At 41.1% G+C, this 133,383-nt stretch overlaps 5 protein-coding genes across 10 annotated transcripts; all 5 read left to right on the top strand.

Moving 5' to 3' along the window:
* The first annotated feature begins 538 nt into the window (after positions 1 to 538).
* On the top strand, positions 539 to 11,239 carry TAGLN3 (transgelin 3). The gene is made up of 5 exons (XM_010395825.1): positions 539 to 919; positions 1,342 to 1,523; positions 2,378 to 2,552; positions 7,060 to 7,162; positions 10,687 to 11,239. The coding sequence occupies exons 2-5, from the start codon at positions 1,344 to 1,346 to the stop codon at positions 10,826 to 10,828; spliced, it is 600 nt and encodes a 199-aa protein (XP_010394127.1). The 5' UTR covers positions 539 to 919; positions 1,342 to 1,343; the 3' UTR covers positions 10,829 to 11,239.
* A 26,963-nt stretch (positions 11,240 to 38,202) lies between these two features.
* Positions 38,203 to 65,724, top strand: TMPRSS7 (transmembrane serine protease 7). Of its 2 annotated transcripts, none has more exons than XM_019283964.2 (17): positions 38,203 to 38,385; positions 39,150 to 39,280; positions 41,585 to 41,652; positions 42,688 to 42,881; positions 43,744 to 43,782; positions 47,365 to 47,593; positions 48,931 to 49,061; positions 50,290 to 50,402; positions 51,974 to 52,080; positions 56,368 to 56,504; positions 57,450 to 57,557; positions 58,152 to 58,262; positions 59,378 to 59,494; positions 61,466 to 61,643; positions 61,819 to 62,087; positions 63,202 to 63,236; positions 65,484 to 65,724. In XM_019283964.2, the coding sequence occupies exons 1-17, from the start codon at positions 38,214 to 38,216 to the stop codon at positions 65,652 to 65,654; spliced, it is 2,310 nt and encodes a 769-aa protein (XP_019139509.1). In that variant the 5' UTR covers positions 38,203 to 38,213; the 3' UTR covers positions 65,655 to 65,724. The 2 variants fall into 2 exon arrangements, with proteins under 2 accessions (XP_019139509.1, XP_019139508.1); XM_019283963.2 differs by having other exon boundaries at positions 63,202 to 63,338.
* Positions 65,725 to 67,203: 1,479 nt separating this feature from the next.
* LOC104686990 (transmembrane protease serine 7-like) lies at positions 67,204 to 91,253 on the top strand. The gene is made up of 17 exons (XM_019283965.3): positions 67,204 to 67,475; positions 67,800 to 67,968; positions 68,611 to 68,735; positions 69,595 to 69,662; positions 70,629 to 70,807; positions 70,904 to 70,942; positions 71,707 to 71,926; positions 74,600 to 74,739; positions 76,048 to 76,145; positions 77,051 to 77,163; positions 77,858 to 77,991; positions 82,355 to 82,462; positions 83,487 to 83,606; positions 84,171 to 84,354; positions 85,062 to 85,333; positions 86,752 to 86,888; positions 89,489 to 91,253. Exons 1-17 carry the CDS (start codon positions 67,398 to 67,400, stop codon positions 89,645 to 89,647), a joined length of 2,343 nt encoding a protein of 780 aa, XP_019139510.2. The 5' UTR covers positions 67,204 to 67,397; the 3' UTR covers positions 89,648 to 91,253.
* Positions 91,254 to 91,717: 464 nt separating this feature from the next.
* C1H3orf52 (chromosome 1 C3orf52 homolog) lies at positions 91,718 to 116,308 on the top strand. 5 transcript variants are annotated; one of them, XR_005602725.1, is made up of 10 exons: positions 91,718 to 92,094; positions 93,202 to 93,420; positions 96,254 to 96,377; positions 96,937 to 97,070; positions 97,891 to 97,961; positions 99,341 to 99,531; positions 110,111 to 110,125; positions 112,139 to 112,523; positions 115,668 to 115,706; positions 115,945 to 116,308. XR_005602725.1 is itself a non-coding variant. In XM_019283926.3 (8 exons), the coding sequence occupies exons 2-7, from the start codon at positions 93,253 to 93,255 to the stop codon at positions 115,700 to 115,702; spliced, it is 723 nt and encodes a 240-aa protein (XP_019139471.1). In that variant the 5' UTR covers positions 91,718 to 91,950; positions 93,202 to 93,252; the 3' UTR covers positions 115,703 to 115,706; positions 115,945 to 116,308. The 5 variants fall into 5 exon arrangements, 3 of the variants coding, with proteins under 3 accessions (XP_019139471.1, XP_019139470.1, XP_010394125.1); XR_005602722.1 differs by lacking the exon at positions 112,139 to 112,523 and having other exon boundaries at positions 91,719 to 92,094; XM_019283926.3 differs by lacking the exons at positions 110,111 to 110,125; positions 112,139 to 112,523 and having other exon boundaries at positions 91,718 to 91,950.
* Positions 116,309 to 117,775: 1,467 nt separating this feature from the next.
* LOC120409619 (nectin-3-like) lies at positions 117,776 to 126,471 on the top strand. Its single transcript, XM_039550812.1, is given in 6 exon segments — positions 117,776 to 117,796; positions 118,049 to 118,132; positions 118,135 to 118,201; positions 119,683 to 120,018; positions 124,762 to 125,073; positions 125,603 to 126,471. Coding segments are annotated over 6 exon segments (1,152 nt in total). The 3' UTR covers positions 125,935 to 126,471.
* Positions 126,472 to 133,383: the final 6,912 nt, after the last annotated feature.

Genomic DNA, 133,383 nt, shown 5'->3' with positions numbered 1-133,383 from the left:
AACCCTTCCTCTCTCCCCTTCCACATTGTATGGGTGGTATAACCAAAATTTAAACGACTGTACATGGGCATAGGTCCCTTCCTATTGCTGGAGGTTAGCTGACTCATACCAGCAGAAAGTAAAATCCTTGTGCTTTATAGTAGGTTTGCTAATTTTCAGTGATTTCACCTTGGTTTTAGTGGTTTGAGTTGTTTTTCAGGACACCATTCCACTATTTGATAGCCTAATATATACTGATGATAGGGTGATAAAAATATTCTATTACCTGCCTTCTCTTCCTTCACTTGTCATCATATTGTTCCCTTGTTCAAACTTTTTATCAGCATTTGAAGGGAAGAGGAGAAATTATTTGTTACACTCTCAGCCTGTTATCATTGCGATGCAGAACAGGGAGAAAAAGGGTTTGTTTCTGGCTTATGATTAAAAGTAAACTAGATGTGTGGTAATTTCTGTCACCTTCATTTAATAGAGTGCCTCTATTTGTATTTCTGTCTATCTGTCACTGGGATGCTTGATGCAGTTTGGGTTGATGCAGACTAGGCGGAGTAGATCTGAGCCGGTGGGGTGAGCAGTGCAAGGCTGAGGAAAGATGCTTGGAAACAGACCACAGATGGGCGAGATAAACAGGATCCCCGGGCTGTGACTGAGGAGGCAGGTCTCTTTAATGGCTCTTAGCAACGCCCCTGCTCTGACCCTCCTCATATGTGAGGAAAATCAAATCAATACACTGTTCTTCAAACCACGATGCTGCAGCAGCAGCAGGGCATTGTGGCAGCCTTCATCTCTTAAATTCATCTTCGCATTTTCAGTGTGCTGATCTCTGGATATCCATCCTTGCATCTCTGCTGAGGAAGACTCTGACTGCATCTTTAATTGGATTGCTCCCATGCACAACCTTCTTCTTATTAGCAAGTATTAGGTAGGCAATTTTAAAGTGCTTTTGGATTTGCAGACAGCTGTAACGTTGATCTGACAACCCTATTGTATTCTCTGTAAACATAGCAGACGCCTCTCTTTAAAACGTACTGTGTTTTAAATCTTGCTTTTCTTCTGCTTTTGTGGTTGGGCAGGGGGGACTGCTGTTTTTTCCTTCCTTTTAAAAAAGATGTTGTAGCTGATTTGTGCTTTTGGAAAAGGATATTCCCTCACTGATCCCTCCCCTGTTCTGTGGAACAGCTATAACCGGTGCCATACAGTTACTTTCAGTGTTGATGAACATCTGTTCAACTGTCTAACATTTAGGGCAGGCTGCTCACTCTTTTATTCTTTAATTTTCCTGTGCATACTTCAAAGGTGTAGACTGGGACTCTGCCCACTAAGTAAGTTCTACCTTGTTTCCAGAGATGGCTAACAGAGGACCAAGCTATGGCTTAAGCCGAGAAGTTCAGGAAAAGATTGAACAGAAATATGACCCAGAATTAGAGTCTAGGCTGGTGAACTGGATTATTGTACAGTGTGGAGAACAGATAGAGCACCCTCCTCCTGGAAGGCAACATTTTCAGACCTGGTTGATGGATGGAACGGTAAGTGCTTTGTCCAATTACACACTTTCAGTGTTTATACGCACGGTGCCCCTGTCTCCTGTCTTCATTTAGATAAACTGGTCAGAGCTCAAGGTCAGTGCAGAAATATATATCTTAGTATCTGATTTATTTCCTTTTCACCAAGAGTCTTAATCTCAAAAGATAAATTATCCTACTAGTGCACTGGGATCAGTACGATATTAATGATTCTTATGAGTCATGCATGTTTTATATATAAGTATGACTCATTCCTTCAGCATCCTTTCTCATGCAGTTAAATGAAATCGGTTTTAAAACCAGATGTATACTTTTCTCTTTAAGAAATAATCCGTGTTGACAAGGAAAGGCGAAGAGATATAGCAAATTTGAAGGATAGGATTGTGTCATAACTGTCTTCTTGGGAATAATTCTGTAGCTAAAACATTGTATTGCATTGGTTTATTGAACAACAGGCAGATGCTGCTGTTTGCAGTGGCTGTAAAGACTATGCTAATCACTGAATCTCTGCCAAAGTGACTCTAACAACATTTCAATTGACATTGCTTATTTTTTGGCTTGGGCATGAGGCTTCTTCTCTGTCAGTTGTTATATAACCTCTACCAGTGATTGCTTTGTTGTTTCTAGCAGATTAGGATTTATATGGTTAGGCTATTGCTTCAGTTAATGAAAGCTTTAATGCTTTTCTAATACACTTTGATTATTATCAATTCACTTCTTTATTTTTAACTGAAGAAATTATGTCCATGACAGAAACTGGCTGGGTCAAAAGCATTATGCAGCATCATTTCATGTGCAGAAATTGCCTTCTAGTTTGGTGGCCACTTTCTAATTTTGTTTCTGTCTTTATCTCTCAGCTGTTATGCAAGTTAATAAACAGTTTGCATCCAAAGGGAAATGAGCCTATTGCAAAGATCTCTGAATCAAAAATGGCTTTCAAGCAGATGGAACAAATATCTCAGTTCTTAAAAGCTGCTGAAATCTACGGAGTAAGAACAACAGATATTTTCCAGACAGTGGATTTATGGGAAGGTAAAAATAATAAACTGAAAGTCAGTTTACAGTCTTCATTTTACTTTGCTTTGATGTGCATTTTGTCTAGGCATATTCTCTAATGTAATTATCTTTTGTTGCTGTTTGCCTTACCTCATTACCATGTTCTTCCAGTGCTGCATTATTTCCTCTGAGGGATTTATATTACCCTGAGGGCATAACGGAACCTTTCCAAGCTCGTGTGTTATCCAAAACCCCATCATTCTGATAGAAATCCACAGACCTAGTAAAACAACTGTTCTCTCTGCTAATTACTTCAAAGTAAATAGCTCCTAACAAGAATATGGAAAACCCTGATTTTCTGATGACAAAATTTTATTGCAGTTTTAGAATTATAAGCAAAGTTTAAATTGGAGCTAAGAAATGCATTCCCAGGAGCATATATGCCTCTATGAAGCTTATGAGGGTTCATTTATGACTAGTGAGAAACAAAACTCACTGCTTAACACCATATTAGCTGAGCTTCTCTCTCTAAGGAGACTTTTAAGAGAGGTCACTATGGCAACAGCAAAAAAAATCGGGGTGCTCCTGTGGTTTTACAGTAAGACAGGTGTAGTCTGTCTCCATCCCATGCTCTAAATGGAAACTGCTTGTTCTGTTTGCTGAAAAGCTGAGTCATTTGTGCATTCATGGGGCTGGTTTTGCCCACTTCTGTGGTGGTGCATCCCATCCCAGTGCTCTAACCAAACACACTGTATATGCTGCATCTCCCTGGACAAGGTGGTGCAATGACTGAGCACTCAGAGCAAAGACAGCTGCAAAGTAGTGAAAGGCACATATGAAAGGGTCAAAAATCTTCCACGAGAATCAAACAGTGGAAAGAGGAAAACAATCCACTGAGAAAGCTGGCCAGCATAGTTTGTGTAGGAGTACACACTGAGAGAAAAAAGTGGGGTCTGTTTTCACAGGCAGTCGGGATATGTGGAAGGGATCACTCCTGTGAAGGACAGCTGGAGGAATGAAAGACTAGGGAGCTCTTCATGAATGGGTTAGAGGGAAAGGATATACTGATAGCTGGAGTTACTGGGATCTGTAAAGGTCTCAGGGTGCCAGATTTGCTTGACAAATCTGTACCTTTGGGCACAAGGGCAGGATTGTTTCTTACAGTTCAGTCTTTAGTGTTTCATGCAATCTACCTTTACATGTCTTAAACGAAGGGATTTTCACTGAAGAAGCACCTTCCCACCCATCAGCCTAGCAGGCTGTTGAGAGAGAAGTTCTATCTATCTTGTAAGGGATGATAATGGCTTATTTCAGACATTGTTCTTTGCAGTCTTTTGCAACTCATAATGGCATATGAAAATATGGTACATTGATCCTTATGAGGAAAAGGACTTGCTTTGAAGACATAATGTTCTTAATTATAGTTGCTGTCTTCTAATTTATCTTCCTTTCACTCATCATCTTAACAGATATAAGGTAAAAAGGTAGTAACTTCTTGAGGACAGGAAGTCAAAACACAATTTGCAACCTAGGAGGAAGACATACAAAGCTTTTCTTCACTGTTATTTTAAGATTTCCCAAAGCTAATCTGTGACTCCTCACTTTCCCACTCCCTTTTCATCCTTCCTGCTGCTCATTTCAGTGCTGGGATGAAACAGTCTGTCTCTCCAGCAGTGAGGCACTGCAAGTTCTTTGTGCCTCACCGTAACTCTGACCTCTGGCATCTGTGCTGCTTCAGGGTTGAATTGTCTGAACAGGGATGCATAAGCTGGGCAAAAAGGACAGTCTCTTTTTCACTATTTTATAATTGCAGCACTCCTATACTTCACATCATAACCTCTTTAGAAAGAGAGATGTTAATGTATGTTTGTAGGGAAAGAAAAGCGTGTGACTGAGAAACAGTTTGTCCCTGGCACTAATTGTTTTCCACGAGCTTTTGCTTTGAAATTCTTAGCAATGATTAATGAAAATATTTTAGGATACGATCTGCTGTTGGCTGTTTCAAACTCACTCAGTCCATCTGTTGCATTTTTCTTCATCCCTGTGGCTCCTTGATCCAGGGAAAGTATCACCTCTCTTTTGGCCCTTTCTTACATAAATGTACTGTGCTGAGCAGCTTTCCCTGATCCACGCCCAAGATATGTTCTCTGCCTTTTACAGATCCCTCCTTGGTATATTTCCAGGCAGGCAAGAGGCAGCTGCACCACTGGGTATTTGTTCAACGTCTACAGAAAAGCTTTTCAGGAATACTCTGCAGAGCAGTTCTTCATCTTTGTATTTGAACTTTCCCCTTTCTGGACCTGGAGAAGAGGTCCTTCCAGATAGGTTTCCCCTAAAGAGACAGGCTTTGCACAAGAAGTGAGCAGAGACCCCTACCTCCTTGTTTTAAGAACAGTGCCAAGTTCCTCTACAAGGCTCTGCTATTCAAAGCACACTGCAGAGGACACTGAGATGCAGGAGTGTCATGAGTGTGAGTCCCTGCAGAGAGGCTGAAGCTGTGGGCCAGGTGGGCGGCCCACATGGCTGTCAATAAACAAGTGCTGGAGTTAAGGGAAGGCTCTGACTACAATTTGCTGCAATACCAGAGTCAAACCTGGCTTCAGAGGTGTATGATCCCTTCTGTCAGGTGACTGCACTGGAAATTTAAAATTTTTCCCTGTATTTTTTTTTTTATTCTGACCATCAAGGCCCTTGTATCCTTTGCTGGAAGAGGGCAAGTGACACAAGACCACTTGGATTCAGGTCTTCCCTCACCCACAGCACTCCTCATATGCAGCAAGGAGTCTCTGCAGAGCAGAGCCATGGCCATGGTTTTGTTTTGTCACGTGTCATTCAGCTCCCACTCACTCAGTTTTTCCCCTGCAGCAGCTCCCACTCATCACTGACAAATAAAGCAGAGCTGAGCACAGAGCGTGGGGGGGGGGGGGGCTGCCAGATGGCTCTGCAAGGCTGATCATCATATTTCACTGCCTGTCTTTTGTTCCTTTTGCTTTTTTCTTCGCTTGTCGTCATTATTCAGCTGATTCACTTTTAAATCCTTCTCCACATCCCTTTTCATCCCAGGCAGTCACTGCACTCCTGTTATATGGGAGGCATCCCAAGGACGTTGTCTGTGGCATCTGTTACAGCATATGGTACATCTGCTGCTCCGGGGAGCTCTGAGGGTCCCTGCCTCGTGCTCCTCCGTGTGCGCCTGTGGACGTGCGCGTGGGGGATGTCAGCTCTGCAGCCGCCCTCCCAAGCAAGGACCCTGTCTGATGCAGTTTGCCTTCAATACAGTAAAATACATCAGTTCTGGATGGCTGACAATTTATTTTCTGAGCAAATGGTCCCCTGCAGATAGGATTTTTATAAACTTTAGTAGTCTGTATGACAGGCACAGTTGGAAGCTGATGTTTTCAGCTTCAGGGTGCTGTCCTCACCTCAACCACTGTGATACAGAGCCCTGGACTGCATCTGCCTGTAATCAGGGTGATGCACCACAAACACAGAGTGTGCACTGTTCCCTTCCCACTACACTCCAGCTCATCTACAGTGATGTTCATTAATATTGGTCCACCGAATTCTGTTTTCATCATGTCTCTGGTATCTCCTTTTTTCTGAATTGCTTGTTTTCACATGTGAAGAACCAGAATCAGATCAATTAACTAGATACATTGCTTTAGGGAAGAGGAAGAACTGGAATGAAAGAGGGGAGGTAAGTCATAGAAATGCTCATGGAGGATTTCATAAGGGAGAAGCAAAAGGCAGATTTCCAGTAACTTACCACTTCACACAATTGGAAATACCTGCTGCAACTTATTTTTGCTAGAAAGTATTCCAAAAGGTAGCATGTCTGGACTGGGTAATGAGTTATGTAACTTATATTTGTCTAAAGATGAGACAGGCCCTGACTTTTTGAGCTGAGGGATGGAGTAAGGTAGCATAGGGAGAACATGCAAAAATAGTAGACCAAATGGGAAAAACTAAAGGTATGAAACTGAATAGCATCGTAGTAAGTAGGACAGATTAGAGAGATGCTTTGATGTTTAATTTGGGAAGGACTGATAGAAGCTATCAGTGCAGGAGCTCCCAGAACTGCTGTGAGCTCTATTAGCACAGGAATCAAACTTACTCTGAACAAACTGAGACACAGCACTGTTATTTAACACACTATTCTCCTTCAGCCACATTTCACTGAGTATATTACCATTATTTGTATACCAAAGTAATCTCTCCTTAGGAGAAAATTTTGTCAAATGGATTCTATAGACTTAAAATGGCATGAGGGAAGGCATTAAAATAGTCAAAGGCCTGGAAACCTAGAAATGTCTGAAAAATTAAGTTTTGCTTTAATTCTATCCCTTTGTTGACTTTTAATAAGCTCTTGCATGTCAGTACTTTCATTTCAGCAATGGTAAAATAGCATTTATAATTCTATTAATGCACATCTTCAGGCACCTGAGGGAGTTAGTTAATACATCACATAAAACTGCTTTTCAGTGTGCCAAGCTATTTGTTGTGCAAGGATTTCCTATATTAATTTCACTGTCTGGCCTTCTAGGGAAGGACATGGCAGCAGTGCAGAGAACCTTAATGGCTTTGGGCAGTTTGGCGGTCACCAAGGATGACGGCTGCTACAAGGGAGATCCATCCTGGTTCCACAGGTAAAGTCCAGAGCACAGCTGCTCAGAGCTGTCTTCCCTGGGAAGCTGGTAATATCATCTGCCTTTAGGCTTTAAGGAAATTTATTGGGAAAGGAAGGGAAGAATATTTCCCAAGTTTCCTTGTAATAGGGAGGTTTTTCTCTCTGGAGGTTAGAGAAGGGAAGCAGGAAAAGTATACATTTGTCATCAGATTTGCTCTCTCACATCAGACAGCAGACAGAAAGACTAATGAAGACAAGGCTGTTATGGTTGTCTGTGAGCCCCTATGTAGTGACCCCCTTACTGAGCAAAGAGAAGGCATGAAATCTCTTTCCTTTTTTTATCAAACCAAAAATGATTTAATTTCCTAGGCTTCTTTATTCTTGGGGAGCACCACCTATCTGTGAAGAATTCTCTGTCTTGGCAAAGCGGTTTATTTGTTCTGAAATTCCATTTGTTTTGGCTCAGGAGGCTGTAAAGCAGGGACAGGAAGAAAAGGAAATCCTCCCACAGTTACTCTCCTGCCCCACAGGCATATTATTGACATGACTTTCTGCCTTCCAAGAGTATTTCTTACACAGAAATGTCGAAGACAGGTTAGCAAAAAGAGTGCTGACTGCTTGTCTTTTCTTTCCTTGAATTTTCTGATGTCTAGGTGAGGCTCAGCAAAAATAAAGCAAACTTCACTTTCTTTGTCTTAAACCCTGAGCTGATTAAGCTGAATCTGAGATTTGAATTTTAGGTGAATAAATGCAAACTCCTTGTTTATATGAAATCAGGTTACATTAACTTAATACACTGCACAAATAGATTTATGTTTATGGAATATAATTACATTTAAAATTGATTTCAAATCCAGTTACATTCTTTAATATAAACCAGACATGAAATCACTATGACCCAGACAGACTTATTTGTTTTATGTAACTAAAACAAAGCCCCACATGGAAAAATTAATTTTCATCTGGACTCTTAATTGTGGGTGGGAACAGTTTTTGTTGGCATGGATGAAGATGTGATCACATCCCTTCTCCTCTAGCTGTCTGTCCAGCCCGTACTGCTTGGATAGCCAATCTGTAGGTATTGCAATCCCTGTGAATCCATGTTATAGCCACTGCCTTAAGGAAAGCTGGTGTTACAGCATGTTGCCAGTCAGAAGCTGCTTTCTGAGTAGCTTCCCTATCCCTTCAGGCAGACCAAGCCCCCTCTCTGCCACCAAGTGTTACTCATAAATCAGGGCTTTCAGGCTGATTCTTAATCGCCTTAAGTTAAATTGAGAGACCAATATCAAATGGCATAAGAGTATCTGTGCAGGGATCTACAGTGATTAGGATAATGCCACACTTGAGCTAAGCCATTTAACTTTCCACTGCCAGTGTCTCACATACCCAGTGCCATCAGACTGATCCCCGCTTCTTTCCACGCCCTAGCAAGGTTCATGGATCCATAGCTGTTCGTTATCCTGTAGCTTGGCAAACACAAACACTGGTGTGAAGTTGGCACAAAAAGCTGACAGATCTGGTGTGCTCAGTTTTAAGTAAGAATGATGCCAGACAGACCAAACAGAATTTGACATAGTGTTAGACATGAGTAGACTTGCCTTCACCTCTTTTCTTACTCTCAGTTAAGGCCATTTCCACCCACCTAAAAACAAATCTTGTACATGTTATCTGTAAGACCATCATATACTAAACGTGGTGCTTATGATGGTAAAAATAACACTATATGATCCAAGCTATATATGTAATACATTTTTATTCATATATCCAGGCTACCCTTTAGTCTTGCCTTTTATTTCTTCTTTGCAGGTCTCAGTTTTTCTCTTGTTAAATTACTTTCTGACTCTCTGTGGAACTACTCATCAACATAGCTAAACATTCTAGAAGGAAAAAGAAAAGAACAGTAGAATGCTCTCCTGGGTTTTTTTTAGTTAAAATAGAGGCAGACACAGTGAACCTGAGATTTCATTAGGTAATAGGAGTAGTTCTAAAAACATCCTCTCCTAGAGATTCTGGCAGTAGTTTGGTGCCTGTGTAAGTATTCTGGAAAATAAATTAAGCAGCGGTGAGAGGGGCCTGCTTTCTGAAGCACCACAGTTCTGTGTGCTTCCCCCAAAAGAGTGAGCTTTCTGGCAAGAGCTGTGGGATCTGAAAGCCTGTGATGGGCCTCTATAAGCCCTCTTACTAGTCTATACTTCACCACTTGACTCATTCTGAAAAATGACTGGTCAGTCCTGGTGTCCTGTGGATCTCTCTCATGCTTCTGCTTTGCTGGGCTGTCACGTGGACATGGGTTTGTCTCCTGCACTGTCCTGAACACCCTGAGCCTAGCAGAGAGTTTAAGTGCTTTTCTGGACTTGAGCCAGGGTTCTCAGCACAGTGCAGGATATGACCCTCACAGAGAGGATCGTGTTGATGGTTTTCAATCACAGCAGGTACCTAATCTAGTATTCTCATCTAGTGGTGGGGTGGGGAAGAAAAGGGGAACTGTAACTTGATGCCATATTGCAGTGTAACCTGTAACCTGATCACAGGACAAACAGACACAGCAGGGAAATTGATTCTACCTGTATGGGAGTAGGGTCTGGTAGATGGAAAGCCTCCCTCAGTCTGGGGCTCTGCCAGTTCATATGGCTCGTTTGATGGCAACAGACTGATCCTTCTCCATTGTAAATTGCTTGTTTTCCCACCTAGTATAAATGAAAGATGAATCCAAGCTGAACAGTTTCTTGTGAGGCAGCAAAGTGCAAACTTTTGTCCTTCTTAGCTGCCACTTTGGCCTTCAGTGCTATTTTCAGGGAGAAAAAGACTCCTTTTATGCTCCAACAAAGGTTCATTGATCCAAAGGGCTTTTGAGACCAGAGACACTGAACAAAAATGGTCAGTATGTTTTGACAGAAGATAAAGGACTGTCATATAGTTAAGACACAGGTGCAAAGGGCAAAGTCTACTGCTTAGGAGGTGAGAGATCTTGAAATGGAAACAAAGCAAGTGTTCTGTCCTGCAGACAACCAGTGTCCGCTCTGCAAAAATGAGCAAGTTCCTTCTCTGACCCTTTGTTGCTCTGGGTACACTAAGCTTTTATTTACTCCGAGTTAAATTATACCAATTTGTACTGTTGCTCTGGATGGGTATCAACTTGTAGTATACCACAAGTAAGTGTCTCATTGATCAGATCCCGTGGACTACAGATGTTAAGAGATACAGGGCTCAACACAAATTAACCCTATTTTGTGTTTTATATACAGCACTGCATAAACATTTTACCTGTCACAGCTGCTGGGGAAGTCCCTTGGGGTTCTGGAATAACGGGGACAGTGAAAGTATAAAGTGTTGTATGTTTGACTAGAGCATTACTTCTATCTGCAGGAAAGCAATTAGCTCGGCCAGTACTATCCAGCACATGGGATGGTGCACATGACATATTGCATTACAAGGGACATGAGCCAATTTCAGATTGATTTTCATGATCCCTGTATGATTTCATGATCACACACAGAATGATGGTATGTATGTATTTTGCTCTTTTTTCGTGCATCTGGACAGGAAAGCACAGCAGAATCGACGAGGATTTTCAGAGGAGCAGCTTCGGCAGGGACAGAACGTAATAGGCCTTCAGATGGGCAGCAACAAAGGAGCATCACAGTCGGGTATGACAGGCTATGGGATGCCAAGGCAGATTATCTAAAAGCATCTCTGTCTGTGGAGAAAACACTCTTTCTGCAGCATGGTCTGTTAAGGAAAAAAAAAAGAAAAAGAAAAAAATGCTTATTAGTTCCCTTTCTGCCTGGTTTTTAATAGTTAGTGCTCTCTGAGGTTTGAGGTATTTTTGGTTTGGTTTGTTTTCTTTGCAGCTGCAAGAGTTCGTCTAGGAACTTGGGTTTTTGTGGTGGTGTGTGTCAGTTCACAGCACGTGTGCACTGCTGCCGCCTACTTTTCACTTCTGAACTATGCAAAGACAATTATTCTGTATTAATTTATTTGCAAAGTGTTATCTTCCATATTTGTCTCACACTGCACTTGTATTTCAACCAGTAACCTCGTTCTTCAATTCAGTGATGATACTGTTTGACTTAAGAATAAAGACAAATTAAAGACACCTCAAAGACTCGTTATTTAAAGGAGGTAAAAGCCAAAAGCAACAACCACATGGTGCAGTGCAGAGGAGTTAAATATTTTCAATGGTCAATGTTTTATCTCTAACCCAGAGCCCTCTCTGAGTGACTCCCTGCTATAGTGTTTACAGTCTGTGTTACATGTTCAATTTAGTGTTTGTGTAAAGGTGCACCCAAAGTATTTTCCTAAAAAGAAGAAAATATTTATTATCCACAGAGTCTGATTCATGTAGTCCCTTCCAATTTAGCTCCGATTTTTCTTGACCTGGTGTGCTGGGTCATCTGCAGCCCACAAACTCGTGGATCGAGCTAAAATCAGTTTTATAGGGAAAGCAAAAGCTGTGTGGGAAAACAAAGCAAAATAAGGAATTAATTCACTATTTCCCATTGGCAGGCAGGCATTTAGCCACTTCCTGGAAAGCATGGCCTCAGCATGCTTGATGATTACTTGTCACCACAGTTACTCCCTTCCTCATCTTCCCTGAGCCTTTGCTGCTGACCATAACACAATATGTATGGGATATCCCTTTAGCCAGGTGGGGTCAGCTGTCCCAGCTGTGCCTCTCCCAGCTTCTTGCCCACTCCCAGCTGCGGGGACAGAATGAGAAAGAGAAAAGACCTTGGCACAGTGCAGGCAGTTTAGCAGTAGCCACTACTGGTGAGTTACCAACTTCTTTAGTCCCCAGTCCAAAGCACAGCACGCTACAGGCTCCATCCCAGCCAGACTCAGCACACCCAGCAGCAGGTGAGTCTCCAAGCTTGGGGAATTCTCCACTGTGAATGAACAGTCTGTCAGACAGAGGTGAGAACAGGCTTCATCTTGTGATAGTTGATACTATACCAAGCAAAGCACAAAGCAAGGCGCGTTTTAAATGCACATCAAGAAACAGAACAAAAGTAGCAGAATGCTTCTCACCTGAAAAATACCCACAGTTCAAATTCAAATAATTTGTTTGTTCACCTGTGAAGGGCTGTAGATGTGGCTGGTGGTTCATTTGGAGACAGGTTGCTGGGCTGTCAATAGAAGAAGTGGCTGACACAGTCACCTGGCCACCAAAGCTTGCCAGAGCATTCTCTGAGTACTTGACTTGCCAGTCAGCACAGCTGCCTTGGGGCTGTGCCCCACATACACTTGAGGGGTGCACACTATTTTCTCTGCAGGCTTTCCTTGCTATTGACTGTCTGCTGGCTTCTCTCACAAAGCCCATTCACTTCTTCCCCACAAGCAAGAGGGAAGGGAAACATGATAATTTAATTCTGTGGGCTCTTTGGTGTTTTTTCTTTTTAATTCATGACAGTCTTCCAAGAAAGCCTGAAAACGTAGTATCTAGACAGGTAGCAAACAAAGATTAATCTGTTCTGACAGCTCTCTGAGTGCCTACATCCATAGATGGGGTGATTTCTGTCTGGCTCTGAACCCAGTGACACGTGCTGACAGCTGGTTGTTTACTAAGTAGCCCTAGGGCCAGCCACACACAGGTTTGTGTGGCTTCAAAAATTTCTACCACTGAGTAAACTGAAGGGATGGTTCCTTCAGCTCATGGGAAGCTCTATCTTCCCTGTCAGGAGAAGAGAATAACATCTCCCCACTGCAGCCAAGCACTGCAGAGAAAGTGATGTGAAGGTCACATTATGTTGTTGGGGCTGAGTGGATCTATAGTAGCTGCCCTGAAAAGGTCCTGTCCCCACTTGTACCTCCTCTACAGGGCATCTTGGCTCCTCCACTGTCCTACTGTCAAACAGGGGTTTGTGTTTACTACCTGTTCAGGGCTATTCTTCTGTTACTTAGGTAAATTAGTTCAGCAGAGGAGCAGATGACCACTCCAGATGGTGCCATCTCAGGTAGGGGAGCTCACCTTTCAGCTGTGGTAGGGCAGCAGCACAGTGAAAAGTATAGTACATAACTTCCCCCTAGCCATGACATTAAGTGTAGCATGAAGAAAATAGCAGGTTTTCTTACTAAAACCAAATCAGCTGGTTAAAGAAATCTGGGCTGATGGCAAGACAAATGCCTGGCAGCAGAAAGTTCACCTTGGTGAATGTGGACAGCAGCCACCTTCCTCTAATAGAAACTAGAAAGTCATAGCCACAGCAGGTGAAATGGCTGGATGGGAGGAGCTGGAAGAACTGCCTTGCAGGTAGGTAAGAGGCCTGAGAGGTCCCAGCCTGACCCTCTGCCCCACACGACTCCCACAGGGGACACAGCCTGCAGGATCCATCCTGAACTTGGTGACCTCAGCCTCCTCTCTCTGGCTGCAGAATTTTCATTCCATTTTCCATTCATATGTCCGCTCTGAAAACACAATTTTGAAAAGCTGCATGACAATTAAGTTCCATGGGTATGTTGCTCTCTCTGATGCTAACAGCCTCATTGAAGTTATAGAAAACCTTGTGTGCTTGCACATTAAAAAAGAAAAAAAAAAAGAGTAAAGAAAAGAAATGTAACCAACTATAGGGGAAAATAGCTAAGTGCTCCAGGAAAGAAAATCTATACCATGTAGCTCCAGACACAGGACTTGGTTGGTGTGGGAACAATGGCCAAAAATACTGATTCCCCAGGACCTTATTTCCTTATTCCCCAGCAACCCATCCCCAAGATCATAACATACTATTTCATTACCTTAATCCATCAAACTAATCTAGCTGTTAATGTCTGGCAGTTGATGCTGCAAAGTATACTGTATTCTGGGAGTCAGCTTTATCCTTTCATATCCCCGTATGATAGATACAGAAATATTAATGTTATTGTTAATTAAATGTTAATATGCTCTGGCCTACCAATATTCTTCTATTAAAATATCCTTATTACTAAGTTTACAAATATCCTAAGCTAAGAAGTAAATTGATATAGTACCATGCCAGTTGTAACCAAGTTAGCAGAAAACATCATCACTTCTCTTATATGAGCCATAAGCCACTGTAAATTTGCTTCTACTGCATCAAAAGCACTTATGCACATCTCCCAGAAGGCTAATAAATTTCTGTGACAACTTTCTGCATTGTTACTAGTTAAAAGCCTTGATATACATTAGAATAAATACATACAGGAGCTTTGAATACTGAGGGGCAGAGTGTGTGTTTGGGAGGAGGAGTTTATGTGTTTCCTCTCCTAGCTCTCTAATGCTTAGGGGAGGGTTTCTTCTGCAGATGATGAACAGCATCTCCCTGAAGGCTTTGGACTCAGTCTGACAGCAAGGACGAGCTAAGACAAGATCTCCCACATCCTGCTTATAATCCTGTTCGAAGTCTGGCTGTAACTTGATGAGCTATCCCAGCTTAAAAATAGAATAGAATAGAATAGAATAGAATAGAATAGAATAGAATAGAATAGAATAGAATAGAATATTTTTGTGATAAAGTGCTTTAAATATCATAATACCATCCCCCTTCAACAGCTGTACCAGATAAGCCCCATCAGAGCAGGCTGTACCAGAAAAGCCTTGAACATTGTCAGCCTTGAGCTTCAGTTTGCCATACTTGTAGACAAATAAATTATATTTATCTGCCTTTATAAAGGTTTTGAGACCGTGAGCTCATTATGCACAATTGCTAAATAACTTCTTAACATTAAGTTGGCATCTAATGGCCTTCTGAAAGGATGCTCAACAGCTGTGTGAGGGGGGAAGAACTGCACACATGAGAATGGGATGCAAGTTTATCTCCATGTATAAGAGCAGAAAGAAAATACAGTGAACAAAAAGTCAGTATTAAGTTCAGCCAGTTCAATTAAGTTGGAGTTTGAGGACTGTCAGGCTAACATAACAAGATGTGTTTAAAATAAAAACCGATGAGGGTGAATGGCATGAAGAGGCTTCACTCTCCAGTAAATTAGTCCATACCATCACTTTCTAAGATGCCTGTGCTAAACAGCATCTCCCACACTCAGCAGGGATGAGAGGAGAAGGAAGGTGCTCCTGGCAGCAATGGGCACCAGCAGCCCTGTCCCTTTCACCTGGGAGCTGTCTGTGTGGGCTGTTCACAGGCATTCAGACCAAGCTGTCTTGTTTTCTGACTTCTTAGGCCAAAGCAGAGCCCGCAAGGAGCAAGGATAAGGACTCAGGACATAAGAGTTTCATTTCCATGTCTGTAATTGATTGCATTTGGCTCTGGCTGCATTGTTGTTACCTCCATTCCTCTAATGGGAAATACTAACAATAGTGATGGTTTGAACAGTTCAGACATTAATAGCGTCACTGATATGCTAATGTCTCCTGACTGAAAATAAGCTTTAAGTGTGTTGAGAAGGGAAGCGAGCACCTTTAGAGGACAGAAATTCAGCCATTTACTCTTAAGCCTGTTCTGTGACTGCCAGTGTAGTTCCTGAGCAAGGGAGTGAGGGGTTACCAAGGCTGCAGATAAGCCTGTGTACACAGACCTTCCTACAGCTATTTTGTCTTCCATAAACTTTAAAAGAAAGATAAAAGCTGATAGTTTTAATGCATGGATGAGCTACCAAAGGAAACAAAATGCAACACCCGAAATTTAAGGCTGTCACAAAACAGACAGAGTAATAGGCAATTTTGTCAGCATGAGTTTTGCACACAGTATGCTCTTAGCTGGAAACAAACTGTTTTCCTCTTCCGTGGGGCTTGCTGTCCTGCAGAAAAGGCAGGCAAGAAGACACCACAAGCCACTAGCAGGAAAACACTCAGAGGCAGCCACTACTCCCCACCCTAACAAATCAATGTATCTATTTTAACTTTGCTGAGGTTGTTCTGCCCACATGAATCTCCGAAATAAAACCACCACAGTTCTGTGACTAAGGTTGAGCAGTACAAAACCATGAGATAAAATGGCACAGGGGGACAAAAAAAAATATTAACTGTTACTATAGAGGGAAAATGACCACCTCGGATGGAAGGAAGTTTTTCTGGTTTTACCTGCATTGTTTGTACTACCACACAGTGCGTGCTGGTGTGACATTCAAGTGAAGTTATAACGCCATTCCTCAGATGTAGAAATAGATTTGTCTGTAGTCCTATTTGATTTATAGGGGAAATTAGAGAGGTGACCTTTCTCCCTAATGAAATTTCTGTTAAAGAGCTTACTTTGGTAGAAAGGTTACTCTGTTATTGGGCAGAAGTAAATCTTACGCTCCAGTGAGTCAGTGCTCTGCAGACCATGTGGCAGCTTCAAAGATTATGTCTAGGTTCAGAAGAAGTGATGTCCAGAAACACAGGAGAGAGTTCTACTTTCCTGAGATCTGCAGGGCCCAGCCTGTTGGCGAGGGGAGAGGCAGTGCTAGAGGGAAGGAGCAGGCAGCCCCAGGCATGTGGCTTTCAGGGGCTGGAAGCAGCATGTGTCTGAGATGGGCTGGTGACTGCTGTTGCCTAGAATCAAAGACAAAAACTTTCCAAATGACATTAAGAGTGATAATATAAAGAGCAGGTCTTTAATGCAAGCTTTCAGGTGCACAAATATGGCTCTGCGCATGTGTACAATTGATTTACTATGAAATTTATAAGGTTACTTAATCAGTATATCTAGCAGATACATCCAATAAGAGACCAGTTGCCCCAGCAGCCCACCCTTGGGTCTGCCCCTTGAAGTTGTTCCAGGGACTTCTTTGCCCTTTTTCTTGTTATATCTTCTAAGTTCTAGTGCAAAACAGTGTCCTTGTTAGAATTCCTCTTCTTGAAAATAAGACTAAACAGAATTTCAGGAATGTGTTAGAAAGGGTTAGCTTCTTGTTCTAAAACGTAAGAGAAAGGGCAGGAAAAGTACTAGAAGCTATATAACTATGTATTAACGGTCTACAAAACTACAAGTATAGGAAAAATATATAAAAAGCAAAAATCTTCAGGCATCACTGCTAGGTACTTCCAAACTGAATTTTAAGAAAAGGTATTCATTGTCATCTTGTCAGCAAAGATGTGAGGTGGATGAAAGCTTTTTTGTTAGCACAAAAATCAACTAAATGCTCTGTTTCTCTCATTTCTTGTCAAGTCATGGAAAGGCCAGCAAAAATGAACAGGGTTTGTTTTTAGAAGCAGGTTTTGCATTAGTGTCATTATGAGTCAATGCTTCATTCTAAGTTTCTTTGTATTAGCTCCCACACATAATGTAAATGTAAGGATAACTCTGCTGCTTCCAGCTCCTTCCAGCACACAGCCCAAGGGTTGTTTTGACCAGGTTCTCAAATGTGCTGGAGTGCTTGCACCCATGGATATGCCCCAGCACTCCCAGGGCTGCTGAGTACTGGACGTGGTCTTTGTTGGTGTGGCTCTTGGTAAAAGGGGACAAAACCCCTTCCTCATCTTCAGGAAAAGTCACATAAATTCAGGTCTGGCTTTAAAGCGCTGGGATACCATGGCAACATAAGTTTTCCAAGAGAATAGAGAAACCTTTTGATTCAAGGAGGAAAAATCAATAATTCAGGCAGCAGTTTGGAAGGTGCAAGTGGGATATCAAGGGATTCTATGCATTTGCCAGGAATGTTCATCATCTGGCATTCTTAAAAATACCTTTTCCCCAGATCTGCCACAACAGCTCTGCCAGTGGTGTTAAATCAAAGCAGTATTTCTTAGATTCCCCTACGCCAGAAGTGTATTTCAGAATATGGATAATGGTTGGACTCAGTTAAAATTCTCAATATTGTGGTCTTTTCCAACTTAAATGATTGTATGATTCTGTGAAGATGAGCTACAGCTCGGTCCCCAAGCAAGTAGCAGCAGGAGACAGTTTTGCTACTGAAAATCGAGAGCTTGAGCTGTAGCCAGGTGAATTTGGTAGCTAGAGGCCATGAAGGAACTGCAGTGAAAGTTCCAGGCCTTCCCTGAAGAGAGGGAAGGTGAGGTAAACAACACCCAGGCCCGTGTGTAAGCTGAAGTAAACGTTGTGGGAGATTTTGCTATGAGGGAGCGTCCCTAAAAGGGCTCAGCGGGGGCAAGCGCTGCTGGGACTGCGGCAAAGCAGCTGCTAATCCTCCCTGGCTGTTTGTAACTAAGCGTGTTTTTTATTGAATGTGGATGAAGCTGTTGTTAACCAGGGCCAGCGTGGCCACAGCTGAAGGTGACCCCTGTAGGTGGCTGTGTGAAGTGTCTGTGTCCCAAGGGCAGGAGCTGCCTGGGGGCAGGAGCCGGCTCCCTTGGGAGAGCCTCACCCACACAGATGTGCTGGCTGCCACCATGAAGGTCCATGCAGTGAGTTTTAGGAAACAGATCCACAGCTTCTCAGTACTGGGAATTTTATTTCAGGCTCCTATGCAGTTCAGTTTCATTCTCTACCTTTTTTCTTGGAGATCTTCTCTTTAGGACTTCTTACTGCAACTAAAAAGCCTTTCTGCTCGGGTCTTGAAAGAGAGCCACTAAAATCATACTGTTTTGTGAGAAATTTACTTGGCTCTTGAGGTCTTGCTTAAAAGCACAAGTCTTCATTTTGTGCTGTGACATGTTTAATTATGTAAATCCTTCCCCCAGAAGCATTGCCATAATATGAGCTGGATTATGAGGTGCCAAATACAATGGCTAGAACATAGATTTTTTTTTTTCTTTTTTTTTTTTTTTTTTTTTTTTTTTTTTTGTGGTGGTGGTGGGGAGGGGTATGCATTAATAAGTCAAGCTTTTCCATAACCTTTCAAGAAAGAATATGAAGAGAAGTATTATGTGAAAGTGGTTGTTGTGGTTTGTTTCTATGTTTTCTGGATGTGAGACACCTGTAACCCATTGAATCAAAGTAAGTAGAAAAAAAGAGAGTGATGCTTTTACGGTAATTTGCTATTTTCCTTTTTTTTTTCCTTTTCTTTATTACTTCTGTCGTTTTCACTTTCTTTCTTTATACTTGGTGTAGGATGAGAATCAAAAGCAAAATTAGTGTTTACAGCCTCTGTGTTCTGTAAAATGAATCCATGAATGATTAAACAGTTTTTGTGCTGCTTGCTTTTTAAGTGGGAGTTGTGAAATAAAGGAAGCCATAGTACTGCCATGTCACTGAAGCAGGCTGCATGAGTGTACCTCACTCTGGCAGAATATGTTCTCTATTTAAAATGCCTGTCTCCATGTAATATGATGAGTCCCTTAAGAACTACCTTCTGCAGTTGCTCTGTGAATTGCATTCCTACTGGAGTCAAGTACATCCAGGCAAATTGGATTATTAGCTGGAGATAAATGGGCCCAGGGAGCACTTAACTGCAGGAGCAATGATGCTCTTGCCCTTTAGCTAAGTATAAATGCTGGCTCTTACAAAAGCAGGAGGGATAGAGGAAGGAGGTTTTAGTCCTGAACATTGTCTTCTTCCTTTAAGAGGCTCTGTACTAGCTATAATGGGATGAATCATAAACCTTAACATTCATCTAGAATAAATCTTTAGTTTTGAACACAATAAATTTCAGAAAATGTTATGTTCTTTATAGTGGTTTTGAAATAAAAGGGTCATTTTAGCTTTGTGTTTAGGAGAATCTCCTTAAAATGATAGTTTAATTGTACTGTAGGTATAACAGTTGTGATTAAGGCCAGCAGAGAACAGTTAGCATGCTTTAAACTTCAAAACCTTGCAGTGATATTTTTAGAGTATCAGAATATGCAGGATGGAAACATCTGGATTTATTTGTTTGCTTGCTGTGTCATGGTGGTGAGATGTGAGCCCCTACAGAGTGCCATGTGGTCAGCAAAGTCTGCAGGGAACTGAACTGCAGTGGCTGGCCTAGGTGGGGGGTGATGAATATAACACCCACTAATGGGCAGAGAAAACAAAGAGAGGGGCTTTTTGTTGGTGGTGGGTTTTTTATTATTCCTGGGCACTTTATTTAACTCTGAAAAGGGGAGCAGATGCAGTCTGATAGCAAATAAAAACTAAATGTAAACATTTCCTACCTGCTGCTAACCTGCCTGTTTTATACATGTGGCAAGTCATTAGGAAAAGAATGCAAATTAGAAAGAAGAATAGATGGTTTTAAAGCTGTCTTTTCTGTGAGCAGACTTGAAATAACCCATGAAATACAGGAAAAGATAACCCATAAAACACAGGAAAATGTGGACAGAATAAAGTAAGTTCTTGGGGAAAAAAGACTACAGTGGAGGATAACCAGCTGTTCCTTTAGAAAAAAGGAGTATCTCCCTCATTTGGGAGAAGAGGGAGATGAATTACGTCTACGAATGGAAACACAAACCAGTCACATTTAATGTCATCAATACCACCCCTTCTGTCATCAAAGGTCACCAAGGGGCCTTGAATTTTAGTTGTTCCTTTGGTCGATGTTTGTATAGGCTCAGTTTAGGCTTCTAATTTAAATCTATATATAGCAAGTGAAGGTGGAAGTCCTGTCATCTTGGCTGGGAATGAGGGAAGGCGGAACTTTATTCACATTAGTGGGAAGTTGTTCATAGCGCGGACCAGTAATGTGCATTGCTTAAAGAGAACTGGCATTTGCTTGTTTACTTGGCCGTCTTAAAATAAGACTGAATGCGCAGCAAAACGCACATGCTCTCTCCAGATCCTCCCGTCTGTGCAGGCAGAGCTGCTGCACTGGGAAAAACTGTTCCTATGTCCAGCAGGAGCTACTCAAAGAACAAAAAATTAAAGACAGCGCTCTGACTAAGGTGTTTGTATTCCAGTATAGATGGGTATCTATTCATCAAAAGGCAACTAGGACCTCCAAAAGAATATTTTTTAAAAATTTAGTTTTTAAGAACACTATTTTTCTCTTTGGAGCAAGAAAAACTAACTCCAAAAATAGTTCTATAAAGAACATTACTTATGAGCTGGATGCTTGTAACTATACTTTGTCCTTTGAGATGGAGGATTTGGCTATTGCCATTTGCCCAGTGTTTTACAGAATGAATCATGTTTCCTCCCTTAGGATTCATTACAAATGCAAAGCACTTCTGAGACTTATTATTGTGTCTGGGAGCTCTTTGTAATCATCATGAGGTGGGATGCATTGAAAATGCAGGGTATTATGAAGACTCATTGAAAAATACAATTTCTATAACTAATTTGAAATCGTGTACATACAGTCATGTGTCATGTCCTCACCTCCTCACGTCCACCCCCAAAGGGAAATTGGAGTTAAATATATTCTTTAAAATGTTATGAGAAAAAGGTTTGAGTAATGATGAGGCTGAGGCAAGCAAAGGGATTTGATGTCTTGAACAGGATCCCAACTATGTGATGGGTTCGGTGTGTAATAAATACTCTGGAGGAGAAATATGGACAGCCCTGCATGTCTCTTGCAAAACTGAGAGCAAATAGAAGCTCATGAGGCTGCACGAAATCCTGAGCTATGTGAGGAGGGGTCCAAGCTGTCCTTACAGAAGCGTAGGCATTTTTTGTCATGTTTATATTGTTTTGTGGCCATGACAGTAAAAAAGGTGGCACTTCCAGCATCTCAGATGATCCTAAATTAGCTCTCTCCTCCTTTTGACTCATCAAGACACCATGGGGGATTCATCAGGCCTGTCAAAATAAATCCACTACAAGTCTGGACAGGCAAAAGGTAGGTAGGTAGCCAACATGGAAGTGGATATAGGGAGCTCCCTGGGTCTGAAGGTCAAGAGACACAGACATTCAGCACTACTGTGTTACATGGAGGAAGTACAGTCTTTGCAGGTTCTGACATTACTGTACACAAAGGATTTAGTGTGGGGATCTTATCCCATGCTTTCCAGACAACAAAGGATACTGAAATTTCGCTGCAGTAGGCAGGTGCATTTATGTGACCAGCTGTCCTTACTAGGCACTGTATTTGTACATGTGTGATCAGCTTGTGTGCTGTGTGCTCCTTAAACAAATCTCAGGTGGCTCGCCCGATTTGGCAAATTGCTGATCAGACTGATTTCCCCAATGATCTTGATTAGCTTCATTTTATCTTTTACAAAGTGATTGGCTCTAACACTGGGAGAGTTGAAGCTTCTTGAAAGAATATGGAGTAGGACCTGCTTATGGGAAAACACAGTATTTAAATCTCAGGCAGAGCTTTTGTCCAAAAAGCTGGCTCAAGTGGTGTGACTGTGAGATGTTGACTGATGGAGCTGGATAACATGATAATGCTGGAGAAAGGTTCACAAGCTCTTTGTGTTGAAGCTGTACAGAGACCCAGCAGCTGGAAAGGGTGTTTCTCTCTGCTGACCTTCCACATGGCAGACACAAAACATAAAACCAAAACCAAATCCCCTCAGCTGTAGTTCAAACTATAGGAAGATTTTTTTTTTTTTTTTTAAGTGATTATACTGTAAATGGAGCAGACAGGGCTGTAGCTCCCTCCTGGTTATAGTTCTTTAATTCTTACAATTTCTTCACAGGGCAGTGAATGTGTAAGGACACTGCCATAGGCAGAACAGGCCCATACCCAACCCTTGAAGTCCTGCTTCTCTAACCGACATAAAAACAGCAATCTCTCTAATGCAGAACGTAGAAGCAGACAGGGGAAAAAATGCAGCTTGTGTGGAGCACGGTAACAAGTTTTATATTTAGACTTTTATTTGTTTCCATCAGTCCAGATCCTCTTAACTTCTGTCTGTTGTTTCCCTGAGCTCAGCCCAAGAGCACAAGCAGATATTCAGCTGGTGATCAATCCCTAATGAAGATTAGCATCCCTGCAGCTGAGATAAAGTACCCAAAGATGTCAAGGTCAGAGGAGACTGCAGTGACCTAGGTAGAACATCAAGAGCATCTCCGGAAAAAAATTGTAAAACTTGAACAGAGCAATTTGGTCAATAGGAGCCAGTACAATTCTTGGTCAGTTGTATTTATGGTTAACAGCTCTCTTGACAGGTGTGTCTGTGCTTCTGTGAGGATTTTATCCTGAACACCAGATTTTCTTTGTAAGTTATCTGGTTGCACTGCCCTGCCTCTGCTGGGACATAGGATTTTCTTTGTCCTGGTGAGGACTTGCGAATAGCAGAGCTATGTTATTCAAACACTAAAAATACTTTTGTTTAAACTTTTCTATCTCAAATTAGGTGGATTAACTTCCCAGTGCCTCTCCCTGTCAAGTAGGTTTTTTCGGTTCCTGAATTAATCTCTTTAGGTCTTCTGGGTATTCTGCTAATCAAAATTTTGGTGGGTGAGAGATGACAACAGCAGCGTCAGTCACTTCTAGGGATGAAATATTGAGCTGCTCCATAACTCCTGAACAAAGAAACTGAAACCCCAAATTCACCAGACTCAGTGAAACAGCTTGTTTAATAGTTGAAAGTGCAAATAATCTAACTGCTTATTAGTAGGTTAGTTTGAGTTACTTGCTTTAAAAAGAAAAAAAAAATCTGTTTTGCTCCTTAACAGTTTGAAGTTGTGTGTGCTTGCTGTATTCTCACTGCCTGGATGATAACATGGAAGGACTGATAGAGTAGAGATAAAAGTATCACAGGCGGCATCAATGCCCTCCTGAAGTCTTTTAGGTAAAAGTAATAAAGCCAGAAAAACTCTAGGGATTCGGTTTTGTTTGGGTTTGTTGGATTTTTCCCCCCAGGCTTGTTTGGTCTGTCCTCCTACTTAGAAAGTGATCAGAGTAATAGAAATGAGGGGAAACATCAAGACTTGAAAGGAAGGGGCATGGGTAGGTTTTTGAAAGAAAGAGAAGGGAAGACAAGGAGTTAAACTTCCAGTGCTGGTCTTCTGTCAGGGTATCAGAGATCTTCTCTGCCTAATTGCACAGAAAATGCAACTGTGGAAAGGCAGAACAAGCAGATTATACTAGCACTTTGTAGGGGCATTTGTTTGTGGTAAACACTGAGGCTAGGCTGGCATGGGGCTTTGTGTTTCCTGGGGAGATAAGCATGAGTAAGATATTTTTGGTTTGCTTGCACTGAACATTAGACTCACATCAGCTGGCATCTGTTGTGGTAACAGATATGACTGCTAAGAAAGTGAGAGAAGAGAAATGTTTTCCTCTTTGCTTTCCATGTGGCACACAGGGTTTGATGAAAGAGAACAGGGTATCCATTAATCATGAGAGTTTCTGGAGGTCTTAGCCTCATGGACCAGTGCTTTTGTACAGCAATGCCCACAAGCTGACGCCATGACCTTATAAATCTCATCTTTGTTCATTTTTAACCGTTAAGGACCAGGTCACCACCTGAAGCATGATTTGCAGGGACAAGCACAGAGACTTTCACCAGTAAAAGTGCTTTGACTTGGCTTGTCAGACCCTGCTGAGGCCTGACCTATCCAAGCACACCTGACTGAGCATTCTAATAGATGGGAGTTTGCACATCAGCAAATCATCTGAAAAACTACAAATGTTGGTTTTGCTTGGCTGAAGAGCTGCCCTGACTTGGCCTCTGTAGAGGATATCATTGGCTTCAGTGCTACTTCAACTGCGTCAACACCATTATTGTAGAAACTCTATTTTTTGTAGTATTTATTTTATTTGAAACGCAGCAGGTTTCTTACCACTGTGATTGTCCTAATAAGTCATATTTAATCTAGCAGTATTATTCCATGTATTCCATGTCAATATTGCTTGAGTTGCTCCTTGCCCTGCTACACTTAGCAGTTTCATATAAGCAAGAGAGAAATGGAGAGAAAAATTAGCTAGTGGCATCAATGAGCATTGAATAGAGAAAGACTGTTAATTGATGGAATAGCAGGGCTTGCTGTCCTTAAAATGGCACGGACTGATAAATGGATGTTGTGTCCAAAAGATGTGCTCACTTAGCATTTTAAATTTAATTTAAATTGATGGGATGCAAATAACAGCTATTCTCAGTCCGTTGTTGAGATGAAATAGCTCTATTAGCGCTGCTGTGCAAGATGGTCAGCTGCTTCATTTCAGGCAATGTGCTCTGCCAATGGCAGTTATGTATTGTTTCTGGATCCTTGAAGACAGTTCAATTGCCTGTAATTTCCAAGGTGATTTTGTCTGTTGGAAAATGTTTTGTTACGCCAGAGACCTCTAGTGCATAGTCAAGCATTGTCAGCAATCAGACATTGAGTAAGGCTCAAGGAGAAGAAAAATAAGTACAAGCACTATGATTCCAAGTTGCATCTCTGGATGATAAAGATCTGGAAAGAAGCAACATGGTACTCGTTCAGTGGAGGAGGGGAAAAGAGGTTCAAAGATGATACTGGAACGTGTTAGTAGACAGTTATTAATAATTTAGTATTTAGTAATCAATTGCCACCCACTTCCACGCTTTGATAAAAGTGTCACTTCATCTTGCTTACAATTGCAGCTTTCAAAAATTGAAATAACGTCTGTTGTGTACTGGTTCTGTCTTCTGGGGCGGAAGAGATGTATCCAAAATGTTAATGACTTGCCTGTGTGTATGCAGATCCTTGCAGACTGCTAATACCACAGTAGTTATTAGTACATGCTTACTGAAGGTACAGGTATTTGACCTTCTCTGTGTTCACAATGAAGCTGAATAACAAATTCAGCTGGTTTATTAGGAAGAACAGCCAAAACCTTTTCTTCCTCTGATGAAAGTAAGCTCAGCTGTAATTTGAAGAAATTATTTGAGGGAAGAAGTATGGAATCAGACAGTGTGATTCTGTACCAATGAAAATTGATTGATTTAAGAATGTTTATGAATGCCTCCCAAAGTGTTATTATAAATTGTCACTTAAACTCTTGTTTAGTTTTCACAGGCATGTTAAAACCTGTGCTTTGCCTGAGTTTTGATTAAAGAAAAACAGATGCTAGCAAGAAAATTCTTATATGTAATAAAACCAGGTTGTAGTAGAGCTAACTGCTTTGTGCAGGGACTTTCCTCCATGATTTCATGCATCTTGTTAGACATTTCTGGTAAGCAGTGGAAGATCCTGCAATACAAGCAAACTCTGTCACTTCTGTTGTTCAGTTTGGAAAAAATGTCATGCTGAGGTTAGTAGCTCTGTGGAGCACCCTGCCGTGTTAGTGAGCTGATGCTGTCAGCATTGGTTCTGGGCTCCCATCAGTTAAAGGAGCAAGAAGGCCTCGGAACTGAGCATGAAGGCAGCTTTGGTCAGAAGGGAAACATTTCTATTACACAGAGATGATTTTGTAGAGGATAGGTTTGGTAAGATAATCACCTCTTTTCTGTATGTACCCAGTGGTGAAAGTGTGATTCATCTTCTCTGTTTTGAATGTCACCATCATGTATGTGTAGACTCAGTCTAGAAAACAAACTTGGATTTACATGCCTAACTTCTAGACAGTCTGAAACAGGTGAGATGAATCCTACCTTCCCCCAGCATAGCACTAGGTCTGTGCAGCACAAGACAAGCTTTTTGTCCTAGAAGGCTGAATTGCTGGTATCCCAGCTTCCTCCAGGGTACATCTACGTGATACAGACAGACATCTCTGCTGAGGCTTGAGACTGTTGTGTGGATCCTCGGTAACCTTTCTCTTAATCAGGAACTCAGTGGGCTGGGGGGTGTAGCGGACTAGCTGAGGGAGTGTTCTCAGCCAGATGTGAGAAGTGGGGCACAATCAGTGTGTGGATTATCATAATTAGATTTATTGCTAGTACAGTATATAAATATTGCCAATGCAGCATATAAATAAAAGCATTATGATCTATTACAATGAATTATCGTATCTAAAGGCTTATAATATGAGGAGGTTTGGCTAGAAATGTGTAAGTTTACAATCTTTAGCCTTGAAGAATTCTCAATTATAAAGCAAGAAAGCACCTATGTAGCTCATTTGGATTGCATCTCTGTATTTATCAGGATCTTAGCACTTTTAGTCACTCATCCAAAAGTGAGTGTTTCCTGTCTTCCCTGTTAAAGGAATTCTCTGAAGGAGAAGGAAGAGAAGAGAAGGAAGCCTCTGGCAGCTTCAGGACATCAGTTTCCTCAGATTGCCTGGTCTCCAGTAGCATTTTATACCCTTTTGCAAGAGAGTGTGTACCAATGTCAATCCAAACATCACAGCTCCTCCATCTCTGGAAATGCATTCATTACATGAGCATCCAGACTGTTTGTCCTGCAAGTACCCACCTGGTGTTTTCATCTTAGGACAAATCACATTGCCCATCAGAGTGGAAAGGGTGAGGGGTGTTTGTGTGTGTAGGGGAGGATGCACCAAAGATCCAACTATCTTTTCTTCACTATCTTTTTTTCTTGTCACCATCATGGGAAGTCACAGAGTAGACTGTCAAGCTGCCCCACTTGTGTGAGGGTCTTGATGAGATGGGAAGCAGAAAGTCAGGCTGCCAAACAGATGTGCATGAGGAAGTTACTCCCCTAAGTGAGAATGGTGTGAGTAAAACCAAGTGTCATCGTCACCGTGTGAATAATCTGAGAAGTCTGTGATTTGTGAAACTGGGTTTTGCAGTAGAAAAACATGAGGTAGTGGGACTGGTCTGGAAGCTGTGACAAGAGAAGAAAATAGGATGCTGGAACTGTTATGTTGATTCCTCTCAGAAAGAGGTTAGAGTAATGTTTTGTTATGCACTACTTATAGAAGATGAAAATCAAGCTGCTTAATATGAGTACATTCATACCCACTTAGACCAACAGCCCTTTCAGGTGGACCTGTGTGAAAGCCAATTTCTCCACAGAGCTTAGAACTGGAATAGGTGGGTCATGGTAGCTTTTCAAGCTGAACTGGAATCACTGGTCCCTGTCAGGGGATCTGAGAGAGTAAGCTTATAGTTTGTATTGGCTTTGAATTTTTTTAATCTTCAGACTTCTTTTTTTAATATAGGGACTATGCAATTAATTAAACAGAAACAACAGTGCTCACTTTCATAAGATGGTTTTATTTCTAATGTGTTTCATGTTTAATTTCACTTTGTCAGTCTCTTTATATTTAGTGCATTCTGTTTCAAAGTAAAGATATCACAAACAAAACTCAAACCCTTACTTTTTAAAAGGAGGGGAAAGTATGTACCAGGTACTGCAATACTATTGTGGGTTGATCACGGCTGTCAGCCAAACTCCCACCCAGCTGCTCAGCCCCTACCTCCTCCCCTCAGCAGGATCGGGGAGAAAATGGGAGAAACAGGAAGGAGGGAAAAATAATGTTTTCTGATGAAGACAGGGAGATTATTTGCCAAATACTGTCACAGGCAAAACAGACTCAACTTGGGGAAAATTTACTTATTTTATTGCAAATTCAAATAGAAATGGAACTATGAGTGTGGGTAGTGGGAAAACAAAAGGCAAACATTGAAACAACATTGTTCCTCCCTGCTTTCCCAGGCCCACTTCTCTTGTTGCTCTTCTACTTACCCATACTTCTTCATCTCCCAAACCCTGAGTAGTGCAGGGGGATGGAACTTATTGTATTTACCTGTACAATGATCTTTCAATCTATGGACTAGCTTCTGAAATAGCACTTGTATCATAGTAACTCCCTGTGCATGGGGTAGTGGGAGGCTTTGGGGAGTTACATGAACACTTTAAGAGAACAGAGTAGTCCCCAAAAGGTAAGCATAATTAAATAAAATTAAAAAAAAAAAAAAAAAAGACTTGGAAGCAATTAAATATAGTAATATGGAGTTTACATGGATAGACTTTTCTATGCTGCTAAGCTTTAATATGGCCCAGAGCTTAACATATCACTTCATGTGGTTAAAATACCTTGCAGTTCTAGAACAAGCAGCAAGGACTGAGGACATAATTACTGTGCTTCAGGGTGTAAGCCAAAGACCCCTGATAAGAAGTGTTTAGTTTGCTAGTACATTATCTAACTGTAGGAATTTTTGCCTTGTAGTTGAAGTAATTTGTTGCTGGTTACATGGACAGAGCATAGATCGCACCTGGAGCTCACTTGTTATGAGTTCTGACTAGATCTTTTCTATTCTATACCTCTAATGTAAAAAGGGTTATTTTAAAAATAATATTAGTATATCTCCAGTACCATTTCTGAAGTTGACCCAAGGAAGACATTGAGATTGTTAATCACTTAAAAGTAAAGACAGCTCTATACTTAGCATCCATTGAGGAAAGTACTGGTTTACATCCTCTATAAATATTTAATTAACAAAGAAAATAGGATGCAACTGTTATAATACAAGTGACTTCCTGCATCTGACTACAAAAAGGATTCTCAGTTTGAAGCCTGATCTATTTTAACAATATGAAATAAGTTGCCTGGAGCAGTTTATTTTTCAGTTACAATAAAATAACCAAATTTGAGTTTTCAACAGGCACATTACAAAATTCTAGAAGAGAGTCAAAATGCTTGATTTGCTGTTGTTATCTGCTATTTTCAACACTCTTACCTAAGGTGCTTACATTTACTTTCCTTATTTTAGCATGTTTTTGCTCTCACTTTTACATTTTACTTGCTATTTTTCTTGTTCATGTAACTAATTTTGTGACATTTTCACAGAATCATAGAATATGCTGAATTGGAAGGGACTCATAAGGATCAGTGATGTATAGATTTTAGCGCTGCAATGTTGTGTTTTAATATTTCAGCTTTATAAAGACCATGAAAAGCCTATTTTATTCAGTCTGAATTTGAAGTCTAAAGTTACATGATAGCAGCCTCCTAACATTGGCAAAGGTGCAGTAGGGCAGATGAGATTACAATTGGAAACTCATCAAAGTAAATTGATGCCTCTTTTGGTCCTGGACATTGCAATTAGCTGTTTTCAGCTTCACAAGCAGAAGGGGTGCCTGAGAAAAGGTGCAAGGCTCTTTCTCAGCTTGGACAAGTCATAAAATTAATTCTGCTGAAATGGATGAAAAAAATGATCCCCCAACAGCTAAACCTGAAGATGAAGTAAGTGTAAGTAGGTGACTTGAACATTCTTGATTTTCTGTACTTCTTGACACTATTAGATCTGTCGTGATCTAATTCTCAAGTATTAACATGATGGTTAGATTCGGTATCATTTTCTGTTTTATAGCTCAGTCTGAAAATGTCAACATGTGTTTGTTTATCTCTGGATTGCTAGTAATGCATGTTTTCAGACAATTGAAATAATGGACATGTCAGTGTGACGACGTAAAAGCTTATATTGGTGTCATGCAGCACCTTTTTCCACAAAGAAGTTAATTTCTAGGCAAGAAAGGCAACATTAAAGGAGGCAAAGTGTTTTGCTTTTCCCAGAGAAGATAGAGAAGGGGATTGTAGTATGAGTGTTAACTCATGACAAAGAAGTAATTAAATAATTTAGTGTAGGGTGATAGTCAAACTGCAACTTTAGCTGGAAACCAATTCTAGAATACAAGAACTAAGTTGCAGCAGAGAGGGAAGCTGAACTGAGAATTATGGTCCATATTGAGAGAAGGGAGCAGCTTAACTTTGCTGTTGTTTTCCTCACTATAAAATGTTTATAGTAAATTAATAAAACATATGGAAATATTGATAACGTAGCACACAGCATTCAATATTCCTATGAATCCCATGTAACAGAGAACTTTGTCTTGGATAGCTTGATACATTAACTGCTTTAAAAAAAAAAAAAGATGAGGATTACAGTACATGCAATGAAGACATCAGTTGTTTCAAGTGCCCACGTATATATCCAGTGATGTCAATTTTGAGCAATTTTTAACAATACTTGATTTAAATTTTAATAATAAATCTCTGTTTAGGTCTAGAGCCACAAAAAGGAGTTACATGGGAAAACTTTAATATAAAATGTTATTGTGGGAATCTTGATGAAAGTGACCAAAGTTTCAGATGTCAGAACTTAGCATTCATTGAGCTGCCTCAAGCTGGCCTACTGAACACCTGAGTGTATAAAGGAACTTTGTGACAATCCAGAGCTTTAAACCAACAAACAGGCAATCTGGTTTTCATCCTTAAAGAGACTCAATAAGGTTTGTAAAAAATACAGAAGATGGGTAAATCAAGTGGAGAACATACAAAACAAGTGTAGTTAATTACTTAGATAGAAGACACAAATCTGAAGTATTGCAATTCTGTGTTTAAAGATTTTGTTTGTATTTTTTTTGAGGAAATTGTAGAGGGTCTTTTAACTTAGTCTTTTAACTCTATGTTGGGGTCCCTCCCCTGCCGTGTAGCCTTGGGAGAGGGGCCCTGAGGGCACAGACACGGGGTTTCCCTGTCCCTGCTCAGCCTCGTTCCCATTGGTTGGTTTGTGTTCCCTGCGCGGGCAGAAGGACCCTCGGGTCCCGTGACTGGAACAGTTCCTCGGCAGAGCTCCGGCCATGCGGCTGGAGGAATAAACATCTCTGAAACAGCTAGCAAGAATCTGTCTGTCCATATATATTTCCTTTCCACGGGACTCCTGGTTTGGTATATGCGTGTTGCAGGATCCCCACTGCAACAAATGGTAGAGAATTGAGAGCAGAACGATCCCCGATCCCTAAGCAACTGATTTGTGTGAGTAAACCCTGGAAACTTTGGATTCCTCTTCTTGGTTTTGCTTTGCTATTCCGTATCTAAACTATGGAGGAACAGTGGGAAGACTCTTGGCTCTCAGAGCCGCATATGGACATTTATCTTAAACTTAAAATGATTCTTGAACAACGATTTGTAAATTTTAGCTTGATTCAAGCTCAAAAAGAACTGAAACACTTCCTGGCATGGTTGTTTAAGAACTTTTTCTATGTTTCTTGGGATTTAATTCTTATGAAGGGCTTTTGGAAAACCGTTTGGACACAGTTAATACTGGAGTCAAAATATATGCCGATGGAAGAATATTTTCGTGAATATTATTTAGTTACCGAGACTGTTGAGCAATGTCAGCTGTGTCCTGGCGAAGGGAAGCCTGGCGCAGGGACCGTGCGGCCCAGGCCACGTGCACCGAGTGCTCTGCGAGCAGCAGCGAGGCAGTTCCCGCATGCGGGCGGAGCCACGCGAGCCGCAGTGTCGGTGGTGGAGCGAGGCGCGGCGGGACCCGGTGATGCCCGCCCGGCCGAGCACAGCACGTGGTGGAGCGAGCCCCGTGAATGCCCGGCTGAGAGGGGCGGCGCGCGGGCGGCGGCGGGCGGCGGTGGCGGTGGAGCGGAGCCGCGCCCAGCCGAGACGCGCGCTGGAGCAGGGCGCGGGGGAGTCGTCGCTCGGGGGCCCGGCCGAGACATGGGTACAGCGCCTGGCAGCGGCAGCGAAGCTGCGACCAGAGGAGGCGACGCACGGAGAACTGAGCGGCGCGGCCTGGCCCGGCCCGCACAGCCCCGAACGCGACCCCGGGAAGAGCGCGCAGGCACCAGCAGCCCCGACAATTCCAACACGGGAGCGACCGAAGGAGAGAGCAAAGACGCAGCGAGACAGAAAACAGCACCCACTCGGAAAAAGGAGAAGATCATAGTAACTAAGACCTTAGGGATAGTAAAATGGTATAATGTTAAGCAAAATTGTGGTTTTATAACAAGGTGTGACAACCAGCAAGACATATTCGTGCATAGAACTGCTATTAAAAAGAATAACCCTGAAAAATGCATCCCAAGCTTGGGAGATGGAGAAGTCGTGGAATTCAAAATTGTTCTAGGGAGAAAAGGGTTACAAGCATCGCAGGTCACTGGGCCTGATGGTGTTCCTGTAAAAGGCAGTATATATGCAAAAAATCGTAGTCATGTTAGACAATATCTCTATTGTAAGTTCCCCCTACAGTTTCCCTTTCCTAATCCCACCTTTCCCTTTTACCCTATGTCCTATTACCCCCAGTGTATTCCCAATCCGTTTTTTCATCCATGGTTTTGCTCACAAAACCATGCTTTTGCCAATTGTTTCCCCAAAAATCCCTTTCCAATGCCGAGTGGGGGATGAAAAGGGGGAAGGAAGAAGTTAAACCCTCTCCTGCCTCAGTTTCCCCACAAAGCATGCTCAGAGAGTTCTGTCTCCCTTCTGTCAGCCCTAAGATGTTCCACAGAATCTGATTGGACATTTAAAGACTCAGGAGGGTGGTTTGTTTTGTCTTGAAACTGTTCTTGTTATGTTTATCCAGTTGTTTTCATTCTCCTTTTATTAAAATGAAACGGGTGAGGTGTTGGGGTCCCTCCCCTGCCGTGTAGCCCTGGGAGAGGGGCCCTGAGGGCACAGACACGGGGCTTCCCTGCCCCTGCTCAGCCTCGTTCCCATTGGTTGGTTTGTGTTCCCTGCGCGGGCAGAAGGACCCTTGGTCCCGTGACTGGGACAGTTCCTCAGCAGAGCTCCGGCCATGCGGCTGGAGAAATAAACATCTCTGAAACATCTAGCAAGAATCTGTCTGTCCATATATATTTCCTTTCCACGGGACTCCTGGTTTGATATATGCGTGTTGCAGTATCCCTACTGCAACAACTCTACTTGTTATTACTTATTGCCAAGTTTTCTTCTCCACTTTGAACATCCTCCACTCTGAGGTCAAAGATTGCTATCTGTTGTATTTGACTACAGGACCAACAGGATGTTTGTGGGGATGTTTCTTATGCTCCCTCTGAGGATACAGAGAGGTGTCTTCTTGATAGTATTACTAGTGCATAATATCAGAGAAACGTATCAAAAAATGTGTTGATGGAGACTTCTGCAGAATTTTCATTTTTTTTTTAAAAGCAGAGCTAACATCAAAACCAGAACAGATTTCTTGGAACATTGATCCCCTGAGGTTTGAATAACTCCAGGCATGGGGGTTTCCTGGCCTCTCTGGGCATGGCTCAGGTTCATAGCCCTTGTGGTGAAATACATTCTTCCCCCTCCTCCAGTCTAGCTGGAATGTCCCCTGCTGCTGTATGTGGCTGTTGTGGCTCTTTTCACTGTGCATCAGTGAGAAAAGTGTGGCTCTGTCTTATCCATAGCCCACTTTAGATATGGAAATGTATAATTAGATTTACTCACACTGTCTTTGCCTTCTTGTCTCCTGCTGAACAACCCTAAGGCTCTCAGCTTTTTCCTGTACATCACATCCTCCAACTCCCTACCTCTGTGATCTTCCTCTGGAATCACTCTGGATTATCAACATCTCTCTTATCCTGATAGGCCCAAAACACAGATGGGGGTCTCCTACTCTTGAGCAAAAGGAAACAAGCACTTACTGTAGGTTATTGCACAACACCACTTTTGCAGATGGCTGGCAGTTGTGCTTGTCATTTCCTATGTGTCAAGCTGCATCAGCAAAGAGGTTTTGTAGCCACTGTATTAAACTTGGCATCCCACAATGAAAACCCAAGAGAGAAATCCTTAGCTGGTTACTTCCAGACTTTCATGGTCTTCTTTCTCATCAAGTGTAGGGATACAATTAGTAGGGATGAAAAATTACTGTTGTGTCCACACCTTTTAGTCTACAACAGGCTACACCCTCTTTGCAGGATACCTTCTGAAAGGCTTCAAACAATGCAATGCTGGTAAATAGGTGACCATCTTGTTGCACCCTTTCTCCTCGTGGTCTACCTGCTGTAGCTCTGCAGAGGCTAAAAAGGGCCTATTGAGCGCAGGGAAGAGCTAAATCTGCCTAAGTCGGGGGCTCTGCTGTTTTGTGTGTCTCTTCTGGTGTGATTGTGAATTCCTCAGTGTATTTTTGTGTGGGCACAGAAGGGGATAGGTGATAGGACAGGGGTTTGTCTCTCAGAGTGAGGCTGTCAGCATCTTGAGCACATCATAGACCAGGTATCACTGGTCGTTGTCAGAGCTTTTTGATTTGCACTGCTTTGTTGCAGTGGGGATACTGCAACACGCATATATCAAACCAGGAGTCCCGTGGAAAGGAAATATATACGGACAGACAGATTCTTGATAGCTGTTTCAGAGATGTTTATTTCTCCAGCCGCATGGCCGGAGCTCTGCTGAGGAACTGTTCCAGTCACGGGACCCGAGGGTCCTTCTGCCCGCGCAGGGAACACAAACCAACCAATGGGCAACGAGGCTGAGCAGGGACAGGGAAGCCCCGTGTCTGTGCCCTCAGGGCCCCTCTCCCAGGGGCTACACGGCAGGGGAGGGACCCCAACACCTCACCCGTTTTATTTTTAATAAAAGGAGAGTGAAAACAACTGGATAAACATAACAAGAACAGTTTCAAAACAAAACAAGGCACCCTCCTGAGTCTTTAAATGTCCAATCAGATTCTGTGGAACATCTTAGGGCTGACAGGAGGGAGACAGGACTCTCTGAGCATGCTTTGTGGGGAAACTGAGGCAGGAGAGGGTTTAACTTCTTCCTTCCCCCTTTTCATTCCCCACTCGGCATTGGAAAGGGATTTTTGGGGAAACAATTGGCAAAAGCATGGTTTTGTGAGGGAAACCATGGGTGAAAAAACGGATTGGGAATACACTGGGGGTAATAGGACATAGGGTAAAAGGGAAAGGTGGGATTAGGAAAGGGAGACTGTAGGGGGGGCTTACAATGGAGATATTGTCTAACATGACTACGATTTTTTGCATATATACTGCCTTTTACAGGAACACCATCAGGCCTAGTGACCTGCGATGCTTGTAACCCTTTTCTACCTCGTATAATTTTGAATTCCACCACCTCTCCATCTCCCAAGCTTGGGATGCATTTTTCAGGGTTATTCTTTTTAATAGCAGTTCTATGCACAAATATGTCTTGCTGGTTGTCACACCTTGTTATAAAACCATAATTTTGCTTAACATTATACCATTTTACTATCCCTAAGATCTTAGTTACTATGATCTTTTCCTTTTTCCGAGTGGCTGCTGTTTTCTGTCTCGCTGCGTCTTTGCTCTCTCCTTCGGTCGCTCCCGTGTTGGAATTGTCGGGGCTGCTGGTGCCTGCGCGCTCTTCCCGGGGTCGCGTTCGGGGCTGCACGGGCCGGGCCCGGGCCGCGCGCTCAGTTCTCCGTGCGTCGCCTCCTCTGGTCGCAGCTTCGTGCCGCTGCCAGGCGCTGCACCCACGTCTCAGCCGGGCCCCGAGCACGACCCCCCGCGCCCTGCTCCAGCGCGCCGTCTCGGCTGGGCGCGGCTCCGTTCTACCGCCATCGCCGCCCGCCGCTGCCCGCGCGCCGCCCCTCTCAGCCGGGCGTTCACGGGGCTCGCTCCACCACGCGCTGTGCTGCGCCGTGCGGGCACCGCCGGGCTCCGCTGCTCCCACCGCGCCTCGCTCCGCCACCGACACTGCGGCTCGCTTGGCTCCGCCCACACGTGGAACTGCCTCCTGCTGCTGCTCGCAGAGCACTCGGTGCACGTGGCCTGGGCCGCACGGTCCCTGCGCCACGCTTCCCTTCGCCAGGACACAGCTGACATTGCTCAACAGTCTCGGTAACTAAATAATATTCACGAAAAATATTCTTCCATCGGCATATATTTTGACTCCAGTATTAACTGTGTCCAACGGTTTTCCAAAAGCCCTTCATAAGAATTAAATCCCAAGAAACATAGAAAAAGTTCTTAAACAACCATGCCAGGAAGTGTTTCAGTTCTTTTTGAGCTTGAATCAAGCTAAAATTTACAAATCGTTGTTCAAGAATCATTTTAAGTTTAAGATAAATGTCCATATGCGGCTCTGAGAGCCAAGAGTCTTCCCACCGTTCCTCCATAGTTTAGATATGGAATAGCAAAGCAAAACCAAGAAGAGGAATCCAAGTTTCCAGGGGTTTACTCACACAAATCAGTCGCTTAGGGATCGGGGATCGTTCTGCTCTCAATTCTCTACCATTTGTTTGCAGTGGGGATCCTGCACACGCATATACCAAACCAGGAGTCCCGTGGAAAAGGAAATATATATGACAGACAGATTCTTGCTAGCTGTTTCAGAGATGTTTATTCCTCCAGCCGCATGGCCGGGGCTCTGCCGAGGAACTGTTCCAGTCACGGGACCAAGGGTCCTTCTGCCGCGCAGGGAACACAAACCAACCAATGGGAACGAGGCTGAGCAGGGACAGGGAAGCCCCGTGTCTGTGCCCTCAGGGCCCCTCTCCCAGGGCTCCATGGCAGGGGAGGGACCCCAACACTGCTTGTAGATGATGTATGACTTAGAGATGCCTCTGAGTGGCATAAATTCAGCTGTGAGGTGAGGGAGATCCACTTTGAAGATGCCCTTAAAATGAACCAAGATGTCCCAAAAACAAGGAAAAACACGTATTCGTTTTGGTCTTCATCTTTGAAATGACGAAGTTCAGTTTAATCCTCATATGTATGAGCTCCTGAGCCATGTCATTTTGTCTAAGACTGTTTTGTGCTTCATAGAAGACTGTGCACTAAAACTCCTGCTGCTGATTGCTGACTGGTATTCGTCAACACCTCCAGTCATGGACAACCCACAGCTTTCTAAGGCCGCTCCTTGAGATCTTCCCTCTTACTGGCATCAACATGTTTTTAGAGTATTTTTCCTGAATGCTCCTTGTTTATGTAGCAATATTATCTAACTTATGCTATAATTGTTATGTAAGGAGGAAATGCATGGTGGGTTTGGGTTGTTGGGGTTTTGTTGTGGGGTTTTTTTTGGTTTTTTTTTTCTTGTAATTTAATTCTGGTGCAGCTGGGTATAACAGCTAAAACTGTAAAACCAGTGCACTTGGTCAGTAATGCTGTGAGTGGTCCAGGAATTTGCTGGCTAAACTCTGCAGAGATAAGACAATGAATTGACTTGAGAAAAGGTGATTGAATCTCTAGCTGATCTCACAACAAACCATTGTGACAGGAGTTACCCTAAGAGAGAATTTTATGAAGTGACAGAGACTTCTTCAGGCAGCTCTTGCTGTGCCTGCAGCAACTGATAAACATTATTTGTCTGCTTAAATATGTTGATTATCTTTTGCTGAGGAAAATGCCTGGGACATGGTGGTGGTGTCTGGTACAAATGGACTTTCCAGACAGATAAGCTGGAGATACCTTATAGGAAGTGGAAACTACTCCTGCAAATATAGAAATGGTCATGTAGTCTTTTGTACCTAGATGAGATGGTCAGGGCATATTTTGGATCTAGCTTTAGGAAATGTGGGACTGTAGTTCAAAATAAACTGTCTAGCATCTGGATATCCAGGTGATGATTTTGTGCAGGTCCCATCTCAGCAAGACCTGTGCTGTGCTCTCCTGTTCACTGGAGATAACTTCTCAGAGGGAGCTAGATATGCAGGAAGAGCCTGTCCATAGCCACCGCTCCACATCCTGAAGGAAGTGGAGACTTTTCTCTGAGGAACAGATTGGTTGAGACTTGTTGGTCAGTCAATTCCTGCTAGAAACATTCCACGATTTTTGTTGTCTTTCACCTTATTTTAGGCAGCCAACATTTCAGTCCAAATGGTATCTGCAGAAGACAAGTTGGCAAAGAGGATTCTGGCAAGGAAAAAGCATGACAAATTGAAGAAAAAAGATAAGTTGCTATGGAATTTTCAAAACAAAATAATTCTCTTTACCCTCATTCTATTCATTTTAGGAGTTGTAACCTGGACATTACTGTGGCTCTTCATTGGTGAGTTGCTGAAAGCTCATGCCAGCTCCTGTATTGTTATTGCCAACAGTACTTTGAGATTACTTTAGGATCTCAGTTGTCCTGAGGGCTGTTTCTAAAATAAACATGGCAATTTTTAAATGGGGTCTGAAAAACTTTTGTCTTACTAAGACTTAACAAGTAATTAGAAAAGCAGGCATATCTGCTGGCTTTAGGGGGTGTGACTTTATTTCAGTGTTATGCGAAACATTTTTATGTGCAAGCTGATTTGCACGCTTGCACATAAAAATGACGTGTTTTTATGAGCTTGATTCCTCAGAAATTTTGCCTTCCACTGTGTTTCTTGGGCTTCTGAAGTTCAGGTTATTTTTCAGAATAGATTTAAGGAAGTAAAAGGAGAGTAAAATAAATACGTGTGTAATTAAGCATTAAAAGATACGTTTTCCTCTTTAGACCCCTGATGCTAATACTGCCTAAGATTCCTTAGGGATGCTCCAGAATCTGGATGTTGATACTGCCTTCATTATGCTGGCTCATTTGTATGGTGGTGTCTTATCTGGTGTGTAGGGAACAGGAGCTCAATTAACCATCATTTGGTACACATGTAGAACAGTTTGGCTATAAAAGTGTAGTGTTCTTTGGGTAGTTGTTTCAAACTAGAAACTAGATTAGGCCAAGTAGATTAATTTGGTTTCGAATTTAATAAAAAACCTTAATTGTTATTTGAAAAAAAAAAAAAAGAAAGAAAAGAAAAAAAGGCTAACTGTCTTCTTTGTTTCTTGCAGTTCAGGCAGAAAACAAAGATGCACTGTATTTTGTTGGACTGTTTCGTGTTGCCAACATAGAGTTTCTTCCAGAATATAGGCAGAAAGAGTCAAAGGAATTCCTCTCTATGGCACAGACTGTGCAGCATGTGGTAAGATGGGTGGGCTGCTTGGTTAGCAAAAAAGATCAGAGCTGTGAACAAGTGATGTTCAGGTGCCATTGAAGCTGCTGTGGTGTTCTTACACCCCTTTCACCCCACAGGATTATGTGCAAAGGGTGGCTGTCTAGAGGTATGGAGGAACTGACTGCTTTCAGTTTGTTAATCACAAACTGAGTTTTGAACAGGTCTGTTTGTTTTTTACATTTTACTTAAAATTTTACATACTTCCCCCACAAATCTATGACTAAAACTCTAAAAAAGTCCTTAAACTCAATTGCCACTTTTTAAACATCAAACAGATGAAATCTTTTGCATTTACACTGGCATCTTCTGCCAGTCTTCTGCCTTAAAGCATCTATAATTACCCTAGGGATCACAAACATATTTACATTTCCTTCTGATACTAGGTATTCTAAAGACCATTATTCTTTCCAAATACCTTTCAGCAGACGAAGCAGAAACAGAACTCTGGATCAATAGCTGTTCTACAGCAGGAAGAAAAGGGTGGAAATCTTGGTTAAAAGGGAATTTGACTTTGAAGACATTTGGTGTAGAGAGCAAAAATACATTAATGCCAGTCACTGCAGTACTGTCCGCACAAGGATTCAAGCGACTGTATAAAAACTGCTAAACAAAAACAAACAAACAAAAAAATGTTAGATACAACCAAGAAATTTTTCCATAATTACTAAGTTTTTGTTATCTTATAATGTGAACTAATGTTCCTGTTTTCCGGCTCTTTCCAAGTCCTGCATATTAATCATTAAATTTCTTTCAGATAACCAGTGCAGGGTATCACCTTTCCCTGCTCTCCATGGAGCAGCTCTAACCTCCTGTGACCCCTGTGTCTTGCTCTTGTCTCAGAGCATCCTGCCCTTGTCGTGCATAGTGGAGAGAGGTGACAGACAGAAGGTGTTGAGCTGCCAGTGTCACCTCCTCCTACTTGAACATTACTTGGAACTTATTCTTTTTCTTTGCCTGAAATCACCAATGCATTTCGCATTGCTGAAACTGGGCTTTGTGGCAACCTTAACTATTGACTAAAATTGGTAGGGAAGTGGGGGATTTAGGATTTTGTTAGTTGTTGTCCTCAAAACCCTTTTGTTCATGGCTGCTGGCCCAAAGACCCCAAGTGGTAGTAGAAGAACCTCTCAAGATAGGTTCTTTTCATTTGATAGTAGCAGTAATACATAAAATCCCTTGTACCTTAGTCTGGAGAACGACTGAGCTCTACCCACTTTTTTTAGGCCTTTAAAATTATTGTTCAAACTTCCCGTTTCAAACAATAAAAGGGATTAATATGGATGTGATTTTTACAGCCTTTGAAATAATCTGTGTCATAGTCCTTTGGGCATTAGTTTTAATCATAAAGCGCAGAGTGAGGTCTGAACAGCTTGAGGTACATGCCACCTTGTGGCTTTGAACAGGAAGGGGAGAGGAAGGTAATTGTCACACTGGTATTATCCCAGCCCAACAACAGGGAGAATCAGGAGCTTGCTTTGCCCAAAGGCAGTCCTTCATCAGGGAACAGGGAGAGATTTTGCTTCTCCACATGTTTTACACTGTGTGTATTGGAAAGAAATATGTTAATACTAAGCTGTTGATAAAGAAAATATGCACAAATGAATCAAAGTGCAAGAAATTCCATGGAAACATTAAAAAAAAAGAATTCCTTAGCTGTGAGGGGAATCAAAGCACTGGGGGTTCTCATCCAGGGAAGATGTGGAGTCTCCGTTCTTGGAGGTAATCAACTGGAAATGGCCCTGAGCAACGTGGTATAGTTGGCCATGCTTTGAGCAGTGGATTAGATGCTCTCCAGAGGCCCTTTCCTGTCTCAGTCTTTCTGTGATTCTGTGGGAAAAGCTCTGATATGTGCTGTTCACTGCACGTTAGTAATAACACAAAAAATGTTATGAGTGTGTGCATGTTTCTTGAAGTTTGGCCTTAAGTTTTAGCATCAGCATAGGGGAGCCCTGTGTGTTTGGGATTTTCTGGGTGAAGGATATGCACCTTTTTCAAAATTCATTTCTATGGAAAGAGCATTACTGTATATGTCAGCTGGCCATGGGCAGAAGATTTGATGTTTGCTGGGAATATTGGATTTGTTATGGGTGCATTGAAGAGCTGGTCTCCCCATCTCCTGCTCTGCCTAGCTTGGCTGATGTATGTCTGGAAGTGTGTGCATGGTGGGTAATCTTGGTGGAAAATAGGTTGTTCGTAGGAATGCCTAGGCATGTAGCATTTCTAGGTGTGACTGGTTTTCAGAATGCTAAATCTTTATAATTTCTCTTTCAGATGAACTTGGTCTACACAACTTCTTCTTTCTCCAAATTTTATAAGCAGTCCACCGTCTCAGAAGTCAGGTAAAACTGCGGTTGATGTAATTGCTTTTCTGCTGGCCAGTATATAATGTAAGAAGCCTGCAAAACAAGCTTATTTTTAATGGTTATGATTCAATGTCTTTGCTATGTACTTGAACTGATAGCAAAATAGGTTTATAACCTATACCAATTCACTTAACAAAAGTAAGGACAAACTAAAGTCATATAAACAGTTCCTTGTCTGCCAGGAATACAATGCAAGATGAACAGAAATAATGTCAATAAAGAGGTTTGGTGATACTTTGGCTCATGCAGAAGTTTAACTACTTAAACATGCTGTTGGAGCACAACTCTGTGTAATTGACTAAATTGCATGTATTTTTTAGGTAATGTTCTTGGAATAAAACTATTTTCTACTTATAGAAGAAGCAGGAAATTTCTATGCAATAAAGTATTCTTACTCTAATATTATGCTTGCAATTAATGTTAGAAGTTTAGTTATTTCAGTCCTCTTGAACCCAATACAGTTTTGGTTCAGAAACTGGAGGTTTCTAGGCTGTGTTTGATTCAAAGGTCTTTCTCCCCACTAAAGAGGTAGAGAGTAGTGTGATCATAAACGGCCTCTAATGTGTTACCTAAATAATCTAGGAATCGTTTCTTACATCCTGCAGCGCACAGTGCAGGGTGAGATGCATACCAGTGCAGAGCTCTGCGTTTCTGGAGATGATAGTTCTACTGTTTCTGTTCTACTAATTCTGTTTTGATCTTTAGGAAATAGTCCAGCTCTAATTCATGGGTAGACAATGTGATTTCCATAGATCTCAAAAGTCGGGAGCCCTCAGGAAATTAGCCTACTGAATATTCCCAACTAGATATGAAGAGTGTGTTTGGGTGTTTTGGGGTTTGTCTTGTTTGCTTGATTTTTTTTAAGGGGAAAATATATATTCAGTGGGTTAAAGTAATTAAAAATATGGAAATGAGCCATATGCTTCTGAATCTGTACTTCAGAAGCTTGGGCTAAGAGCCTAGTCTTCAGAGAACTTCCAACAGGATGATAATCTGAGCTCTTTTTTTCAGTAACAACAACAATGGAGGCCTTCTCATTCATTTCTGGATCGTATTTGTGGTACCACAGGCGAAAGGGCAAGTGCTGTGTGAGGATTGTGTGGCTGCTGTTTTAAAGGATTCCATTCAGACAAGTATTATTAACCGAACTTCGGTGGGAAGTCTTCAGGGCCTTGCAGTCGACATGGATTCCATTGTCCTAAGTGGTTAGTATTAGAGCATATCCATATCCTTGAGGAAACACTTCAGTAAGCAAACATTTTTACCTTGGAGTAGCAAATTCTATAAATAAATTAAAATCTTGATCCTACATCTCTAGCTTCTAATACTAAACGTTTAATAGGAAAAAAAAAGTGAGAAGGAAAATAAAAACGAGATTTGAGGTCAAATTAAGGTACAAATTGTCCTTGTAACCAGTGATTGCAAAACTTCCTGTATTGGGAGTGCTCATGTTCATAGTCAGGAGGTAAGATGGATACCTTGTAGGCAGATTTGGGTTAGCCTGTGATTTTAAAAGCATAAAAAGATGAAGGGCTAAGGTGGATCACATGGATCAAACTTTAGCCCCTTCATTGAAAATGAGACTCTTATCACCCCATTATTAAAGATTCAAAAACAGATTATAAAGCTGCCCATTTGTTAAATAACTCCTGTGACATTCCTGTCTGGGGAAAAAACTCACAATGTGTGATTCAAGCATCTGTTTAATGTATTTAGTTACAAAATGTTTAATGATTTTCCATTCTGTGGACATCAGACAGAACAATTCTGTCAAAAAGAAAGCTGAGAGAGACTTTGTGGCCAAGGATGAGAAAATGACCTCCTGGGTACCTCTGTCTTAGTCCTTCAGTTGACTTTGACTGCTTAATTGCCATGCAGTCTCTTCTTGCCTCACCTCCAAAACTACAGAATCTGCAGAAGTGAAGGGGGCTATGGCAACCCCACTCATCGAGAGAAGTGTTTTGTCCTGTGTGTTCAGTGTATTAGAACTGAGATGTGATTGAATAAAACCCTGAATTCTGGATTTCAGGCAAACAAGAAGACTCACACAACTCTTTTTCTATGCAGCAGGTCTTCGGTCAGATTATTGGTCAACAACGGGAACAGGTAATTCACCCTTTTGGCAGCTTCCTTCAGAGGAGAGGTGGAGAACAAAGCTTTGAGTTCATGACTTGAACTTAAAGATACTGTTCAGTGTTAATTTAAGAGGGTTAAACTCAGCCTTGGCATTTAAATCCTGACTTACTGAAAGAATGACCAAGAATCTTGCAAATAACAAATACAGAAACTATCTACCTTTAATCTGCCTGATAAATTTTTTAGATGTACCTGGTGACATAGTAGGAAACAAACTAAATCAGGTGTTTGCTATTCATTGTGTTGACCAGCAGATTAACCTTTTCTAAACTGGACAGTAATGAATTTAATATGCTGAACAAGAGCAATGCTTTTGTGCATCCTTTATCCTCCTTAACTCCCTTTTCTCCAAGGTTAATGGTGAGTTATTCTTTTGAGTGAATTCCCTAACAGTAATTAGTTTAGGCAGTTGAGTTTTCCCGTGTTGTGGGAGACACTATTTGTACACCTGCTTGGTTTCATGTTGTAGACCTCCCAGAAGGATTCTTTGCCAGTGTGCAAAGCACTGAACAAGGAGTTCAAAAGTACAGTACATCTACCTTCACTAGTATATGGAGTAGGTACCTAAAAAAAATGTGCTACTAGGCTTAGCAATAGGCTAATCACCTTTGAAGCAGACACCCGCTAAGACTCTGTTGGGCCAGCAGTTATCAATCAGCTGGGGATGTGTTGGCCTTCCTTGCTCCTTGACACAAACTGACTCTTCATCTTGAGCAGTTGCACTGTTTTTCAAGGGCTTTACAGCTTTCTGAATTTGTATTTTTCTTTCATGAGACATTTTGTTGCACTTTTATCTGTGATTTTCACTTCTGTTACTTTGCAAAGGTTTTAGCTTGCATTTTTTTTCAGAATCCAGTAACTACTTTTGCCACGCACCCAAGTCAAGCTCTCCTAGTTCTGAGGTCCACAGGCAGACTTCAGGTCACAGGGCATGGGCCAGGGCTTGCAATGGGGATTGCTAACAGCCCATAATTTCTCAAAACTCAAACAAGTTTGCTGCAGCATTCACTTGTTAAAAGCCTCCTGGCTTAAGCTGCAATGCATAACAATATTGGCTTCTATCGCATCTCATTACATGCATTTTATTTCTATAAAAGAGTTTTGCATATTGGTGTTTGCTTGCATAGCGATTTCATTTCCCAGTTCAGTGTTCCAGGGGAAAGGAATTAGCACAGTTGGAACTTGGTTCCAATTTATTCCAGAATGCAGCCCCTAAACCGGAAGACATTAAGAAGCGCACAACACAATAATTGTTGCTTTTTTAGTCTTTTTTAGGACTTATATGATATCTTTCACATGAAGGGAAAAGGATGACCTGCCATGTTCTAGACACCTTTTGGAGACTTTATATAGGCAGCTTTTTATATAGCTGGTATCTGTGGGAAGCGTGGAGGGGGTATGTAACAAAGTCAACAACATGGATGGCCACAGTAGTTGAGAATCTTATACTGGTGCAATTTTATTTGTTTGAGTTCTTTGGCTGTGTCCATTTAGGATTATGGAATATGACATGGAGGTGAAAGTGATCATGCAGCAGCACAAAAGGAATGAGCATCAGCAGGCTGTATTTTGAGAGAAACGTAGCTGACTTTGGGTATGGAGACGCACCTAGTGGTTGGTTCAGGCACAGACCGGAGTGCAGATTTATTGAAGAATGATGCTGGAGAAGGGACTCATGGACATTCAGCTGACGCAAGGTTCTTGCCTTGCTGTAATATCTGGTTGTGCAGGGTATGCTTAGGTAAAGACTTTATGCAGCTTTGGTTTCAAGCCAGCATGCTTGCACTACTTGTAGTTCTAGAGTCAGCTCTGAATTCTCTGCACTGTGCTCCATAGAAGCAGTGAGCTCTCCCATTATTAATTACTTAGTAGAAATAATGGTAGTCACATAATTTTAGAGATTATGATCAAAGTTGGCTCTGCTAAGGATGACTAACTAAGCACAAATAACTATTACAAAAAGAATGTTATTGGGAAGAGATAAGAACAAGGAAGAAGGAAGAACAAAGCTTTAAATAGCTGTAACTGTAATTCATTTGAATGGAATGTGACCCTTACAGATTGTTCATAAACATTCATAGCATTAGTTTCGAGTTTGTTATTAAGAAGTGGAAGTTGGACAAAGCCTGCCACTTCCTGTCTTGATTAACTACTGGTCAAAAGGTCAACATTTAATTTGAGTCAACAACTAGTAGTAAACTTTCACAGTGCTCTAATTGGTTTTCCATTAGGGTAACTATTTCAGAGACTTATGTTTGTAATAGCCAGAAATTAATGCAAATATTCACTTTGTATCTTATTCCCCCTAATTTGCATTTCCCTTTTTTCTCACCTTTCAAAGAGCTATGTTAAGAATTTTAGATATGACCAAACAAAAATTCCCTACTTTTTTTGCTGACTGTGAGCTGCAATATTGAATTGAAATAAAGATCTCAATATATTTTATTTGGAAATCCCAGTTGTTTTGGCTTAATTGGAAAATTGGATGCAAGTAGAATAATATTCTTCTTATCCTTGTCTAAATTATGGCAAAAATTTTTACCCTTTCCTTTGTAAATGTTGTGTAGGGTAGGTTGCATAATTTGTATTTCACAGTATTTCCATTTCTAATGGTGATTTCTAATGCTGCAAAAATTTTCAAGAAGGGGCAGAACAAAGTCCTGATCTGAATTAATTTTGATCCTGCTTTGAGCAGGATGTTCAGCAAGAAAAGTCCTCCATCCCTTCCAAACGGAAGGACTTGGGGAATCCGAATTTGTTGCTACACTTCTAGTTCATGTCATGATAAAACATTGAGAACCTTGACAATGGTTTGATCAATAAAAAAGGTGGGAGAATACAGACATGTAGCTGCATTTTTGCTTTGATTTTGTTTTACGTATTATAAATATCATAATGTCCATAGGGGCAAGCAGTTCATTTATGCTTTGAAAGTAGATGAGTATCTCCCAGTGAAGAATTATTAGAGTCATTTATTCTCTAGAGAGTCTGCGAAACTTTAACTGCAATCTGTACAAAATGGCACTGCTTTAGTGGAAATACCGTGCAAGAACTGAATTACAGCACTTGTTGGCCATACTCTGTACTTTTATGAATAGACTGTTCTTTGACCACAGCGTTGTAACTAAGATGAAAACAGTGAGTGGCACAGAAAGCCAGAGAGGGACTCTTTACAAGGTCAAGGGGGAATGGCTCTAAGCTAGAAAAGGGTAGGTTTGGGTTTGGGGTAGGAAATTCTTTACAGTGGGGGTGGTTGCCCAGAACAGCTGTAGATGCCCCTTGGAAGTGTCCAAGGCTGGGTTGGATGGGGCTCTGGGCAACCTGGTCAAGTGGAAGGTATCGCCCTCATGGCAGAGAGTTCAGAACTAGATGATCTCTTAGAACCCAAACCACTGTATGATTCTATTATTACTTTGTTTTTCAAGTTAGATATACTTTCATATTTTGCTTTAGTTTAGCACAAGGATTTTAGGATTTCTTGTTTTAATGCTATGTGGATTTAGGAGTTTTGGAGTGATTGCATCCAGTGTTGAAAATGTGACATTTTCACAGGAACTAATTGCATGTATGATCTCTATGCTGACCATCTGCACAAGCACTTTCCTCTGGATATGCGAGCTACCTCAGAGGGAACAATCTGCTATTTTAAGCTTATCGCATCTGTGGGCCACCTTATCCGCCTTTCAATAGTATCCCTTCAGATTGAAGCAGATAACTGCATCACTGACTCGCTCACCATCTATGACTCTCTGATGCCAATCAAAGATAAGATACTGTACCGGTGAGTATAAATTTCTATTGATAATTAATTGACAACTTTTGGGTTTTTTCTGAAGATCTGCCATCTGTATTTTGTGGTTAGTTTGTTTTTGTTAAAATTGCTCTGATCTTCATGTATTACTCGCATAACCCATGACAATTTAAAATTTCTTGGATAAGTTATCTTGCTAGTAAAAGGGAAAATTTTCTTCAAATATTTCTCTTTTTTTCAACTGGAGTGCATCTTCACCTAGCTACAGAACTATGAAAAATTCACACATTACTGAGCAAAATTTTCTGTTTCTTATCAGGAAACAGATGCTAACTGAAAGAGAATGTCAAAATTTCCTCCCTTAGGCAAATTCTTCTGTATGAAGATTAGTGCTTTTCAGATGAAGACTGAAGTTCAGAAACTAAGTCTCGTGATTTTTCACTTACTGGCACTCACTACTTCAGTGCTTTTTTTATCTGCTCTATTTGTTTAGAGGGTTGTAAAAATGTAGAGTTGAAGCTGTGATGGGTTGAGGGATGTGGACTATTCTTTTTTTCTTTTTTCTTCTCTCTCTTTAATGATCCATTATGCTTGTTTAGGGACTTTTTCTTTGAAATTCCTGATAATTAATTCCATAGGACTACGTAAGTCGAAATGAAAAGACAGCACCTTCATGAAGTAGACAAAAGCTCAGTGTTTTCACCCCTGAAACCCTTTTCTCTGGCATTTCAGTCTGTGTATAAGCCTCAAAACCAGACCATTTGCTTTTCAGTCCTTTTTGAGAGCTGTCCTCTACCAATCTGTATCTCCAACTGACTTGTCTGTGGAACAGCAGATGGTGTTCACTTACATGTTAGTATCGGTAGAGGACTGAAGATGTCTGCTAGGTTATGCATATGGAAAGTAACGTGTTTGGGTTTTTTTTATTGAGACTTCATATTGGCTCAGGTTCTTAATTTCTGACTTGAAGAATAACTTTCTTGTCTTTCCCTCTGCCCAACAAGAAGATAAAATTGTTGGTCTAATAAAATAAGATTTCTCTTTCTTCCAGCTTTTCGTTAATGTTGGCTTCATTCATTTTTACTGGGAGTGAAGGCTGAAAGTCATTACCTCATAGAGTGAACCATTCCATATCCATTTTCATGTTTGCAATTTCTTTCTTTTTTTGTAAGAAGAATTTCCAGTATTGGGTTTAAACTGGCCTTGTAACAGGTACTTTTGTGCTTAAGAGCATGGAAATTTCAGTGGACTTTGAAGTAGGCAAGATCTGAACCAGTGGAAAATTTATGCATAGAGTGAGAGTAATGTGTTAAGCTTTTCGCTTTTTAAGTGATTGCTTATGTATTTGCTCTTTTCTTCCCCCTCAGAGCTTGTGAACCACCTGATTCATTGGTGTCACTTGTGTCCACAAATAATCTCATGCTGGTAATATTTAAGGCAGCACAAGTAAAGGAGCATAAGGAATTCCATGGCTATTTTGAGGTCATTACACAAGAAAGTAGGTTTGTTCGGTGTTTGGAAGTGTGTTTATTATATTGTTTCTTCTAAGGGCCTGAAGTGGCTGTCATGTTTCTGACTATGGATAAATGATTCCTGTGACTGAGTTTCTTCTTTTTACAGGTGCCTGTCTCCCCTTCTTCTCCTTTGCATTACTGTGTGCCTTCCTATTGAGTAATGTTATCTGATCAGACTAGTTGTGAAGTATGAAGGTAGAGGGCTGAAAGCAGCCCTGAATTCAGTTGGCGAGGGCTGCAAGGTGCCAGTAGATGGAGCTATTTTTTCAGGTGTAGCAGTGGCCTCCCTTCTGCCGTGGGACTCAGGGATCATGCTAAAGGTGGAAGGATGTCAGCACTAAAACCTGCTTTCAGAAAAAAAAAGCTTCAATTGCTTTGTCTGCATTTGCTATCGGTCCCTGACTCCACAGGAACACAAAAGAGTCAGTAACGTTTGTGTGTCAAGTCCATCACTTTATTGCTTATATCTTTAAGTGGTTAGATCATAATCACAAATAATACAAGGAATATCATGCTAGTGGCACGAGGGGAAAAATCTCACGCAGCTCAGTGCAAGGAAATTCAAGTTGCTTTAAAAGATGCTGCCTACTTTTCATGCTGACAGTAATTAAGTATTAATATACCATCAGAAAAGCATGTGATAAGTTCTCCATAATAAGTAACTTCAAGTTCCGTTCTGTGTGGGTTGTGGGCTGGTTGGTTGGTTTGTTTTCTTTAAGTTTGAGTCTGGATTTTCTTTGTTCGTTTCTCTCTGTGTGTGACTTTGTCTTTAATGAATTCTGTAAATCCATTGAGCAGTCATATAAGAAAGTTTTGGTTTCCAGGAGGCTGATTAGTTCAGTATGTTGAACATTTCACTTCTAACTGGCTGCATTCTAAGACTAGAGGTCCCTGTGTAGTACTGCAATGTGGATGTATTGATATTCTTGTTTGCAAAACTTTCCTCAGTGAAATAATATAGATAAACTTTACAATGTGTTCTTCCGGTCCTGCAGAGCCCAGCACTCATCCCTGGATCTTTACATCCTTTGTCTTCTGTGTGCATCATTGGGAAGGGTCTTTTTACAACTTGAATCCCACTAAATATAATTCCTCACCTGCCCGGCTTTGCAGTGACTGACTTGTGATAAATTCGGATGCTTCAACCCACTGAATAGCTTTACTGAAAGTGTATCAAGGTTTGCCAAATTTTGCCTCTTTTTTTTCCCTTAGAGTGTGGAAAAGCAATAATGACAAAGGAGAAAACTGGCTATGAAGGGAGAATCACAAGTCCCTATTACCCAAGCTATTATCCTCCAAAATGCCTGTGTGCATGGAACTTCCAGGTAACATGACTGTTTCTCTCTGAGGCATTGCTGTGTGTTTGGGGAACAGAGAGCTTAAGTAAAGCAGTGATTGAGTTGGCAGTAACCTGCATCTTCACAGACGTAGTAGTTTATAGAAATGGCATTGATGTTTTGTATCAGTTTTTTCTTTTTTCTCTTTCTGTGCACTTATTTTTAAGGAAGAGAACATAGTTCCTAAGGTGTCCTATTACAAAGGTGAAGAGCTAAGATAAGTTTTGACGTTTAGCCAGCATAATTACTTCATGGCAGGCAATGTAAGACTTGACTGTTTTTAACTCCTCTCTTCCCACTCCCAGAAATTTGGATGAAAAGTATGTACAAAAAGCCTCCTCTAACCTAGTTATTACCACCACTTCTCCGGTATCTTTTCATATGCCTAATACATTTAATTTGTCTTCAGAATGGTCTGTCCTATCAGCACAATCCCATAGACTGTTTTTTTAATTTGGTATCCTTTTCCTTCATCTTTTTAGGTACTCTCCTGAAAGCAAATTGCTGAAAGCTGACATTGTTTTAAAGTAGTTTTGTTTTCTCTGACATGAGTGTTTCCTTATTAGTGCTGCTAAAATAAGGTCTTTGACTTAGGGCTTGCCCTTCAGTGTTTACCTCTCTAAAGAATATAGCAATGGGTATGATGAGGTCCACTGTTTACCCATCTTTCTGCTTATTGTTAAGCTAGTGATTGCCCACATTGAATCACAGCAATAGAAATTAAGTCCAGCGAGCCATGACCTACAGCCTCTTGCCCTTCTAGAATGATAAGGCGATTTTGGGGGGGCTAAATTTAAGGTCTTCACCGTTGACTTCTGATAGAAAGGTTTATTGCTCAAACCAGTTTCATTTTCAAGATTTTATTTTTGTACAATGTTGAACCTTCACTCATTTCCCAAATTACATTTTCTGTAAGAGAAGAGGGGAAAAATTTTCATTTCTGGATTTTTGCCCTGAATCAGCCCTTGTTTTTAAATGAACCCTGCCTTGCCTTGCAAAACATGTTCTGATCCTTTTATGAAAGGAATTTCCAATTAAGTATGAACACTCGTGATATTGCTGGGTTTAGAAATGTTTTGTAAAATACTAAAGAATGCATGGCTGAGCAGGTGCTAGCAGAAGACTATAATATTGTGGTAGAAGTAACTCCTAGCATTACAAAGGTGACACAAGTATTCCAGGCGGTATCTTAACTCTAAAAATCCGCTGGGGCTCTGTGTCCCTACACAAGTACATTTGGATGTGTTTGAGTGCTTTGATCTTGATACAAAAGCTGCTTTCTATGGTCAATGGCTCTCTAAAGATGAGAAGGCTATTGGCTAGAGGGGGAGAAAGCCTGCAGCTGTGGTGGGGCTGTGCCAACCCTTGCTTTTACTCAGGACTGAATAGCTGGCAAGTGTGTAAGGTGCTGGCTGTTGAGCTGGTGAAGCCAGCTCAGCTCCCAGAGCATGGCATTGCCAAGCTCCATAATTGCTGAAATAAGTTTATAGACTACTGTGTTCTATGCCCACAAAAGGAAAAAAGAAGACTGCTTGCACTGTCTTTCTTGCTCACAACAGACTCCACAGAAGAGCCTTGGTATAGCTCTGAAGTTTCATAACTATACCATTAGTGAGAAGAATATTAAAGGCTGTGAGCGAGGGTGGTGGAAAATTAATGAACGCATGTAAGTACTCCACATGGATTATTAATGTAATGGTACCAAAATAAACCTTCCCATTACTATTGCAGCTCAGAGAGCTTCCACAAGGACAGAAGTAATTCACTGGGTGCCCTACCATTCTTTTATTTTAGCTGATGATGTACAATCTTTATAAAATGTATTTATATACATATAAATATATATATATAAGTTTTTACATATATATATGTATATGTGTATATATATATATTCTACTGAAAAGTACCAGAAAAATGAAGACAAGAGTCTTTGGTACTCTCTGGAGAGAGAGAAATGGAAAGAGTTGGATAAAGATTGATGTCCTGTGAACCCTAAAATAATTCTGTGTTTTCTGGGGCCATTAAACAAGGTCTGTTTAAAACCCTTTTAAGTGTAACTTAATAATAAGATTGCTCAAGAGGACAGCGAATCTAATTAACTTCTTGGTGAAAGCCATTGCAATGAGATGATTGGAAATAGAACTGTAACTACTTCCTCATTCCAGTCACTGGCTCTTGAAAGAGAAACTGCGCGAAGTGCCTTTCAAGGAACCACTGTTATTTCTGAAGTGTTCTTTATTATAATATTGCTGCTGGTTTTTTATTAAGATACCACTGCTTTCCCAGCACATTGTCCACCCATTCTTTCCTCAATTTTGAAGTCATCTTTGGAATGCTGGATGATGAGGCAAGGCTAGATTTAAAACATCAGATTTTTTTCTTAAACTTCGTTCAAATGGAAACCTCAGTAAGATTAGTCTTAAACTGAGTTTCTGAACTCACTACTGAAAGTAAGTCAATTAGGCCCTTTAGAGTGCAACTGAAAGAATTACAGAGAGAAGAAAAAACTTTGTCTGTTCTTCAATACCATGTTGTATTTATAGAGAGAAAATTCAGTTTGACGCTCCTACAATTGTGCCTTGATGGGAATTGGTTGCTGGATGAGATGAGCACATAAAAACACCAGTCAAAACACACCACGCTTAGTGTGTTTGTGGGGTTTTTTGGTGTTCTTTTTATGACAGAAATGGAAAGATTTGTGTTATTTGGGATGGCTGAGATAAAAACCAAAGGCAAAATCTGGAGGCAAAAATGATAATAGGTTCATACTGAAGGATTATCTGACAGAGAATCCTGAAAGAATCTGAGCAGCTTTTTGATAAACCTGCCAATTATGCATTCCACAGAATCAAATGTCCATGATATGATTCTTAGAAGCGCACTCAGGGTTACTTTTGAAGTACTGCACAAGAACGCGTGCTCCTGATTTCTGTTGGAAGTTGCTGGTTATAGTAGTAGACCAAGACCTCTTCCTTTGAAAGAGAGTATTTTTCACTAAAAATAAGGCTTTTGAACTTCTGATTTTCTGTTCAATGTTTACTTTTAAGAGGAAAAAATATGACTTAATGCATGAAACATGGTGATGTTTTATTTTCTTCTTTTTCCCCAAATTTTAATAGTTAACGAAATGCAGAGGGGGTGGGGGGGCAGGGGACCCCCATCTTTCTTTTACAATTGTGCCTTATGGAATGCTTATTCTGTTATCTTAGGCAAAAATGGTTAATAAACTTTGAGATACTGATATTAGGAAAGACTGGGACCAAGAAGGTGGTGCAGATAAGGTTCCTTCAGACCTCTAGGGACAGCTTTATCTAACCAGAGACACTGAACACAACCATGCAGTTCTTCCTCGTGGACATACAATGCTCCACTGCCTAGTCAAAGAAGTTACAGCTGATGAACTGCTTTTGCTGAAATTCTCAGAGGCAGGAATACCAGTGAGTCTCTTGTGAGCAGGCCACTAGAGGTTTATGTGAACACAGAGGTGCTTTATTTGTCTTAAAACTGTTAGTGCAACATCCCACCGTTTCTGAGCAGCATGCATGTATCTGCTCATCCCCTGAAAAACTACCCCACTCACTTTTCCAGCATATGGGACAGGATCCCCTTAATCAGTTTCTCTCTGGAGCAATGGCACAGAGTTACAGATGGTGCTTTGCAATTTCCATTTGCCCTGGACCTGGATATATGACCAGTAAAACACCAGCAAAAGGCTCCTGAGGGCCTGTAGCTTTGTCTTACAAATCCCATGAGCATATGGCATTTCTCACTGTGTGTAGGAGATAGCTTACTCAATGTACTTGTTCCAGCTTTGCCACAGATGGGCAGCAATTTCCTCTACTTTTGGTGAGATGAGTTTGTTTTATTTGTCTGAGAAGGGGTCAATGCAGCCTGAAACTTTTTGGGGTTTTTTTTAATGGTGCTAGGGTTTGTTGGAAGGAAGATTGTCTAAGTGATTGACAGGAGAAATGTAGAAAATGTCTGTGGGCTAACTGATGGGAATCAGATTGTTAGATGGCATTTTGCTGTGCACTTTGACAGGCTGTTTTAGGTTGGGAGCGTTGGTGACAAACACTAAAATTAGTGACAATTAGACTTCCTGTTGTAGGAAGTCTTCACTCTTAACACTGATGGATTTGGCGGGTGCATGTACTGGTTTGAAGGCAAACCAGTGGGAAAAATGAACTCCACACAAATATTTTGTGAGAGATTCAAAGTCAGAACTACAATTTAATAGGAAAATTAAAATAAAGGCAATAATACGGAAACACTGGCTTAAACTGACAAAGTCAGAATACGGCCTGACACCCTGTTGGTGGTGGCTGCAGTCCCTTTGGAGTGATGGATGTGGTTTTGTCAAAGCAGTGATCCTGTAGAAAGATCTGGTCCTTCTCTGGAGGTCAAGTGGTGGTTATTGAGATCCTGTCCTTGAGTATCCAGTGGTAGTGCTACCGTGGTGTTCCAAGCCTCAGATTATATACAGGTAGGAATGTTTGGTTCCTCCCCCCAGGGTGGGATATCTCACAATGGGATGGTATAATTCTATGAGTCACTCTGTGAGACCTTGGTGGTCCATTAGCAGAGATGGCCCCCCAGGGTGGCTGCTGCTTCCCCAGGGGGAGTTACCAGGACTGAGTCATGGTAAAGATAAAGAACACTGCTCCTCCCATTTTAACAGCTTGCTTCTTTGTTTGGGGCTTCTTTTACAATTAATTTTCCTATAGTAGAAGTCTGTAAAATTAACTGGGTTTTTTGCATCTGTTTTCAGGATGTCAAAGAGGAGTCTTGTTCTTTTAAATTGTTTTCTTCCTTTGTTTTTCACATTACTGGAACAGAATCTCCTAGATCTATTAACAGGATGTTTCATTTTAGTAGGGTGAAATAAAGCACACATGAAAACATATAAATGAGTGTGTCCATTCCCTGTGGCAGACTTCACTGGGATGCTCCAGACACTGAGGCAACATCTGTTCACATGGAAATCACTGACCAATTCTTCTCCATTCATTGACATGAAGAGTAGTCCCAGTGCAATGCTTGATGTGAAAAATACACAAGGGAAATATTTACCTCTGGCTAATAGTCCACTAGTCCGGTTAACAATACAACAATCCATTTTTGTCTTTTGTTCTTTGTGTTCATCCTGTTGTCAGCGAGTGACCTTGTACTGCTGTCAAACAGGTATGTGTGCCAAGTCTGCTAAAAATCAAGAGAGCTGCCTGGGCTCTTAAATCTATTTAAGATTCATATGTACTTTGATTTTTGCAGGAATATTAAAGCCAGATGTTTTCTTGTAAGTGCTGCATCTTTGAGGCGTTTTTGTTGAACAGAGGAGAGGGTCTTTTTTTCCACTTCTAGAACAACCTGTACTGTTGATGTTCACTGGTTTACTACATTTAAAACTGTTTCCATTTTTAAAATAATGATCCAGCAACCTTTCCCTGGTCAAAGAGGCTTTGTTTGTTGTGGGGTTTTTTGCTTTGGGGTTTGTTTGTTTTACTTTGCTTTTTTTTTTAATCTAGGTTTTTTGTTGCCCCCCACACCCCAGCTAGAGATTGGCCTATTTGATGAAAGGGACATTAGAAATTCATTAACAATGGATGGATTAAATGTTTGCTGGCATCAGAGAGCATTTAGGTTTCTCTGAATGAAGTGGCACCTAGGCAGAAGTCCAAGGAACCACTTTGTCAAAATAGCAACTGAAAGTGGATGTGCATCCAAGGCATTATTTTTAAGACTATTTATTTGAAGGCATGATATTCAAAAGTAAATTTCCACAATGTTAGTGGTGAATGAAGGCTGGGTGACCACCAAGAAATATTTTTGGTTTGGGTTCTTAATTAAAGTATGGCAGATGACTGTATTTCTGAATTTGAGTGGTGTTGACATTTAAATCGTATGTAAGGCAATTTTCCTATGAAGGCTGCTCTAGAACTTGCATGAACGCTTCTAGGTACTGTGGTTACTATGTTGATCACCAAACAGTATTCCACATTACAAGTTCTGCTGTCAGTGTGGAGCTCCAGTGCAGTTCGAAGGTCTCTGAGAAGCCCCTGCTGGTGGAGTATGGCAGCTACAACATCAGCCAGCGTAAGATGGATTTTATCTTTTTCAACCCTTCTTTGCATTTCAGACCTGTGAAGCAGCATTTTTTGGGTCCAGTAGGACTTAATTAAGTTTATGCAGGAAATTACCTGTTGGGTTTCAGTTCATTTTCTTTTCTAATCTTACTAAGTCAGATGACTAGCAAACAAAGAACCTTTTCTAGGCTGCACATCTAAGGTTTGTGGGCATGTGCAGCATGCTCTGGTTTCCTGCACGCACACAGTCTATTCTCTTCTGCACAGTCCTCAAAGCTTCCTGCATGGCTATGGCCATGGTGCAGCCAGTTGAAGTCTGCTGTTCCTGTTTGTTTTCATCCCCAATGTTTTGTTTGCAATGTTTCTATTGCTATAAGACTTCAGGTAATGAAAAGAGTACCAAATAATCAACTGCTTATTTCACGCTTTCCATACATTTATATATATTGTGTTCAAATCTGAAATCTGAGATTAAAAAAACAGCTCAAAACGTTAATAAATTCTGAGACCCTGAGTTTTTTCCAGTCCTGAAACAGACAACTTGTTTACTGGTACTTTTTCACCTGTGTTAATCTTACATATTCCTGTTAAAGTAGTAAAGAAGCAGTGGTTTCTGTACATAATTACTAAGCAGCCTTGTGTTGTACTGTATAACACTGGCTGATTTGGTCCAGCCCTAGGGAGCCTATGGTACATATTCCAGGCTTAGCTGAACTGGAACTTTAGAGAAATTTTTTCCTCTTCTTTAAATCCCAGTTTTCAACATTTGAATTCAATTTAAGTGCTGGCAATGTATACAGGCTATAGTAAATTTAGATCAACTTAATTGTTCCTTGGAGAAACTTAGTGACTGTAAATTGAAACAAGCTGGCAATATTTGTGAAAGGAAATTTTGAAGTTTGGTTGCTTGGTTTTTTGTTTTGTTGGTTTTTTTTTTTCCTTTTTTAACTTCCAGCATGTCCACCTGGACATTTCAAGTGTTCTACTGGCTTATGCATCCAGCAGATGCAGCGCTGTGATGGCATAAACAACTGCTTCGATGAAAGTGATGAACTTTCTTGTGGTTTGTATTCACTTATTAGAGATCTTGATGAGAAAACACAGTGAATATATTCTCTAGTCTTAGAAGGCAGCTGAAACAAGGTGAAAATTTTTAATGGGGATACCAAAAGATGTTTTCAGCTTCCTTTATATGTCCAGGTATAGACTATCCCTCAGTCTCTTGAGTGCTTAATTCGTAGTTAATTGGCAAGGGACAAAACCAAGAATGAAGAAGGTATGGCACTAGAGAGCACAAGGAAGAAATTTACATGTGCAGTAATAGCTGTAGTAGGCTATATTTTAGCTTTTCCTCATGTGATAAAAGCTAGCAATTATTAATAAAGTTCTGTTCCATTTTGAGATGAGTTATTCTATTTTTGTGGGGGAATGACAAAGGGGGGTGCACAGAGTAGATGAGAGTGATACTAAACATCTCCCCCTGGGGAGCTCGCTGAACTCTTTTGTGCTCTATTTGCTCCATGGATAACGTGGCACTCATGCCCATCCTTGTACCGTGCTGTGAAGGAATGAATGTGGTATCCAGGTACAGCCAGAAAGGGATGTGTTAGCATTTACAGGAATGCTTCTGTACCTGATTTGGCTTATGTTTTTAAAGTTGTCCCTGAGTGGAACTGTAACTCCAGCTTAGCAATACAGGACAACTTGCTTGCCTGCAATGGAGTACGTGATTGTGAGAACGGAAAAGATGAGCAGAACTGCACCCACAGTAAGGCTGCTCTCCTGAGTAACTTTTTTTCTCTCTTTTATCATCCATCTATTCCTGACTTGAATTCTGGATGCTGCATTCAAAGGGTTAAGAGGCACTGTCAAATCTCACTTGGGCTATATAACTCCATTCCATTTTTCTGATATGTTTAGAAACAAGCCATTTCTGATTTTAAACTGTTTCTTTTTAATAAGCTCATGAACATCTGTTTCTGCAAAATACTGGCAGAATAATTAAGTACTTCAGGTGCACGCTGGGGATCTAGGGATTTAAAACTTGAATCTGAGATTTTATCTCTTTACAGCATAATCTGTGCAAATTAATTCCCGGATCTATTTTACCATCTGTAAAATAACTATAAAAATGATGGTTTCTCTCTGGCAGTTTTCAGGGTTGTAAGGTTAGTGGAAGCCATAAATTTAGCATTAGGCAAATGAAAGTTGAATCAGAACTTTCTTGAATTTTTTTAGAATAGATGGACACTGTGACATATGAAAGGGAGCACAACTGAAAAGTGCTGCAAGTGATTTTTTGAAGAAAACTTTTTTGATCCCTCAGAAAAGACAGTCTGTGTAAATGATTACAGGATACTTCTGTGTGCTGACAAGAAAAATAGATTGGGTTTGAGTGGCCTCATTTATTGCAAGCCACAGGGAAACAGGAAAATGCCGAGTTTAGGGGTTGCAGTTTTTCTGGATACAGTTACTAAGGCTGGTTTCATTGCAACCTTTCTTTTCACATTTAATACTGAAATACAAAGGAGAGCTTCTTTCCAGAGTACTGGATGTTTTGTCTTGCCACCCTTACACTCTACATCTAATTTTCACTACTATATCTGTGTTTGTTAGTGTTGCAGGAAAGAATGTGACGAAATCTTTGTTTGGACTCAGCCAAGTAAATGCACACCCAAGTATAGATGCAGTCCTATTTGAATAATTTATTCTGTTTAGAGGTTGGTTTAAGCCATTCCAACCAAAGTGCTTTTTTGTCATGTTACTTCGTATCTATTAATACATGTATTAATATATGTACATCTTCTATCTGTGCAGACATGTCTTCGTGTGTTAAGCTGAGCCAATGGTTGTTTTGGGTTTTTCTCCTCACAACTATTTCAGGTATTCCCTGCACCAACCACATGTTCAAGTGCAGGAATAACATTTGCATTAGGAAACAATATGCAAGGTGTGATGGGACTGTGGACTGTGTTGATGGAAGTGATGAAAGCAGCTGCAGTAAGTTCCTTTCAAATGTTCATCTTTCTGAACTTTGAACTTTTTACACAATAAAGACTTATGTCTTCCTGTTTTGGAGTGGGTACAAGTCATGCTGGAGGTACTGGATTTTTATTGCATTCTCTCTGTGACAGTGGGGTAATAATTAGCTATCAGTTTACTTCAGATCTGGTTGCAGAATTTGCCAAGATCTTGTGGGAGGGTGGGCTTCCAGTTATGGGGAGCCTTAGACAGCTGTACTGCTTATCGCAGCTATGCTAAGGATTAGGGCAGCAGGGTTAATTACAGAGTGAACTTGCTTAGCTAGTGAGGCAGCACTTTTGTTCTCTGCAGCAATGCCAGCACTTTGCTGAAGTCGGACTGTATTTGGACTTCAGGAGTGATACAGCTGCAATGAGAAAAAACTCATGAACTTTTCACTTCTCTGACTCATCCAGATGGTGAAGACCCCAATACTTTATAGTATCAAGTTATGTTCTACTCTTAAATCTTCCTAAAGTAACCTCTGTACAACCTTTTCAGTTTGTTTTGCTGTAACACAAACGGATGATTGTCACTGGAGTAGCAAAAAAAAAGTGGGGTTAGGATTAGTTGCTTAAACTGAATGGTCTCAGGTATATTACATAACATGGACGTGTTGGAACAAGTACACGGGAGGTTCATGAAGATATCTGAGGGCTGGAGCACCTCTCCTATGAAGGCAGGCTGAGAGAGCTGGGGTTGTTCAGCCTGGAGAAGAGATAGCTTTAGGAAGAAGGCTCTTAGCACTTTCCAGTACCTAAAGGGGCCGACAAGAGAACTGGAGAGGGACTTTTTCACAAGGGCATGTAATGATAGTACAAGGAGGAATGGCTTTATAATAAAAAAGGGCAGATTTAGATTAGATACAGGGAAGAAATTCTCCACTGCGAGGGTGGCAAGGCCCTGGCACAGGTTGCCCAGAGAAGCTGTGGATGCCCCATCCCTGGAATTGTTCAAGGCCAGGCTGGATAGAACCCTGAGCAACCTGGTTTAGCAGGAAGGTGTCCCTGCCCATGGCAGGGGGACTGGGACTAGATTAAGGTCCCTTTCCAAACCAAACCATTCTACAATATTATGATTTTGCCTGGCCCTCAGCTGCCTCTGGCATGCCATCTGTATGTCAAATCTTTCAGCACTTGCTTTGGTTCCAGTAGGACCTCTTAAGAGACTAGCCATATGCCTATTTTTATTTGGAAACGTTAAAGGTGCATTCGACGTTTGGGACATGTTCAGGAAAGGGTCCAGAAATGTTAACACCTGTGTGTGGGACTAAAACTCCTGAGCAGAAACTTTATGTGCAGGCACTAGGGATGGACATGAGGCTCTACAGAAGGGTCTTTCTTCCTTGCTTTTCTAATTAAGAGTTCAGATTTTTGTGCTGATGAGACATCGCTTCTTCACCTGTTAGTAATATGCAGCATTGTCAGACTGTCAGTCATTTCCATAGAAAATAATGATTGTACCACCTTGTTTCTCAAATAAATGTCCAATCTCCACATACATTTTTTCTTGTATCATTCCCACTGTTTTGGCAAGAAATACGTGTTCTGATGATGTTGAACTTCTTTGCTGATGATCTCCTTTCAGGTCAGAGTTGGCAGCATCAAAAAGAGATGAGAGATTGCTTATTTGTGTATATTCATTGTGATGCTTATTAGATCAATGGATCATGTGACATTTATGGCACAAGAAATATTTAGGGGCTAATTTCTGTAGCAGAGCTAGAAAAGCAACTTAGTAAAATTTCCAGCCTAGTGCCTTTTTATGGAGTCACCTCTTGTTTCATTAATAGAGTAGCCAAAGAGAGAAGTTTTGAGATTATAGCAGGAGAACAAAATAGATTTCAAAATATTTCAAAGTGCAATATTTTTTTCATGCCCTGTGTGGGAAGCCCCCTCACTAAAGGAAGGTACTGGAGATGGGGATTATAACCTGAAATATCCCTTGCAGGTTGTGGCAGTAGCAAGATCAGCAATCTCATCTCTCGGATTGTAGGTGGCTCAAACACTGAGGAAGGTGAATGGCCCTGGCAGGTCAGCCTTCATTTTGGGGGAGCTGCTTACTGTGGAGCATCAGTGATATCCAAAGAATGGCTGGTGTCTGCAGCACACTGCTTTCAAGGGAGCAAGTAAGTAGTCTTCCCTCTAACTCTATCCCAGACAGGGTCAGGATCCACAAGTGCCTTTAGGTTCCAGAGTTTGAACTGCATGGAGGTGCTGCACTCCCCTTTCCCCAGCCCTGCTGTCAGCAGGTGTTTTGAGGTACTTTTTTAAGAAATGTCTTCTTTGTTTGCTCCCACCCAGGCTGGCTGACCCCAGAGCATGGCGTGCCCACCTGGGCATGCAAATGCAAGGCCGTGCCAAGTTTGTGTCTGCGGTGAGGCGGATCATAGTCCATGAGTACTACAACAGCCGGAACTATGACTACGACATCGCGCTGCTGCAGCTGAGCACACCGTGGCCGGACACCATGAGCCACCTCATCCAGCCCATCTGCCTGCCTCCCTCTTCACATAAAGCCCGCAGCGGGGACAAGTGCTGGATAACAGGTTGGGGCCAAAAGCAGGAAGCAGGTGAGTTTTATCCCTTCTGCTGAGCTAATCTTATTCCCAGGAGCCTTCACACCTGGGGGTGTGTGCACCTACCTTCGTATGCTCAGGAAAATTGGCTGCTGGTCCCATGGGTCTGAAAGTCTTCCATATTGTGTTGTTGGTATAGGGAGCTTCACTTACTCCAAAATATCAGTGTTGTCTTTCCCCTCTGTTCCCCTTGGAGGTGTGGGACACATGGAGTGGTTTCTCTCTTTGGGTTGCTGGTTATTCATATGTGAAATTAAAAGGCTGGTTATTTGAAAGATAAATGTAATGCCTCAAAAAGAGCCCCAGGGGGGCATTTTTCCCTGTTTCTCTCTATTCCCTTTGTCAGTTTCTACAATGAAAGTGCCAAATCAGTCTTTTAACTTCAAAGTATACTTTATTACATACTAGCTTTATCAAATCCTAAAACAAAGTTTCATGATATAAACCAGCGCTTGCATATTTGAATATGTGAGTGAGGGGTTTTTGGCTATAACCAGATTTTGAAAGGATCACCTGATGAGATTGGGCCTGCTGTATTCAAAGGAGGGGAAAATTTGAGTTAATTCTGTTGTTATTATTGTTATTATTAAACTATATATCTTATAAAAAAGAGATGTTTTACCAAATCTTTCAGATAGAAAGAATCAAATTTGGGAATTGGTTCTTTATGCTGCCAAAATTCACATTCTGAAACTCTGTCTCATAATCTTAATCTTGAATTTGGCTCCTTCAGATATACTGCTCTCGCTGCAAATCTCTCATGTGGGGATCTAAATATCTTTGTAAAATTCTGTTTCCTTTTTGAAATAAAAAGAGAACAAATTAAGAAGTCTTGAGACATTTTGAAAAAGACAAAAAACTTTTTGGCCAATCCTAGTGATTATGCCATTTTATTTGGTGTGTCCAAAGGACCCAGATCACGTTACACAATTGCCTGATAGTTAGAAGAGGCTTTCTTCTGTGTTGCAGTTAGTTGTTTGGAAACTGGAATAATTCAATGATCAAAAGTATCTGTGGATATTTCCTGAAGACTTCTTGTTTTGTATTTCAAAAGATGAGTAAAATGCTAAGATCTGTTGAATCACCCTTCTCCAAATTTGTTTTCCAGATGATGAAGGTTCAGCAGTTCTTCAGAAAGCAGAGGTAGAAATTATTGACCAGACATTATGTCACTCCACTTATGGGATTATCACAGCTAGGATGTTTTGTGCTGGGCTATCATCTGGGAAAAGAGATGGGTGTAAAGTATGTATCTCAGCACTCTTTGCATAGAGCTTATCTTGTCTTTCATTGTTGCATGATGAGGTATAAGAGTTGACTGGCAGACTACTTTGTGGTCAATATGTTTCAGTTCTGAAAAAGAGCAGTGTGAGAATTGTCTGTCAGCAAATCTCTTCTGTGGGTGATTTCAGAGTTCTGCTGCTTTATGTGAATGAGTAGCACCGCTAAGTTTCAGTCACAGGTCAAGAGCCAATCAAGTTGCAAGTCCCTATAAGCTGAAATCAGGCAATTTTTGGCACAATAGGCTCTCAGCTGAAGAAAAAACTGAGAAACCAGCTTGTGTCTTTTCAGGATCCCTCCCTTCCAACTTGGAACTACAGGACTGTTTGATGAGATGCAGACAATTAGGCATAAATTTACAAATGCAAGATATTTCTGATCTGGAAAAGCTGAAAGATGATAAATGTAAAGTGCTGAATTTACTCCTAGTCAGCAGTAGTAAAACCTCATAGATACACAATATGTATCTATATGACACTTACTATTACAGATCTAATATGCCATATTATATTGAACTTACATAAACCATACATATTTACTGCTAAAACAGTAGTAAATTTACTGCTGAAATAATAATAAAAACATTTTTTTATGATGGAGATCTGGAATCTTCAAGATATTCTAGCTTTCACTAATCTACATAAAAGTGAGTGAGACTACAATGGCTGAGGGAGTATAATGCACCAGCTGTTTTTAGAGGTTAGTGAGAGCGCTGATATTAAGTATCATTTTCAGTATCTGGAGAATTTGTTGGATTATGGCCACTCAAGATATAGGCAAGGAAAGGCATCATTTTGGCTGCATTTTTTAAGGGCAAATGATTTGTGTCTGTGACTGGCAGTTGTTAGATCTATTCAAATTGTGGTATTCCTGTTTTGTGAAAAATGCTGGTGTTCCAGCTGGTGTTTTGTCCTAGGAATGAAAGAAAAGACTTGCAAATTTTACTTTCTAAATGTAAAATATTAATTGTCATGGAAGGAAGAAATTGTCTTCCAAATTCTTAACCTTTTTGAGGCAATTCAGGGTAATCCTACTTTGAGGAGAGGGTGCCACCTAAGCACCTTAGAAGAGGTCCCTTCCAACCTGCATATCCCAACAAACTATAAAGTGAAGGCAAAATAGTTTTCTAGCTCTAAAAAAATATTTGTCTAGAAAGAAGGCACTTCTCTTGCAAAACATCTGAATTTTGCCAAATGCACCTTTTGCTTTTGGAAGTTGTTTAATGCACCCAATGTTTTGGTGAAGTTTAATGTACCACTGGGTGTCTTTTTCAGAGATGCTGTGTGTACAGCAGAGCCTTACAGGTTTAAGTATACAAGTATAAGCTTGGTCCAAGGAATTTTCTCCAAATGGTGGCAAATGGTTTTACACCTGAAGCTCTGTCAATGCATTCCTACAAGAACACCCTAGCTCTAGAAGAGTCCTAGTTGCTTTGTCCTGTATTACAGCATTATGACATCCTGTATTAAATTCTGAAGTCTAGAACAGACTTCATTTTAACTGCTCTATTTACAAAGACATTATGAGCCTCTAAACATTACATGCTAAACATTACATTACTAAAGGACAGTGCTTAGGCTCTTTTTCCTTCTTAAAAAAAAAATCAAGAAAAACCACAAACACAAAACAATTGAGGGATTCCATCTGTTTCCATTTATCTCTAATTTGAAAGAAGTCATACAATTATTAAATAGTTTATTTATTATATTAATTTTATTTTATTTTTAAAATATTTTTTTAAAGCTTACTGGTTTTGAGTTTTAGTGTGTAACCTGTGAATGTATGAACATGTTTAGTAGCAGATTTGGGGTTTACCTGTAAGTTTTAGGCTAGACAAAAAAAGTGAATTTCAAATGTAGTCCCTGCAAAATAATATCTTAATTAGTGTCTTTAAAGAGTGAGAATTATCTTCTCTCTTGTGAAAGAGCAAACTTTGGTACAACTGTGCAATCCCATCTACGTGAAAAAAACCCCCTATCAAGTGTTTGAACTATGTGACTATGAAAATATAATCACTAGAATTACTCATGCAAAATATCTCCCCTGGATTTTCCCCCAGTTTTCATAATTCATATTGCAAACACATATAACTCAATATATTATTTTTAGGGCGATTCTGGTGGACCACTGTCATGTCAAAGCAATGGAGATGGAAAATGGTTTTTGACTGGCATTGTGAGCTGGGGTTATGGATGTGGAAGACCAAATTTCCCAGGTGTCTACACAAGAGTGTCAAATTTTGCGCCATGGATACACAAATATGTGCCTTCAGTCTTGTAACTTGAAAGCTGTTTTCTTGGAATAAAACATGTCCTAGATATCTTCATTAAAATCATATTTGGAAGAACTATTCATGGTGGAATTTCTTTGCATGTCTCTTGCTGATTCTGGAATTCACATATAGAGGTAATAAATACCATTGTTTCAAGCTTTGGTGAAAAAGGAGGAGCCTGTTCCCTGTGGTGGTTGTTCCATGCAGGTGTCTGGAGACATGGGGAGAGGTGCAATAATAAACTCCATTTTCAAGGCACCAACTAAGTGCAGGTACACTCATCTGTCAGGAAGCTGAAGATACAATTGATCATGTAAACAGAGAGCCTGAGGCTTACTCATCATTTCTTCTGAGAGGTGTACAGCCAATACAGGAGTAACTGTGAAGCAGCAATGAACTGTTTGCACTCTGGCAAATACTACTTTCCCTGCTTCCTCCACCAAGAACAGCTGGCAGGGAGAAAGGGAGAGGAGACATTGCCAAAAGTGAACTCAATCCTTTCAAATCCATAGGGGTCTTAAGTTTTGAAGGTCAGAAATTCTGCTGCTAAAAGTGGTGATTTGTTAGATGCTTATTCCTTCTCCAGCTTTCGTTTTAATTAACTGCATGATTTGGAGCTACTAACTCTTTTATTTCCTGCTATCATTTCTTTATTTTCAAGTTCATCCACCTAAGAATTTGAATTCTCTAGTTTCAGGCAACCTTAACAAGATGAATAAACATGGTGATGTGTGTTACTGCAATGGTCTTGTCCTTGCCTAAATAAAACCGAAAGGTCCTGATACAATTTTTATGCAAAGTGGGTTAGTTTCCTCAGGCTTTTTTCTAGGCTTTTTCTGTATTTTTTTCTCTTTTCCATGAAGGAAGGGGCAAAGTATCAGTCAGCAGGTTGTGTGTGTAGCAGACAGGCTGTTGAAAAAAAGAGGACTTTAACAAAGCCATCTGTCTGCAGCTGTAGTTTGAATTTCTGAGCTGTGAGGATTGCCTTCCAATTAATCCCTTTTGCAATCTCTGTGTGAACTGTGTTGGGATTTGTTTGTTCCCTTTGTATTATTTTTCTGGGGCTGAGATTTCTTCGTCCCATTTTGCTTTTCTAGGTTTTGTTCTTTGTGCTCTCTCTCTCTCAGCATGTATCACATATGTTATTTCCCCACACTCATCCTTGATTTTCTTATTTTACATGCAGAATATGCTGAACTTGGTTTGCTGACTTAAAGCTGCTTTTCCTTTCAAATGGGAAATGTGAACATAAATTGGTTTGGTATTTATTTACCACATTTATTCTGTGGTACCCTCTTGAAGCTGGAAAACAAAGGTGATATGTGGAATTGAGCATTTATCCTCTCTTGTGGATATTTCTATTGATTCCACGGGGTGTTTATTAGAAGTTGCCTCATTTATATTGCCCTGGGACCTTTTATCTGTAAATTGATTGCATGTCCTTTTCATTGTGTCATAAATTATTTCCCTACACTTGTATTTCTGAAAGAAGTGATCTATTTTCAAATGATGGGATCCATATCCTACTTAGCCAGTTAGGAAAACAAAGAGTTACAGTGATGGTAACTTTTCCTGCCCACCATCTTTGACTGCAGATCAGCTGGCTCCAGCTTCAAGCAGTATGGCAAAGGTGAAATAAGAGAAGCCCTGTGTGTGTGGTGGGGAGAGCAGCTATTCTGAGTTATATATAAGAAACAAGTTCATTTAGGGGGTTGCTGCTAGATTTGTCAAAAGGCATTTGTCACGGCATCATGCTCCAGGCTTTTCCCTCCAGCCGGATTTCTGTGTACAGCATTACAGCTCCGGACTCTGAACAGGCTGCAGGGCAGGTAAGAGCCACCAGCTAAGCTTTGTAGCAGGAATGCAGTAAATAAATTACTTCTGTCTACTCCTGTGTGCATTGACCCCGTTTCTTCATAAACTGCTCTTAACTAAAGTGATAATAATTCCCCCCCCCACGCTTTCACAGCTTGAAATGCATACAAGGAGGAAACAGCCACGAGAGATGCAGGTTTCATGTGGGACATAGATGACAACATCAAAGATCTTATCTCAGTTTTAATCTCTTTAAAACTAAGAGAGTAAATAGTCCAAAATGTGATACAATATCTCTTCTGTCCTACTAACTGATGCCTTCCACGGTCTTTCTCTAGGAAAGTCCGCGGGTTTGCTACTGCTCATCCTACCAAGAAGACTTGTGCCGAAAGTATCATTCCTTCAAATGGATGAAGTTGTGTTTCTGGAGGAGATGGCTTCTAGGAATATTACCTACAGTTTCTTTAACAGTTGCAGTAATCGTGCTAGTCCGGCACTACTCACTCTGTAAGTGTTACTCCCCAGTGTGGTTTGGGTGGGATGGATATTTTGCACTGTGAAGAGCTCTGCACTAAGCAGCTGAGCACATAACGTGTATATAAACTACTGACTTTCCCTTCTTCTTAATGTCTTTGCTAAAGCAGCAAAATACACAGTAACTAGCAATTAGCAGTTGCACAAGAATATTGCAAGTGTGCATTTTATCTCTAAATATTTTTTTGTCTCTGCTCATGAATACTATCATTATGATAAGTGTTAACTTTTCCAGGAACCTATAGGAATTATCTATTTTCTCTTCACTTCTTTTTAAAACAGAATGAGTACCTAAATTGTTTATGTGCTTTCCCAAATGTCACCATATAGCCATTAAAACCATGCCTCTTCAGGAGGAGAGCACTGCAAAAAATGGAAGCTTAACAATGAAATCTTCCTAGTAGAAATGCCTGCCTAAACCTTTATTTCTTTCCTTTCCTTTCCTGCTGGGCTTTACTCTGTCAGTGGGCCTGACTCAGTGCTCTGGCTGTTACTGCATGTTCCTTTTAAGAGCTAATACCTGCAAATGCCAAGGACAAGCACATACTTCTGCAAGCATCTTGTCCTGTAACGTTATTAGGTGTGCTAATTTTTTATCTTTTTTTTTTTTCTCAGCTCCAGCTTTTTCCTTTATTTATATTGGTGGAAGTGTAGAAATTCCTAATTTGACTTATACAAATGACCTCAATGATCCAACATCACAGAAATTCCTCCTGCAAGCAAAAGCAGTTCAAAATTATGTAAGTTCCCATATAAGTAGAGCAGTATCTTGTAAATATTTATACAGAATCAGACTGGGAATGAGGAGAGGACTCCTGTTAGCCATATTTTACTTTTTTCCTTTGAAATAATAAGTTTAAAGCAAGAGCCTTGGCAGTTTTCAGATTTAGAAATGTAGCTACACAGATGGGGCTGTGTGTCTTACAGCAAGGACAGTATTTTCTAGGTAAGAAGGTTTCAGGGTTATGGAAAAATAACTTGTCTTGAAGGAAATAGGACAGTGGGTTTTGTTTTATTTTACTTTATTCAAACTCTCTTCTTTATATGTTTTTCTTTTTAATTTTACCTCCAATTCAATGCTTCACCTTTTTGTTTCATTTTCCTTATCACAACAATGCTTGCTTTCTTCCTGCTTGCTTGCCCTTCTTATGAGTTTCTATTTGTGAGATCAATACTGCTTCCTAGGTACATGTGGACAGCATTTTGGAAGACAAAGGTGTTCTCTGTTAGCCTGTATTTCCCAAAAGAGCTAATCTGGTGACTCAAAGCTACTTTGTGCACAGCCAATACAAGTTGATCATACTGGAAATTTAAAGACTGAAACAAAAATATAAATGTGTTCATAAAGACTTTTTTCATTACTAACTATCAGGAACTGTCTCAATGGTTTTGAAATGTAATGTGACTTAAAAGCAAATTTTTAGTGGAATTTAATGCACATTTATTTGATACATGTTGTGAAAATGATGGACAGTGCTTGTAATGTGGAGGGGTGAGGAAGGGGAAAGAATGAAAAAGACAAGCACTTTATAGTATTAGAGACAATATTGGCACTAAAATATAATGTCACATTTTCTTTTACCACTATTTAATTGTCAGTTGGCAGAAACATATGAATCTTCCTTCTTGGGAAAGTACTACTTGAGGTCTGTAGTGGCTGCTTTCAGGTAGGTGCTGTTTCAGCATATGGTAGAAATTTGAAATATTAGCTGTGTTTGTCCTTTTTTTCATGTGTTTTAAATTAGTTATCTGGAATAACATGCACATCTCTATAAGAGAATTAAAAATGAAGAAATGCACTTAAGTATATGAGCTAAGCTAATAGTGTGACTTGTGTCCTGCCCTGTAGAATTGGTGAGAGAAATGAAGTCTGATTAATTGGTCCTGAGTCCATGGGTTCTTTTGTTGTCTAATTAATCTATTTTTAATTTTGGAAATAACAATTCAGCACTTGCAGAATCCTATTTTGGTTTTGTCCATTCCAATGAAGTTCCTTTTTAACCTCTGAAAACAAATCCTTAAATGTATAATTTGGAGCAAAACACTCTATTTGAGCTCCTGGTAAGAAATGTAAATCCCTTGAGCAGCAGGTTACTACAATCCTGGTTACTACAATCTGAAAACCCTGAAGGGTCAGTACACAGGCGATGTCAAAAGGAGGACTGTGGTGGAATCACTGAAGTAATGACTTGTATGTGTATGCTCAAAGATTGTTTATTTCAACAAAAATTGTGTGAAATGCTGTATCAAAGTATGGGCATAAAATTCTGTTGTTGTATGGTGCTAGCTTCCATTAAAAATATTAATTACAGTGTGTCTGGAGCTGTTACATGATCTTAAAAGTGTATAATTATATAGTAGGGATGGTAACATCCAATTTCATAAAGGATTTCAAGGTGTGGTTTTCAGTCTCAGTGTGTAGCTGGTTAAGCCCCATATGTCAAAAATATTTCTACTGTATAGCAAAAATAATTGTTAAACAAGAGAGGTTTTTGTCACCATGTTTAGCAGCAACTATTGGCACAGAGGTTCAACTGGCTATGAAACTGTGCCAGCCAAAAATGCAGACCAGGGAAAACCACGTCCAAAATTGTAATTAGACTGTATTTACGATGCTTTTTTTCCTTTCACAGTGAAGGACAATCTGGGCTGCGAGCTTACTTCTGGAATACATTCTGGGTACCACAAGATATGGTTGCTTCTCTTAAAAAATTAACCCCCATGGAACAAAAAGAAATCTGTAATAAAAAAGCAGCTCACTTGTTCAGTTCTGGGGAGGAGGATTTTGATCTTGTTACAATGGATCTTTTTGGTAACAATGTACCTGTCACTTAACACCTATTCTGTCTGTTTTTCTTTCTCCAGTTGGTGTCTTTGGCTTGTGTAGCTGATAGTTATTAAATTTCAGTTTCAGATTCCACAGAATATGATGTGATGCTAAAATCAGGTAATTATGCCTCAATCCCGAGTGATACTACTATGGGGGGGAGTGGAATCCTGTGATAGAAAAATGGCATTTTTCCAGTTATTCTTATATCTGTAGGGCTTATGAACTAAACCAGACTACAGAATCTCCATGGCTTGTGTTTCAAATGAAGGCTGGATGAAAATACCTTACAGATTTTATTCTGATGTTCTGACTAGAATAGTTGAAATTTAATAGTTCCCACTGAATTGCAGTGAGCTGCGGCTCCTATTTTTGGCATCTCTAAAAAAAAACAAAAAAAAAACCTCTAAAAAATTATACATCATTTGTCTTGTGATTAGATAATTTTGGTTATAGGTTGTTAGTTATCAGTCAGATAATGCAGAGCTTTAATTCACTTTGCCTGATTTCTTCATATCAAGCATGTCTCGAAATTTGTCTTCATGTACTTAGTGTTCTCATTGCATGGAGAAGGACAAAGAGAAAATGGCAAAGGAAGCAGTAGGTGTGAAGCAGAGATTGTTGCAATTGCGGCTGAACAAGCTCCTGCTCATGGAATGTGCAATGAGCTGGTGAGGCTTTGTACTTCCTTGGCCAGAGCAGGAGAAGGTGATGCAGTTGGGTAGGGAAAAGGGAATAGAGTTGTAAATGTAAGAGCAAAAAGGGACTAGAGAAGTCAAGAAACGTGGGTAGGTGATTGTTTCTACCTTGTCTGAAATTTCACCCAAGGACTTGTCTTTCAATATAACAGTTTTTCATCCACTGATCTACATTCTTTTGTGCAGCAATATCCTTTGACCTGTATGCCAAGCCAGGTAACAACAGGACTCTAACTCTGATGAATCCCAAAAAGTCTTTTTATCAATGGAGGCTGCGAGTTCCCTCTAACTATGTGGTGAGACTGGTAGTTGTCGCTTTGCGTGGTGTCACTCCAGAGAGCTGTGCATCACACCACTTATCAGCATATGATTTCCTTCTTCCACTGCAGAACAAGATCATTACCAGGTATGATATGCAGAGCAAAGATGAGCTGTACAGAAAATCTCTGAAACTGTACCAAATTGATAAAATGTGAGATTTGAAAAACAATTAAAAGTCTTGTATAGGGTAATAAAAAGATCTAAAAAAGTTGGAAGGGAGTGATAAGGGTTTTCAAGTCCAATTCCCTGCTCCTCAAAGGACTACCTAAAACTAAACCATCTGACTAAGAGCATTGTCCAGATATTCTTTGAACTCTGACAGGCTTGGTGCTATGACCCCTTTCCTGGGTAACCAGCTATAAATTTCTTAATGGGTTTCATTTCATACAATTACCCTCACAGCTCAAAAAGGTACAGTTTTTTTGAGAATATTGTATTCTGTTACTGTCAGAAAATATATGTTTTATAGCAGTCCAGTCACAGGTGAATTCCTGTTCATAATAGGGGGGTTGTGTCTGTGGAAGGCTCCATCCTCAGAGTCACTGTGTGGTCCATATGCATAAGTGAGTTCAGATGATGTTTAAATTTGAGTGGTTACACTGCTCCTACTTTTCAGAGTCAAATTTCATATATGAACACAAGGAATCTGTCTTCCTCAACCAAATAAATAAAAAATTTGGAGGATCAGAAGATGGATGGTTTCAAGAAGGGAACTTCATTTAATTTTTTTCTTTTAGGAACTTTCAGGAAGAGGTTAGCTGGGCATGAGGATTCAGCTAGGAATCTGAAATGCACTTAACTTAGGAGTGCTACTTGAGTAGGTGCTCCTCTTCAGCTTTATTAATGGACTCATTTCTCTCTATGCAACAAGACATAACAGATTGCCATTGTTGGCATGGAATGGACACAAGATTTTTTTAAGGAGTTACTCTCGAATTGTAGCTTAACAAGGAGAATCCTGTTCCTGATGCAGGCCAGCATGTGTTCTGCTACTTATTATGGACTATTGCTGTGACTGTTACTCCATTGTGAGTTATTAACACTGGCTCAGCTTTTTAGGAACCACAAATGTAGAGCTGGCCATGAGCACAAAAGCACCTGGAAGACAGCAAGACCAACACAGGTGTCTGATGTAACACATTCAGAGAACACTGATGCAGTAAGCTGTAGGAAAAAAATTAAGAATTTGCATTGTTGTCTGTCTATTAAAGAACCAAACCAGAATGTGGCGACTGAAATTATGTCTGATGATACCTCAAAAAAAGCTGACTTTTTGGTTACTTTTACTGCCACCCTAGAAAATATGTTGTTTTGCATATGTCTATTAGTCTTCTGCTTGGGTCAAAAGCAGCCTAGTGACATACTTAAGACACATACAGTAGAACTAATAATAATAGAATGTCCGATATCTGTGAAAGCCAGTAACTATAGCAGCCATTATTCCCTGATGTTTAGGTCTGGAGTCACACATGCTGACTGAAATGATTCTCACCAGTTTCTGTAAACTGCAGTAATACATCTGTTCAGTGACAAATCTTAAAGTGTTCAAGCTGAGATGGTGAGGTGTACTATGAGAGTAAGCATCTCATGTGGACCACTCTCCTCATAGCTTGCCTTGGTGTTCTGATGATACTGTGACAGAAGGTACAGATAGAAGATAAACCAGGCTGTCGACCGGGTTGATGAAGATGCTGAAATATTTCCACATGGCAACATGGAGAGGACTTAAATTGTTATTTTATAAATGTTTTTTCAGCTGTTATAATATAAAGCATTTAATAATGTCTGCAGGAGAGGCAAATCAGAGATTCATTCACTAGTGTCTCACTTCAAATGGGTGAAAGGAATAGCCTGCTAAAGCAGAAGACAACTACTTTCAATTCAAGGTTCAAAAATTTGATTTTAATATTGCCAAGCTGGATCTCAGTGACATTAAAACTTGAAGCAGGGCTGTGATGGAAATACTGTGTTACTGTGAGGTCTAATCTTAATTGCTTTCTTTTGCTGTGCATAGAAAAAGAGAAACCTGTTAGAAATTTTTAACACACAGATTCACACATATCACAGAATATTCTGAGTTGGAAGTGACCCACAAGGATCATCAAGTTATAAATAAATGAAAAAAGTCCAAAATATAATGTGGGTTGCAAAATGAAGCATAAGAGTGAATTTATAGATGCAAGAAATAGCATCTCACATTACAAGTGGAAGTAAGTTTCAAGCTTCAGGATATAAATTAACTCATTAATTAAGTAAAAGAACAATAGGAATAATAGTTGCCAAGCATGGGGCTTCACATTTTGTGTGATAGCTTTTGTGACACAAAACCAGGCTGAACGTGGATAGACTGAAAGTGTTTTGGGCTCATCTGTTGCATAGATGCTGCTCAACACTGCTGCACTGGCACTTGTTGCCATTTCATGCCTAACCTCTGCTTCTCAGTGCCACTATCACCACTGAAGTAAGGTAATCTGGCATTGCCTTTCTGATGCTTCTATAGGTATGAAAACTCCAGGGCACTTGTTAAGCAAGAAAATGGTGATGTACACCCAGAGTGACGAAGCCTCACTGCTAGAAAACTCTAGCATCCTGTGTACTATCAGCTGGGTGGAAGAATAACAGGGTTGCCAAAGGAATGCTTCTGAAACACAGATGCCCTGATCAGTGTTACTTCTGGCCAGTTTCCCAGCAAAGATGACAGGAATGTGGGAAATGTTTTGGAACCATTTTTTAATGCATTTTTTTGGTAACCTTCCAGATGGTGTGAGCCTGGGGCCTGGACTCCTTCTGTTGTGCGTTTAACTTCATCAAGCAATGTAATGTTGCTTACCTTCTCACTGGACCGAAGAGGAGAAAGCAACATATTAAAAGCTCACTTTCAAGCCGTTCCTAAAATCAGTATGTAGTTAATAGAAACAAGCATCTGATGGAAGCACACTTATTCCTGGTTTTGCCTCTAAAAAAGTTGATATTGCCTTGAACATATCGGGGCGGGGGGGGGAGGGGGGGGGCGGGGAATGTTGATGAACACTGTCCCACCTGCTTTAACAGCTTGTGAAGATGATAATAGAATACATGCTTTTGGTTACATCTTACATTGTAACCTAGGACATGTGTGTTTAAAGAAAAAGGAAAACAAGAGCAGTCACTTCTAATTTACCTTTGTCCTTTTTCTGAAAGCATTGTTCAGTGTAGTTAACTGAATAAAGAAAGTGTGTTCCGGACCTTAGAAGTATATTCCAAACCTATGGGGTACTATGGATTTTACATAAGTGCTGCGTGGTGAAATATTTTGAGTAATGCTAAACTGTAGAACTAATTTTAAAAAAGAAAATGGGGTTTCACAAGGTCAAGTTTAGCCGCAGTTATTTGGTAAGGTATAAGTGAAAGAGTTTTGACAATGAAACAAGTGACTTTTTTTTAATGTGTGGAACAAGTCACAGAGGATAAACTCCTCCAAAGCTGCCACATTTCAGCTTATGTCTCTCTGCATGCTCCTTATGCAAATACTTATCCCATGCACATTACTAATTAAAATGTCTTTATTGTTCTGAGGATGGGTATTCCAAATTATATTTAGCCCAGGTTTTGCCATAAGTTTTTTTTTTTTTTATTTCAAGTTTGTCTTTTTTTCTGTTATGTTCATGTTTGCATTCATGGTGTTACCTAAAGGGAACAAGAAGCACTAAGGACCGGATGTCTAGGAGAGTCCTTGGTAGAAAATAAAACCTCAAAGATATTGTTCAAATATGGCATGAATTTTCAAACTGAGAACTGACACACAAACTTCCTTGTTTACATGAAATTAATCAGTTTTCACTTCACTGAGCTGATGGCTTTTTTATTTTGAAAATACCTACAGAAAAGTTGGAAGTAAATTGGAAGGGGGAGGTCTGTTGCATCCATATTTAGTTGCTTCTTTCACTTACCATGAAAGAATGCTTTTTTTAAAAAAAAATCTTCAGTCAGAGGTGGTTTTTACTTCCCTTTAGTTGTAATTTGATCCAAAAATAAGAGAAATTCAGTGTGATGAGGAGGTGGCAGTTAAGTGATTTTCAGTTAATACAGGAAAAATGTGAGTTTAATACTGTCACAATGTATTCTTCTAACTCCGTACATAGAGAAGGGTCCTAGCAAGTGAAGTAGACTCTGCACTTTGGTCTAGTTGAGATAATTGTGTTCCTTGCTGATGTATTTCTTTCCTAGTATGTGGTGGTCATTATATTTCCTGGAATGGGACGCTGAGTTCCCCTTATTACCCAAGTTACTACCCACCAAACATTGACTGCACCTGGATCATCAAGGTAAGTGCTGGGAGCTCTTCTGAGTACTGATGGCTTTTCTTTATCTTATGTAGACACAAATTTGGGAGAAATGCCTTCTGATGCGGGTGAAACGGAGAGGAAACCTAGTTAGACCACTGAACCTGACTTCTTCTCAGTCACTCATCTCTTTCCTGTCCTATGTACAGGTGCCAACTATGAGAGGGAAATATTGCCAACTTCCAGAAGTCTGAGCATTATTCGTGACAGAAACAAATTAATGTGTAAGATGACAACTCCCAGCAGCCAGAGAAAATTAATAATAATCAGAGCTTTTCTTCTATGTCAAAAAGAAAAAATGATCATGTAAATCATGCCTCACATGATGGATCCACACTGTCTTTCCCTGAATTCTGCAGAGGCAGGACCTTCTCTAGCTCAGAAATTCACCTCTGAATTTCCAGCAAGTGCTTTGGCAAGACTTAAAATCTGCTCATGATTTCTACCAACTGCCCAATGTGTTGGTCTATTGCTCCATTCAACATTTCACTATTTTTTTACTTTCCCTGGTAAAGGAAACTTTTTATGTATGTGACTTGATAACTCTCTACCTTTCATGTACTCAATGAAAATTATTAGCAGCTTGTAGAACAAAACACCTCTGTGCAGGACAGGAACACATGGCATTACAAACTTAGCAGGAACCTCAGATACAGTGCTTTGTGCTGGCTGCACACTCCTTCATCTGGCACAGATGGGTAGCCAAAGTTGGGTCTAAAAAGGCTTCTATAAATGTTCAAATTAGCAAAGTTTTTTGCTTCTTCAGAGGTGCTAATTTCAATTATAGAAATGCAGTATTTTCAATCCCATAATAAGTAAACCATCTTGGAAGCAAAGGCTGTTTTCATTTTGTGAATGTGTGTCATGTCATGAATTTTGATTTTTAGGCACCATTACCTGGCTACAAGCTTTCACTAAAAATCCTTGTAATACAAATTCAAGAAAAGTCTCCAGGGTCCAGTAAATGTGATAAAGACTGGTTAGAAATTGATGGAGTTAGGTGAGTATATACATTTCTGACATATTAATTTGCACTTTGAAGTTCTGCACATTTAGGCATCCTAGTTTTTTCTTACAGGCATTTGCTTTTTCTTTTGTTCCCCTTAGAGTAATCATGTAGAAAACTACAAGACTCTATGCAGCTGCAGCTGAACTGTAAATTCCTGGCTGTGGTCTTGATGTGGGTGAAGAGTTTCGTAATCAGAAGTTCCACTTTCTTTACCACTTGCTCTTCAGTGATTGTAATTGTTATGCTAACACTAAAAATAACACTATTCAGAGAAATTTGTCTCTTGGAAGGAGCACATTGAAACAAGCAACAGCTGTTGGATTTGGCTGAATTATTTAATCCTTTCCTGGATTTGTTGCTTTTGGATTTGCAAACCCAAACGGGCAATCTGAAAACAAGTATGCTTGAAACAGTTTGTGTTTATATGGTAGATCCTGACACCGATCATCTTGCTGTATTTTGTTTCGAAGTCTGCTAGTCCCAAAAAAGTTGTGGAGTGGGAGAAATTTATAACTAGGCTTTCTAATACTTCTGTTGGACTGTTTTTAACACCAAAATACAGCTGATCCTTACTGCATTGTCTTGAAGCTTTTTGACGTCACCACTATTCAGTAAAAGGAGACACAGCTGGATGGTAGTGGCCAGTTTGGTTAGAAATTATTATTTCTCACTTTTGCCTTGCTAGATACTGTAAAGCTGTTTCAGAAAACAACAGAAACAGAGAATATGGCTATTCTGTTGCAATCAACTTCCATTCTGATGAGCTGGTCACCCACAGAGGGTTTTATATTGAATACAAAGCCTTCAGTGACACAGACCGTAAGTTATTGAGCACACACTTTAATTTTAAAGGAGAAATCTTTGAGAAACCCTGCTTGACAGACCAATCATATGCAACTCAACCTGGTTATTTTCTTAACCTAATTGCAGGAGACAAAAGTGTAAAATGTTATTATGCCTGTAGTTACACAAATAGAGGTAAAAATTTAGATGTAAGATGCTTTTAGAAGCAAGTACTTATTTTCTAACTTTTATCAACACTTCTGTAAAATGGGGAGTAAAAGTAAAATTTCTCAGTTTCTGTAGATCTAATTATATGGCACTTTGCTGACACCTTAAAATAGCCAAGCTGCAACATAAAAATAGAATGGCAGAGGTCCTCTAAGCATGGCTCTTCTGCCAGCAAAAGTTAACCATGAATACTTAGCCTTCTCTTTAAAATCACAACTCAAGATCAGTGCTCTAGATCAGTTTCCAGGTTTAGACAAACTATTAAGTTTTACTGGCAGTCAAAGAGGACCCTTGCTAGAAGATGTTGCAGAAATATGTCTGGGGTTTTTCTAGACCTTTCCTAACACCCCAGTCTATGTGCTTCTGGATCAATGTTAGCTTTTGGGGGGCTTCCAGATGGTGGAACAGGAATTTTCAGGAGATACACATATTTACTTGTGATATTTCTTAGAAAAGATGCAATTTCTGATTTTTAAAATACCTTTTATTTTCTTTATCCAATAATGTCTAGGTAGTTAAAGTTCTCTGTGATTTCAAGAGATCAGTTCATTTTGAGAAGCCTCTTCAAATCCTCAGCTTGCTTGTCTGAATGTAGTTCTGTTCATTGTTGACATAGAAGCATTTAAGTGTTAAGGTCTCTGGTAAAGATTTTTGTTTCATGCCTTTCACTCTAAGTGGCAGGTTTTGTGGTCGGTCATTCTGTAAGACTCAAACATTTTCAGGGATTTCTTCTTCCACCAATGTGGGTCTCTTTCTACTAGAAAAAGTTACCAACAATTCTGAGTTCTGTGGTTACTCTGGTTACTGCCTCAAAAATGGCTAAAAAGAGTCTAAGCCCAAGAATACCTTTTTTAACAGAGAAAATCCCCAGTCTTGATTGTGTGTATCTGTGTGCTCTGCTTCTAGCACTGAGCCAGCAAGCAGATGGCTCAAAGTTATTTAATCAATTCTTAGTCACAATCATAAGGCTCTGTATAAAGACTCAGGAGGAGTGGAATAGCTGTGATGTGTCAGTATCAAGTTGATGCAGTAGTTTGTGGAAGGATGTCTGAGATACCAGCATGGATTGAGAGCACTGGCCTATATCAGCCTTGCCCGTAGCAGTAGTAACAGGAGAAGGAAAAAAATAAATTCATGTTCTCCCACATCTTTAGTACCTGCAGTCACCCACCTGAGATTAGTTTCTTCCCACTGCTGGGTGCCTATCAAAGCACAGTTACTAAAAATCTGAGCTGACCTGGAAAGCAAATGCCAGCCATCAGCTGAATAATTTCAGGGAGAGGTGACAAGAAAATGGAGACACTACTGCTTTGAGCTTGTGCTGGCTGTGTAATGTGTGCTTTCCTCCCACTGACATCACATGCAAGGCAGTGAACAGGACTAAATTACTCCTGACTGGAACTGACTAAACAACTGTGGGACAAATGGATTTGGTCTCTCAATCTGATGCAGCTCTTAATTTGCCTATGGTGCTAAATGGGAGAAAGTTTCATTTAATTTGACTTGGGCAGGCAGAGGAGTGGTTTGGGCTACTTATTCTTTCAGAGTTTTTTTTTCTTGCACATCTGAAAGAGTGAAGGAGAACAAATATTTTTTATATATTGGAAAGAAACAACTTACCATCTATACTAGTAGTTAGTTTATGTGAATGTGAAAGAAATTCTTGGTCAAAGGCTGTTTCATGATGAGATTGCGAGATTATTGGGAAATGTTTGATAAAGCACTTATTTGCATCAGACATTGAGCGTAGCAACACAGAGATCAATTTCTACAAAATTTTAATATCAGGAAATATGTATTCCTAATACTAAAGAGAATGCCTAGTTTTGATTTTATTTTCCTTCTCCTTAGCTGCTGCCGTACAAAATGCATTACCTTAACAAATTAAAGAACTGCTACCTATCAGTACTTCTGTATCTGTGGTGAATGACTTTCAACCGTTAGAGGCAATTAATGGGAATTTAATTGGCTAAGTCTGTTTAGGTGAATACTGACTCATTTAATTCAGACTGCTTGATAAAAATCTTTGACAGATTGTGCCAAATAAGATATTATTTCTTTTTTAATATTCAATTTATTTTACAATGACACTAGCTTTAATTTTTAATGGCCATTTTAATATTTCTTCATGGTAGAGTCCTGCATTACTGTATTTAGACTGTATTGATAATTCTAGTGTCATCGATTTCTCATTTTTCTAGCTTGTCCTTAGATACAGAGACAGAATGTGCATTCCTTCAAGAAATCAGTCTGAATGCTGGAAAGGCTGCTCAGATGGTAGTGATTAATTGGATTGGGGTAGAGCAACTATTTCTTGTTTGTTGTTTTCTGTAAAGAGCTTTTTCCAGAAAGTTGAGAGATTGGCTGAAATTATCTCTAAACTACTGCTGGCAATCTTTAAGATCACATGAAGGATGTGGGTGAAGATGAAAAAGTCTGGAAAAGAAGCTGTGTAATGTGTCCCTTTAAAGAGTGGGAGAACAGAAAAATCGAGAGGGAATTTTACACCAGTCTTTATAAGTTAATCTTCCAAAGGAAAAAAATAATGCACAAGAAGTAGCCAAAGTAAGCTATTTGTAAATAGTGAAAAGAATATTAAAACCAGCATGGAGATTTAAAATTTTGTTTTAGTTCCCTGCTGTGAGAGGATAAATAGAGAAGTTGTATTTTGACACGGTCTTGTGTGACAAGCTTATCAGTAAGTAAAGAAAATGTGGGGAGAAAAAATACAGGAAACTCTGTCCACAGAACGAGTGGTCAAGACTCATTACCAAAGAGGAAGGATATTTTTAATGTCATTCTGCCAATATTGTTATGGAATGTCACATAATTTTTGTTCACGGTCTAAATGATGGATTAGCGTTAGATGCTTATGAAATAGGAAAACTGTTACACAATAGAAAGATGGAAGTGTTTAAGAGGGATGTATTTGTAAGTGGTCCTGAGAAGCTGTAGAATATATATGGAGAAAAATAAAGACAAGAATATGAGTCAGCAATGCCCTGGCAGCCACGAGGGTCAATGGTGTCCTGGGGGGGGGCATCAGGCACAGCATTGCCAGCCAGGCAAGGGAGGGGATTGTCCTGCTCTGCTCTGCACTGGGGCAGCCTCACCTCAAGTGCTGGGGGCAGTTTTGGGTGCCACAGTATAAAAAATATTAATCTATTAGAGAGTGTCCAAAGGAGGGTAACGAAGATGGTGAAGGGCCTTGAGGGGAAGCTGTACGAGGAACAGCTGAGGTCACTTGGTCTGTTCTCCCTGGAGAAGAGGAGGCTGAGGGGAGACCTCATTGCAGTTACAACTTCCTTGTGAGGGGAAGAGGAGGGGCAGGCACTGATCTCAGATACCAGAGATCTCTGCTCTCTGGTGACCAGTGACAGTCCTGAGGGAATGGTCTGAAGTTGTATCAGAGGAGGATTAGGTTGGATATTAGGAAAAGGTTCTTCAACCCAGAGGGTGATTGGTGACTAGAACAGGCTCCCCAGGGCAGTGGTCACAGCACAAAGGCTACCAGGGTTCAAGCAGCATTTGGACAATGCTCTCAGGCACAGGGTGGGACTCTTGGGGATGGTCCTGTGCAGGGCCAAGAGTTGGACTATAAAGTTGATCCCTGTGGGTCCCTTCCAACTCAGAATATTCTGTGATTCGTTGAAGATCTGAATGTAGGTAATTAAATGGACATGGGGATTGCCTACGTTGCTTTTTTGCTAAAAGATGGGGGGCATGATTGTTGCTCAAAAGCTGACTTGTGAGTCAAAGTCACAAAATACTCTTTGTGAGTTTTGTTTGTATTTGGTGTTTCATTGGTTGGTTGTCTTTGTTCTGGGGTTTTTTTAAGTGTCACATTAGGATGCAAGACAGGAATTTGAAAATACCTTTCCAATCACCAGTGGGAAGGCTTCAGCTAGAGTACTGTACCTAAATTAGGCACTGCATTTCAAAGAAGATAGGGAACATTCAAAAGATGCCAGAAAGAGTGACCAGAAGGTAATCCAAGGCCAGAGATTACAGCACAAGTCTCTCTGTCACTGGATGCTATCAGAACCAAGGTAGATAAATATCTGACAGAAATGGCACAGCAACATCCAAGGAACCTCTGTTAGGGAGTGTGTGTAGCATGTGGCTGTTGTCTGCTACTTGTATTATAAATTTACAGACCATTTTTCTTCAGGTTGTTATCCAGAACAATTGAGCTGTGGTGATGGGAACTGTAAACATCAGTATAAGTCTTGTAAAGATGATGGCAGGTGTAGGCAGGACAGTGATGAAAACAACTGCTGTAAGTATGTATTTATAGCTACTTTCCAAAAGACGGTGGCAGAAGCAGGAATATGCATATTTTAATGGTTAAACATGTTGTTCCTAGATATTTTTTTTTTGTGGCACAAAGTAAAAGTTTCATAACAGTGAACACAAAACATGCAAAATAAAAAAATAGGTTTGGGGACAGTTTAGACAATTAATGAAGGAAAATCCAAGATAGCAGGGATTTTAGTAAAGAAACCAAACCACAATTTGCTGGTGATCCTGTTGGAAGAGTAATTTTTCCCCAAATGCTGTTGGATCAGTACCACATAATTTAAGGAAGAGAGACATAGTAGGCTGGGGACTTTGCCACATTGATGGTCTTTTTACTGTAGATCCACAATGGTTGTGGGCTTTGCTGCTACTACCAATGGCACCCTAGTGACTTGCTGCATTTTGCTGATATAATTTTTATCTTGCTTTCAATCTTGAGTCCTTGAGGTAGCCAAGAGTATGTCTTTGTTGAAGTAAACCTACCTCCCACTGTTTCGAGGTCTGTGTAAACAACTGGTAATAAGAATACTAGTAATGGAAGCCAATTGCTGAGATCTATCAGGATTCTCACATAGTAAACTGTGGTAATCCTTAGTCAGAAATTTATTGGAGAGGTATAAAGCTCTTCCACAGTTTTCTCAAGTTCACTTGAAAATGAAAAGATGCTGTGAAGATTTATGATTTGAAATGCCAGTAGTGCTGGTGAACAGATCTGACAAGCCTCGCTTACTCAGTTTAGAGTTATGTAAAATGGGAGTGTGGACAGTTGGAGACTCTTCGTTTTCCACAGGAATAGTGGAGACTGAAATTAGTGTGATCATTAATTAGATTGGATCATTCCCCTGTCCCCTCTTCACAGAGGGATCGGTGTACAGCAGTATAGACTACTACTTCAAGCAGGCTAGAACGTGTAGCTTTGAACAGCTTGTTGAACGTGCAAGGTTTTGTTAATAATTTGAAAGCATGACTCCAAACATGTGACACTATCTACTCTCTCATTTCAGCCTACAAAAGTTGCTCCCCTTATGCATACAAATGCCTCAATGGAAAATGCCTGCTGAAACCAAATCCTGAGTGTGATGGGAAAAGAGACTGTACAAATGGATCTGATGAAATGAACTGTGGTGTGGTAACATTTATTTTAAAATTTGTTAATTACTTGGGAAACTAAGTCAGCAATTTGTGTTATTATTAAGCATTATTGGATTAACAATTGACTAAATCAAATACGAATTTTAAAAACTGAATTTCCTGGTAACATCTGTATGCAAATGTCTGTCTTGAATTCTGCACTGTTTCTTTTAAATCAACTCATCCATTCTGTCTATGATGACTTACTTCAAGCAATGCACTTCCAGGATAAGCAGGTAGGTCTTGCTGCTTTTTTGAGCTGAATGAAATGCAGTCAAGGAGTTGTGTTTGTAAGGAGGGAAAAGATATGAGAATTATTCAAATGAACTTTAGAATTGTGCTTAATCTCCTTTTGAGTTATTCAACTCTTTACAAAGCTGCATGGGAGGCTAGACAATGATTGGTTTATATCTGACCTGCCCATTGAGTGAAAATGGGCAAGTACTCACTTTTCTACCAATTGCACAGTAAGGTCTAAGGGTAAAAGTTTGTGTCACGCATGACAAAGTGAATTAACTGGTGGGCTTTTTACTAATTTATTAAATTATTTCTATTAGCTTGTGGAAGACACCAGCTTAAGAAAAACAGAATTGTTGGAGGTGAAGATGCGAGATCTGAAAAGTGGCCTTGGCAAGCAAGTTTACAGATGGGAGCACATGGCCACGTGTGTGGTGCATCTGTGATTTCCAACAGGTGGCTCATATCTGCTGCCCATTGCTTCCTGGATTCTGATTCTGTGAGGTATGAAGAAATTATACTGTTGTAGAGTATTTGCAGTTTAATAACCTTATAAAGTTGCTTTCAATAATTTGTAGAAGCTATTCCTTGTCTAGATAAGTTGATCCAGGCTATAACTTTGTTACATGACCTCACTACATAAACACTCGGTGTTGTCTTCTGGCTTCAAAACGCTTAAGTTTTTGAAGTTATTCTTTTGTTTCCGTTGCCAGTGAATCCTACATGATAGAACACTGCTCTTTTAGGGTAAACACAATTCTTTTTCCCCCCCTTCTTTTCAAAAGGCAGGGATTTTCTGAGTAGAAGCTATGGCCTTTTTTTTCCCAAGACAGGTCCTATTTATTGATCAATGGAGTGAAAACCCACTAATGTTCAGTTAGGTAGTGTAAATTGAAAATGCATACCTCCTACATGTGGTAAGGAGGAGACAGAGTTTAATAATTTGCTTTTGTGAGTTCCAAATCATGATGCATAGCAAGGAATTGGTCTTATAGCTCCAAGAAATTAAATATTTTCAAAATAGCAAGTAAAAACATTACTTAATGTTTTAGCAGACAGAGACTAGAGTGCACCCATCTTCTGAAGTCATATTCTATTCCATGAACTTTGGTTTTGATGAATGTCCTCAAATACTGAAAGGTAGTTAAAATGGAGTGAACTAACACTGCATTGCTTTCCAATGGGACGTTCTAAAAACATTTTTTTTACAGATACTCTGTTCCGATGCAATGGAGGGTGTATATGGGCTCACATACTATTAATGAAAAGAACAATCGTGTAGCTATGAGATCAATCAAAAGGATTATTGTCCACCCACAGTATGACCAATCTATCTCAGACTATGACATTGCCCTGTTGGAAATGGAGACGCCTGTACTCTTCAGTGAGCTGGTACAGCCCATTTGTTTACCCAGCACCTCTAGAGTATTTCTTTATGGAACTGTCTGCTATGTAACTGGCTGGGGAGCCATAAAAGAAAATAGTATGTTCATTTCCTGGATATACTTTTTGAAAGTTTGGCTTAGTTTTAAACTCTAACAATGAAATATTTATACTTGTAAGCAAAAATTACCCCATGTGGTTTACTTAGTGTGTCTGTAAAAAGCCAGAAAAAATCTCCTTAGCTACAGCCTGTGAATTCTGAATAGTTGCTTGGGTGGCAGGTGATAAGTGACAAAATGCGTACTTGGGTGTCATAGATCATTGAAAAGTAAAATATTATAGATTTATGAAAATGTGCCCATTTTCATGCTCATGACTCATTTTATCTGGTGAATAGAACCTTGCAGGTAAAGAGATCAGTGACTTGCAGCTATTGCAGAGAAAGAATTTGTTTCTAAGATTGATTGACAATATGGAGCCATAAGCAGCAATAATTGCAAAAAAAATTGTGGAGGATTTTTCATTTCCTCTGTCTTAACCAAAGGCAGTTTAAAGTATGCATCACAAAGAGTTCTGCCTCTGTGTAGCTTGGAGCAGCCAGCTGCAGTGGGGAGGCAGGAAAAAGCACGCTGAGTTGAAGAGGGGTGGCAGGGGAGCCTGTGAGATCTTTGCCCTGTCTCATCATTAAACAGCTTGAAACCTGGGCTTGGAGAGCGTCTCAGCACATCAGAGGTGTCAGGATATTTAGCTCACAAGGGCACCTCATGTCAATACCATAGTACAGAATTAAGCTCTTAGCATCATTTGTGAATTACAGACTTGGGGGTTTTTTTTAAATTATTTGTTTTTCCCCGCTCAGCTTTATTCCTCAGTTTCTTCCCTAGAACTGAAAGGGTGGAAAACAATATAGAAATGGCATTTTGTAGGACTTGGATGTTGTTTGGAGCACAACCATGGTGTAAATAGTAACAGAAAGCTTCAGGCATAATTTGAAATGTCATTTACAGTTAGTCACCCTGTGTGCAGTCTTACCTTACAATTTGCGTGGCACTTTTACTACTTTTTGGCAGAATAAGGTCATAAGGATGAAGTTTAGGGAAATGGAAAGGTGGTGCATTGGAACCTCTATGGCTATAGGGTAGTGTGGACAACAGCTTTCAAAAACTAGGGCAGGCACCATTGGAAGGGAAGGGAAGGGAAGGGAAGGGAAGGGAAGGGAAGGGAAGGGAAGGGAAGGGAAGGGAAGGGAAGGGAAGGGAAGGGAAGGGAAGGGAAGGGAAGGGAAGGGAAGGGAAGGGAAGGGAAGGGAAGGGAAGGGAAGGGAAGGGAAGGGAAGGGAAGGGAAGGGAAGGGAAGGGAAGGGAAGGGAAGGGAAGGGAAGGGAAGGGAATTACTCTGCTGTCATTAGCTGGGTAGATTTTGAGTTTGAAGCAATTCTCCTTTGTTTTGATAATTGGTATCTCTGTAAGAAATTTGTGCCACCTTAACCTCTGCAATACAATTTGTATTTTTTTCTAGGTCATCTTGCCAAAACACTGCAGGAAGCTCGAGTGAGAATGATTAACCAAAGTGTTTGCAACAAGCTCTATGATGATCTTATTACTTCACGTATGCTGTGTGCTGGGAATCTTAATGGTGGCGTTGATGCATGCCAGGTAATCTGAAACTTGTACAATGAGATGTCCTGAGTGTGAGTATATGGTTAATTTAACATGGCAACAAAAAGCCCACCAAAATAAGGAAGAAAATTTGTCACAGATAATCTCTGACTCTCTTGAGAAATATCATTTTGCAAAGACAAGGGGTAAAAGAAGAATTCTTTTTCATCTTCAACATTTATATTTCATACAAGAGAACAAAAGTATAAAGATAAAAGGAATCAAGATGGGTCCATCTGTGAATTATGTTATTTGTATTAATTTCTTTTTATCTTTTTTAATCTCTGGGTATGGAATTGCTAAAATACTGTAAAAGTATGATGAGTAATGTATTGTTACAGTGGCAAAGAAATACAAAAGGAAAAGCTAAACTAAGTTTGGGAACGGCAGCTGCAATGGTGCTTTTTAATTTCAAACATTCATTCATGTGTATAATTACAAGTTGTGACTACATCACAGTAGCGTAAGTTATAAAACCCAACTTGTTTACACACACAATCAGAAACAGCTTTTTGGCCATACTTCACCTGTCCTGACTCTGCCTTCTTTCTCCTTCTTAGTTATTAGACTAGTTGTGTACTTCATTGGTGTTCAAACTTCTGATGATTAATATCAACTTTATAAATATGGTTTTTATACCAGTTACCATGTAAAGGGGATAGAAATCTGTTACTGACTATTAGACTGAGGTAATTTGGTACAATTTTTGTGTAATATATAAACTTGATTATTTTAATGCAATAGGATAACTTTTGCAAGGTTGTAGCTCATGATGGGTCAAATGTTTTTAACACAATAGACTATTTGTAGAATTTTTTTGCGGTCTCTAAGATCTAATTAAATTAATTATTATTTTTATTAACATTATGTAGAGTTTGTCTGCAAACTTTGACCTTGGAATTGTTTTGCTAAAATATGTTAATTTAGAGGGGTGATGTTCCTCCAAAAAATGTGTTGCTTATGAAATGGCCTTGAATTTTCAGATGGGCATTTTTAACCAATTCAGCTATACATCATATTGGCCAGTTTCCAGCATGAGTTGCTGTGTTTGAGTTCTAGTATGTTGTACCTCTGGGTCTCTGAGCTCTTAGTCTGGGGAGCATCTTTGTTTTGTTTTGTTTTTTTTTGCTTTCTGTAACTAGTATATGTATTATATAATATATAGTATGTATTTCCTGTACAGTGCTAGAGAGGAATGACACTGGGAGTTCAGGAAACCCCCACAGCACCCTAAACCCCCTTTACTATGCTTTCAGGCTTGTGAGCATCCTGTTTTGTTTCACTTTTTCCTGGACATGTAAGCGGTGCATGTGTTGCACAAGTTATGTGAAGCTTCCAAATACCTTTCATCTTTAGGGGATCTTATACACGAGAAATAAAAAATTTACCTGTTCAGACTGTTTTTTATCACTCTAGGATATTCTTTGATCTTGGTTCCTCTGCTTAGGATCCTTCCTCTCCCCACTGGCATACAGCCCCTTTCATCTTTCAGAACTGGCTGAGTAATTGGCTGGACTACACAGCCTCCTTTCTCAAGTCACTTTGACATCAGTCTCTTGGATTATCAAAATTTCTAGTGTGACAGCAGCCTGAGAGAGAGGAAGAGCTCTGGCTTCTTCTCTTATCTTTAGATAATTTTGTATCACCATAATACATAATTTTGTTCAGTTGGGTGATGAAGACTTTCTGTTATTACTCTTTTCTCAGTACATGGCTTTCCCCTGACCTCTTACATGTTTTGGCTCCAGCTGAGGGCTCAGACAAACCCCAGGGTCAATTTAGAGGCTGCTGACTTCCTTGTGTGCATTAGGAACAGCTGCAGGGAGGAGCTGCCCTGTAGCTGCCCAGAGCTCTGTGAACAGACCAGTTCACAGAAGACATACAAGGTTAAAGCAGTGAAGGGCGAAAAAGCATTGATGAGCCCAAATGCATTTTGATCCTGTGAACTGAATTTAATGGGAATTTTTGTTTTTCTACATTGCTGTGCAAACCTGCATGTTCCATTTGAGAAGCCAGTTCTTATTTGCATATTCCTTAGTCTTTGTTCATTCTTCTACCTCTCCAAAGTAGTCTGCTGTATACTCGGTCTCGATTATAAAACTGCTGATAATACTTAATTGTGCCTGACTTGTTTGTTGGTTTGGGTTTGTTTTGGTTTGTTGGCTGTTTTTGATTGGGGGTGTGTGGTATCTTTCTGTTCCTATTTAACATACAGTCTGAGAAATCTGCCTTCAACCTGTGAACAATTTACGTTCAAATTGTAGTAGAATTCCCCATTTCCATCCCTGTGTTCTTCTCTCCCTATTTGGGCTGTGGTGAGTTATTCTATGAATCCTGTAATGGGACATTATCAAGGAGTAATTTTATAAACTGCTTCTTCCCATTGGCTTTATACTGACTAGGGTGCTACATACATAAGTGAAAATAATTGAATAAATTTGACATCTGTCTGGGTACATTATAATAAGAAATAAGATTCTAATACTAAGTTTTAATTTGAGAAAAAGAGGGGCAGGTATTTACTGTTCTTAAATAACCTATTTTTTATTACAGTGCTCTGTGTGCACGCACTAATGGCTGGACTTCCTTCATTTTAGGGAGATTCTGGAGGTCCCTTGGCCTGCACAGGGAAGGGCAATAGATGGTACCTTGCTGGCATTGTGAGCTGGGGTGAAGGGTGTGCTCGGCGCAATCGTCCTGGTGTGTACACCAAGGTAACAGCACTTTATGACTGGATCCGTCAGAATGCAAACTGATGAGCCAAGGAGAAAATGCAGATCATCTCTGTGTGAAAGCTGCTTCCTACTGTAGTCAATTTGATGATACAACATGAAAATGCCATTGACTGTTCCTTTGTGAAAGATACACTTTTAATGAAGAAACTATCATTTGCGGTTCACCTAGCAATAACTGTTCAATCTCAGAGGAACTTCAGATTCCTTATGGATTCATCTTCCTTAGGCTCATTTGCAGAAACAGCACTGCCTTAAAAACAAGATAAAATGGATTAGAACCTGTAACAAAAATCCAGCCACACCTCATTCATAAACCTTCTCCTCTCCTTCCTTGTCCCTTGTTATCTGTATTTGTTTCCACGTGTGCATATCTGGATAAAAATGACCACATGCCATATATATTCAACTCCTTAGGGATGTTACAGGATTCTAAACACAAATAATTATTTCATAGTTCTCAAAAAAACGAATAGTGTATTGTGTAAAAAGCTGAGATTAATTCATTCTAGTTACATGCTACTGCATGACTTTTACTTTCTGGGCTGTAACTTTTGGGATCTCTACTGTGTTTTCTTAAAAATACCAGATATGTAGCTCAAAAATGTCAGGATGCAAGAAATTTTCATTAAAGAACTGGAAAAGCATAATTTAGGTTCTTTGGGATGATGTCTAAATAAAAGGAAGGAATTAATGTGTTGTAATTCATTAAACAAAAGGAAACTTTAATGCTTTCTTACAGTCTCTTTAGAATTTGAACTAACTGTAGAGTCTAATGTTTGCAATATGTTACAGGTATATTTCTCCAGATTTGGCTCTGGCATGCAGTGTGAATTTTTAGCATGTTCCTGGTACGTTAGGGTTGTTTTTCCTGCTGTCCTTGGTCCACAGTAAGCAGAGTTTCAGGCTCAGGAATTTTTTTGTTGTTGTTGTTGTGTATCTTTCTGGGCTGTGCCCACAAGGCCACACTAAATTGAAATGGACATAAAAGGAAAATGGATTTATGTGGTTGGATGCATCCTTGGGCTCAAAGAAAGTAAAAGAAGAAATGACAGTAACATTCCTTTAACCCTGGCAGTAAATCTAGTTTTGATAATTTTAATCTCCTGATGAGCTTCTCACTCCAAATCTAGCCAATTTAAGGTTTCCAAAGCTGTTTATGGGACTTCAGAATACCAGTACTTAGCTTAATAAAAGAATTGTCTAGATGGCCTTAAGACCATTTAGATGGTCTTTAAGTTGTGCTCAACATTTGGAAGCTTTTAGCCTTCACCTTTAACATATATATTAAAAAACGAAGCTGGCAGTTTGAATAGCTGTCATTGCTGCCTACAAAGCACACTTACTCTGCAGTACATATGTGATCTTTGTTTAATGTTAGACCCACCTTGGCAGCGTGTGGGGAAAATGTTGAAAAGAACCAGCACTGTAATCTGCATGCAGTGAGGTTCCTCTTTCTAACACTGCAATTGCTCTTCCTTCCTTTCTCGTGTTGGGCATCTTGCCCTGGCTCATGTCAAACTTACAGCATGAGCTATATTCAAAGCCTGTATGTTAGGAGGTTTGTTTCTTTAATGGCTAGTCAATTATTCACATCTTCCTTTTCAATAAACATGTGCTAAAGCTGCAAGTGGCTGTGTTTTATTTGTTTGGATGTGCCTCTTAAATTCTCAACCCCAGGTGCAATCAGAACGGCATTGGTGCCTGGGACTTTCCTCTTTTTGTAAAGCTGAGCCTAGTGCTCCCCTGTTACTAAAGGGTATATTTAAGGGCACGAGTTTCTTTTCCTTTTGTTGAAACCAGAGATGTCTTGCCTAGGGAAGAAAACAACTTTCCTGCTGTTTTCTTTTAGATAAAACCTGGCCCAGAAAGTTCAGGTCAGTTCTTGACTTCCCATTTTCTCTGAGAGTTTCTCGGCAACATGTCAGAAGGGTCAGTATTTCACATGGAAGAAATGCACCAAGTGTGGAAGTTAGATCCCCCAGATGAAATAAACCCAAGTCTTTAAGAAGCTTCTTCACAAATATGTAAAATAAAATAAGGACTTTGGCCTTTGCATGGTGAGAGCTGTATAATCATTAACTCTCTCTTAGAGGAACAGTTTTGGTTTCAGACAATTCAGTAGGAAGGTAAAGTCTTCTACTGTGAGTGGAAATTAAATAAATGAACCTGATATCCAGCAGGAGTAGCGAGAACCAGATTAAGGCTTTTCTAGTGTAAGATGTCCCAACTAAGATTTTGTGGATCCAGATACATGTTCTGATCTTGATGACTGCTCAGCTTCACCATCAGTCCTCCAGAGCTTTAAGGATTCTCAGAACCAAAAGGTGTGGGTTATACAATCTGTATTTCTTTTTACTTGTGGAATAAGCCTAAGACATGCTCACTTTCGTGGTGTGCCTTTGCCTGGATTGGTGTGACGTGACATCAGGAATGCAAACCCTGGGTATGCTTCAGGCGGCAGAACCAAGGTGAGTTGCACAAAGAAAATTGAGGTAGTGAGGTGAGGAGAGAGCACCCTGAGCTTTTGACAGGAAAAAGGAGCGGTGCTCTGAGTGGATACCCAGGCAGCAGGAAAGGGAGTTGGGGAGAGAGGCTGTGTTCGGTTCTTAATGCATGGTACTCCCTGTGCTGGGACAAAAGAGTGAGCAAGGGTGTGGTTACCAGCTGTCTCCCCAGACTTCGATTCAGAGGGGAGAGAGATGCTCTGTGGGGAGGAGGGAGAAACGTGGATGGAGTATGAACAGGAGAAATAAGAGGAGGTAGGATGAAGGATATTGGAGAGGCTGGAGGCATGTGTAATCAGCCCCTGGCTACAGTAAGCTGTTGTGAATGACTCTAAGTGCACGTGAGAGTTCATGTGGGAAGCTAGTGCAGACCAAATCATGGTTGTTTCATTAAAGCATGTCCTGTAGACCACAAGTAGAAATTGAAGGCCATCTTTCTCTTCTCTTCAGCTATGTCTTTTGGGTTTTTTTCACCTGAAAGCAGCTTCTCAGATTGAGGTTGAATAGTATGTTAAAGGACACAAATGGTTCTTTAACATCAGATATGATTTTAGGCAGTATAATAGCTAGAGAGAGAAAAATTTACAGCACAAAGGTCAGTAGTGTTCGTTTCTTTATTGACTACAGAGGGAGACCAGAATTGCAAGTGTTGACGGTGTCCCAGCCTAAGCAAACAACATGCTCTATGAACTTTTACTCAGTTTGTGCTGTTCAGCACCACATCTGTTCAGCTGCATGGATAACAGTAATAACATTTTATTGTTTTGGCTGACAGCAGCAGAGAAAGCACTCTGATTCCTTTCAAAATCGTCCCAGCAAATGACAGCATTGCTGAGGGTTTAGTCACCTGCTTGTCAAGGGCTGGTACAGGCAGGTAGGCAAACTGGAAAACCTAGTATTGCACAGCTGAGAGCCGGAGTTCTCACGGCTACGCAAATCGATACTTCCTCCACCTCCCGTTTCTCTGCAGCTAGGGCAGCCTACTTTATTTGTTCATCCAAGGAATTCCCCTAATTTAATAGTATTTTGAGACCTCTCTGTGAAAATTATCCCCACTCTCCCTGTTTTCAGCCTCGTATCAGAGCTACTACTGACCATAATTGCAGCTGAAACCAGAAGGAAATGAGTTGGCTCCGTGCTTGCTTCAGAAACAGAGGTCCTCGCACAAAGACAGAAGCAATGAAAAGGCAGAGCTCTGCTCAGGAGTATGAGATTATTGAATTACAGGAACATAAGGTGGAGGAAAGTGAGACTGATCATGACAAGACTCTAGATGCTCAAACGAGAAAGGTAGGAATTTCACTTACTCATTTGATCCATCTTGTTTGGGAAAGTACTACACAGCAAGAGAAATGACACTTGAAGGAACATCTTGTAGGGGTGATTGAATTTGTTGTTTGAGGGAAAGAAGCTAAAAGCTGTTAAATGTATTTTTTTTTCTTATCAATGAATTGTTCTAATATGAGGGTGGGATTTTAAGCTTTAATTTAGGAACTGAAATTGTAATTGGTGCTCTGAGTTTTGCTTTTCTTTTTGTGTGCTGTCAGTGGGAGTGGGCTCAAAACCAGAAAACAGAAAAGTTGAAATAAGTTTTAAAACCAGGCTTTCCTTCAGTAGAAATTAACCAGGAAACAGTGCTGCCAAACCAAAAATAAGATGTCCTTCAACAGGGCATGTTAGATTCTCTTTAGCTCTAGTAATTTTCAGTTGCTAACCATTATGAATTTGTATTAATAGAATGTTCCAAAGCCTCAGTTAACATCAGCACATGAATTTGAGGGAGGTAGCTCCTAGTCCCTAGCTTAAAGCTACGGAACAGACTAATGCTGGCAGAGAAGTAACATATTCACACGTGGCTGCTGTACAATGAATTACATGACTTATTCCCGGAATATTTGTGGCAGAGCAAAGATGTTTCCCGCTTTTCTGCAGGCACGGCTGACCCCGCTGGGACCGTCTGCCTGAGTCACACATCGCCCCTCCCTTCCCGCTCCCTGTGAACGGCACTGCTTCCATGTGTGAGCCCCGCCTGTCACCTCTTGGGCTGATTCATTCCGCTGGCTAGGCAAAATCCCCTTTATTCTATTGTATCAGGGGTCAGTTACTCCTCCTGTGGTCTGGTAAGCTGAATCAGCTCGCTGCAGGGTCAGACAAATTCCAGGAGGTACAAAGAGGAAGAGCAGAGGGTGGAGGAGAGGCAGGGGTGAGCTAGATCTGCTTGACTTATCTTGAGAAACTTAACCCTTAGGTTTATCCTTCCCCTTTCCAGAACTAAGTTTTCATTTGAGCTCTCTTTCTGCTGATTCTGGCAACTGGCTTCCCGTCCTATACAGACTGCTGGAAAGTCACCATGCTCTGCTTTCTGCTCAGCTGGCAGGTTAATCAAAGCTGCCCTGCCCACCAGGGAGAGACTTTCTCTGCTGCTGCTGCTTCCCTCCAGCCAATGGGCAAAGTTCAGAAGGTGCTGGACTAGCTGTGAAGCTGAATGTTTTCCTGGGATCAAGCCAGTTTGCTATGTGTGATTAAGAATTGCATTTTGTGATAGTCTAATCATGTGGTGGCTCAATCAAAACTTGGGCTTGACAGCTGTCTGTCTCAATGGATGAGGCTATGGCTGATTTCATTGTTGCATTCTAGGCAGTAGTTACTGGCTTTTAAAATTTTTTTAAATACAAAACGATATGCTAGTGTTAAGTATTAAATTGAATTTCATACTTCTAAAACATTTTAAAAAACAAATTTTAAAAATACGTAAATGTGATTACAGCTGAAAGCATGCTGTAAATGAAGCCATATTCAGTGTTTGCCTTTCATTCTCTAGCAGAGCAAAGTTCTGTGTGCAGAGGTGTCTACAGAGAGTGTTTCCCTTTTTCTGCCTCTGCTCCTGGAGGAATCTCTCTTGTAAGGTCTTTCTCTATGTGTCTGTTTCCTCTCCCTGTTCCCCAGCCACCCACACAAAAGCTTTTATCCAGCCACTCAATTCAGTTAAATTCAGTGAAAGCCTCTCTGTTATTCTTGGTTCTTAGAAAGTTCAAAAAGTAAAGGAAGGAAACCTGGATTAGTGCCTCCAGCCAGCAGCTGGTTCCTGCCAATCTGCACGTGTGTGACCCAGACAACCTTCAGCATGTGCTTTTCCTTACCTGGTACTGATGTCAAAAAGGACGTGGAGTTTACTACTACCTTTATGGGGGATGGAGAGGGAGGAAAAGGAGTCATTAAAAAGACAGCATGGTCTGCTTACGAATTCAAGCCCTTCCTTCAGTCTTCTGATTCTTCTGGCTGTGGAACAAGACAGATGAAGTTTTCTGTTTTGCTGTCTCCTAAGCTTGCCTTTTTTTGTTTTACTTTTTTTTTTTTAATATTCATCCTGCTGGATTAACTCATTAAAAGACTAATTTCTATCATGGTTTTCAATCTTATTAAAAATTAAATTATAGGTAAGGTATTGCTCTTTCTCTCCCATATGAATGTACATACATGCACAGCTGCTTTGAGTAAAGTTTTCTTATGACCTCATAGAACAAGTGAGATTCGCATTAATCTCTCTGTCAAATATACTCAATAGGCTTCAAGTTTCCAATCTTCTGAAGAAAAAGTAAGTCAGCTGTAAAAGTTTCAGTTACGTCATGGAGGGTTTAATACAATAGTATCTACTGAATAGCACTGCCTTTGCTTTGGGTGCTGGCACCCAGGAACTATGCAGGTTGACATCATCAATGCTGCAGAGGTCAATGATTTTGGAAATACCTCCAAAGACACCTTTTCGACTGGGAGAGATGAAAAATATTAAAAGGAGAGCTTGTGGAATATGCAAATTCAATTCATGCAATTTAAAAAAAAACTGAGCCAAGAAATCACCTTTGCAATCCTTTAGCTTTATAGGCAATTCAGGAGTCGGAAATTCTGCACAAAGGGGAATGGTCCCTCTCAAGGGATTGTCCTCCAACTTCTCTAGGTCTGTGTTTCCTCCTGCAGCAGTAGTCAAGGCTGGGAACCCCTGGTGTAGGGCATTGCTTACCAATCTGTGGGGGGGTTTGTTGCTAAATGTGACAGTAGAGACATGCTTCAGTATTTTTTCTTGCCTTATTTGATTAATCAATAAGCCCTTCTCTGTTATACCTAGGAGAGAGATCCCTGGAAATCATGCAGGAATGTAGTTTTCTGGAAGTGTAAACTATGGATGGTTATAACTACAATATTTCTAGTGATCTTCCTGGTCATTCTCATCAGTTTAATTCTTTATTCTAGTAAGTATCTCACTCTTGGTTACACTAATACAAACATGCAATATGTGCAATCTTAGAACACAAATCCAACCATAGCATCCTTTAATCTCCTTCAGTAAACTGCACAAGGAACTGGGATACTGACTGCAGAGGGTAGTGTGTTCAGTAGTGGATGGGAATGCTTTTATCTTAGCGGGAAGCAGCAACTCGTATCCTGATCAGGTGGCAATTCCAGTTTGTAGCTAAGTGAGAAAATGTTACAAGAAGACATCTGGATATGAGGATGGAAATGATGTTTGTAATGTGGGAACAAGTGCCATGGATGACTTAGGTCCCGTGGTGTCATTGCCTGTCAGGCTCCCAGAGCAGATGACTTTTGCTAATGGAGGTGGGTGATTGACCTCCATGTGCTGTCACTTTTTTTCAGGTGACCTGCACTTTCTTTCTGTCTTTCCCAGTCAGTCCTTACCTAGGAAATTTGTGAGAAAGCCACCCTGGAGAAAGCCAAGAGGGGTTTTTTTTTAATACTTCAGCTAACTGAAACTTTTTTCTCCCCTTTCTGTCTCCTTTTGATTATCAGATGTTTACACAGATGAGGATGACTACTGGGATCCTGATGAACTGCTAAGCAGTGGAAGTTTTCACAATTTTTCAGGAACATTGGAGTTAATGTGTGTTCTCCCTCATTTCTCCTCTGAGGACATTACTAAGAGGGTAAGTGTTTATGCGATTCTTGGCGAGGCTGATTCTGCTTACAACATATTTTCAGTGTTTTGCCTTTTAAGAAGTGTCTGTTTCTCTGTGTAGCAACTCAGTCATTTGCAAGTCCACAAAAAAAATGTGTTGTACTTTTTAAAGTCATAATCTAGAAAAAAAAGAATTGTCTGTTTTTAAGCACAAAAAAGTATTGATTTTTTTCCCTTAACTTTGACCATTTGTTAAGACACAGTCTTCACCTTTTTCATAGAACCATTGAATAATTTAGGAGGGGCCTGTGAAAGTCATCTAAGCATAATATGGGTTAAACATCCTGTGTGCTGCATTCTCTTATGAGTACACGACTACAGCCTGGGTTTATAGCTGTGATTTCTAGTGAACCAACACAACTCTGAGTTACAGCTGAAATAAGTTCAGCATACACGGTAGTGCTCATTTGGACATTGTGGGAAGGCAGTCTCAGGAGAGACACCCTCCCCTCTACAAAGTAAGAGTTAGAAGAGCCTTTTGGCACTAATTAAATCCCAAATCTAACAACATCAATTGCACATGGCAACATGAGCACATGCTTTTAGTTCACCCTGAATGCCTCCATTGTGTTAGGGCTATATAGCAATCATTCAAATGCACAATTAGCTTCTCTGTCAAATTTAAAGGGACTCTGTACCTTTTCCAGGGCAGATATTTGCTGTTATTTGACCTTCAGCACCTGTTTTTATGCTCCTTAAAGCACCTTGTAAGAATGATTTGCTGTGCTTTTTTTTTGACAGGAAAAAAGAGATTGAATACAAGAATTTTTTTTTTTTTTTTTTCTCAGCTAACAGAGGTCTACAGTTCATCTCCAGCTTTAGGACGTTACTTTAGGTCAGCTCAGGTGATTTCTTTCAGGTAAGCAATTTCTTTCACCAAAGTTATCTGAAAATTACAGACTTTTGATGAGACACGTATGTGCTTACGTAAATATGTACAGTATTTAAATCTGTGAAAAATAGGTTGTTTGGGGAAAGTTATGTGTATAGGCAGTAAAAATTGGTCAAAGGATCCTCTGGTGTATCTGGTAAATGATGCTAAAATTGTATAATGGTGGGAACATATTGTTGCTGTGAAGTATCATCTCTGTTATCTTTGGTTTCAATTGCAGCCCTTAATAAACATATTCAAGGATATTTATTAAAAGGAAAATTAATTGCTGGAGTCACTTAAGATTGACGTAGTTTAAGAATTCTTAAATTAAAAAAACAGGGTTCATGGGGAGGAGAGAATCATTTTGTTCCCAAAAGAGATAAAGGCAATACATGTCTCCTGTCATGGAGAAATAGCAGAGAGGCAAGGGAAGGCAGAGAGCTTCCCCAAGGACTTGTGAAAAAGAACTCTTACAAAAGGAGTTAGAAAGACAGGAGACAATCAAGGCAAGTAGATTTGCAAAGTCCCAAGTTCTTTGAGGTAGCAAGGACAGAGGAAGAGCCACGTTGGAATGTGGCAAGGGGCAGTCGTGAGGGCACTTTGCTCCCTTGCCCTGCCAGCCTGGGCATGCCAGCTCTGTTCGATGGTGAGCTCCTTATGGGTACTTATTATGATTTAAACCATCAAGTACAAAGCTGTAGTTCTGCATATATATTGATTAGTTGATACCTCTCTTTCTCTGCCTCTTTGATGTCTCTCTCTTGCTGTCTCCCTCTCTTTCTTTCCTTTTATTTTCCCCCATTCAAGTATTTTTTGAAAATGTTTGGAATCCTGTGAGTACAAAGGGTAGCTGTTGAATCATAGTTTTGGTAGACCACAAAAAACAAAATCTTCAGAGATGGTCTCCAGTTCACTGGTTTGTGTAATCCATTCCAGAGCTGAGTCAGGAGCACAGCTGGGTGGTCCCAGGTACTGCTAGCAGGAACACAAACCTTCCTTCAGGTTCCTAGCTAAACTATGTGCAGGATATTGCAACACCTCTTATCAGTAGTTTCTTGTGAAGCACCAGTGCTGAAAACCACATCCCACCAGGACACACATCCAACTGCCCTTTGCACATTTGAAAAAATGTCTCTGGCTGGCTTCAAGTATGTACCCAGTCTCAAGAGCTGTTCTGGGAAGGGAGGGGGAGGCAGAAACTGGCATCTTTGGCAGTTTTCTTTCATAATGCTTTTCTTGGGGAAATTTTTTTTTTTAAATATCCATGCCAACATTGATATGAAAAGTCAGTCTTCTCAAAAAAAAAAAAAAATAAAAGACCCTGTTGAAACTTGAAGATATTCATCCTTGACTTTTTCTTTCAGTAATGAAAGCTCCAGTGTAATTTATCAGCTAGTGTTTTCCGTACCACCATCAACAGAGGGATTTATGGAAAACACTATGAACCCAGATTTTATAAGGAACATTTTACGTCAAAATATTTATGATGAAGATTCTCTTAATCCTGGGGCATCTGAATGTGACAGATTAAAGTTTGAGCCAACTTCTCTCACATGTAAGTGCTGTACATTATAGAAACTGTTTCTTTACAAAGAGCAGAAGTAGTTATGGGAAAGGAGGAAAATATTTCTAGAAAGGTATTGAAATTCATTAGTAAATACAATTTGCATAACAGTATTAAGAAGATTTTAAAATAGTTTTCCTAAAGTCTTGATATGCTTAACTTAAAACCTGGGACTCACTGTTTTGTCCTCTGATGAGAAAGGGAATAGTGATGAGACTGGTTAGCTGTGGACTCCAACCAAACTTTTCTGATCTAATATTACAATTTATCAGTACAAAAAAATTCTCTTTGTATGTGTGTGTGCCATAATGGGGAGAAAAAAATATTATTATATATATATATTTTTTAAAATATTTCTCCTTGTTGTATATTTTGTTTTTGAATGCTAACAAATTTTAATTCAAGGGATGAAAAAGACTCCTGATTTTTGTCTTTCTGTAGTTTTTTTGAAAAATTTATTATGCACAGAGATCCCTTTTAAAGGAACCAAAAGTTCATTCTTCCAGGTTTTCTAGGCAGTCATTCCAATTCATTTATATTTGGCCTGATAGAAATGCCTGTATAAAAGTCCCATAAGCTTTGAAGTTATACTGAAAACAATGCATGGAGCTGCCTCCTCCCAGCCCCAATGTACTGAGCCACACCTACATGCTTTTAGAATAATCCTAGGCTAACAATTCAGCATTGCAGTGTATATAAGTGATGATAAGTATGATTTTTCTTGGGACTCTTACCAAGGGACAAGAGATCAAGAAGTAATGAGTTCCAATTTTAAGAAGCATTTTGTTCCTTATATATTGACAGGATTCTTAGGAAAAGTAGTGTAAAAGGAGACAGGAAAAAATATGTTGAAATAACTAATTAAAGTTTCATTTTAATGTTAATATTGTACTGTTTTAACTTCCAGAGAAATGATGGAAAGATTCCTCATCTTCATCATCACATAGAAGAGATGGGATTCCCCATCTATTAGTAATCCCAGGGCAGGGAACTATTCATTAGGTAGAAACACTTCTAAAATAGTTGTCCTGTAAATACTACCTGTGATGCATTATAAATGGAAAATGTGGTCTATTTATGACAGTGTTGTATTGCTATAGCACCATTACCTCCTTCTTCTATATCTCAGTAATCCATTTCATCCTTGAGAAAATAATGTATTCGATGCGTGCTCTGTTGACTTTCAAAGCTCTGGTTTGTCTTGCCTTATGATTAAATCTGAATGTTCTGCACAAGCTTTAAGAGCAGTCTTGCATGTGACTCCTTTCTTCTTCTCTTGGCTTATCAAAAATTATCTGCACAGCTTCATCTTTAATGCTCACTTCCACCCAAATCCATATCTTTTTTTTTCCCTCCTAACTTCATATGCCATGTTTCCTTGTTGCTCTTTCCTTGTAAAAGAGGGTGAAAACCTAAATATATATATATGTGGGTATATATGTATTTGTATTCTTTAATTACATGCAGGCCTTTTGCACTAGCTTGTTAAGAAAGCTTCAACTCTCATAACTTCCTTATTCTTCCTACAGTCTCCCTGGATAAGGTGCTCTTTGCTCTATTTTTCTCTTCTTCAATGTGAAATACAAAAGAAGAAAGCAAAAGCATGAAAAAAACATGCCTTGTTCACTAGCGCACCTGAATGTCAGAGGAATCTTTCAAGGCTCGAATTAGCAGTGTGCTTTTATAGTTAACTACTGCTACTAGTGAATAGACAGCTACTTGACCTGTATTTGTAAATCTGAAGACTAGTCTATACCCTTAATTAGAGTTCCTGCCCAGCACTGGGGGTAAAAATGAACAGATGTAAGGTATTTGCCTTAATAAGGCAGTAAATTGTTGTTCTTGTTGATGAGAGACCAGATGAGATGAATCAGTGCCGAGAGGAAGATGCTGAAGCAGACGACGTAGGCCAGCGTGGCATTAAAGTTATAGACAGTAATTGGCTATAACATAAAAATTAAGCATTAACTTTATGCAGAATGAAATGTATTCACTACCCTGTTAGTGAAGTATATCTTGTCATTTATTTATAGCCTTATAAATGCTAGTACTGTTGGATAGACCCTTTTATTTTAAGAAACATTTTGTATTGTAAGAAATATGTCATGGAAAATTGTTTTTCTCTTTTTCTAATAAGCTTATTTAAGGAGTAATCTGACAATATTACTGTGCATTAAATTATTTATTTTTACTCTTAAAGTGACTGTTTTCATTCTTTAGCAGCTCTAATCTTTCAGCTGTTTGAGTTGGAAAATAGCCGTTAGAATGCTAAATGCTGAGCTGTATGAAGCATGTATGACAGAGCTATACACTCAAACCTGTAGTTGTTGCTGCATGTGTTTAAATTGAGCTAGGGAAACATTCTGGACCAAATTAGTAGTTTGCGTGACTCTCATATTCATGGCTAATTCTGATCCCCTCTTGGTTTGTAAGATATAGCATTGATTGTAAGAACTATAATTTCTCTTGCTGTAATATTCTATGCAGCATACAGCTAGAAGAGAGCTGTAAGGATCCTTTTGATTCTTACACTGGGGAAAGATAAACTTCATGGCTTATATGGCTTGTCCCAAAAGCAGCAGGCTATGAAAGTACCAGCAGCAAAGAAATAAGTTGCTGTTGAGATGCTGCTCAATCTTATTGCTCTCACCAAGACACCTGATCATTTCCTTGAACACTTCTTTATCTTGATTCTAGGAGCTGAGAAATAATGTAATTATTTGACTTCTTTATGATGATACCCATAAAAGCATTGTATGTTGAGAGAAAAAAAGGAATCAAGCATTCATTTTTTTCCCAGCCATCCTCCTCTACTTCCATACCTTTACCCCAGAACCTCACAGGAAAGAAGGAGGTGGAGCTGTAGTAAGATGTAATATTCAACAGAAAATGTCTGACTTTACAGACTGCATCCAGTCAGGTTTTGAGCTCTCATTGAAGGAAGTGTCAAAAAAAAGTGGTTTCTGGTTATTTATCTGTGAGGTAAGTTGATCATGTAAAAGAAAATTAAGCAGTGAATTAATTAAGACTCAATCCATTAGGGACACAGGAGTGTGAAAACACATTTTTACATCAAGTTAGCTATTTTGTGTGAATGATCAATATTAATTTTAATAGAATAAATGAGGATAATACTTTAATGACTGAGACACTGTTAAAAAGCAGCTTGTGAGTGTACAATCAGCCCTTTAAAATCCTATGGCAAGTACCACCTGTGTAGCCACAGCAGCCAGTATGAGCTTTGGACAGACTCATCTGCCTGCCACAGCAGTGACACCTGCACGTGCTGGCAGTGTGCCCATCCACTGCTCTGTGCACTTGCCCATGGGACTGTCCCCAGCATGGAAATGGCAGGTGGGAGTCACAAAGGCACTGCACCATAAAGCCAGGGCTGCAGCCAGCAATCACATACTACATACTAAGGAAGACTTAAAATCAGAAAAACTGTTTAACATTTTCTTCCATACTCTTTTGTTGCAAAAATGGAGGGAGCAAAAAGCATGTTTAAGCAAGAATGCAGGCACATAATCACTCTATGAGCTCTGGTAAGCAGCTGAATACCTGGTTTCAGTCCTTTGCACATGAAATGCTGCTTGCAGAGAGGGGTGCTGGGCTGTGAGGAGGTGATACTCTAGCATTGCAGAAAGCACAAACCAGAGACTCCAGCAGGAGTGAGCTGGAAGCATTGTGTCATGGAAACAGCACCGGGACTTCTGCTACTGAGAGATAGCTACTACCTGGGCAGTGTCAGTATTGACTGTTTTCTCAGTGGGTGTAATAGGTTTTTGCATGCAGTTTATTGTTTGGGGTTTTTTTATTTAATTCCATCTTCATTAAGACTTCACACTAAGTAGTATTACATTAGAAGGGGGAGGGGAGAATTTAAGAAATTAGTTCGTTGTAAAAATTGTGCATTGTACAATGGTACAAATCGAGCAGGTCAGAGAAATTTTGGACAAGAGTAAGTGCATCTAGCACAAGGTTTACGCTTTCATTTAAAACATGAAACATTCCCCAAACAAACAGAAAAACCCTGTTATTATTGCATTTTTGAGATTTATAGCAGTAGTTCTTTAAGGTACCTTTAAAAAAAAAGTATTATAAAAGTCCAGGAAAATGTACAGCCTCAGTTTCTTCAAATATTGTAGCTCCAAATTTTCTATAGAGGAACATTGTCTTATGATGGCAGTTGCTACTGATTCCTCGTGGTTTAATTTTCAAGTCCTGTAGCCAGACCATGTTTCTTTCTCTGATCAGCTGCTCATGGACAGGTTTGTCTCATAGCAAATGGTAGACATAGCCTAATGAGTAAGCTTGGTAACAAGAGAGAGATATTTGTTTGAAGACCCGACAGCAGAGGTAGGATGGGTTATCATGGCTGCACACACTGAGGCAAAGAGTGCCTTCTAAGTTACCAGGACATCATCATATTCACTATGCTCTTCAGGGCTGGTAACATCTGCCTTCTTCTTGGGCACACTGACAAGTGCATATTCTGTCTGATTACTGTTGTCAATCACAGAGACTTCATGTTTTACATCGTGGCTGACAGTCGAGTACCACAGTTCACTGGAATTCATAGAATCTTTTTTGGCAACATGTTCCTGAGGGGGAAAAGGGGGAAGAGAGAAAGAGCAAAGCTTCAGTATGATTATACCCTGAAGAAGTTTGGAGACGTGAGCAGATCTGGTATAGCCTGTATACTCATGCAGTGCTGTTGACTAACACACGCAGTACTGAGAAGGGATCGTAAATCCACAGTCATTTCCCAGCTGTCCAGGCCGTGGCTGTGCACCTGGAGAGCCCAACAACCCGCGGCCCGGCCTAGCGGTGGTGACATGGTAAAAGCTCATCCCCACACGAGGGAGCACAGCAGCACAAATGGAGCCGGGCAGCCTGAATCATCCCGGGCCCCGGCTCCCCCCAGGGAGGTCCCGAGAGAGAGGCCATCCTTGTGACATCCACCCAATGTGTGGGTGGGAATGGGAGCTGATGGGCAAGAAGGGAAAGTTACATGGGACATTTTATCGATGCATGTGAAGGGAGAGCATGTGGGGTTTGAACAAGACTTAGTATGGAGTGTTTAGGGGAGGAACTAAAGGAAGGGTGTTCAGGGTGACTTGCAGAGTAAAAAGCATAAGAAAACAGAGGAAGGGGAGGGACAGGAGTCACAGCAAGCTGCCAGAGAGACTGTAGGGTCTGGGAGGCAATTAAAACCCCAGGTGCATGTGTGCGTGTAGCTGCACAGGAGATGCACTGGCTTGGAAAGGGCCCTGGCTAATCCCTTCCCCAGCAGCCCTCATCTGATGGTCTCCTTGAGAGCAGAGGGAGGAGAAAGAAGAGCCATAGCAAAGGAGGAGGTAAGATTGTGTGGGCAAATGCCTTCCCCACTCTGTTTAGACTTGTCCCTCCTTTTGCCTCCTGAAGGTGTTTGCTAATGGGTTGTGGGTGATTATTAAACAGCTAGCAGGATGACTCATTAAAGGGACAATGTGCACTGATTAAGTACTTGGAGCCAGAAGTTAAAAAATTGTTTGCACTCCTGTTCTTGATTTGAATGCACTGGGTACTGAAGCCAGTAAGTACAGGCTTTATAGGGGTATTCTCTGTTGTCTGCTGTAGTGGCAGTACTTTGAGTGAGTGTTGCTGGGTTCATGGTGACATTTGTAGCTACCTCTCACACTCTTTTAAGGTAATAGAGGTCTCTGTTTCATGGGTTAAAAACCCCAAAGGGTTAGCTTTTATTTTTCAAGCCTAGAAGCAGGACAATGGTGTTAGAACAAAATTCCTGCAGAATTTGCCTTGGATTTTCCAAGTTTATGCTAATCATACTGTCTGTTTAGATTCTGTTTTGCATGAAAGATCTTCTGACCTTGAGGACACTTCACTGAAAATAAATTCTGATTCTTTATTTGAGGTTTTATAAAGTTTTGAGATTTAGAAATTCCAGAAATTTTAAGGAGCAGATAGACAGGATAGACTTGCTTATAATCAAGTGCCTGGCTCTCTCCTTCCCTAGCCATGATTGCAAAGATGGGAGGACAGCATTATTTCTCTTAATGTACGTGTTAAATGAGAACAGGTAGGCTCTTAATTTTCATGAGTGGCTCTCAGTCCACTGAGTGAAGTCTGGAGCACCTCTTTTCCCTTCAAACACATAGGTCTAACCAAGACTTGCTCTGAGTCACATTTTCCAGAATCCTTCCAGTCATCATGTTTTGAAAGGCTGTTATTATCAACCTTCTCTTATCAGTAGGGAGACTGAAGTGCAGAGGTGGAGTGATTTCTCCCACATGCCGATGGAGCAAGTGTGAAAACTTCCATTATTCACAAACCAACTTTAACACTCAGAAGGGGCGTCTCTCCTATTGCACTAACAGCCCTGCCAGGACTGTCTTCAAACCACACTCTGGGACTTTTCCTTGGGACACCAAAACTCTCAAAACCAGACAGCTACTTGGCAGGTTCCCCGTTACAGTTCCACCCCCTCCTCTTCCCCCACAGTCCATCCCACACTCACAGGTACAAATGATGAGCTCATTTCATCTTGCCCACTTTCTTCAAAATTTTCTGCTTAACACCCACTTATCTGCTGGGCACCAACTTTTGCTTTACTGATGTCATCTTTATTAAAAAAAAAACCCACAAACCAACCCAGTTAGGCTGCTAAAATGCAGCACTTCATTCTGCGGTACATAGGGCTTCTGGTGATAGCTCATCATCAGGGACTCAAGAGGCAACTTCATTTACCCTCTGCTAAAATGAACTATTTACAAAGCAGAGGCAGCAAACCACAGGTACTCAGCTCCTGCCTCTCGGAGCCCAGTATATTAATACACACAAACAACCACAGACAAAGAACCACACAAGACTGTGAAGTGCAACAGTTGAGAAGAGGCTATTCCCAAACCCCTGCCTTCCAGGATGATAAGTCTGGGCAGAGAAGCAGGGTGCACACCAAGTTATAGGGTTACCTCTTAAATTACTCTGGGGTGCATTGCCAGAACTCCTAAAGCTAACCCCAAAGCAGGGAGGTAAGATGAACGGGCAGTGTGTTTAGCTTACCAGTCTTTCCTGCATTGCAATGCAACTATTTGCTCCATTCTGGTTTATCAGATGCTAAATGTGCAACCTGAAAGGGCATGTTTGGTTTTGTGGGGATCTTTTGTCTTCCTTTTCTTCCTTCTAGAGGCAGTGAGACACTGGAAGGGGAAACCTTTTCCTCTTCCAACAGAAACTTAGCCATTTGTTGATACATCAGCTATTTTTTTATAGTGCAAAGATTAACCAAAACCCTTTAAGCCTCAAAGGATTAAATCTCCCTTTGTTTTTCAAATGAAGATTTCTTTATTACTAAACCTGGTTGGCAATAGTCCATTTAAGTGACTTTTAGAAAGTGTCATGCTGAAACTGAAACTTTTTGGGGAAACACACCAGTAGCCAAGAGAGGCTCCGCTGGCTACCAAAAAGCTGAGTGAAGAAGGGAAGGAGGAGGAGGACAGAGAAGCACCCCCACAGCCCTAAGTTGTGCAGTGGCTGAGGGCATTCACCCAAGACATCATCACAAGGTTCAGCCTCCTGAATTGTCTGATTTGGGCCAGGCAACATTACACTCACCCTCAGAAATTATGAGTGCATGCTGCAGTCTGTTTGGCCACTGGCTGCCCAAGAGTGGGGCTGCATATCAGTGTTACAGTTTTATGTGCATACACTCATTTTGTACGTAGGCTTAAACTGGTGTTTTTCTACATCCTAAGCAAATAGTTTTATTATGGGCTTTTCTCTCTTCTGCAGAAACATGATGGACAATTTTTCTTTCTAAAATGTGGGTGTTTTGGACTCAGTTGCCCTAGAGAGCTGGGGGGGGGGGGGGGGAGGGGGGAAGTAGGGGGAGGGGAAATGAATTTTAATCTTTACCTTGATGGTACCTGGCAGATAGCTGCAGGTCTGTGCTGAGGAAAGAGGAAGAAAACACATGTGAGTGTCATTCTCTGGTGTAGCAACACAAGACAAGGACTTTTGTCAGCACAGGATTTACTCAGCTACAGACTGTGCATAGGCTGTGCAAAAGGATGAACTTGTGTGACAATAGTAGGGAAAAGGGTTGAACCTCTGAGAGCTAAGTAATTCTGGTGGCTTTTTGAGATTTATCTTTTCTCTAGTTTATACACACTTGTGTCACACAGCACTGCTCACTGACCTTAATTAAACCTAGATGTGCAATCTTGCGTTTTTCTTTTTGTTTTGTTTTTTGCTTCATTTAATTAACTGAAATCAGTTTTACATGTCTGTCTTAGAAATGAAAGTTCTTCCTTGCTTTCTGACTGTATTTTAGCTGTATGACCAGCGCAGCCTTAATTCTGCCTGGGATTGTTGGCTGGGTGCTGGGCACAGAGGCACCATGTGATGTGCCACATGCGATGGGTGTCTGTGTGCATACGTTTGGCAGTCTGAAGCTTTTCTGCAAATTTGTCTCTCTGTGCCATAAACATCTCAGTGGCAGAGGTCTGTCATTTTACATCCTGCTTTCTCCAAGCCTTTTCTTTATCAGTCTGGCTGGCCCCTGTTATGAGGTGGATTGAACAGATTTCTCCTGTAAAATTTCAGAGCTGAACTTTCACTTTTGCTTAAGATAACAGGGCTTCTTAAGCATACTTATTTGCAACCTGTCAGGAGAGACGTCAGTCTCTCAATATTGCATTAAAGCTGCCATCTTAGAGAATTTATGGTGTTTTCAAACATTATTGTGCTTCCTTAACACTGCCATGAAATTCCCAATGTACATGACTAACAAGAAGAGGGTTTTTCCTAATACTGCAACTTGTGAAAGTGGTAAAAGTATTATACCTCTGCTACATGAATGGCTTTACCCACAAGAGGTAAAAGGCAGCAGCCTGAATCTAAACCAAGACCTCCTGATTCATGTGAGCACATGTGATCCTGGCTGTCATAGTCTCCCCTATTTGCATATTCAATATGCAGAAACTCTTTGGTTAGGAGAACACCTCATACTGACATCTCTTTAGAGATAAAGTCCTAAACAGTGCTTGTGTATGAGGAACGGGGGCTAGTGTGTGAGCAAATGTAGGCTGTGCTGTGCTGGCCCACTTGCTCCAGCAGCCCTCCACCTCATTTGCCGGGGAGGAAGCAGGGGCACAGCAGAGGTTCCCCCACTGTGGTTCAAGTGCTTGCAAGCCTGTGGGTCTGGCTGTAACATACAAGGGCCAAGTGCCCCATGGCAGGAGGCAGCTGCAAGCCAGTGGCTGAGGCACCTCCACAGCTGGAGGGGATGGCTGCCCCCTCTTGCTGCCGTCTCCGGAGACAAAAAAGACCAAAGAGCCCCCAAGCAATCCAGTACAGTGGGGCATCAGAGGGCAGGTATATTTCCCACCCAATGCAAGGAGGTTTCCCTCCCCTGGGATGCAAAATGCCTTGCCGTGGCTGCTGCCCATGGCTGTGCCTGCCAGCTGCCTCTGCAGCGATGCAGAGGACTCCCCCATGTCCCCATTCACGCCATGCCACACCACACCCGAGGGGCTCAAGCAGCTTCTTTACTTACTTTGCTTGTGGGAGTATCTTTTTCTCTGGATGGGGATGGGCGCTTTCCACCTAGGGCATGGAAATAAGGGTGAGCAGGCAGATCTGGGGCTTCACGGTCCTCACTTCCTGCTGCCAACTGTGGGCACATGTAAACCCTTAGGGAGATGCCTTCTCCAGCTTTTTGGACAAGGCACTTTATGCAGCTTCTCTGCTGCTCTTCTCTCCAAGAGGCAGCCTCTGGCAGGCACCCAGCCCTGCTCTGGGGGTTGCAGAAGCAGGGGCTGCCACAGGGCACAAATCAAAGGTCGAGGGATAGAGGGCAGGTGGCAGCTGTTGGCAGGTGTTACAGCATTTAGCTGATCCTGGGAAGCACCCAAGGAACCCTGGCAGTACAGCAGCGAAGTTTGTGGACTGGAGGAGCAATCAGCCTTTCTGGGCTTGTCCATATTAAAGAGCTCTAGGTGGGTGAGTCAGCAGTAAATATTGGGAAGAGATAGGAAAGAACCAGTCTCATGCTCCCACAAATGATCTCCATCAATCTGACCTCTAGCATGTCTTGGGAAAAAGCAAAAGGAAGAAAAATGTAGCAACAGTGTGAAATAAAGTGCAAAGACATGAGGGTGAGTGCAAAACTATCGGATCTGATCTCTAGCACTTGAAGTAATCCTTGCTGGTTCAATCAGAAGACTATACTTGCAGGTTTAAGGACTGAAATCATTTGGCAAATTTAAGAGCCTTTACATTGTGTTCAGTTGCTCTCAGCAAGTTTCTTGGTAATAAGAGCTTTCTGGGGCGTGCACTGTTGCTTATAGTTTACAATTTTGTGGTTGTAAAAGGCTGGTAAGTAACAAACATTTTGCAGTGTAGCATTAATATTTATATGCTAGATTTATATATATAATAAAAATGTGCTAAGGGATATAAAGCTGCCAAGTCATATGAATTTAGGAATTACACACAACTTGCTGGTGGAGGTACATTATGAATCAGTTTCTAATTGTTTATTTGTTTTTTTTTTTTTCTTTCCCAGGACTGAGGTAAACAGGTAATGCCACCATTCTTTTTTGCTGTTGATACTTTCCTTGCTAAATTTCCTTGCTCTTAGGTCTCATTTCTTTTATAAACTACCTAACTTCCTCAACTCACCTGGAATAATTTCTTTCTGCAGATGTCCCTGATGCTCTTACAAGAGTAGCAGAAAGTTTTGCAAATATTAGTGAACTTCCCAATTTTCTGTTTAGTGGGAGAACTTAGATAGCTTTCATTACAGCTGGGCATAAAAATAAAGCTGTAATACTACCTCATTCCAGGCTGCCTACCTGGTTTTCTTTTAATTATAAATAGAGTTTTGCCTATAGTGGATATAAAATCCTCTAGCTTAGTTGGAGATGCCAGTGTGACAATTTCATACAATTCAATAGAAGTCCTATGAGCTACATTTAAAATAAAATATGTATATGTATTTATAATACACATAACTAACATTAGGAGTCTGCTGTAGCTGTCAGATATTGTGAGTTTGATATAAGTATTTTTGTTTCCTGATGTCTATTTATTCCACTTTTTCTTGTTTATATTCAGTTGGCTTCTGATTTTTTAGTCCTGTGCTCAGATGAAAAGGCTGCTGGGTTTGCTCTTCCCCAGGACTGTCAAAAGATAAATACCATATGTTCCTATAGCAAATTAGATGTGTAAGCTGATGCATAACTCTTAGATAGATTCTTATTTAGTCAATCATGTGTAATCCTGCAGGAATATGCATCGCATGGTCTGAGAATTGAAAGCCTTTCTCAGCATCTGCATTCATGCTACAGACATGCTGACTCTTTGAGGCAGGTCCCCAGCAGTCAGAGAAAGGGAGTCCAGCTTGCTTATGGGTGCAGAGGGGTTCTGAAGGGTTGGCATTTATTGGGTTGAAGTTTTTTGAGGCAATTATAAGTTTATTATTAAAAATGCTCGGAAATAGTTCTGGCCAGCAGTCATGAAAGAGGACAAATGTGACTCTCATGAAAATTAGAAAAAAGGCAGATTTCCTTTTCTTTCTCTCCACAGTTTCACTTAGCTCTTTGCAGAGAAGCTTCATGAACCATGTTACAGGCTACAGAGGCTGTCATGCTCGGGAAGTGGTCAAACCAAATATAGAAATGCCTCTAAAAAGCAAACACTCCAAACAGAGGGGTGAAATGGCAGACCTGGGGATGTATAGGAAGAAGGAAAGAGTCAAGAAATTAATTACAGAGGAAGCAGCAGAGTTTACAGATAAATGGTAGGGTCTGCAACATTTTCTCCCAGCACCTGCTGTTAAGAGCTCAAGTTTGTCTTAGGTCTGCTTTGCACACCTGAAACTAAGGTTGCCTTCAGTCTGAATTTACTTCAACCCAGCTGCCAAAGGGCCAAGAGACAGGGCAGTGGATACCCCTGTCTGTCCCTGAATGGGGACTTCCTGGGCAGATGCTGCTGGTAAGGTCTCACAGACACCCACAGAGCCACCTTAATAAGGGGTGATGCCAGCCTCACCTGCTTCCAGAAATATGAAGCTCCTCTGACTTGCATTGAGGCATGACAGCATCAGCCTTCAGGAGGGAGGGCTTCAGTGGGGACCTGCTGCAGCTGTTGTCTCCATCTAACTTGGTGTCCCACAACAAGAGGTTGCTGGTCTAGAAATAGCTGGACCTTCCTCCAAAAATATCCAGTTCTTACCTGACTCCTTAAACCCACCACCTCTGACATCAAACTGCCAAACTCTCAAAAACCCCCACATCCAACCAAGTAAAAAGCACCATCCTTGCTCTGTGGCTGGCTGCTTGGCAAAGAAAACCCCATCACTTCAGTACATTTTAATTGCTGCCACCCCTGTAATTGACTCTGGGCCCTCCTCCCTTGGACCCCGCCAGACATTGGCTGGTCCTCACCTACATATGGGATAATTCATCTGAAGCTGGTGAACTTTGCCTGCCTGTCTCACTGGAGTGATAATTTTGGGATATTTCATCCAAATGGCTGCCAATTTTCTCACTTCCCTACCTATAGGTGCCCATCTACTTCGATTTTTTTTCAGATCTACTTAAAGTTACTCAGGAGAGATGCTGACAGCTGGATGATGAAACTGCATGAGCCTCATTCCTTAGGAATTGTACGTGGATGGGCTGCCTGTTACGAGATACTTATAAACTTTCTGTTGTAACCTGAACTTTCCCTTTGGCCTGACTCTGAGCTGGCCCTGTGCTGTGGAGCAGAGGAGCCTTTCCAAGCTGACCCTCAGTCTCTGCCTCTCACACTGTTTGGAGAGCGGTGGTAACCAGGACTGGACCTTTGAAGCACCAGAGTTTTGCAAGGATGCTGAGTCACTGCATAAGAATGACTTCTTCTCTGGAAAAAAAAAACCAAAACCAAACCAAAAGCTCCAACCTCGTCATTTCTCCATCCCTCTGAACTTCTGCAAGGTCTGTGATTTTTCTGAAAGACATGGCTTTGTCAGCAGTGGGGCAGCTATGACTGAGGAGGCATGTGCCATGCAAAAATCACCCCAAGCTGGCCCGGCTCATCAACAGCAGCTTGGGTGAGATGAATTGCAGTTGCTCTCTGCCATGCAAGGGCAGCTGGTCGATGCTCTCCCTGAATGACTTCTCCTGGCAGTGGTTTGTTAGAGTTTTTGAAAGTGAGGAAAACAGGGTAGGGAGCTACATGAGCACAGACTGGGGCACAGCACCATGCCAGTTATGTCTTTTATGGCAGTGGCTCCTCCCCTCTGATAGGGGATACAGGTTTCACAGCCCCACCAAGCTAGCAGGAAAAATCTGCTTTACAAAAACTTTATAAAGATTCTTATAAAGAATTCTGTTCTTATTCCTGCTGCTAAAAAGCAGTCAGGAATTATTTCAAAAGCAATGCAGATCCCACATGTAAGGGTGACAAAACCACTTAAAGAAGTGGGGATTCAGCAAGCTTGGGAGCTGAGAGCCTGGACCTGAGACCCTTAAGGCACACGAGCTCATCCCTGCTCCTTGCTGCCACAGGCAAGGACCCACCAGTCTCACATGGATTTTGTTTGCCTTGACTCAAACTGCTTCTGAGAGCAAGGCTTTGTGCTTTGAGAATTTCTGCCCTTTTCTTCAAGGCCATGTAATGTGGTCACAACTTAGACATCTGGCCACAGATCTGCAGAGATGTGAGAGATGCGTGCTCTTTGGAAACAAGAGGAACATTCAATTTTGGCAATGGAGTGCCTCATCTGAGTTCCTTAAGACCAAGTAAGCAGTCAGGGTACAGTACTCAGAGGTTGCATGACCTTTTCTTTGACCTATCAAGAAGACAATGGAAAAGAAAGGGAATTTTCCACCTGTCCTAGGTGGTTCTTGTTGAGCATCCTCCTCTGTCTTTGTAGTTCCTTAGGAGAGAATCTATTCCTAACCACTGTTGTACGTAACTATAGGACACTCACATATCTTGTGTACAGCAATTAAATATGTTGTACAATTTAGTTTATTTCTATATGGCATATATAAAAGTTTGTCTTTTTGAGACATGGTACTAACAGATAGGAGATACCAAGATGAATCTCCTCTAAGTGTAGTTTTCCTGCCTGGAAACTTGAAGTGGATGGCAAGTATTTTCTGTTCCTTCTGTTCCTCACTAGGATGAACTCCCTTCCTCCCTTCGGCAGACTCTCTGTGCTGGGAGCTTACAGATGACATCACATCTCTAAACATCATCCTGAGGCAATACTCTTTGACATATTAAGAACTATATTGTTCATCTTAATTTGCTTGCTAAATTATGTTTTGTTAATCAAGAAGCTCCTCATGGTGCCTCGCATGATCCCTTGAGGCTGATTCATTGCAGGTATTATGTGTTTTGGAATCACTCCCTTAATCCTCTTGTTTAGTAATTAAATACAAAATGGTATTGGACCTCCCTTAGTTTTGGTAGGCAGTTTCTCATCCTTCCACTGTATCCCTGCACCTTTGGGTAGCCAATTTTAGTGTGGTTTCTTTGCTGCCTGAATTGGTTTTTGTACTTTCTGTGTTACAGAATGAAACTCAGTGATCAAAGCAGCTCATTATCTCTCATTATCACTCCATTAGTCCTTTTGTTTTGTAATTAAATATAAAATGGTATTGGACCTACCTTATTCTTGGTGGGCAGTTTCCCATCCTTCCACTGGATTTCTGTACCCTTTGGTAGCCAGTTTTGGTGGGGTTTCCTTGCTGGCTGAATTGTTTTCTTTAGTGGCTGTGTTACAGAATGAAACTCAGTGACCAAAGCAGCTGGTTATCTCACTGTAAGGGTATGCAGCACTCAGATCTTGTGCACCTAAAAAAACCAAAAACCACCCCAAAGCCTCCACTGCAGGCAAACATTAACAAGTGGGGGTGGGAGAGGAAGAGAGTGGAATGGATGAGTGATGCAGCTTCCTGGGGTGCTGGGGTGAGCTGGCGGCCTCCACAAAGTGACTGATGTGTTGCAGAATGGACTCCCACTAGGTTCTGTAGTCTGAAATAGCAACTTTGGGCGCTTTTGGCAAGAGGAAACCACATGCATAGCCATCTAGCTCTTCTGAGAAATGCTGTGACAAACTGAATTGTAAAAAACCAAACACTTCAAACCACAAGGAAGCACAGTCTTTGCTACCGAAGTTTTCCAGTGCAGTTGTTTTGTGCTTCTTCACCTCCTTTTTGTCCTTTTAAAAAAAATTGTTATACTTTTATCCCTTTTTCTTTCTCCTGAGCTACAAGGAAGAAGAAAAATAGAAGAACCAGAAATACAATTTGCAGGGCTAGTTGGCTGGGGTGGAATCAAGTTTTAGTTGACACATTGTAATTGCAGTACATTGCCAGAAAAGAAAAATAAAATCTCTGTAAGACTTCAGGTGTCTGCAGCAACTTCATCAAACCTCAGAGGCAGGAAGTGTCAGGCAGTTAACAGGACACTTTAAGAACACGTACTGGGAGCATGTGGTTTTGCAGATAGAGGTACACCACCATGAGCTATGTCTCCAAAAAGTAGCCCCCTCCTTTGAATCTGTTTTGCATTTCGCTAGGCAGTCCAACACCAGATTTCAGCAATGGAAGCTGTAACTTGCAGCTGACAGCAGTGTGTTAGCAGAGGGAGGGAGTCCAGTTTGGGGAGAGATCACAGATCACATACCTCCAATTCAAACATTACAAGGATAAACAGCTGTGACTGTTTACAAACTACCCTTAAGTCCTCTGACCTGAAACTTGTGCGCAAACACAACAATTTGTCTGTAATCCTGCCTAAATGAGCACCACCTGGTCCTGCAGCATCCCTTGGCGTTGAACTGCCACAGCCTGCCCTGGTGCAATGGCAGAGGCTGGAGCAAATGTTGGTTGATGCAGCTACTGTCTTTACCTCAGTGTACTGCAGCTCTCCAAACTCAACTGAGATGTAGAGTGATTTGCCATATGCAGGCACTACTTAAACATGTTATAAAGTTCCAGGCCCGTTCAATTGCATTCGACAAGCTGCTTCCCAACAGTGCTACCTACAACTAGAGCTGAGGAGCCAGAGTCACTGCAATTCAGAAGTGGATGAAACCCTCTCCACCTGTTTTGTTCTCTTTACAGGCAATGTCTTGAGAGGTGGCACTGAATCCCTCTGACAAGGTAGGCAACTGTCCAGTTGTTAACCTGGGTTTGGATGGTTATAAAAACAGTGGTTTAGACTGGTGGTTGACAAACCGATGTTTTAGACTACATTTGTGCCTGAGTGACTGTCCCTGGCAATGTTTTCTGGAAGTTCAACTATGTGAATTATTAATTTCATTAGTCACTCAGTCTGTGGGGAAATGCTGGCATTTTGTGACTGTGCAATTCTTGTATGTCCTTTTTTTCATTTACTCAGAACTGAAGAGAACATCCTGGTGAAACAGAAAGGAAGAAAATAATACAAATCACTGTGCTTTCGAAGCAGTAGTTGCACAACTACTTCTGCCTAATTTATCCCCAAGCTTTCACTGTTTTTGGAATGTGGCTGAACCTTAGGCACGGTGTGCAGTTCTCAGAAATGAGGACATTGTGCAACTGAAGCAGAAGAGCATGGGATCTGACTGACAAGGAAGGAGAAGGTCTGTAATCCACCAAAAGTCTATGCAAAGATGAACAGAGCAGGAATACATACACTTAAAGAGACACTCAACATTTTTAAATAAGTGGCTGGTTTAATGGATCTCTCATTATGAATAAAATGTTATGTTTAAAGTAGTTAATCAACTGCTGCTGTTGTCTGGTCCCTGGAGAAAGGGGAGTGGTCCGACAGATGCTGCAGCAGTTGGATGCACATGCAAGCACCAACGCATGAAGGCCATTAGGGAGGTCCCTGCATGCTCAGGTTCCCTGTGGCACCTGGAGCTGTCAGGAGAAAGGCAGAGCTTGGAAGGAGCAGACCGCATACATGGCTCTTTCTCATCAGGGATGCTGTAACAAATTAAAGCCAACAAATTTCTCCCACCGGCGTAGCCATCTCTGTCCTTTGCTAAGACTGAAATTTTGCTCTTCATTGAAAAGTGTTTCCTCTAGCAGCACACAGTTTTTAAGGGTTCTGGAAGATTAGAGTGTTTCTGAGAGAAAATAAGTTGGTTAAATCTGACAAGAATATTTCCTACACACATTTCCTACAGAATTGGGACTGCAATTCTTTTTAAAATCAAGTGTAGTTCATTTTGTGATCGCTAAGTGGCAATCTCACATTTTGATCAGGCCAGAATGCCCTTCCAGAAATTTTGCAGCAAAGTGCAACTATGAAAATAACTCAAGGAAAGGAAAATGAGATACCTCAAAGGAAAAAGACAATAGTATGAAGCAATTGCATTTTGTAGACTTGTGGGAATGAATTCTTGAACCTACTCAAAAGCACATCCAAAATGTTTCTTTAGAGGAATACTGATACCTGAGCTGTTTCTGTTTTCAGATTAGTTAGCACCAAGTAGAGAAGGAGCCATAAATGTGAAAGCATGTTTGAGAATTTTTTGTGTCACTTTATGATTTGGGCCCACAGGCTTGCAATCGATTTGCATAATTCAAGGCTAGTCTGTGCAGCCATTCAGCTGAGAGAAAACATTTTATTTGCAATCACAGTCATTTGGAGTAGTAAGAATTTGCAAAAATGTAAGCCACCTCATCAGAAATCAGAAACATGAAACACAATTTACCAGTAGAAGTTTGATTAGCAAATGAGGTCTCACAGTCTGGCTGCTGCACTGGGCCATAAGTGAGCCACCTGTGGCAGAGGGTTTGGCTCGTTTCAGCAGTGTGATCACAACCCACACAAAAACGGGAACACGGGCATAACAATGACAAAGCAAAAAGGCACAAAAACAATGACTCAAACAAGTTGTGTGACCTATTTTTATGTCATCTCAGGTGACAGTGGAGGGGAAAGGGTGTGTTTGTGGAAGGGCAACCCTGTCTTTCCCAGGGACAGGGCTGGGGAAGGATCATGGACCTGTGGAGATGGTGGGAACCTCAACGGAGGAGAGGCGAGACCAAGGCTCTGCTCTTTCCCTGAGGCCCTGAGTCCTCCTCTTGGCTTGCTTTGGTCTCCTTAATCTAGAAAAAGAGTTACGTTACAGAAGCCTCAGCAGCTCCTGGGTCTTCACTGATTCACACAAAGGGTGCAGACCCCTAACTGAGTCCTCTGAGTTATATGTAGGGACATTTGAACTACTCATTGCAGCATGGCCTTTCCTGGAGCTCAGGTCAGGGCCAGGGTGGCCTTTCCTCCTGCAACCCACAGACACTGGGTGCTGAGCCAGTTTAGAAATCTGTGCTTGTGTTTGGGCACTTATGAAAACCCAACCTTATGGACAAAGTGCTTGTGAAAAAAACAGCACCCCTATGTGCTTAGCAGCACAGTTGGGAAAACCTGAGTTTCTGGCTCTGACATTTGTTGTTATATCCCCTAAAAGTCATAGAGGCTGGAGGTTTTTACAAGCTTCGATTTACTGTAGCTGCATGGAGGGAATGTCCCGAGAGTAAGAGCAAAGCATATAAAAAAGGGGAAGTGGCGCTCAGTGGATCAGTCGCTCGTCTCACTGAGCACACAGCTAAGATGATGATGGTCACTTGCCTGCTCCTCTCCAGCATCTGGACCGTTGCTCCAGGTAACTCCCTTGTCTGTCTGGGTGTCTGTGTCATTATCCTAACAGCATTAGGGACCTCAGTGCCAGCCTCATTCTGTGCTGCTGGGTGCTGCCATCCCCACCTTGCACCCTCCTGGGCCAAGCCCATTGGTGACACGGTACTTGTGGCACTGTGCTACTTACCTGGGCCTTTGGACGTGTCACTGCTGATTGTGTTGGCAGCATCCACTTCTTAATTTACCACCAGTGTTTTTATAAGTTAAAGAGAGATGTATAAATTGGTTGCAATGGGCAAATTATAAAGCAGGCAAACTGTGCTTGTGGGTATCTGCTCAGGCCATCAAAAGCATGGGTGTATTACACTGGTTTTGTACTTAAAAGTCATGTAGAAAAGGCTGAATTAGTTTCAAACTAGTTCCCATGATCATGGTTTGTAGTCTGCCTATGGCACTGCTGAGATCTGGAAAGCAAAGTGACTGGTACATCTTGGCAACTGGCTTCTTGGTCTTTGGTGGAAATCTGCCTGGCCACAGTCACAGCCAGAATCTCAGAGCACTTTGCCGAGTGGGTTAACCTAGTGTACCTCTGGGGACTGCAGACAACTTCACTCCTCCTTAAAGTCTGCAAAGATATTTCCCTTTCTTGTAAATTGAATTATGTTTTCAGTGCTGCAACTGTTACTGTTGGTATCTCCCTTCCCATGCTGACATGCACAAATAAACTTTGAAAACTATTATCCCAAGAGAACTGTGGAGCTGAGCTGTCAGCTTCACCTTGCCTGTAGCCTTAACAATTTTTTCATGTCTACAAACTGGAAGAGGAGACCAATTGTTTTCTTCTTTTCTCTGGAGACTTTTAATACCACGGCATTTATGCTGTGAAAGTTTTCTGCTTCAGGGCTTTCAGTAGGGTGTCTTCTGCAGCTGCTTCTCAGCAGCATGACTTCTATGCTAAGAGGACAGAAGTATTTGGCCTCAGGTCCTCCCTACCTTGCTTTTTCCTTCTGGTTTTCTGTTCTTTGCCATTCTCTGACAAGTGTGAATACACAGTGTATAGTGGGGCACGTAATAATTTTTAGCAGTTTTACTGATTTGCTTCTCTCCATGCCACTGGAGGGCTAAGAGGATGGTATTGGGCCAACAGCTGTTTGGTCATTAGCATGGCTGGAAGTTTAGGGAACCTCTCTGTGGGTACCCGTGGGATAGCAGTCCTAGTAGACAAATCAGTGGCTCCCAACACCAGAGCTGCCTTTCTCAGTGGTGCTCTCTGCAGCACAGGTATCAGGCTGGCAAGATACTTGGTATGAGAGTGGCAAGTCCAGTGAAACTCTCTAGGTATTCTTTCATGCCACATTTTCAATTTTTCGCTGGATGGAGGGATAGAGAAATCCTCCAGAGTTGCTCTGTTTAGAAATGAAGGTAAGGGGCTGCGGGAGCGTCGGCTGGGGTTGGGCTGCAGAAGAGTGTGAGAAATGCTGAGTGTGGCACCTGCTTCTCCCCCAGCCTCTGTGCAGGTGATGAACAGAAAGGTCCAGTCAGTCCAGGCAGGAGGAAATGTTACGTTTTCATGCCGGTCAGTCACGAAAGAAGATGTGATACAGGTGACCTGGCAGAAGGAGACAGATGGGGCTGAAGACAACATAGCAACTTACAGTACGATGAACGGCCAAAAGATAGCCAAGGCCTATGTCAGCCATGTGAGCTTTGCCCACAGCGAGTTACAAGCCTCGGCCATCTCCCTTCATGGAGTCACCCTCCAAGATGAAGGATGCTACAAATGCATCTTCAACACATTTCCCTCGGGGGCTGTCACCGGCAGGATGTGTCTCAAGGTTTATGGTAAGGCACTGTAATTGTGTACGGGCACTCATCTGAGGATCGAATCATTTTTCCTGTGAAAAACCTTCCCTAACATTGCTACACTGATGCAGGAAAAATGGTTCAGCTTTTTCCCTGGCTCTCTCCCTCTCTGGTTTTACCTCTGATGGGAAACCAGCATTCAACAGTTCTTTAATTTTCTTCCCTTTCAAGTCAGCAACAGCGAGATTTAAAACTGACGTGTAACCCATGACTTCCTCCAAGTTTCCCTGGTCCTGTGCTGTGCTGACAGCTGCCTGGCCACAGCCACGAACCCCGTGTCCCTCTGCTTCCTTTCACTGCTTCTCTCACCTCCTAATCCTGGAAATCAGGCAATTTTTAGCTTGCTCTGCATTTGGTTTTAAAAAAACTGCAAAGTATTCAAAAGGCAAAGAGGCACATGTATGACCAGAATAGCTGGAAGCTCATTTTGAAGCTAGAGTAAAAATAACAGTAGTTGGGCTGGGGTCAGGAAAAGGATGCAAAAAAAAAAAAAAAAGAAGGCTGAAATACTGTACAGCTTGTGGGATTTGACACATGAATATCTTAAGCAGGTCAGCATCAACTAGCTTAAAGAAGAGAGCTGAAATGAATCATGAGTCAAGATGGTAATATTTGTCACCTCCATATGAAATCATCAACTAGCATGTGCAACCTGAAATAAAGACAAATGAGGAAGTCAAAGAACCAAGAGTGATAAGCTGCTTATCTCTTGAGGAAAGCTGCTGGGTTGTGTCCAGCTGAGAAAGCTGAGACATTAAAAATGCTCTGAAGACACCCTGTTGGCTCCTGGCTTTCTCATGCATGAGACTGCTGTGGGGACATCGGCCAAAGATCATATCCCATGTGGAGAGTGTCAGTGTCTGTGACCTTTCACTGGTGATATGACCCCTGCAGAGTATTTTGTTTAACCCTAATACCTTCTGCTGACAAGGACACAGACACATATGTCCACACACATGTCTCTGGAGTCCTGTGTGTGGAGAAAGGAAGCTCCTAACTTACAGGGGAAAGGAGGTGGTGGTGGAAAATACAAGGGAAAATCAAGTCTGGAACAAAAGTTCTTTTTCCCCTCTTCTGGGAAAACTCCTAGGACAGAAAAGAGAAATTAGGAGAAATTCATGCAGTATTTCATATATCAAGAGGAAAGTTCCTAAAGAAACCCAGTTCTGAGTCAGTCAGAGGGTAAACACTGATTATATATTACAGGAAAAACATGGAAGTGCCTTGCAGAGGGATCCCATTCTTTTTTATCATGTAAATCTAAACACAGAGATTTCTTTTGATTTTTTGGTTTGGTTTGGTTTTTTTTACCCAAGTAGGGGAATTCCTTCCCAAAACCACCAAACTTGTGGCTATGGTTCATCCTTCACCAGAGCACTACTTCTAAAAAAAAAAGGGATGTTTTTCTGCTGCCACACACACTCATGCAAGCATCTCTTCCTGCATCTGATGAAAACACATCAGCTGAGAAGGGCTTAACTTCTCTCATAGGCCTCACAGGCCACTGCCAGAGGCTGCCTCACCAAGGTCATGGTGGCCTCCCTTTAATGTGCCGTATCAAACCGGCCCTCAAGGGTCACCTTGAACAAACTGAGTATTTGGCACTCTGACAGAAGATTTTAGGTCATATATGGTTATTGCATTGAAGTTAATTTATACAATGCTACCTAAAAGCCACAGTCTTGCTCCTTATTGCCCAACTCTTAATGATGGGAACAACTTGTCTGAACAAGCCCAGAGGGTGCCCCATGAGGGAGAGTGAAGCCAGCAGGAATCTCCCAAGGCTCAGAGGTTCAGGGCAAGGTGAGAAAATCAGAGTCACCAGCTGAAAATGAAACGCTGCCATGTCTTTGCCCTCAAGAGGGGACTGCCAGGGAGTTTACGAGCTGGTGATTGCCCGATTACAGCAGCCTTCACAAGTGCGGCTGTTCCGGGAGAGACGGGCACCATCGCCACGTGATGAGGGGAAATGAAACCACGTAAGAACTGGATACAACACTGTGAAAAAAGAAACAGGTATGACTGGAGGGATGTCAGACCTGCCTGGCTGAAAACAGCAAACCCAGGAAGAAGCAGAAATTCCCTACCCTTCAGCAAAATCCATTTTGGAACAGAATAGTTTCAAGCAAGCTTGGTGGGTCTCTTTAAACAGACTGCTCCCTTCCCCCTTTCCCCCCCCCCCCCCCCCCCATGGCTGGAAAAAGCTTTCTGTCATCACAAGGCACACTGTGATTCCTACAATCTTTTATCATTCCCTATAACACCACTGCTAAGACTTTAAGCATAAAAAGCATATCATGACCAGATGGTCCCCCTCCAATCACGGAAAGCCATTACAGAAAGTCCCTTTTTCAAATATTTGGGAATGCTGACAGAGATCAAATTTGGGAACATCTGCAATACTGATCTGCAAGAGAGACTAAAGCAAGTACTTGCAAACAACCTCTTATGCAAAGACTTTCACTGGAAACAAATATCTTGATGAAAGGCAAAAGAAGCAGTTAAGTGTATGCATCAAACATAAACAGCCAGCACATACTAGCAAACAGTGTAGAGGGACTTTACTGCAAAAGCAAGCACTTACAGGTTTTGATAGTGCATCTGTTACAGACATTTGCTAGAGAGAAGCTCAGCCCTACAGGATCATTCCTTGGGGTCCATTGTGAGAAGAGAGAGAACTGCTTAGTCAGAAGAAGAGCAGCTGTAGAGTGCCTGTGCTTCTGGCAAGACACTGAGAATTTTTTCTCATCCTCTATGGTAACATCTGTGACTTGTCCCTTTGATTGTTTTTCAATTTTGCAATGTAATATTTGAAGTTAATGCTGTGGGTGATATGTTATTTTTATGCATCCCGTGAGTGAAAGAAGAAGTTCAGAGATCGTTTATTAATTGAAACATAACTTGTTTGTGACACTAGTCTTTTCATACCTGGGAGATTTTGAGAAGTTCCAACTGAAATCCCCCTACACACTTTCCTTGTTTTTCTCAGAGGTTTCAGCAACTCTGTGGGGGTTGAGTTTTTGTCTATGAGTGATGCAAAACAGGAGAAATAGCAGCTTATTTTTTCTAGGCTCACACAACCATAATAAGTGAATGAGGTCAGGCTTGTAAAAAAGTCAAACAAACAAAAAGCAGCAAAATTGTTGATATACAAAGTCTTGGTTCCACCCTCTGGCAGTTATGGCTTGGAGGACACAGACAACCTCTTGAGGTACAACTGGAATTGTGCTAGGAGGTCATAGGTGCCGTTATGCATCTGGCACAAGCCTTTTCCCCTTTTCACAGTGCCTGCTACACTTCACAGGCAAATCTTTGTTTACCTCACGAAAGGAAAAAATCACTGCTTTTCCTAAGAAGAATAAAAAGAAGTTTGGTTCACTTGTTTAAAAGCAGAATTGCTAAATGATAGTGGGATGTTTTAGTGTTGGGACAAAAAATAATTTCAGCATAAACATTGCCACTTAGCGCTGTTATTTTTCTTATGTAAGTAGTAATATACACATGGAGTTCTACTGATTATAGTAATGGATACTTTTTTAATCAGAGGGCATTCGTGGTACCCCAGACTTGATTGAAAGTAGAGCTGCCACTGCACTGAAATGGTTATAAAAAGTAATATTCTCAGAAACAGAGACCTAGAAGTAGAGTGTGGTTTGGACCCCTATTCCATCAGCACATGTACTGAAGTAGAAGGCAGGCTGGTGAGCTGCCACACAGAAAGCCATGGATTGCACTCCCAAATGGAACTGCACGCCTTTATAGATACTGGCCTGCACAAACTGACCCTATCAAACTGAGCAAAAGCTTGAACTAGACAATCTCCAGAAGTCCCTTCTGACCTAAATTATGGTATGATTTTATGTCAAAGGATAAATAGGTGACTTTTCCACACGGGACCAATGTGTCCTTATGTGTTCAGTTCTCACCTGGAGTTCTATCCAGGTCGAAAGCAGCTTCTTGAACTTCTCCCCTTTATCTATTCCTTGCAAATACAGTTTGTATAAATAGGAATCAACAAGTAGACTTCATGTGAGTGAGTGAGCATGAATGATGCCTGTAGTTCATCCTTCTTCCAGACTAAAATGAAATGTGACAACATCCGCAAATCTTCTGGAGTGAGAGAGTTCAGAAGAGGTGATCTTTAATGAAAGTTTTAAGGGATACTATGATGCACCCAAAACCCAGTACAAGAGGGAACAAAGTTATACAAGCACAAACCCTCCACAGGTGAAATCCCATGGTGTAACCACATACAAATTCACTATTACTGTCTTGCATAAATAAATGCATTTAGTCCTTTGATTTGCAACTCTACACACCTCAAACAGCAGTAAAGATAATCCTGAAGGTAATTTTAAAGGAGAATAATTTTAACTCATTAATGCAGTTCAGCTCTTTCAGAGAGAAAAGGACATATGACTTCACAGTTTCACTACCTTCTGCTTTTAACTCAGCCATAATCACCACTTCTCAGTTGGGATGTTGCTGCTAGTAACAGAATTGAAATAGATGCTTCGACCATCTTGCCCTTACTTTTGTCTAGCTCTTCACTTCCAGACTGCTGTCTGATCACTTTCATGTTTATTTGTCACTGCTGGGGCTTTGGGAAGGGGGAGGCAAGATTAGATAGCAAGCTTGTCCTCCAAGAAAATTGTAAATATAGATGCTCTTTGCTCAAACATGGGCAGAAACTAATGGACTTTGTCACTTTGTTGTTTACAGCCATCTCAGACCCCAAAGTGGAAACTAAGCTTATACTCAGTCCAGACAAAGCTGAGGACTCTGAGAAAATGGTGGGGATGAGCTGCTCAGCAACAGGGAAACCAGCTCCAAAAATAACCTGGCACCTTCCCAGCATCCTGCAGCAGAAACCAAGGGAGTACCACATAAAGTTCAGCAACCAGACTGTGACTGTCATCAGCAATTTTACCCACACCCACTCCAAAATCCTTCAGGAGTACCCCATCACCTGTGTGATCCAACACCCTTCTCTAAATGTGACCCTGGCCCTGCCCACAGACAGCCTGGAGCCAGGTCAGTATGTAACTCTGCTCCTGCTCTGAGTGGAGCAGAAACTGCACAACACCTCCTGGGGTTGATCAGAAAACTCCGCAGAGGGTTGGGTGCAGGTGGGGAAGGCACCTGGAAGAGCAGCTGTGGCTGGGCTTGGGAGGGATGGAGGAGGTGCCATGGAACATCCAGATGCCCTGGGCAACTGCACATAATGTCTACTGCTCATCAAGTCCTCTCACCCACCATGGTGTCCCCCAGCCTCTGTCCCTGTGAAGGACTATTTGTGACAGGGTTCCCTGTCATGTAGTGTGACACACTGACAAGACGCTGGGTAGCTCAGAGAGACTGAATTCTGTATGCCTGACCTTAACATCAGACCCCAAGCATAAGTCTGCTGGCAGTGCCACTTGAGTGCATCATGCTGAAATGTGCTCCCAGTGCCCCTATCCACTCCATTTCACCCCAGGGAATAGCCAAGGGATGTTTGAATGGGGTTTTGGGTTAGATTTTTACTTCCTGCACAAACTGAATCCCTGTGCTTTCCCCACAGGTCCAGACAGCAGCATGGTACCGGCCATTGCCATTGCAGTGGGGGTCCTGGTCCCCCTGACCTCCCTTCTCCTTCTCACCTGCCTTCTCTACCCCTGCCTCAGGCACCTACATGGCCCAGAGGGAAACCCAGCCTGGCCATGCTGGGTAGGTCTGCCTTTCCTCAGGGTGCTGCCGGGGTCACCCCCACAGGTCATGGGGCTCAGTACCGTGACCTGGCTCTCCCCAGCCACACCAGGGCTGCCTGCACACTGCCCAAGCCTGGCTGAACCTGGGCTGGAGATGGACACAGGAATTAGCCCCCAGCCAGACAGCTGGGAAGCAGAAACCTGATTCTGCATAGCCAGCCTACAGGTGCCCAAGAGTGCTGGGAGCTAGAAAACATTCACTGTGCCAATGACAAGGCACGCTGCAGCAGAAGCATCACTCTACTACTATATTTATACACAAAATAGTTGTGGAAGCAGTGGCCAGGACCTTGCACTGGTCTTCTGCAGCTCCTAAAATAATCTACTTCAGCGCAGCCAATGCAGCTTACAAAGGCAGCAGCTTTGAGGATGTGTGTGAAACAAAATGTGGTCTTGGAGGAAAACCGTGCCTCTCTGAGGGAAGTCCACGGTCCCACACTGTGGCACGGGCTGAGGCACTGCTGGTTGTCCATGGAGGCTATCCTAGTGCAGGGAGTGCAGGATACAAGCTTGAGGTGGGGGTAAACTGAGTGAAGTGGCATCATTTCAGAGAATCACAGTCCAGTTTTGTGAAGGTTCCTCATCCTCTTTGCAGTGTATGCCTAGCATGTGCACCCTGAATTTTGGTGAAAATCCTGGAGAAAAAGAAGCAGTGGAGGAAATGCAACATGTCTTCCAGGGGTGTTATACCTCTAGATCCAAGCTGAAGACTACTGGTGGGATTGCAAGGGGGTTACAGAGAGATGCAAGGACTCATTTGGCAATACAAATATCCAGGATCTTTAGCCTCGCACTTAAAACATCCATATATTTTGAAAAAATAAACACAACAACCTCTCTTTCATCAGGTACTTCCTGCCTGTACCAAGGCCAAGAAGTGCAGGCAGTATGGAGCTACAGGCAGGTGGGCTCCTGTGGTGTCCCCCAGCCTCAGTGCACCACTGAACACCTGAGAAGCTCCCCACCCTACACATGCAAGAGAGAAACTCTTAAAATGGCACCTCAAGCTTCCAAGGAAACCTCCTGTGACTTTATCCCAGAGAAATACAGAAAAGGACAATTTATAATAGATATTTATTTATTTTGTTACACTATAATATTCTGTTTTGTAAGAAAAAAATGTAAAGTATTTATTTGAAACGCATGCTGGCTGTGTGGATCCATTTAGTGGAACTTATGCTTTGAATTTTTTGGGGTTTGAACATTGTTTATTACTTTTTGATATTTTAACATTGCAAACTCAAAAGTGATGGGGGATTGTCTGCAACAAGGCAGCATTTTGTAAGGCTGCCTTTGAAAGGGTTGCTGATGGACCAGGAGCTGGGCTGCAGAAAATCCATGGAACAGCCTAGCACACTGCTCTGAACTTCAGGTGTTGAACTTGTTCCCTAAAGGGCACAAGAGATCAGGCCAAGACTGCAGCCAGCCTGAACTTATAACCCAGGTGCCAGGAGCAACAGGCTTCAAGCCAAGAGTCATGAGGGAGTGCCAAGTCTGATTTCCAGCCACTTCTCCTGGAAAGCAATGTAAAAGGCACATAGATGATTCCTTCTTCCCTCATTCTCAGGGCTTTCCACAGTGCCTTGTGTTTCCCAGCATCCCACCCACCTGCAGGAGGAAGCAGGGCAATAAAGGAGTAGTTGCAGGGGTAGTAGGTTGCCCAGTACATTTTGTTTGTGTCCTGGTGTAGTGGCAGGTGAGTGCAGTGGGGAGCAGGAGGCAGGTAGGCCTGAGGAGGTGGGTGCTTTATTTATTTCCTTATGGGCAGATAAATACCAGTGCAGGGCAAGGAGTGTTCTCTATTCTGAAAATGCTTTGTTTATAACCAGTAGGTCAGATCTGAGCTCTATGAAGTCTTGTAGACTTAGGGAAGAGGAAATGAGCCCACCTGGGTGATGCTGGTCTTGTGGGAAGCCACCAGTGCAGGCTTCCCGGAGCAAATGCATGTAATCTGGTTTTTCCTCATCCATGTATTTCAAACGGGCATCCCACATGACTCACTAAGTTGTGGTCAAAAAGCCAAGTGAACTAAAATGAAAGCAAGTGGGTGAGAATGAGTAAACCTGGTCTCTGCTATCAAATACGTTTTTTAGGCCCCCCTAACACTTAGTAATAGCACAGTTGGTGAGTGAGGGGAAAGGGGAACTGGCTGCAGCTGTTACAATTGGGGTTTTTTTCTCCTTATCCCCCAACTGTCAAAGGAGGAAGTAATGGTTTGTCCAAACTTTTCCACTATTGCAGCTTCATTTCTTCTTCCATGAGGGAAGAGGTCAGGGGAGAAGAAGGATTTCCCCTGGGCTTGGGGAGGGCAGGAATGGGAGGAGAGCCCCTGGCACCCTTCTTGAGTAGGCTGTGTGGCCTCAGGCCTTGCCATTCCGCAGAGTCTGCACTTGCAATTTAGAGCAGTTTATTTGAGTTCTAACATGAGGTTTCTGCTAGTGTTTAGACTAAGGTTTTGTTGTTTGGTTTGTTGGGGGTTTTTAATAAAAAAAAGAAACTAAACTCTTGCAGAAACAGGGAGTTTGGACATGGGTAGAGAAAAGGATTTCCTGAGGGAAGAGAGATAGGCACAAGGCCAGTGAGAAATCTATTCAAACCCAGGAAAATGACAGAGATTATCTATTATTGTTTTCTACAAGCTGATCACCTGGAGTGTGGGAAAGCAGGGCTTGGAGTCACAAAAGTATCTGTTTATGTGTGGGACTGTGGTTTCTTTTACTTTTTAGCTGAATGTAGAATTTTTTTAAGCTTTTAGAGGTTTCTGCTTATGAACATGATAGGTCCAGAAGCTGGCTTACAAGAAAAATTCTGTACAAGACTTATTTTTCATTCAGGATATCAGAATGAGAACATGACATCCAGATACAGAACACTTAAAACCAATACATGTACTTACCTTCATGCTATACAAAGCCATCTACTAAGATGCAGTGCCATAAAATGCTGAATGCTACTGCTGGGTTTTTGGCTTCACATAGCAATGAAATGAATGCAAGAATACAGACTGTGGATAATTAACAGTCTGATAGCTATGGGGGGAAAAAAGAATATGGAAAAGATACAAACCACCTTTTGTGGAATCAACAAAAGCGTGACTGAGGAACTCAGAAGTTTTGACTATGAATGATGAACATCGTAAATGCTGTTATGAGATTTCTTTGTGATTATTTTGTGCTTGTCTGTCCAGTTACTTCTGTTAACAATTTGTAAGCAATTCCTTGGAGGTTATATTTTGAATGGGTTTATACACAGACCGAATATTTGTTTTAATAAATGTGGGATTTTAATAAATGGGTGGGTGTGATCCCCAACATCTTTTGTCTGCTGTGGCCCTGCATGACTGTAGGTGAGGTTGGTGTGGAGCTTGAGAGGAGAAAAAATAAAACTGGTAGGATATTTAAGTGAAATAGACTGCTCCATTTTGCTGCTCCAATACAAGCGATATGAAGCAAGTTAACTTTGTAAGTAAATGGAAGCAGACCATATTTTCAGAATAAATTCTGTGAGAATGTTCTGAGCTACTACTGCCACCAAAAAAAAAGTCTAGGATTTTTGCCTGTTTTGAGGCTGGGCAGTTGTCATTCTCACCCAACTTTGCCTTTGGCCACTTTGTGTCACTGCATTTTGTCTAGCCTAGGGACAAGTGGTGTTGATACAGAGTATAATTTCTCCTAACTGATGGAAAAGGGGCAAGAGGGAATGCCACCTTCCTGCTTGCCTCTCACGTAGATAAAACTGGCTCTGGGTAATGTGTTTCTCTTTATAAAGCAAATGTAGCCTGCACCTCTTAGCTTTGGGATCCTTTGACTCTGACATTAGCCAGTTTGGGTTAAGGTTTTAACTCATGTAAGAAGTGTCCTTTTTAACTGTTGAGATACAGATATAGATAGATAGATATAGATAGCTATAGATATAGACATATATATGAATATATATATATATATATATATATATAAAATGAAGGTTCTTCAGGCTGTGTAAAATGTCCATGTTTCTGTTTTGGCATGCCAGGGTATTGCAGAGATGTAGTGTGTTGGTATTTTTTTCTGCCCAGATGCTGGGTTCCTGGTTCTAAGAGAGCAGTAAGATGCAAGCAAATTGCCCCAACAGCTCTGGCTGAAGATATGACTTTGAAGTGTAGCTGAAATGTTTGCCTTAGATATTTCATAGGCACTGGCTGAAATAGGAAGAATATTCTTCTTCTGAAACCAGTGCTGACAGAGGCATGGGACTAAATTTGTACAGTGAAAAGAAACTTTGTTTTCGTGATAGACCTTGAAAGCATCATTCATCAATTCTCTGTTGCATGACCCTGGGGGAATGATTCATCTAAATACCATACCAGTAAATTTTCTTATGAAATCAGACATGGAAGAAAATATAACCCATTGTTTTTCATTTGATTTTCAGCACTGAGCCTCTGGAAATCAGCTGAAACAAGAGAATTGCACTAATTGATTGCATTTTTCTCTTTATAAATGAGACGATCAAGCCAGGCAGATACAAATCAAGTGTATTTTTGTTTCACTCTCAGTACACCAGAAATTGCTCATATTTTTGGAAGCCTTACAAAGGGCCTTTTCATATCTCTGCTGCTTTCATCTTTGGACATATAAAGCTATGTGTGAAAGGAGCAGTGAATACTTGTCCACCTCTTTGTGGATGGACTCCATTGTAGTCTGCTCAACTTTGGGAAAAGCCACCCGAAATTTCTGGGAAGCCTGAGAGAATCCTCAGTCTAAGACCCCTACACAACACTAACAGTTTTAAATTCCCTAGCATGAAGCTGTGGTCCTTTACCACCCTAAGGAAAAAGGAGGAAAAGGCAGCTTTGTCTAGTAAAAGAGCAGGCTAAGGTGGAATGAAAAGCTTGCAGAAAAAACCCTACACTTCTTAATTAAAAAAAAAGAAAGGAAACAACCTAATTTTTTTTCAATCAGAATATTTTATTTGATATTATCCTTCAGATAAATTACAGAAAGCCCAGGTCTCATCATAAACACCCAGGCTTACATTTTAATTTAAAGAAACCAATTTGCCTTGAGCCTTCCTTGTTTACAGGAAACTAGCTATTTTCATAAATGAGACTGTGGTGGATTTTAGCTGCCCATCATCTGAGTAACAAGAAATATTATTGTTTGCTACAGTTTCTCTCTAAATACCAGAACCTATACACAAAGAGGAGAAAGGGGAAAAGTCCTAGTGTAGTTTTCTGAGGCTCTTTGCATACCTACTTTAGAATGGTTTGATTTTAAGGGTATTAAATGTAGGCTGCCTACTTTCTAGGACATATTAATAGAAATAAGGTGTCAGTTGTCTACTCAATACTTAAGCATTTATGTACATAACTTCATCATTTCTTTCTGAAAATCTGTATTGTAACAACTTCTGACCACATCAAGACAATTGGAAGACATTCCTTGGAATCTAGCTCAGGCTGCACAGAGAAACCCAGACCTTGCTGCATCACTAAGAGAAAGTGCTGAGCTCCCTGCAGGCTCCACTGGGGTGGAAACCTTCTGACTAGGATGCAAAACAAAAGGGGGCCACATCATGGGTCACAGGTAATAACATCCCAGGCTGAAAGGATTTGATGTACCAGGATCTCCAGTGGGCTCTGGCCCAGCAGAAGGATCTTGTGGCCATCGTGCAGTTTTAATTCCTCTAGTCTCAGGTTTGTGACTCTGTATCACTCTGCTGTGGATCTGGCACAGGTGGGTTGGGAGGCTTGGAAAAACTGAAGCCAGAAACTTCCAAGAAACAGCATCAGTCATCAATAGTGAGACAGATCTTTTTCCTGAAAGGTGAGCAGGAAGGCTTGGGGACCCCACACTTGATTCTCTACAGCTTCCTTCATTCCCTTAGCACATTTATTCTTTGTTTGCTCTTTTTCTGGTCCATGGGATCCAGACCTGATGCTGAACTATCAGTGTAATATCTCTGCTTCAAACAACAAGTTTGTCCTTTGTATTCCTGTTGCTTGACTCAGCCACCTATTTTCCCTCACCTAGTTGTTTCAAAGTTGTTTCCTCTCCCTGATGCTGTTCTGTCTTACCACACCTTTGAAGATGCTGTCCACCTACCTGGATCACCTCTTTTCTGCTGGGCACCTCTTGTTCTTCAACTAGGGTAGTCATAGGGCTTAGCTGGGAAATGGGAGCTAGGGAGGAAGGAGGGAAGGAGAGAAAAAAGCAAAAGGGCACACACAGAGCCTGAAGGCAGGGGAAGGATCTCAAAGTGGAGCCAAATGGGGAAACAATTTTCTCAGGAAAGCTCTCAAGTTGGCAATTTGTTAGAGAACATGGGCTTAGGACTTGGCTACTTCCAGCAGTAAAACTTCTCGCAGAATTAGCTTTGGAATATGAATGTTACCTGCAATCTGTACATACCTCTCTGTGGCCTGTGGCTCCTGCAGGCATTAGCAATGAAGTGGCTTAAGGAGTTTGGCCAGCTGGACAACCAAGCCACAGAGATGCTTGGTGAAAGTAATTTGAGGAGTGTTTAAAAAGAGAACCTCTTAAGACTATGAGCAAGTGTCCTGTTTTGTGAAGACTGCAGAGTTAATTAGCAATGGATGGGAGCAGTTTGCATTCCTTTTTGTCCCTTGATGGCCAGCATATGACATGAGGCTGGCTATGGGTAATGCAGCCAGGGAAGATAAGGACCGGGCACAGCAGGGAGCTGATGCTGCAGGGGGGATCTGGCACTGGATATCACTTTGTGTTCCTCAATTGATTTCTGATAAAATTCCCATAACTTCCTAACAGAAGTACACACGCTACCAACAGAAAATGGTGATAACCTGCTCTCATGGCATTTTCTAGTCGAATGTCTGCCCCTCTTGGCTCAGCAGTGAGTCTGGGCTTGCAGCCAGGAGTGAGCCAACATTTCATTTCCTCCTCACCCTTTCATCTACAGGCTGTGACCAGGAGCTGTGACCCTTGATCTCTGGCAGAACTGAGAACAACAAACACGAACCACCAGAAAGCAGGGGAAGTACAGTGCTATAAAGCTGCTGATGAACTGTCTTTCTCTTCACTAGTAATTCTCCTCTTTGGCATCAGCAGAAATAGCAGAATTTAAGCCCAAAAATGAGAGAAGCCACCAGAAAGTTGTCTCTTCAATTTAAGCATAGGGCAATTAGGCAGACTCTGAAAGTTATTTTTTCCCTTCAGAAAGTAAGAATTAAGTAATTAAGATGACACTCTCCAGTACTCACAGTCCAAACATGCTGCTTTATCTAAAACTTTGAAAGTACTGAGGTCTGGCTTGGACAAGCAGTCCCCTGGGACAGTTCTGTTTAAACAAACAACTGCATCTTCCAGCAACTTTATAAAATGACTGAAAAGAGAAAAACAGCTGGCTTCTTTTGTTGAGCAAAGTTCAGAACTATACAAAAGAAAAGCAAAGGTTGGGGAAGGGACATGTGGGAAAAAAGTTGGACAGATTCTGTTTCTGTAATCTGACCTGTTGCCAGGACCTGTTGCACCAGAGATGTTAGTGCAATTTCTGTATGTTGTTATTGTGTATGTGAGCAGGTAGGTTTTGCTCCACAACATGCAGCTGGCCAGTAGGATGCTTGCCCAGGTAAAAA

Source organism: Corvus cornix, chromosome 1, assembly GCF_000738735.6.
Source record: "Corvus cornix cornix isolate S_Up_H32 chromosome 1, ASM73873v5, whole genome shotgun sequence".
Lineage (NCBI taxonomy): Eukaryota > Metazoa > Chordata > Aves > Passeriformes > Corvidae > Corvus > Corvus cornix.
Note: the sequence above shows the minus strand (reverse complement) of the source record. Positions and strands in the feature narration are given on the sequence as shown.

What these genes read in the sequence shown, in the direction of transcription:
- C1H3orf52 (XM_019283926.3), top strand. Translation starts at nt 93,253, where the DNA reads ATGAGTTGGCTCCGTGCTTGCTTCAGAAACAGAGGTCCTCGCACAAAG. An exon ending in CAGTTTAATTCTTTATTCTA is followed by an intron (nt 96,378 to 96,936) that starts GTAAGTATCTCA and finishes TTTGATTATCAG; the next exon opens with ATGTTTACACAGATGAGGAT. An exon ending in CTGAGGACATTACTAAGAGG is followed by an intron (nt 97,071 to 97,890) that starts GTAAGTGTTTAT and finishes TTTTTTTCTCAG; the next exon opens with CTAACAGAGGTCTACAGTTC.
- LOC104686990 (XM_019283965.3), top strand. Translation starts at nt 67,398, where the DNA reads ATGCTCCAGGCTTTTCCCTCCAGCCGGATTTCTGTGTACAGCATTACA. An exon ending in CAAAAGCAGTTCAAAATTAT is followed by an intron (nt 68,736 to 69,594) that starts GTAAGTTCCCAT and finishes TTTAATTGTCAG; the next exon opens with TTGGCAGAAACATATGAATC. An exon ending in GGGAGCCATAAAAGAAAATA is followed by an intron (nt 85,334 to 86,751) that starts GTATGTTCATTT and finishes ATTTTTTTCTAG; the next exon opens with GTCATCTTGCCAAAACACTG.
- TMPRSS7 (XM_019283963.2), top strand. Translation starts at nt 38,214, where the DNA reads ATGGTATCTGCAGAAGACAAGTTGGCAAAGAGGATTCTGGCAAGGAAA. An exon ending in TGAGCAGAACTGCACCCACA is followed by an intron (nt 58,263 to 59,377) that starts GTAAGGCTGCTC and finishes CAACTATTTCAG; the next exon opens with GTATTCCCTGCACCAACCAC. An exon ending in AAGTGATGAAAGCAGCTGCA is followed by an intron (nt 59,495 to 61,465) that starts GTAAGTTCCTTT and finishes TATCCCTTGCAG; the next exon opens with GTTGTGGCAGTAGCAAGATC.
- TAGLN3 (XM_010395825.1), top strand. Translation starts at nt 1,344, where the DNA reads ATGGCTAACAGAGGACCAAGCTATGGCTTAAGCCGAGAAGTTCAGGAA. An exon ending in CCTGGTTGATGGATGGAACG is followed by an intron (nt 1,524 to 2,377) that starts GTAAGTGCTTTG and finishes TTTATCTCTCAG; the next exon opens with CTGTTATGCAAGTTAATAAA. An exon ending in GATCCATCCTGGTTCCACAG is followed by an intron (nt 7,163 to 10,686) that starts GTAAAGTCCAGA and finishes GCATCTGGACAG; the next exon opens with GAAAGCACAGCAGAATCGAC.